This window comes from Leptonychotes weddellii, chromosome 13 (genome assembly GCF_054177405.1).
Source record: "Leptonychotes weddellii isolate Sample4059 chromosome 13, ASM5417740v2, whole genome shotgun sequence".
Classification (NCBI taxonomy): domain Eukaryota; kingdom Metazoa; phylum Chordata; class Mammalia; order Carnivora; family Phocidae; genus Leptonychotes; species Leptonychotes weddellii.
Genome location: NC_138381.1, coordinates 55162019 through 55303837, shown reverse-complemented (window position 1 = coordinate 55303837; position 141819 = coordinate 55162019). Strand labels below are relative to the sequence as shown.

At 46.1% G+C, this 141819-nt stretch overlaps 3 protein-coding genes, 4 long non-coding RNA genes and 2 pseudogenes across 11 annotated transcripts in view; 5 read left to right on the top strand and 4 right to left on the bottom strand.

Annotated features, from left to right (window-relative positions):
• LOC145716808 (uncharacterized) overlaps positions 1 to 7010 on the bottom strand; it is a 9897-nt gene extending 2887 nt beyond the window's left edge. Inside the window, exons 1-4 of the long non-coding RNA XR_014139713.1 lie at positions 6871 to 7010; positions 3943 to 4084; positions 1834 to 2564; positions 1 to 410 (exon numbers count right to left, since the gene is read on the bottom strand). The exon at positions 1 to 410 is cut by the window's left edge and continues 2887 nt beyond it. This is a non-coding gene — a long non-coding RNA (uncharacterized LOC145716808). The remainder of the gene's footprint in view (positions 411 to 1833; positions 2565 to 3942; positions 4085 to 6870) is intronic.
• On the top strand, positions 6991 to 8521 carry LOC145716809 (uncharacterized). The gene is made up of 3 exons (XR_014139714.1): positions 6991 to 7071; positions 7679 to 7847; positions 8079 to 8521. It is a non-coding gene; the product is annotated as an uncharacterized LOC145716809 (long non-coding RNA).
• Positions 8522 to 11936: 3415 nt separating this feature from the next.
• LOC102745120 (calcium uniporter regulatory subunit MCUb, mitochondrial pseudogene) lies at positions 11937 to 12971 on the top strand (annotated as a pseudogene).
• Positions 12972 to 32411: 19440 nt separating this feature from the next.
• On the top strand, positions 32412 to 51493 carry CIDEA (cell death inducing DFFA like effector a). The gene is made up of 5 exons (XM_081801600.1): positions 32412 to 32560; positions 41547 to 41691; positions 42502 to 42648; positions 48936 to 49117; positions 51033 to 51493. The coding sequence occupies exons 1-5, from the start codon at positions 32523 to 32525 to the stop codon at positions 51178 to 51180; spliced, it is 660 nt and encodes a 219-aa protein (XP_081657726.1). The 5' UTR covers positions 32412 to 32522; the 3' UTR covers positions 51181 to 51493.
• Positions 49397 to 53491, bottom strand: LOC145716807 (uncharacterized). Its single transcript, XR_014139712.1, has 2 exons — positions 53087 to 53491; positions 49397 to 50190 (listed from the first exon to the last, which is right to left on the bottom strand). It is a non-coding gene; the product is annotated as an uncharacterized LOC145716807 (long non-coding RNA).
• A 4450-nt stretch (positions 53492 to 57941) lies between these two features.
• LOC115938007 (uncharacterized) lies at positions 57942 to 76055 on the bottom strand. Of its 3 annotated transcripts, none has more exons than XR_004073204.2 (3): positions 75828 to 76055; positions 64985 to 65014; positions 57942 to 59001 (listed from the first exon to the last, which is right to left on the bottom strand). It is a non-coding gene; the product is annotated as an uncharacterized LOC115938007 (long non-coding RNA). The 3 variants fall into 3 exon arrangements; XR_014139852.1 differs by lacking the exon at positions 57942 to 59001 and adding an exon at positions 59344 to 61483; XR_014139851.1 differs by lacking the exon at positions 57942 to 59001 and adding an exon at positions 62258 to 63272.
• TUBB6 (tubulin beta 6 class V) lies at positions 74972 to 91251 on the top strand. Of its 2 annotated transcripts, XM_006749929.3 has the most exons (4): positions 74972 to 75129; positions 75513 to 75621; positions 77416 to 77526; positions 89739 to 91251. In XM_006749929.3, the coding sequence occupies exons 1-4, from the start codon at positions 75073 to 75075 to the stop codon at positions 90800 to 90802; spliced, it is 1341 nt and encodes a 446-aa protein (XP_006749992.1). In that variant the 5' UTR covers positions 74972 to 75072; the 3' UTR covers positions 90803 to 91251. The 2 variants fall into 2 exon arrangements, with proteins under 2 accessions (XP_006749992.1, XP_030877048.1); XM_031021188.2 differs by lacking the exons at positions 74972 to 75129; positions 77416 to 77526.
• Positions 91252 to 93715: 2464 nt separating this feature from the next.
• On the bottom strand, positions 93716 to 137962 carry AFG3L2 (AFG3 like matrix AAA peptidase subunit 2). Of its 2 annotated transcripts, none has more exons than XM_006749930.3 (17): positions 137684 to 137961; positions 133247 to 133346; positions 132576 to 132653; positions 129666 to 129772; positions 129375 to 129527; positions 126627 to 126701; positions 123228 to 123352; positions 121165 to 121438; positions 119835 to 119972; positions 116884 to 117037; positions 109171 to 109278; positions 108944 to 109069; positions 106693 to 106803; positions 103880 to 103995; positions 100384 to 100584; positions 98212 to 98406; positions 93716 to 94550 (listed from the first exon to the last, which is right to left on the bottom strand). In XM_006749930.3, the coding sequence occupies exons 1-17, from the start codon at positions 137798 to 137800 to the stop codon at positions 94308 to 94310; spliced, it is 2421 nt and encodes an 806-aa protein (XP_006749993.1). In that variant the 5' UTR covers positions 137801 to 137961; the 3' UTR covers positions 93716 to 94307. The 2 variants fall into 2 exon arrangements, with proteins under 2 accessions (XP_006749993.1, XP_030877046.1); XM_031021186.2 differs by lacking the exon at positions 93716 to 94550 and adding an exon at positions 95730 to 97135 and having other exon boundaries at positions 137684 to 137962.
• Positions 111115 to 116885, top strand: LOC145716899 (WW domain-binding protein 11 pseudogene; annotated as a pseudogene).
• Positions 137963 to 141819: the final 3857 nt, after the last annotated feature.

Genomic DNA, 141819 nt, shown 5'->3' with positions numbered 1-141819 from the left:
AGCAGAGCAAAGACCCACCACTGTGATCCACTTTACATTAGATAACAAGGTGTTGAGATTTGGAACGACGGGGAACCTTCGGATCACAATTTTATTGATTGCATGCAGATCCTGGACACACTTGTCCATTTGGTCTTTTAATGGGTAAGATTGGAGCATTACAGGGACTAGTGCATGGGATTCGGAGTCCTTAGTTAAGTCTTCTGTAGTCGGTGAGAGCTCTTCAGGAGATTCTGGTCTTGGTGAATATTGAGACAATTTAGGCAGAGTTTTGGAATGATCTATTTGGATTTCTATGGGTTCAGCACTCTTAATTTTGCCTTTGTTGGTTGAGGAAGAAGCCCATAGGCATTCAGGCACTTCTGAGAGATCGGGACTTTCACACTTTCCGGTCTCCATTTCATCAAGTCCTGCTTGGAGAGAGGAGAGCAGCTCAGGTCATTTTTCCTCCTAGTTAAATTGTATATGACTCCTCAGTTCAGAAGGCCAATCTTCTCCTAACAGGTTTATGGGGGCAGTGCCACACAAAAGGAAAGTATGGTTTCCTGGAAATGGCCCTAATATCATCTGGACTGGGTTAGATACAGGTACCCTTTGAATTTGGTGAGAAACCCTTACTACAGAAGTATTTTCTTTACTCTGAGGGATTGGCTATTTTATGAAAGTGGGATTTATTGTTGATAAAGCTTATGCAGACCCACCAATACTGTGTAGGATTCTCCATTGATTTTTTCTTCATTTCCCCTTGCTCATTTAGAGGTATCATGGGAAGCAGTTTCCTGGAGAATCCCTTGGAACTCCATCAATGCTTATTATTTTGATAATTAAATTTTTTAAGCCCTCCCCTGATGGAAAAATAGTGTGAATTAATAGGTAGAGGTCTATAAAACGATAGGTTTGGCAGCAGGCCTTCCTTTTTCCAATGCCCTTGTTGTTTATAATGAAGGCAGACATTTAGGGGCTGGTTCAGTTGGTAGAGCATACAACTCTTATTCTTGGGGTGGTGAGTTCCAGCCCCGTGTTGGGTGTAGAGATTACATAAAATCTTTTTTAAAAAATTATAAATTACTCATAAAATTTTCAAGGACTCCCTTTAGTGTTTGGAGAATCTTTGAAGCTTCAGCCTTTGACCATGGAGAAAGGTGGTTACATCTAGTATTCCAGGCTCTGCAGATGACCTCACTTTAAAAGGCATTGGTTTAACCTCTAGCTCATCTTCAGAGTGCAAAGGCAATGGAGTGAAGGGACCCACAGATTCAGAATATTTGGGGAGAGGAGGGTACAGGGAAGGAGCACTCAGACAAATTAGTGTATACTTCTTTTTAGATTCACCACCATTGTTGTATAAGCTTTTCATTTGCCTTTTGTACAGAATCTTTTAAAGAAACATTTTTTGATTCATTCAGTTTCTTAGAAGCTTCTGCATATCAATAAAAAATGCATTCCTTTGTTTTGGGGAAATTCGGAACTTTCTTTTCTCTAGAGCATTTCATAAATGGATAAGCTCATCTAGGTTATAAGTTCCCAATTTTACCACCATAATGCAAGAGGATCCTGGGTATGTATAGTTAGCCAGGGTCCCAGATGGAGGAGTCCCAGATTGTTTGGACTCAAAGGAACCCATTTTCTACCCCGATTCCCTGCCCAACCCTCCTCCCCGCCCCCCCCGTTTATTCCTTGAGGCCTCACTTGGTCCAGTCCAGCTTAAGTTGGACCTAGTCTGGCCCTGGACCTGGTGTGGTTTCTTCTGACTGATCCCAGACCCAGTCTGGAAAAAGAAATCCTCAAGTAAACTCAGAGAGCTCTTTGGAAACTGCAGAGCTCAGTTCTTACCCGCAGCCTCCAGATGCAGTGAGAAAAGCAGTGAGCCCACTGGGCTCAGCAGGTATCTGCCCCTGGTTGCTCCTTGCTCCTGGGGGCCATGGGGGTGGGGGGAGGTGGTTCACCTTCATATACACCAAAACTGTTGAAAGATCAACTGAGGCATGTTAACATTTTAGTTTGAGCAAAAATGGATTCCAACCAGGCAGTGCCAAACTGGAGGTAGTTAAGAGAGATCTACTGACAGGAGTTGGGGGGAAACTTTTATAGAGAAAAGGCAGAAGCAAAGTGAGGAAATAGAGCATAAGTCCTAGCTGGCTGCTTGGGATTGGTGGTCCTTAGGTTTCACTTTTGTAACCTTGAGGCATTTACAGGCTTAGATGGTTTGGTTTGGTTTAGAGCCCTGTCGGTCTGATGGCCTCCTTGTTTCATTAACCTAACACATGTTAGTATATGAAATCCAAGACATGGGACAAACTGAAGAAACTCTGAGAAATTAGATTGCTTCTGTGATCCATTTATTTAATGAGGAGAAATTGTACTTTCTGGGCTTTATTTTTTCCCTCTGTAGGAGATGGAATTACATAAAGGATGTTCGCTGACTAGCCAGGTATCTTTTCTGAAGTTTAAGAATTGGGAAAGTCAGGGGCCCCTGGGTGGCTCAGTTGGTTAAGCGTCTGGCTTTGATCTCAGGCTCCTGAGTTCAAGCCCCAGGTTGGGCTCCATGCTGGGCCTGGAGCCTACTTTAAAAACAAACAAACAAAAAAGATAGAAAGTCAGGCTAAGATGGAGAAAACTGCAACCTGCCCTTTTTCCCTCATGTTCCTAATTTACCATCACTGCCAACAAATATGGAGTGTTTGGGAGCCTCCGTGGCATCTGCTGTCTCTGGCTCCTCAAATTCAGAGGTTGCCTGTACAATAACCCTGGCCACTTTCATCGGACCATACCTGTGAGGAGTCCTCCGCACGCCCCAGGCTGACCCCCAAGGTGTCTCCTCTCTGGACACTGGTGGACCCTTCACTGCTAACTCCCCCACACCACCCGCCTCTCCTCTCACACGCAAGCTGCATGCAGGCCCCCTGCTCAATGCAAAGAGTAGAGCCCCCAGTGAACTTCCCCAGAGGATTAGTCCCTTTGGGAGTCAGTTACCCAGATGCCTACCACCACATCCCCTTGGGTTATTAATTGGTAAATTTGCTATCAAAAAGGAGTTTCCTTTTCTGATCTGAATGGGGTGATCAGATGAACCCCCAAAAGGTGCACAGTTCAAGGGCTCAGATGTGAGGACTGGGATCTCCTTTGGGACTAAGGAGTCTAATGTGCAGGGGAGGCCCCCCACTTTTGATACCTGCAGGAAGTTGGCACATGGCATACAGGGCCATAGAACTTCAGGGCCAAGGGTCTTAACTACTTGAAGCTTCTGCCACCCCTGGGAGTCTTGAGTGTCCTGCATGCCCTGTTGACCAGCATCCAGCCTCTTGCTGAACCCCAGGAGAGGCACACCATTCCTCCAGCAAGCACCCCCACACCCAGATCTTTCATATCATTAAAATGTTCTTTGTTCAAGTTAATTTGGAGCAACTGAAATATGTAAGCACTCAACGAAGGTTTTCTGAATGACTTTAGTTTTAATACATTTTAAAGATTAGTGACATAGGGGTGCCTGGGTGGCTCGGTTGGCTAAGGATCCAACTCTTGATTTTCACTCAGGTCATGATCGCAGGGTCATGGGATGGAGCCCTGCATCAGGCTCCACACTCAGCGGGGAATCTGCTTCTCTCCCTCTCCCTCTGCACGCTGTCTCACTCTCTCTCTCTCAAATAAATCTTAAAAACAAAAACGATTAGTGACATAAATAGAAACAAGCTACTGCAGCTAAAGGGAGCAGGCCATGCAGATCTGGTGGGGGGACGAGCAGGACCGGGCTCCAGGGAACTTCAGAGCCCAGAGGGGAGCCTTCACATTCTTACTAAAAATAGTTATGTAAGCAAATGAGACCCTTTGTAAACTTAATTTTCTAAGTTGTGTAGCTAACTTACTAAGTTTTCCATTAGAGAAGATTAGGGTCACTTTTTTAAATTGCTTTAATGAGTCCCCTCCCTAAAATGTGTCTCTCACCATGAACTGCCCCTGCTGTCAGCACGACAGGCTTCTGTCCTCCGTGTTGAGCAGACACTTAATGACTTGCACGTGAAATACCAAAGACGCAAGCTTTGGGGCTGCCAGAGTTGGGGTGTGTTTCCATTGCCTAACGAAGAACCTGGAGAAAGGCGAAGAGTTCAGTAGGCTTCAGATACGGATGTGAGATCATGGCTTCATACAAAAACGCCAGAGGTAAAAATAAATGGTATTATTACATTAGGGGCGTGCTCCAAGTACAGCTGTCCCACCATCCTTGCAGTGACCGTGTCCATACTAGATACACGTGAAGGCAGTGGTTAATAAGAGCACGCACAACACACCTGCCCTCTTGGTTCTCCAAGCTTCCTGGAAACCGCTGGGCTCTGAGAGCAGCTGTTGGTGTTCAGACCACGGTTTTATCACCTGGGCTCAGCACATGCGCTGTTGGAGAGACGTCTTGTACCCTGACAGTGATCATTTCAAAAAAATTTTCCCTAAGTATCAGTCTCCTAATCTGTAGGTTATTTACATGTATACACAGACAACCTTTAACCGTTTTTATACTGCCTCGAGGGAACCTACTTATGATATAAAGATAGTAGTAGAAGAGAGCCTTCCTCAAAACCCACATGTATTGGAAGGAAGAAAGAGAAACTTAAAAGCAATACCAAACTATTAAGGTAATTTAATATTATGGTAAGGTCATTCCAAACATAAATTAGTATCTTTTAGGCATACATCTGTGACTCTGAAAACACTGATGTGGGTTACTGAGCATAAATTTTTAATGCTTAAGATTCAAGGGGAAGCGTACAGAAGTGTGAGTAGCACACTGGACAAGGATCAGAACTGGTTCTGTATTCAACTCCTGGCTCTATACCAACTAGCCATGCAACCTTGGGCAAACCACGGAAAGAAACCGAGGCCCCACTTGATACCTAACATTTGTGCATTACAGTTCTCCAAGGCTTTTTCTAGATTCTGTTCCCTCAGCCTATGAACTAGTAAAGACCACACCTCGCCAAAGTTCCCAGCAGGAATGGAGAAGAGGTGTGTATTATCCAGCTGGAATAGCAAATACATTTTGTTTGTAAGTAACTCTGGGTTCTTTGTATATTTCCATAGGTTCACATTCTTGTGAGCACCGTATCTTAATTACCTTTTGTAATAGTCGTGTCTTTGAGCATACGGAGCCTACTCCAAGTCTGACCACCCTCGAGAAAACCCAGAACTGCTCTAATGCTCTGTGCTCCTGACTAGTTCCTGAATCACAATGACAGTCATCTTTGAGGAGGCTGGGTTTTCTTTCCTCTCTGGAAACAGCCCGATTTGCCATTTTATGACTTTGTTGAATGGGACTTTCTAATAAATGGTATGGCTTTTTTGAATGAACGTTTAAAATATATGCTCACGTCTCACCAAATTGTTGATGATCTTCTTAGGCTTAGATTTGCAAAATTTTATTTGCTCAGGATATACTCAAACAGTTCTGAGTAAAAATGCAGACACACAAGAAATTCCTTACTTTCTTCATGCATTTCGAGGTGTAACAATTATTAATCACATGATGCCTTTTAGTTCTTCAGTGTCTAATGGAAGATTTCTTCAAAGAAATAACTCCCCACAGGAAAAGCCTTTGAGAGAGCACCCTACGAGCGGCCTAAATGGGTGTCTCCACCTGTGTTTACTTCTGCGCTCTGCACTTGCTCAGAGTCCCGAGCTGGTTTTGGGAAGCTTTTGGCATGAACATTGTCACTGCCTCTTCCAGAGAAGCGGAGAGACCCCCTGGAGAACAGGGAGGTGCCTGAGACCCTGAAGCCAGAGGCCAGGCTGGGGCACAGAGCACAACCCACCGTGGAACCTGACGCCCGGGTGCCGCTGCCCCAACAAGCCTCCCAGAAGCCAAACGAGCTCAAACAAGCTGCCCACTTTTATGATCTTCAGAGTCAACCAAACTGCTCACCCTATCATTGACTTCCTTGCAAAATACTGTTCACCTACTCTTTGATGATCTAACCCAAAATAAAAGGGAGAACATTTGTCTTAGCACATCACTGAATGTCACTATCCAAACCAGGAGTCAGAAAACAGATTCTGGTCCCAAGTTCACACTAAAGTAGCTGTGTAACCTTGAAGTCCCTTGCCCTCTGTCGGTCTTTGGTGGAACGTGGAACCTGTCCAACCCCTCTCCCAGGGCTATTGAGAAGACGTCACAGGACAATATGTGGCGGTATCCAGAGCTGTGAAATGCTAGGTGATTTTTTTTTTTTTTTTTTTTTACTATTGAATATTCAAGAGTGAAAGGGATCATGGTATCCTTCACAGCCAAATGGAATGGTTCAGGTATTGGAGGAAGCTAGAAATATTTAGTCAGATTACACCATAGCTTACACAGGCTTTGCCTGACTTGTTAAGCCATTCACAATCAGTTCTATAATCATTCTGCACTCAAGACTTTAGGCAATCTCAGAAAATACCTCCCCTTGCTTTCCTCAGTAGTAACCACATTAAAATATGCAACACGCTTTAATCATCATGCTTTTTTCCATGGAGGCAAGCTATAAATAGATCAGACCTTTTTTTTTTTTTTTTTAGAGAGAGAGAGTGCCTGGGGGGAGGGCAGAAGGAGAGGGAGAGAGAATCCCAAGCAGGCTCCATGCTCAGCAGCGCTGGGGGGGTTGGCGGGGGGTGCTGGATCCCACAAGCCCGAGATCATGACCTGAGCCGAAATCAAGCGTCAGAGGCTTAACTACGGAGCCATCCAAGGCGCCCTTAGAACATACTTTTAAAAGCATAAGCAAAGAACCAAATCAGTGGCCTAAAAGTCCGGATGATTTCCAGAAGCAGCAGGCCCTCTGAACCAACCCTTTGCGTTCCCAGTGGATGGTGGGACGTGCGGGGGCTGTGCCCGTGGGCGCCACTCACCAGCTGGGCGATCCCGAGCTACCCGTGGAGCCTCTCTGGGCCTCCGAGTGAAACAGGTTAACCTGGGCTGCTCCCGGGGTCGGGCAGAGTATGTGAACCTGCGCGCACATGGCTGCATCCGACAGACGCACCACAAGAGCAGACAGACTTGCAGGAGCCAAAGGCTTCCCTCTCAGCGGCTTTGACCTTCCCTTACCGCTGGTAAAGACATGGGGGGGGGGCCACACTGTCACCTCCTAAAGGCCTCCTGTAAAGGACGTGGGAAGACAAAGATCTGGAAGTGTGCGGAGTTCTGTGGCTGAGCTTCACCCTAAACGCTGGCGGTCGCCTGCGCCTGGCCCTCCCCCGCCCGCGCCTAGCCCTCCCCCGCGGCTCCTGGCCCTCCCCCGCCTAGCCGACACCACGCAGCCCCAGCCCCGTGACACACACAGAACTCACAGCCAAACAGAGGGGGACGGCAGGGAAAGAAAGCTGAGGACCTAGTGTAGGAAAGGAGGTCCCAAGGGCTGCTTCAACTCCGGCGTGCGGGTTCTAGGCATCCAGGGCCCGGGGAGGTGGCCCGGGGGCAGGACCGCCACCACCACACCCGGCCAGGGAGGCCCCAGGAGCCTGCGGTTGGGAGGGGAGGGATCGCAAGGGTGGGGGTGGCAGGTGGGGCATGATTTGGGGCCTCGGGGGATGGGGGACGGCGTGATTCAGAATACACACATTCATATGCGAGGAGCAGCCGGCTTCGTTTAGGCTCCTGAAGGTCAGAGGTTCCTGTCTGACTCTTCATCCGCCTCTGGCTCTGCTGTATCCACGACAGGAATGAAGGCCATTCTCAGCAATTAGACTGTCGACCTTCCAGAAAATGTCGACAGGACTCCGCAGGGACGCGCTGTTATTATGAAGGGCCCCAGAGGAACCTGCAGAGAGACTTGGATCACATCGGTGTAGAATTCCATCTCCTTGAGAAGAAAAAGAAGAGGCTCCAGGTTGGGGCGCCTGGGTGGCTCAGTTGGTTAGGCGACTGCCTTCTGCTCAGGTCATGATCCTGGAGTCCCTGGATCGAGTCCCTGGATCGAGTCCCGTATGGGGCTTCCTGCTCGGCGGGGAGTCTGCTTCTCCCTCTGACCCTCCCCTCTCTCATGTGCTCTCTCTCATTCTCTCTCTCTCAAATAAATAAATAAAATCTTTAAAAAAAAAAAAAAAAGAAGAGGCTCCAGGTTACAAATGGTGGGGACACAGAAAGGAACTGGCTACTGTTCACACATCTGTGCTCACGTCCAGAATGTGAGCAAGAGTGTTACACTGGCTTCCAGCAAAACGTAAGGTCTGTGTCTGCTCACTTCCCCATCAACATCGTTCTACAGGAGAATGGTTCTCTTGTTGAAATCTGCCATTTCTTGGGTAAAAAATACATCTGCAGGGTGTGGCTGAGGCCCAGAAAGATGAGTTAATTCTTGAAACGACATTGAACTTGTATCAAATTCAGCTGCTTTGATTCAGCAAGCCACAACAGTTAAAAACAAGGGTACCATAACAATAAAAAATAAAAAACAAACAAACAAACAAAAACAAAACAAGGGTACCAGAAAGTTTGGGGATGGTATCTATGTTTCTGAAAAAGAAACAGTTCAAGAGATGGCTGATGAATAAGATTTCAATTGTCCAGGGCGCCTGGGTGGCTCAGTTGGTTAAGCGACTGCCTTCGGCTCAGGTCATGATCCTGGAGTCCTGGGATCAAGTCCCGCATCGGGCTCCTTGCTCGGCGAGGAGTCTGCTTCTCCCTCTGACCCTCCCCACCTCATGCTTTCTCTCTCTCTCAAATAAATAAATAAAATCTTTAAAAAAAAAAAAGATTTCAATTGTCCAGCTACAGAAGCAGCAAGATGACTGATGAGTCCTCAGACTTATTTGTGGTATTTCAAAGATGCAATAAAAGTTGTGTACTGATTGGGGAAAAAACCAAACATAGGCCTGGGTAACCTTGGAGCCCCCACCCTCCAGTGCCCGGCACCGAGAAGCCCCACTGGAGAGGGCTGACAGGAGGGGCTCGCCCCCGGCTCCGGCAGCACCCGTGAGCATGGGGCCCAGGCTTCGTGGAGTTTGAGGAGGTGGGGCGGGGGAGGTTAGGTCAGGAATCAGGAGCAGGGCATTCCAGGTGGAGTGGGAACACTGGCCGCGGGAATGCCATGCAAGGAGAGCTCCAAGTGCTGTGTGGCTGGGGAGGGGCATGGTGTCATCCGGGAGAGGGACAGGGAGGTGATGCTAAAGACACAGGGCCAACTCAGAGGGCCTTGGGCACTAAGCACAGCAGTTACCACTTCATGCTGAAAACACTCAGAGAGTACTTTTGTCACTCGGCCTCTCCAGCGGTTGGTAGGCGAGCTGTGATTCCATGAGGCAATTTCATTGTTCACCAGGCATGCAACAGGGTGTCTTCTGTTCGGTAGGATGATCTGATACATCCATGCATAACTTATCTGGGGACTTGGACAATATCTCCTGGAGGTTTCTTCCACCTAAAAAGGGAGTCTCCCAGGTGGGGGTGGGGGAGGCATAGGAATCACCTGGTCCAACCTCCTGCCCGGGTAAATGACCTGGTCTCTATCCTACAGATTCCCCCCCCACCCCCGTCACTAGCCTTACAGTAGATTGCAGGTATGCCTGACGGATTCACTGCCAGAAAAGCAACAGTAACAGTCATTTAGTTTCCCCATCAGCCTTGGGGGAGGAGGAAGACGTGCAGGGCCCGAATGGCTCAGGGCCACTCCGATATGCTGAAATGCTGTGCAATCTCATATCGCCTGCGTAGGTCTAGATGGCCTGACCCAGCACGGGCAGGCCTCTGTCCCCTCCCCATCCCCCAGATGGCCTCGCTTCTCACCCCCAGAGTCGGCCAAGCTCTGTGCACATCTGGCACCCGGACCAGATTCACCAAAACCATCTCAGTAAGGGTCCGGATGATGAAAAGCCCTTTCATCCTTGTTTTAGGTTTCAGCCTCCAACTGCCGCTTACCAGAAGTGTTTCCATGTTGTGACTTCTTTGGTTCTCCACATCTCAAATGGAACGTCAGCAAGGTGCCCCCAAGGCTTCTGCCCTGGACAGGGAGGCAGTTCCCCACCCTTCTCATGCTGCAGGACCCACGTGGCACAGAGGGCCAGGTCTGCAGCCTCCCTGGCTTGGAGAAGAGTGACTCTCACGAAGATATTAATGACTTAAGGGGCAACTGAGTGGCTCAGTTTGTTGAGCATCCGACTCTTGATTTCAGCTCAGTTCATCTCAGGGTCCTAAAATCGAGTCCACTTCCCCCTCTCCCCTCAGGCTCCAAGCTCAGCAGGAAGTCTGCTCAGGATTCTCTCCTTCTGCCCCTTCCCCCGCTCTCCCTCTCTCTAAATAAATAAATCTTTTTTTAAAAAAAGATATTAATGACTTAAGGTCACACACACAGCAGGTATGCAGTTTTCTTCTTCAGTTTTCAACAACAAAAATTAAGTCAAAATCCTTAATCACCGGGCCCGTGGGTGACTCAGTTGGCTAAGCATCTGCTTTCGGTTCAGGTCATGATCCCAGGGTCCTGGGATCCAGCCCTGAGTTGGGCTCCCTGCTCAGCAGGGAGTCTGCTTCTCCCTCTCCCTCTGTGTGCACACTCACTCTCTCTCTCTATCAAATAAATAAATAAAGTCTTCAAAAAAAAATCCTTAATCACATGTGTTGCTATGAAGGTATGCCTCCCTGGTCATGGTCCTGCAGAGGTAGCTTTTTAGACTTCTATGTAGGGCTTTTTATTTTTTCCCTGTAGCAGTCCATCTTCTCAGCATGGCCTTTAGATCTTTGGGGATTCTGATTCTCTCTTCATTTTATTGAAATCCTGCCAGCACTAAGGCACCCAGGTGAGGGAGGCAGGTGAGTTTCCCACGCCCTCATGTTACATGGTCTAACTTCCCCACCCCCCACCCCCCCTCCACCCCCACCCCCCCTACTGCCCGTAGCTCAGGGCCAGCCTCCCTGTGAATCACTCCCTTACTCCCCAGAGAAGGAAGGTTTGCCAGGAGAGAAAGAGATATTTGGACAGGGTGTGTCCTTCTTAAGAGCCAGCTGCAGTTAGCCCCCTGAGGCTGGGAAGAATGTCGCAACCAGCTTCCAACGCCCAAGGGGTGTCCCCGCGTTATGGTCTCACTGCAAACCAGGGCGCACCAAAGCTTTTGGACCCCGGACTACATCTATGCCCCGGGAGTCCCGCCTCCCACCTGCGATCCCCTCCTCTTCATGGAGCCAGGGCCGCGAGGGTCCTGGGAGGCACATCCTCGCCAGAACAAGCCACTGGGCAGTGACTTCTGCGGACCGAACCTTCTGGACCAAATTCCCCAGAGAGGAGCTCAGATTCTGGGGAAACTGGCCCGGCACCCCCCGCCCCGCCCCGGGGGTGATTCTCTGCGCCCCTGGGCCTGGGACTGGGGTCCCGGCGGAGGCCGCGCGGTGCTGGGCCGAGGCCGCCCCCTGCTGTCGGCGGTGGCGAACTGCGCGGCGCCCGAGGCCGCAGGCGCTCTCAGACGTTGGCGCCCTGCAAAAAATTAGGCTCGGAGTTTATGCGGAGCCTTAGGGTGTGATTTGAGATGCCTGTCCGTTGAAGGCAGGGAGAACCTCGCTGCTCTGCTTTTCCGTATCCATGACTGTGCGGACACGGGATTTAGGCAGCGTGACAGAGTAAATGCCATTATTCCATGCAATATGCCATAGTGCGTGGATAACCCCAAAATGTCAACATAGGTCATGGCCAAAGTAAAGATACGATGTAAAATTTGAGTCCAGTAAGAGAACAAGATGGAATTGAACGAGTTCATCCAGAGGTTACTCAAGTGTTTGGCAGAAGGTTGTTTTTTGTTTTTCATGGCTGCAATAATTACTTTGGAAAAGGCATTTAATGACTTTAAGTGAAATTTAAGATGGAATTGGAGCCCTGCTTCTGGACACTGACACGCAGAGTTTTGTGAGCTACAGAGTGTGGTGGGGCGGGGGCCAGCAGGAGGCGCAGGGAGGGCAGGGCGCACCGAGAATGCGGGGTGGGGGTGGGGGGGCCGCTGCGGGGCGCTGGCCAGGGCCGGCTGACCTGGTCCGGAGGCGCCCCTGGCCGCGGCGCCCGCGGCTGCTGCCGACCCCCGGACCCCAGGGCCGAGCGCCTGCGTGGCCGCGATCGCGGATGCACCAGGTTGTGTGTGTGAAGCTGTGTGGAAATCTACAACACTATCAGTCCGGTCTTCGGAGTTCAGCGGTGCCCCGTGATGAAGTAACAGTTAATGACAGAGTCGGCCTTCCCTTGCTAACACTTAACTTGGCCATCCAGAAAAGCGCGCTGTCGATTTGCGGTCAAACCGGTGTTAACAGCAGTCGGTTCCTTCCTCCAAAAGGAAGATAAAGGTGTCAAACTGCCGCCATCTTCACAGCAGATGGCAGTGAAATTGCAGCTTCAACCTTGGTGGAAATTTTGCTAACGAATGATTTTAAACTTGTCATTAAGAGGTATGATGCCCCAAGAAAGAAAAAAACTGAACATGGAGCATGGAAAAATGGGAAATCTTGGGTTCACAGACTGTTTACAGCTTTGCGTTTAGAAGAGTTTCAGAAAAAGAGCACCGTTTACTGGAGAAAACCGACCACCTGAAGGGACAGCCGCGGCCTCTCCAACAGATCAAAGCTGGAATCGTATCTCACTCAGGAGCCAAAACCAGCGGCCGTGGGTCCATTTCGGGGGCCCAGTGGCATGGCTCCCCCACTGGGTGTACTCCTGGGATGTGATGGAACCAGTGACAAACCTCAGCACATTTGCAAATTCCATGGTCTTTTTTGCATACTTCGTAGTCACTCGACAGAATCATAGGTATCAGCGGTTAAGGGTACGCAGTTTCTTCACTTCCTGCATGAGAAATCAAAGCAAGGGCATTCCATGTGGTGCAGTACAAATTAAGAGATCCTGCCAAGGCCATAGAATCCCTCAAACAGGTGGCCACTCGATCCGTTTGCGAATGCAAGGAAAGGAACTCAAGGAAAAGAGTTAATCTTACATTTTCAAACATCACTGAATTTTTCCAGTATGTGCTGATTCTGCAACTTAGAAACGAGCTTTTTTTTTTTTTTTAAGATTTTTATTTATTTATTTGAGAGAGAGAGAATGAGAGAGAGAGAATACCTGAGAGGGGATAGGGTCAGAGGACGAAGCAGACTCCCTGCCGAGCAGGAAGCCCGATGCGGGACTCGATCCAGGGACTCCAGGATCATGACCTGAGCCGAAGGCAGTCGCTTAACCAACTGAGCCACCCAGGCGCCCTAGAAACGAGCTTTTTGAGTCCCACAGTGCCTTTGAATTTGAGTGTTCCGATCTCTTTTGTTAATTTAAAAAAATGCTTGAAAAAAAAAGTGTTGTCAGTTAAGTATTTCAAGGACAGGGATCATGGCTTTTTTTTTTTTTTTTTTTGACATCTTCCCAGAATAGGAAGAATCTTAATTCAGCTCCATTCAACATGCTAATAATCATTTATTGAACATATCCCAATAACACTACTAACTTCCTGTGTAAGACCTTAGGCTTTTTGTACTCTCTGTGCCTAGGTTTCATCCTCTGTAAAATAGGTAATAATATCACCTACTTATAGGGTGAGGAGTAAATGATCCGTAGTGCACTCAGCACCATTCTTGGCCAGACAGAGGACTCACAGGAAATGTTTGTTATTATTTTTACATCTACCACAGTTAAGTTCTGAGCTAAGTGCTGGAGTTACTCATAATAAGACATGATTCCTGTCCTCAGGAAATTTACCATTTGAACTAAAGATGTATACGAACAGGCATATAAGATTATCAATGATCAGTGCTGTAAAAAACGTAAGAACAAGGTGCTGGGGGACAATGGACAGGAGAAATGTATTATGTCACAGGGGAAGGACACCAGAAGGCCTTACAGGAGGGGTAACATCTGAGCTAAATCTCGAAGGATGAGTTAGGATTTGGATGGACGAAGAGAAGCAGTCTGAGCAGAAGAAATCACATGAACAACGATGCTGAGTCATCATGACAGTGTGTAGTAAATTCAGCATCAGCCAGTGGCTAGTGTGACCAGAGGGTGGGAGATAGGAGTGAGGGCTGACGGGGAGGCCAGAGAAATGATCATAATCAATAGTGAGCCTCTGGTGAAGGCTTACTTAACCAATGCCAGGCCCCACGAACTGGAAGAAGATCACGGGGCCCTATGAGCCATGCTAAAGACTGTGATTTGTCTTACAGGCAATGAGGTACCATCAAAGCTATCTTAGCAGGTCCCTATTTGCAGAAGGATGGAGCACACAACAGGCTCTTGGTAAACACCTGTCAGATTAAATTAAACTGGATGGCGGTAGAGTATAAATGGTGGCAAGTCCTATACAGGTATGAAAGCTACAAAATAAACTCAGTAATTGCGTGGTTCAAATGTACTTGATACCTAGAAGGAATGAGTAGGTTCATTCAAGACACATGGCTTATTTTAGAATCAGTAAAAACTATGAAGCCAAGTAGGGAAGTGGTTTCTGTCAAAGGTCACTGCTCTACAAAGCTTGAACGTAACAAGTATGGATTTATCTTAGTATCTTATTCCTGAGGCAGCGGGGAGGAGATTAACCCCTGCTTTATGACAGAATGCAGTCATTCGGGGGCCATGGCTGGAGGGGATGTACAGTCCCCATTCTGGTGGTAAGGATATGGGGAAATGGTGTTTCCAGCCAAAGCCAAATCCCTAGGTTCCCAGCCTGTTAAGTGTACCTGAAGCTGGTTTTGGCTCTCCAGCGGACTTGTAAGGTCTTGTTCGGGGACACAAGAAGCCGTACCTGTGTTGAGCCTATGTGCAGGGCATGCAAAAATGACATAATTGCTACTCCAAATTCTGAAAAGCCCTAAGCGATTGGATACATTGGCCATAATCTTGTCTTGTCCAGAGCATTATAGAATATCCAAGCTTGCAAACCAACAGACATGAGTATAAACCTCAGGGCTTCCCCAGGGCTATTGCCAATTCACCTATTGACAACTATGGCTAGAGAAACTTTATGCAAAGCCTAGAATGTGAGAAGGAGGACTGGTGTGGGGCAAGAGAGAAGATAGCAGGTGGGTGAAAAAGCCAGTCATGTTGGAACGCACTCTCTAGGTCCCCCAGTGCCTGGGAGCGTGGTGTGTTTAATGCCACCTAGTGGCTGGCAATAGATACACACCTCATCCTTCCCTGCAGGCTTTCTGGGGCACCTGGGGTAGGGGTAGAGGGCCAAGCCAGGAGCCAAATGGGGCCAGGAGTTGTTGTGTAAGAAAGAGCTGCTACTACAGTCCAGAAGATCTTGTCCCTGGGCACATACAAAAGATGACCTTTGCTGTCTTTTGGCTTGGAATAACTTCCAACTGTGTTTCTACATTACCTCCAAAGACACATTTTAGGCTTTGAGAAAAGCATGAGCTTTTGCTCACCCAGGGTCACTGTTGGGATTCAGTGCTTGGTATGGGTCTCATACTCTGTTACTGCACTGGCCTCTGATGAATTTCTGATCAGCAGCAAGGTCAATGAAGAAAAGGAAGTAAAAGGTGACAATAAGATGGTCTGGGTGCCTGGGTGGCTTAGTGGGTTAAGCATCTGACTTCGGCTCAGGTCGTGATCCCATGGATCAAACCCTGCATCGGGCTCCTCATTTAGCGGCGAGCCTGCTTCTCCCTCTTTAAGATCTTAAAAAAAAAAAAAAAACACCGCTGAAGAGAATTCCAGGGTGATACCATTTTGTGCTCCTACCAGTCTTTTTTTTAAATTGAAGTATGATTTACATATGGTAGGGCTCACCCTTTGTAATGTACATCTCTGCAAAACTTGACAATGCATACAGCTGTGTAACTACCACCACAACCAAGAGTTTCAACCAGCCCATCACCCCCCACCGAAAATTCCCTGGTATACTCTTTGTAGTCACTCTCCCCTCAACCCCAGCTTCTGGGGTGGCTATATTTTTGCCTTTTCCAAAAAGTCATATAAATGGAATTACACAGTCCATAGTCTTTTTTTTTTTTAAGATTTTATTTATTTATTTGACAGAGACACAGCGAGAGAGAGAACACAAGCAGGGGGAGTGGGAGAGAGAGAAGCAGGCTTCCCACTGAGCAGGGAGCCCGATGTGGGGCTCGATCCCAGGACCCTGGGATCATGACCTGAGCCGAAGGCAGACGCTTAAAGACTGAGCCACCCAGGCGCCCCAGTCCATAGTCTTTTGAATCTGGCTTCTTTCACTTAGCAGAAGGCATTTCGGGCTCATGCATGTTGTTGCACACAGCAGGAATTCATTCCTTTTTACTGCCAAGTAGTAGTCCCTTGTGTGGATATACCAGTCTGTTTACCGAATCCCAGTTGAGGCACATTTAGGTGGTTATTTCCAGTTTGGGGCCATCATGAATAAAGCCGCTATAAACATTCTCATATAGGCTTCTATGTGAACATAAGTTTCTATTCCACTGGGTAAACACCTCAAAATGGGATTGCTGAGTTGTCTGGTTGAATGTTCAACTTAAAAGAAACTGCGGAACTATTGTCCAATTTTCATTCCCACCAGCAATGCACGAGAGTTCCAGTTGCTCTGTTCTTGGTATTGTCAGATTCATTGTGGTTTTCTGTTCTGTTTTCTTTAAGTAAACTCCACACCACACGTGGGGATTGAACTCACAACCCCAAGATCACACCCCCAGGCACCCCGTGTCAGATTTGTTTTTAATTTTTAAATTTCACACACATCCTGGGGTGCTTGGGTGGCTCAGTCAGTTGGGTGCCTGACTCTGATCATGATCTCAGGGTCATTGTGCTGAGCATGGAGCCTGCTTGGAAATCTCTTTCTCCTGCTCCCTCTGCCCCGCCTCACCCCACCCTAACCCCACTTGCGCGCACAAATGTGCGCGCGCTCTCTCTCTCCTTCAAAAATAAGTAAATGAATGAATGAATGAATGAATAAATAGATAAATTTCACAATCCTTATAGTGGTACCTCATCATGATTCTAATTTGCATTTCTCTAATGACTAATAGTGTTGCCCTTCTTTTAGTGTGCTTATTTGTACATGAATTATCTTTTTTAGTGAAGTATATCTCCAAATCTCTTGCCCATTTTCTATTGAGTTGTTTCTTTTCTTGTCATTGAGTTATTTATTCTAGATAGAAAACCTTTATCAGAAGGACACCTGGGTGGCTCAGTCAGTTAAGCATCTGCCTTTGGCCGGGGTCATGATCCCAGTCCTGGGATCGAGTCCCCCATTGAGCTCCTTGCTCAGCAGGGAACCTGCTTCTCCCTCTACCTGTTGCTCCCGCCTGCTTGTGCTCTCTCTCTGACAAATAAATAAATAAAATCTTCTAAAAAAATAAAAGAAAACCTTTATCAGATATGTGATTTGCAAATATTTTCTCCACATCCATGGCTTGACTTTTCATTTTCCTGACAATCCTTTTGAAGAGTAAACGTTCTTAATTTTGATAAAGTTCAATTTATCATTTTTTTTTCTGTTATGGTTCATGACTTTGACATTGTAGCTAAGAAATGTCTGCCTAACCCAAGCTCAGAATATTTTTCTCCTATTTTATATTCTAAAAGTGTTATAGTTTTAGGTTGTACATTTAGGTCTATGATCCAGGTTGAGTTAATTTTGTATATGGTACGAGGTATGGATCAAAGTTCATTTTTTCATATGGATATGCAACATTCCAGAATCATTTGTTGAAAGACTAGCCTTTTTTCACAGACTTTACACTTGGTTGAAAATCAGTTGACCATATATGTGTGGATCTATTTCTGAACTCTCTTCTGTTCCATTTTGGTCAGTGTGTCTCTCCTTTCACCAATACCACACTGTCTCCATGATTGTAGCTTTATAGTAAGTTTTACATCAGGCAGAGTTAGTCTTTCAATTTTATTCTTCTTTTTCAAAATTCTTTTGGCTCCTTTGACTTTCCATCTAAAGTTTAGAATCACCTTCTTGATTTCCAAAAGAAAGAATTCCTGCTAGCATTTTGATTGGGGTTGCTTTGGTTTGGAGAGAATTGGCATCTTATCAGTATTGAACAATATTGAATCCACAAACAAGATATCTGGTCCCCATTTATTTATATCTTCCTTGATTTCTTAGTCCATGTTTTGTGGTTTTCAGAATACAGATCTTGAATGTATTTTGTTAGATTTCTACTCAAGTATTTTGTTGTTGTTTTTGCTATTTTTTATTGTGGTAAAATACATGTGATGTAAAATTTCACCATTTTAACCATTTTTAAGTATATATAGTTCAGTGGCATTAATACATTCACATTGTTGTACATTCATCACCACTAACCATTTTCAGAACTTCTTCATCATCCCAAACTGAAACTCTGTATCCACTAAATGTTAACTTCTCACACTTAATCATGATGAGCACTGAGTGTTGTATAGAATTGTTGAATCACTCATTGTACACCTGAAACTAATATAATACTGTATGTTAACTATATTGGGTTTGAAATTTAAAAATAAAATAAAAAAATTAAAAGCCCCCAGGGGCACCGGGGTCGCTCAGTTGGTTAAGTGCTGGACTCTCGGTTTTGGCTCAGGTCATGATCTCATGGGTGGTGGGACGGAGCCCAGGGTTGGGCTCCGCACTCAGCAGGAAGTCTACTTGAGGTTCTCTCTCTCCATCTCATTCTGCCCCTCCCTCTGCTTATGTGCTCACTCTCTCTCTCACTCTGTCTCTCTCAAATAAATAAATCTTTAAAAAAAAATTAAAAAGCCCCCCAAAATGATAATTTCTCATTCCTTCCCTTTCCTTAGCCCTGGGTTACCTCTGTTCTACTTTCTGTCACTATGAATTTGACTATTTCATAGAGGTTCAATCACATAGTATTTGTCCGTCTGTGACTGGCTTATTTCATTTAGTGTAATGTTCTCAAGGCTCATCCATGTTGTAGAATGTGTCAGAATTCTTTCCTTTTGAAGGCAGAATAGTATTCCCTTGTATGGGTGTACCACATTTTGCTTATCCAATCGTCCCTTGACAGATACTTGGGTGGCTTCCACCTTTTGACTATTGTGAATAAGGCTGCTATAAACAAGAATGTACAAATATCTGTTTGAGTCCCTGCTTTGAATTCTTTTGTGTTTATACCCAGAAGTAAAGTTGCTGGATCATATGGTAATTCTGTTTTTAATTTTTTGAGGAACCACCATACTGTTTTCCCCAGCATCTGTACCATGTTATATTTCCATCCACAATGCACAAAGCTTCCAATTTCTCCACATACTCACCAACACTTGTTCTCCTTTTTTTTTTTTAAACTGCCACCCTACTGGGTATAAAGTACTATCTCATTGTGGTTTTGATTTGCATTTCCCTAATGTCTAATTATGTTGAACATCTTTGCATGTGCTTATTTGTCATTTGTATATCTTCTTTGGGGAGATATCTATTTATATTCTTTGACTATTTTTTTAATTGAGTTATTTTTATTGTTGAGTTGTTAAAATTCTTTATATATTCTGGACATTACACCCTTATCAGATTTACAAATATTTTCTCCTATTCTGTGTGTTGTCTTTTCACTTTCCTGTTAGTGTCCTTTGATGCATGAAAGTTTTAAATTTTCATGAACTCCAGTGTAGTTGTTTTGTTTTATTTCGTAGATACCCTTAACCAGTTTGGGGAAATTCTTTCCTATGTTTATTTTGCTAAGAGTTTTCATCATGAACGGTTATTGAATTTTGTCAAATGCTTTCTCTGCATCTACTGAGATAATTGTATGGTTTTTCTTTTCTTTTTTCTTTTAGATTTTATATATTTATTTGAGAGAAAGAGTGTGAGAGAGAGAGCATGAGAGGGGGGAAGGTCAGAGGGAGAAGCAGACTCCCCACTGAGCATGGAACCCAATTTGGGGCTCGATCCCAGGACCCTGGGATCATGACCTGAGCCAAAGGCAGACGCTTAACAGACTGAGCCCAGGCGCCCCTGGTTTTTCTTCTTTAGTCTGTTGATGTGAACAATCTTGATTGATGTTCAGATACTGAAACTGCCTTGACCATGTCACTGAGCACCATTCATGTGTTTACTAGCCATTTGTAGATCTTCTGTGAAGTGACTGTTCAAGTCTCTTGTCCAATTTTATTTGGATTGTTCATCTTTTTATTGTTAACTGGTAGGAGTTCTCTAAACACGCTGGCTAAAAGATATATTTTTCCAAATATTTCTCCGGTTTGTAGCTTGATTATTCAATTTCTGAAGATTATTGTTCGATAAGCAGAACATGTTAAAATTTAATGAAGTACAATTTATCAAATTTTTGTTTTGTAATTAGTGCTTTTTGTCATGTCCAAGAAATCTTTGTCTACCCTAAAGTCGCAAAGATTGTTTCCTATTGTTTTCTTCTAGAAGCTTTATGGTTCTGGCTCTTATACTGAGACCTGTGATCCATCTTGAATTAAGATTTGTAGATGGAGTGAAATATGGGCCAAAAATTATTTTTTCTATATAAATATCTAGCTCTTCTGGCCCTGTTAAAAAAAGACTTTCCTTTTGCCTATTGGATTGATTTGCCATTCAGTCAGTCTTAGTTTTCTTTTTAGGATTTCTCCATAATTTTATGTCTGTATATTTACACAGAAACAACTAAAGAGCATTTGGAGCTAAATTAAAAAAAATAACACTGATCAGCGGCGCCTGGGTGGCTCAGTCGTTAAGCATCTGCCTTCGGCTCAGGTCATGATCCCAGGGTCCTGGGATCGGGCCCCGCATCGGGCTCCTTGCTGGGCAGGAAGCCTGCTTCTCCCTCTCCCACTCCCCCCGCTTGTGTTCCCTCTCTCGCTGTGTCTCTCTCTATCAAATAAATAAATAAAATCTTTAAAAAAAAAATAACACTGATCAGGGCGCCTGGGTGGCTTAGTTGTTTAAATGTCCAACTCTTGGGCGCCTGGGTGGCTCAGTTGGTTAAGTGACTGCCTTCGGCTCAGGTCATGATCCCGGAGTGCCGGGATCAAGTCCCGCATCGGGCTCCCTGCTCAGTGAGGAGCCTGCTTCTCCCTCTGACCCTCCCCCTTCTCATGTACTCTCTTCTCTCTCTCTCATTCTCGCTCTCTCAAATAAATAAATAAATCTTAAAAAAAATAATAATAAATAAATATCCAACTCTTGATTTTGGCTCAGGTCATGATCTTGGGGTTGGGGATGGAGCCCTGTCTTGGGTTTGGCACTGGGCATGGAGTCTGCTTAAGATTCTCTCTCTCCCTCTGCCCCTCCCCCACTGCCATGCGCGCTCTCAATAAAAAAAAAATAACACTGATCGATTAATATTTTGAATTGGTAATACATGTATGTGTTCTCAGTTAAAAGGTACAAAATTCAAAAAGATTATAGAATAAAAATTAAATTTCCTCTCCATCTCTGTCTCTCTTATCCCCGGTGCCATCCACTAAGACAAATGCTATTAGTAGTTCTCTGAGCAACTTAAAAAGACAGGCTTCACGTAATTCAACACTGAGATTCTGACCGAGGCCTGTGAATATGTGTGAGCGTGTGTGTGTGTGTGTGTGTGTGTGCCCGCTTATGTGTGTGTCACAGGTACAAAGTATGATTTGGGTATTACAAATCGTTCCTAGCTCATTCTAAAAGATTCACCTGAGACATTATAAGCAATGTCTAAGAATTTTTTACAGGCCTTATTTTTTTTTTTAAGGATTTTATTTATTTATTTGACAGAGAGAGACACAGCGAGAGAGGGAACACAAGCAGGGGGAGTGGGAGAGGGAGAAGCAGGCTTCCCGCGGAGCAGGGAGCCCGATCCAGGGCTCGATCCCAGGACCCTGGGATCATGACCTGAGCCGAAGGCAGACGCTTAACGACTGAGCCACCCAGGCACCCCGGGCCTTATTTAATTATCTCCTTCCCACTTACTTAGGTAGATAAAGAGAAACATGATATGATTTTTCAATTCACAGAGAAGAAAAGGTGGCAAGGTTTTTTCCCTTCTCATCTTTTCTTTCTATTTTTGACAATATTTATTGACCAACTCATCAGATCCATACACTGAATGACTGTCAGAAATTGCAAATTTAAAAGAAAAAAAAATGGAGGGGCTCAGGAATACTAATTAGGATATATCTATTAAAAAGCAAAAATAAAATGCATGTTGTATATGAATTGTGAATGCAATCTGTAGACAGCTTTTATTAGGGGATTCCTAGGTTTTTTGCTCTCCCTTGAGCAATTACCATCTATGGGCATGATCCTTGGGATTCCCCCATCACAAATTGGCTTCATTATAAAGTGGAAAGGCAGGAACCACCTGTCTCTAAGCCAATCCTAGGTGTTATGTAATAATGAAGTAGAGAAGATGTAGAAGATTCTGCTTTAGCACAATTCCTTTTATTATTGTTGTTGTTGTTATTGTTATTGAAGCCTAGCTGCCATACAAGGTCATGTTAGTCAGATACAACATAGTGACCATTCTGTGAGCAGTACCCATCACAAGCGCAGTCACAATCCATCACCACACCACCTTATTACAGTCTTTTTTTTTTTTAAGATTTTATTTATTTGACAGAGAGAGAGACAGCAAGAGAGGGAACACAGCAGGGGGAGTGGGAGAGGGAGAAGCAGGCTTCCTGCTGAGCAGGGAACCCGATGCGGGGCTCGATCCCAGGACCCTGGGATCGTGACCTGACCCAAAGGCAGGCGCTTAACGACTGAGCCACCCACGCGCCTCCGTGATTGACTGACTTTATAACTGGAAGTTGGTGCATCTGAGTCCCCTTCACCTATTTCAGCACCCCCTCCCCCAGCCACCTGCCCTCGGCAAACACCAGTTCGTTCTCTGTATGTAAGAGTCTGTTTGGTATTTTGTTCATTTCTTTTGCACGAAAGCTTCCCCCTTTCTGAGTGCATGGCCATTGAATCCAAACACCTCATTTAATGAATGTGCTGACTAATTCATAAAGTGAAAGAGCCTGAAACACAGGCTTTATTGATTGCCCTGCTATAAATCCTCCCGAAGTGTCAAAACCACACCGTTTTCACACAAGGGCCTCGCTGTTCCCACCCAGGGGTTGCAGTCAGGACCAGAAGAGTCTGTCCTGAGAACATGAGCAACCCCATCAATGTGCTGAAGCCTTGAGTCCTGGCAGCCAGGGCTCACCCTGGCTGGCAGGGGGCACCCCGAGTCCTGGGGGGCTTGGACACGCACAAGCGGAGGTGGAAGCTGCCTCCTCTCCACACCCCGAGGTCTGTGCTCCATCCACCCGAAGACACTGAACCACACAGGGAAGAGGCAAGGGCAGGTTTCCTCAACCAGACAAGGTCAGAGAGGATCGTTCCTGCAGAGGGGAAGTGGAGGCTGGTGGCTGCGGAGGGCGAGGCCCCAGGCCAGGGACTAAGGCTCAGGCCCACCGCAGGTAAGGAACGGGGCCACTGAGGGGTGTGTGCGTGTGTTCTGAGCCACGTGATGTTGCAGCCTTGGGTGGGTCCCCCCTGGGGTACCTGGTCTGGGAGCTTAGGGGCCGATGGAGATGATAAAACACGCATGAACGATACCAGGGTTTGCCAGAATCAATTCCCTGAAGTGGAATGAACAGATCAAGGGTAATGATCATTTTTCATGTTCATGATACATGCTCTTGAACTACTTTCCAAAGAGGTGGAACAGTTTAGACACCAACCAGCAGGAAGAGTATAAATTCCTATTTTACTGCTCTCTTACTAGTGTTGGTTTTTAAAAAATCTTTACTAAAGGACAGGAGGCAGAAGGTGGCATTTATTTTAAATAAATAAAAATTAATTTATTTTTAAAATATATATTCCTTTGATCACTAGTGAGTTTGGACATTTCCTTAAGCATATTCCTCACAAGTCACTCTTTTTCAGTTTTTGAAAACCATTTTTACATGCTTTAAAAAGGTAAGTTTTTGAGGGGCACCTGAGTGGCTTAGTCGTTAGGCGTCTGCCTTCTGTTCAGGTCATGAACCCAGGGTCCTGGGATCGAGCCCCGCATCGGGCTCCCTGCTCAGCGGGAAGCCTGCTTCTCCCTCTCCCACTCCCCCTGCTTGTGTTCCCTTTCTCGCTGTGTCTCTCTGTCAAATAAATAAATAAAATATATATTTTTTTAATTAAAAAAATTAAAAGGTAAGTTTTTGAATAAGTTTTGAAGGAAAGCATAAGTGACAGCTATTAAATTATTATTGTAATGAAAACAGTTTAATAGAAGTGGGAAGAAGGGCCATCCAGGGAGGCCTGCCAGCCGGCTTAATGACCAGTGCAGGAAGGACAGGGAAAGGGCCTGTGGCGGTGCCAAGAAGCCTACATACATGTCAGAAATAAGAAATTGGTATCTATTTGCATTTTAAAAAGTGCATACCCTGGGGCGCCTGGCTGGCTCAGTTAGTGGGACCTGTGACTCTTGATCTCAGGGTCATGAGTTCAAGCCCCACACTGGGTATGGAACCTACTTAAAAAAATGGGGCGCCTGGGTGGCCCAGTCGGTCAAGTGTCCGACTCTTGATCTCAGTTCAGATCTTGATCTCAGGCTCGTGAGTTCAAGCCCTGTGTTGGGCTCTGCGCTGGGCGAGGAGCCCACTGAAAAAAAAAATGCGCATACCCTAAGAGCAACAATTCCATTTCTTGGTGTTATACCCCAGAGAAACACCCATGCACACAGGATGCATTTATGAGATGTTTAGTACAGCAACTGTTTCTACTCATGAACAACTGAAAACAGCCCAAAATTGAGCAAGAGGGGAGATGTTGAGAATAATAGGTTATAGCCGTGCTGTGAAATATGATGAAGCAGTTCAAAAGTCTGAGGTGGGCGATGTGTACTAAGACAGGAAGAACTACATATTGGTGAATGAAAAAGCAAGTTGCGGGCACCTGGGTGGCTCAGTTGGTTAGGCGACTGCCTTCGGCTCAGGTCATGATCCTGGAGTCCCGGCATCGAGTCCCGCATCGGGCTCCCTGCTCAGCAGGGGGTCTGCTTCTCCCTCTGACCCTCCCCCCTCTCATGTGTTCTCTCTTTCTCTCTCATTCTCATTCTCTCAAATAAATAAATAAATAAAGAAAAAAGAAAAAGCAAGTTGCAGAGCACTACATATAATACAACCCCAGTTATGTAAGCAAATACACACAGTAATACTCGTCTGTATATGATCACCTAGAAAAGGGCATGAAAGGATTCACACAGGACAGAGGAACTGGCAGGAATGGGGCCAGAACTGGTGACAGCGGTCTGAAATGTTGCCCTATCTGTAAGGTTTTCATAAAAATGTCTCATAATGACAAGGTATTTGTGTGAAGAGTCCAGTGCTATTTTTTATAGACATGTTGTTGTTGATGTTGGCACAACTCGTTGCGAAAAACAGAGTTCTGCTTTGCCCTTCTGCCCAGTTGGGAAAGGCGAGGACTGTTCACCCTGGAATTAGCCCCAAAACACAGGCTTCTTTGGGCACTTTCTTTGGAGAGAAAAATTCAAATTGAAGTCAGCAGAACAGAACATCACCTTTGTTCCTATATTTTGAGGGAAAAGAAACAACCATCCCTAGTAATGAGAACAGCAACACGAGTGTTGGTCAGGGACAGGGAGCCGATGACCCCGGATTGTTCCTAGCCTGGCAGTCTGCTCACCGAGGGCCAGCCTGGGGCCACAGGGGTAGGCCCTTCCTCCCAGCTGAGCAGGCCTCGCAGCCTGTGGCACATGGAACCCCACAAAGAGGGTTGATCATAGGAGACCTTCTGGAGAAAAGGTCTAGAGCTTTCCTCAGCTGTTCAAGGGATCTTGAACCCGAAAAGGTTGAGAGTCACTGCATTGGGGTCACACGGTGACTTAGGCAGGCAGTAACTCAACACCGAGGTTTCCATGCAGGCTACACAAGAAATCATGAAAACCTTAATGCCCATTCCAGAATCTAAAGTCACTTTGGCCTTTAATCTAGTTGGAGAAACAGCTGTCCAGACCGAGGGCTCCTCAGTCCACAGAGGTGTCCTGCCTGCCCCGCCTCTCACGGGGTTGCATGCTGACCCCACTCGGATTCAGATCCATGGCCTCAGCTGGGCTGGGTGACTTGTCCAGGGTCTCACTCCCAGTGTGTGGCGGAGCTGGAACACCCCCGCACACAGTGTGCCCGACACTCTGGCCTGGTTATGGTTCCTCTGGGTGAAGAACGGAAGCTACTGGAATACTGAAGAAAGTGTACTCTGGCTTTCTGGAGACCTCTGCCATACCTTGGCCTCGGCAGCCCCTGGGACTTTAAAGTGCGAATGGGCGGATGCCCCATCCATAGCCCTGCCCTCCTGCCTATAAACACATCTATCTGCCTCATCCTCCAGTTCCTCTTTCCAAATTGTGATCCCGGGTCTTGACCTTAGTGAAAGCATGAGAAAAAAGACAGTGTAGTCGACCACAAGCAATGCTCCCCAATTTTGTGAAAATTCACCGCGAATTTTTTTTTTTAAAGATTTTATTTATTTATTTGAGACAGAGAGAATGAGAGACAGAGAGCATGAGAGGGAGGAGGGTCAGAGGGAGAAGCACACTCCCCGCCGAGCAGGGAGCCCGATGCGGGACTCGATCCCGGGACTCCAGGATCATGACCTGAGCCGAAGGCAGTCGCTTAACCAACTGAGCCACCCAGGCGCCCTCACCGCGAATTTTTGTTACCTGGCTCATGGCCAAGGCATCGTTCTCTGTGTCTGTGATTTGGTTTCAGAGGCCCCAGAACCCAAAGCCGCTCTGGTGGAAATGCAGATCCCGGGCCAGACCTCCTAGGACAAGCCTGTTCCTGAGACATGTCTTTCCATGAGAACAGTATTCCGGAGATTTGCAAAATCTTCCCTCTCTTCAAATGTGTCCCCTCCCCATGTCACTCTGTCCCTCTGACTGCTCTGCCCTCCATCCAACTAAATGAGCCATTTTATGTAGAGAGAACCGGGCACTACATGCCTGTATGTCTTAGATACACTACTTTTGCCCCTTGGATGGCTCTTTACTTTTTTCTAGACAATTTCTCCATGCGGTCAACACTCAGCTCCTCTCTGAAATCTTCCCTGCCTTTCTAGAGGGGAAAGATGGATGCTTTTCCCCCTTCTTCCCATGGCACCCCTTGCTGTAAATATCTGGGTCCATGTCTGCACCCTCACTCAGGGTGAGCTCCTCTGACCCATCTCTCAAGCCCAGTCCCAATGAGAGAAACTGGAATGCACAATGGAATTCTATTTGGTTATAATAAAGATGAGCAAACTACTAATTTATGCAACGATGTGGATGAATTTCACAGACAAATGGTGGAGCAAATAAAGCCAAGTATAAAAGCGAAGATCCTGTAGGATTCAGTTTATCTGAAGTTCAAAAGCATGCAAAACTCATCTGTGGCGATAGTGATAGAAGCCAAAATAGTGTTACCACTGTGGGCGGGAGGGTGGGGGTACTGCCAAGAAGGGGCAAGAGAAAGCCTACTGGGGTGTTGCAAATATTCTTTATCTTGATCTGAGTGTCTTATACAAATTCTATGAGTCATACAATAAAGAACTGTGCACTTTATTGTATGCATATTAGAGTTTGCAATGCAATTGTTTTTAATTTTAGAGAAAGGCCACCAGTGCCTCCCATTAATGAAACCAGTTGGAAGCCAAAGGGCAAGGCACCTCTAGTGCAACCCCAAGGGTCAGCGTCCTGGAGCCTAGGGCTGGGCAAAGAAGAGCAGAGAATGGATTGAGGCTGGGGTGCGGGATAACTAGGGCAATGCCCAGTAAATGTTTGCTGAGTAGGAGAGCAATCATTATACCTTAGTATAAGTAAATATATGGGATTTTTTTTTCTAACGGTAAGCTTTCCTGGAAAGCAATATGGAAATAGGAGAATACTGGGCACTTTGACTATGGGAAGTGAAAGTAATTCTTTGCCTTACTGACAGTTCTGCAGAAGATGCCCTGGTTATGCGGTCAACAGAATTCGAGTTAGCCCCTTTCCAGAGCTCAATTTCCTTATCAGTGCCGTAATAAGACCTAACACTTTCTAGTGCTTGACAGCTGATGATGTATTTCAAAAACTTATCTCATTTAACCCTCATTGCAACCCCGTGAGAGTTGGTAAGGAATACAGATGGTCAGGGATTACTAGAAATAAAGAAAGTGAAGCTCATAAGAAAAGCAATGCAAGGAAAACTTGCGCACAGTCACAGAATCTGGAAGTTGCAAGTCCAGGGTTCCGACTCAGTGTTCATTGTTTTATCCACTTTGTTGTAAAACACATGAAATCGGGTTAGATGCTTGCTCAAGTGTCTCTGAGCTTTAAGCACCTGTGTTCTCCATAATGTCGTCCAGCTCCGTAGCAGGTACTGACACTTGGCTGGGAGCGGAAGTCCAGCTGGCCGTCACCTGCATCACGGTGGCCTTGGTCACCCGCACTGACAGAGCCCTCTGGCGGGCACTGCGCCTGGGCACCCTTCCCTCACGGGACTTGATTCTCCCCCCGGCCTGATGAGCGAAAGAGCCCTGCACCTTTTTACAGATGAAGACTGTGGCCTGAGAGACGTTAGGTGACCTGCCCACGGTCGCACTGGAACGCGGTCCGGCCAGGCTAGGAGCCCGTGCTCCACAGGGGGTGCTCGGCCAGGACTCGGAGAGGGAGAGGGAAGGCCCACCTGGGAGAAGGAGACCAGGCTGCATGGACCCCCAGAGGGAGCGGGGAGCCAGGGAGGTCAGCCTCGGAAGCCCGCCCTGAGGCACGACACCAAGGGGGCACCGCACACAGACTCTGCAGGGACTCTGTGGACAAACAGTGGCTGAAGTCCGCACAGAACACTGGATTTCTGATCTTGCGCGTTCTGGGAGCTGGAGTGATTGACATCACCAGCCTAGGCAGCGTGGCCAGATGGGCTGTTGGTGGAACATAGGTTGCACTGGAACATGGGAGTTGCTGAATAAAGGTGTATTAAATTATGTTGCCTGAGAAAGGAGCTTATCGTGGAAATGTGCTAGAAAGCACTTTCCTCACGGCAGGCACGTGCAGTCTCTCACCCACTTTCTTCTCCACGGTCTCCTGGGCTTGGCCGCCACACGCGGAGGAACAACACATGCCCCTGCCCTCCACTCCCTCTCCACACGCCCTCCTGGGACCACCCACCCACTCGTATGGCACAAGTCCCCACTTAGGGGCAGATAGGTAGCTGGCCAGCCTTGGCTTCCAGCCGGGTCCTCGCCCTGAGGGCCACCTGAGTGTGGGCCACGGGCCCAGGGGCCCACCCCACATCTCTGCCTGGCACAGCCCACCGGCCAGTGCGTTTCAGCATAATGTCCATCTCAGCTACAACCTCGCTGCCCCTCCTGTGTTTCTCTTCCCAGTAAGGGCTTCGCTGCCTCGCCAGCTATCCGATCAGAAATTTTTTTTTTTTTTTTTTAAAGATTTTGTTTATTTGACAGAGAGAGACACAGCGAGAGAGGGAACACAAGCAGGGGGAGTGGGAGAGGGAGAAGCAGGCTTCCTGCCAAGCAGGGAGCCCGATGCGGGGCTCGATCCCAGAACCCTGGGACCATGACCTGAGCCGAAGGCAGACGCTTAACGACTGAGCCACCCAGGCGCCCCTCCGATCAGAAATTTTATCAGAGTCTCTCCAGCTGCTTTCCTTTTTGTCCATCATCAGGTCTTGTGAAATGTTCCCTGCCCCCTCTCTACCCCTTCCCCTCCCCCACACTGTCAGTGCCCTTGACATCCGTCACGTGGGTCACCTACAGGCCCCCTGGCCCAGTCCAGCTTCTGAGCCACCCCAGAGTGGTCTTCTCAGATCTACGTCTGAGCAGGTCACCCCACCACCTCTGCTGGTTCCCCACTGAGAGCAACGGTGGCTATGTGTTCGGAGTGGTTCACTCCAGCATGGCTGCCCGGAGTGGTCACGGGGCATTCTCCTCTAGAAGCCCCCACACACCCACCCAGGATGCCAGACACGCCAAGCAATGCAGGATAGCGCCCCCGTGCACCACATGCTCTCTCACGCTTCAAGCCTCAGCTCCAGGGTCCCTTCCTGGACACCCTGCAGGCAGAAGTCAACATTTTGTTCTCTTTGTAATTTGCATTCACATATTACCATGAACATAGCACCTCATTCATTCATTCATCAGTCCTTAACAAGCCTACCCCAAGTGCCTTAACATCCAGATGCCTCTCTAGACCCTAAAAAGATGTAAATTAATTGCACCTATTCCCCTGATTGGTTATTGGTGTGTCAGAATCTCCTGTGATCTTAACCTTCACTGTTCCAGAACAGGTCTAATACATTTGTCTCTCAGGCACAAGAAAAGTGCCTTATACATAAAGTGGGGATGTTTGGGGAGCTTGACTATAGACTGAGTACTAGGTGTTATTAAGAGATCATTTTTATTTTGTTAGGAGTGCTAATGTCACTGTGGTATGTGTGAGAAGGTCCTTGTTTCTTCAGAGATGCAAGCTGAAGAATTTTATGTGAAGAGGTTCGATAAAGATACAGATAAATAACAAGCAAATATGTCAAAACGTTAGCAGTGCTTGAATCCAGGCCCTGGGCGTAAGGGTGCTCACGTAACGTTCTGGCTATATGTCCCTACATTTGAAATTTTTCACAATAAAAAGTTTTCTAAAAGGTGAATTGAGTTGACTTACCTGGATCCCGTTCTCGTCCATCAGACCGGGGATATGCTTTAGTCCATGTGGGCTGCTATAACAACATACCACAGAATGGACAGCTTATCAACAGCAGAAATTCACTGCTCACAGTTCTGGAGGCTGGAAGCCTGAGATAGGGTGAGAGCTGGTGAGAGATCTCTTCCTGGTTCATAGCCGGCACCTTCTTGCTGTGTCCTCCCACAGCAGAAGGAGCTAGGGATCTTTCTGGAACCTCTTTCAGAAGGCATTAATCCTACGCGTGAGGGCTTCACCCTCCTGGCTGAAGCACCTTCCCAGAGTCCCACCTTCTAATACCATCACATTGGGCATTACGACTTCAATATATGAATTTGGGGGTGGGACACAAACATTCAGGCCACAGCAGGGTCTCAGTGGGAGGAGCCTCAGTCCCAGTGGCATCAAGCAGAAAACACAGCTCTGTGCTCCACAGCAGACCCTGTGGAGTCCAGGACTCTGGAAGGAAATTGCTTTTGGCTTCAACACCCCTTCAAGCAAGTCAAATGAGGTTTGTTGACCCCAGTGACCTTAAAGGGGAAGAAGTGTGTGCTTGTTTCCGTGAGCTGAATTGAGGAATGCCGACAGAAGGAGCCGTTTTGGGTGACCAAATCAGGGTGCTAAAACAGAGTTGAGTCAGGAGAAGGGCGGCGCAGGTCAGACTCCAACTCTTCGGGAACACCTCTCATAATAGGGCCACCGGCACTTACTAATGATCTGTGGAGCCAGTCCCTCAACTAATGATCTGTGGAGCCAGTCCCTCAACTCTGTGCAGGATAGCGTGCACTAGCAACTCTACATCCTCGGAAGTGTCCCACTTTTTAAAGGGCTGGAATTAAGGGACTGTTACACACAACAAGAGACTTCTGCTTTGGTTTTGTAGGTAAGAGCTCTGTGGAATCCCTGACAGGTTCCCTGCCCCCTTCTGAGGTCTAAAACAAGCCAGAGTGCCTCTTCTGGGATGGTTATTTGTGGCGTCAGGACCTGAACAAAATCCCCCTCCGCCCTAGCTTGTTTTTCTCTTGCCTTCTTCACTCTGAGAAAGTCTCTCTCTTTTTTTTTTTTTAAGATTTTATTTATTTATTTGAGACACAGAGATACAGAGAGAGAGAGAGAAAGCATGAGCAGGGAGAGAGGCAGAGGGAGAGGGAGAAGCAGGCTCCTCCCCGAGCCAGGAGCCCGATGTGGGGCTCGATCCCAGGACCCTGGGATCATGATCTGAGCCAAAGGCAGGCGCTCAACGATCTGAGCCACTCAGGCGCCCCCACTCTGAGAAAGTCTCTTACCTATAGCTAAAAGATTGTTAATACAGTCCAGCAGTTCCTTTACCCCTCCGTTCTGAATACCCTTCCTACTGCCCCCAAATGCCCATGATACAGCCGTCAAGCAACCTAAAAGGAAGGGAGCCAAAGTTCCCCCAAGCACCTGAAGGGCTACGTGTCCTGGTGTCTACAGCAACCTCCTCACCTTGCCAACTGGCTTGCTGAGCTCGGAGCGGGACGTCGTGGGCTGCAGTTTGGGCGCCAACCCAGCGCGGCCCTGGGGGTAACTCATCCTGCACCTCATCTCCCCCACCCTGGCCTCCCCCGGCATGGCCTGGGTTTGAAAACAGCACATCTGCCTTTTCACAGTCAAAGCCACGCTGCCTCGGCTGGTGATGTCGCCAGTTACTCCCAACTCCCAGAACGCGCAAGGCAAACATAGACTAACAATGACCATCAGGGGACCCGCGGAGCAGCTGGGGTCGCGAGTGGTGGGGACCGTCCTCTGCAGCGGTCTGCGAGAGCCGCTTTCCCCGTAGGGCCCCGAGGTGGCACGGACCCGGGCGCGCTCCCAGAAGGCCAAGCAGCGGCGAGCGCATTGCCAAGGTCCTCGCCCTGCTCCGGGCGGGCCTGCCGGGGCCCGGGGCGGGGCTGGCGGCGGGGCTTTAAGAGGGCGCGGGCGGGCCGAAGCCGAGCCTGTGAGGGGGACCCTGGCGATGGACACCGCCCGCGACTACGCCGGAACCCTCCTCAGGCGAGTACGGCGCGAGCCCGGCTCAGGGCCACGCCAGCGCCCCACGTCCCCCCGCGCCCCGCATCCCCCTGGGCCCCTCGTCCCCTCTGCGCCCCGCGTCTCCTTGCACCTCATGCACCCCGCATCCCGGAGCGTCCCGCGTCCCCGCGCCACACATACCCCTGTGCCTGGGCACTCTGCGTCCCACCTGCGCCCGGTGTCCCCCCACGCCCTGAGCGTTCTGCATCCCCGTGGGTCTGGCACCTCCGTGAGCCCCTCGTCTCGCCTGCGCCCGTGGTCACCCGGCACCCCCTGTGCCCCGCGACCCGGAGCTGCCCGAGGTCGCGTCCCAGCCTACGCACCCAGCCTCACCTCTGTGCGCACGCCTTCCGGCAGCCGGGGTGAGCAGAGCCCGAGGCCGCCGCGGGGCTCCTTCCCCTCCTCCAGCTGGCCGCAGGTGCCAGGTGTGGCGCTCCCGAGGTGCGCGGGCATCCGCGGAACAGGTGACAGTGGTGAGTGCGGGAGTGGCTGAATTTCTTCCTGCTGCTGCATCCGCCGGTGCAGATCCTCGAGGGCCCCCGTCCTGGGAAACCCGGGCAACGCCTCCACGGTGCGCGGGGACAGGGCTTCTAGGGTACCTCGGGATCGCGACAGGAGCAGGGGCGCTGGTGGGGACACTGGGCGGCTTTGGGATGGTCCAGGCTTACCCCTAAAGACGAGGGAGGGCTCTGAGCTCCAAAGGGGAGGATGGGCTGAGCCGAGAGCACCCCTTGGACTCTGAATGCGCCCTGACCCTGCTTGATGAATCCACCCAGGCTTGTAAGGGGGTGTTTGGGGAGAAGGCTCCCCCTCCTCGCCGCATCCGAGAGCGCCCTCCCTGCCCAGGGAGGGACCAAGGGCCCGCGGACGCCTGCGGAGTCTTATCCCCTCTCCCAGGTCTTTGCCCCCCTCTGGGGCCTTGAAGGCACCGCAGCACTTACCCTCACCCCAACCCGGCTTCCGTTCATCTTCATATTGATGCAGGAAAGAACGTTAGGGTTGGAAACTTAAGGCCAAGAAAAGAATTCTAGAGAGGTCTTTGATGCAAAAAGGTTTATTAAAGCACAGGGACAGGACCCGTGGGCAGAAAGAGCTGAGGGTCATGAGGAGTGGCCCATTATATACTTCCAAGATGGGAGGGGGTTAGGGATAGTGTAAGCCTCCCAGGATCCTGAGGGGGGCTAGCTATTGTTAGGAAAGGTCATTTATTACTGTTTAGTAGAAACTCAATCATGAGACCCTTCAGATGCATATGGGTGGGTCATATGCTTGGGGCATGATTGATAACATGTATCTTGGGCAGTAGAGCTAAAGGAAGTTTCCAAAGGAATTTTTGTGTGTTAAAGTAGACTTACAGAATCCTGGGGGAGGTGGGGGGGTTGGGCTAGGATTGTCTTTTGCCCTTAGCGAAGTATTAACATTGAGGCAGTTGAGTCCTTAGAGGAATGTCACTCTGCCTGTTTCAAGGACTTGTCAATGGGCTGTAGGTAGTAAGGAAATTTAATAATTTCTTTTCTGCTTTTGTTTCCCACATCAGTATCTTGACATACCCAATCCTGTCCTTGTTAATAAAATCCAAATATTGCATGGAAGTAATTTTTAAGTATAGATTTATGGAAGGGATAGTGCTTCTTTGAAGATCTTCAAAGTACTTCAAAAAGGATAGAAAAGCCCTTGAGTTCTTTAAAATGCAGATTTTCAGAGGTGACTGATCCCATTTGTACCAAAGGGCAGAGGGACAGGGTAGGTTGAAAGGGAAGGATGGCAGGGACCGTCACTTTACAAAGCTAGTGTGATCTATAGGGGGCTGAATTTGCTGTGTGCAATACTCAAGGTTAGAAAAATAGCTTCCAAAATGTAAAGGTGGTCTGTCTGAACAGCACGGGCTTTCTCTTTAAAAACAAACAAACAAATCCCCCAAAACCAGAAGTCAAGTAGTAGGAACCAGGGAGGGTGAGAAACAGACTTGTTTCATGCATCTTCAATAACGCATGTAAGCATAAAGGTAAAGCCTTGGGTTTCTTTCCTTTTTTGTTCCTCACGTCCCCCGCCCCCCATACAGTCCCGCTCCAGGGGTAACAGCTGTTGACAGTTTGGAATGCAATTCTCAAATATGCAAACACACCCATTCTGCAAATTCTTGTGAGCCCTAGGGAGGTGGCAGGCTGAGATTTAAGGACTGGTAAGTAATTCCTAGCTGGGGTTGCCTGGAGCGGGAGATGCCTGCTGACCCTGCCTTTTCACCTACAACAGGCTACCCAGATCCAAAATGCATCGGTGTGAGGTTTCCATTGGGTCAAGTGTGTATGGAGGGGACTTGCTTGTGAAATGTTGGCAAATCAAAACATAAGGGAAGGTCTACTCGACACATTCTTCTGAGCTTGGCAAACTCTAAAAGTGAGTGACCATTTGTTAGGGACACACTATGCAGTTCTTTGAAAGAAAATCTACCTGCTTCCAAAATAAACTGGAAGAAAAACAATGCATACTGCTTGTTGAAAGGAAAACACTTCTCTTCCCTGTCCTTCTTTAGAACCATGTCCAGGCTGAAGACCCATGTGAGCCACAGACAAGGTGATGGCCACGTTTGTTAGTTACAGTCTTGCTACTGTCTCCTCCGTGTTCCTTAATTTAACCTAGATGGCCCTAACTCTGTCTTTCATTAGTAGATGACTGCCTTTTGCCAAAGAAATAACTTAATCCACATACACATCTTTTATTAAGGTCAGCAATTCTAAAGTCTTGAACCAGTCATTAGTTTGTTAATCGTCTGTGATCCCTCAAGACCATAGTCATGGCGCAAGCAGCCTGAGGTCTCTTAGCAGAGCTCTGGACGTCAAGGATGCCAACACCGGCGTGTGTTGTCATAGACAAAGCTGCTCAGCCTTTGTGTCTGTCGGTGAGTGAGAGCGTTCACACCGACCTTGAAGTTGTTACAGAGCTGATAGATACTATACTGGGCACAAAATTGCTGCTTTTGTTGCTATTTGGTACAGCTTTCCTTTCCTTGAACAAGGATCTCTAGGTTGTATATATAGCTGGCATTTCAGGACACATTTCACCACCTTCTTACTAGTGACATAAACAAGGAATTGCATTTGCTACAAGTAAATCTCCCCAGTTCCTGACCCTCACTCCTTCGTGGGTCTAAACTGTTATTTTATTTATTTATTTATTTATTTAATTTAATTTATTTATTTGACAGAGAGAGACACAGCGAGAGAGGGAACACAAGCAGGGGGAGTGGGAGAGGGAGAAGCAGGCTTCCCGCGGAGCAGGGAGCCCAATGCGGGACTCTATCCCAGGACCCTGGGATCATGACCTGAGCTGAAGGCAGACGCTTAACGACTGAGCCACCCAGGCGTCCCTAAACTGTTATTTTAATAACATCTCAAAATGTCCAAAGACTTCATGGTCATACACTGAGTCCTCTTACTGCATCAAGCATTTTGATAGGTTGGTCAAGGCCCAGACGGGAGCCGGCACAATCCCTGTGGGGCCGTGGTGCCCCATGTGTGTAAGCCCATAAGGAGGCTCAGGCACTGCTGGGGAGAGGGAAACATCGCTGAGGCCAATACTCCTCCAGCTGCGGCCACTGAGTTAGACCCCGACACTGTCCCTACCGCTCGCCCAGATCCAGCCAGGCCTGATGTCCGCTTTTCAATCCTGTCTGTCTCTCTGCACTGCTGTATTGGACATCACCACTTCCCTCCCTGATGTCCTCGTTGTCCCCAGGCTTTGGTGGTAGTGCTTGCTTGGTTGACTTGCCTACCCGTGTCTGCGCTGACTTACTCTCAGGTGGGTTCCTCCTTTCCACCTAACAAGAAAACGTGGGGCCATTCAGACACTGAAACGTTCATTTCATTCTGGATGTTCCCCGGGGAGTCGCTTACACGGCCTTACAGAGCCACCTCATCACTGCTGACCCCAAAATGTTTCTCTCTGGGGGAGACTCTGTTCCCAGGCCTGCCCTTTTCCTCCTTCTTCCACTTTTGGAAGAAACGTCAGTCCATCGGGTGGCATAAAAACATGCTTTTTTATGCTTGGGGGGCCTAGCTTCGTTTTCCTGGAGTAAAGCTCACATCTGCCCACAGTCTGTGGCTCCTTGATTTATTTGCCACACTGTTGTAAGTTGAACCTCCTCAGTTCCCTCCGGGAAAAATACAAAGATTTCTCTGTTTTCCTCACTTCTGGGAGATATGCCCCTTCCCAGTTTTTAAGAATGTTCTATGAGGTCTGACTTCTCTTTTTGTCTCGATTTCCCCGAAACAATCTGTTTCCTTGAATAACCTGTTTCCTGGTTTTCCTTTTCCTTTTAGTGAGCTGTTTCCTTCCTGCTTCGTAGGCTTGTCTGCACTTTCCCAGGAATTAGAGGGTGACCGACGTGTGATGTATCTAATCCAAGGCTTCTCAGAGCTCCTGTCTCGACTTTGATATATTAAAATATTGAGGGGAGAATAGCAACACATTTTAGGCATTGTGCTGATAGCCAGTGACATAGATTATCCTCTTGGGAGGACCAGCAGTGAGTTGGATCAATATGTTGCTTTGTTCATTTAGCTAGCTAGTTAATCCCGCTGCCCCTTTAGCTGGAGCAAAGTAAATACTCCTATAGCAATTGTTAAATAGGTTTAGTGTACATAAAATTTCACTTAACCCCTTTTTATGTTATCCATAAGAGAGTCTCAATTTTATATAATTTGATACATCAAATCACTCATCCTGTTCCTTAAAAGGAATATAAGGATTTAATTTAATGTAATTTATTTAAATTAATTAAATAAATTTAATTTAATTTAATTTTCCGAGGATTTTTTTGAGGTGCGCTCCATAAGCCTGTTCTCCGACAACGACCCAGTTCCCAGTTAGGAAAAGTAATGGGTAAGAAGAACATGGACTTTTTTTATTGAGGATGGCTATCTTGAGGGCAGCGTGGAGAGGGAGGACCAGAGACCACTGCCAGCCCTTCTCTTGTCCAAAGTTAAAGACAATCAGGACTCTGTATAATCCCCTATACTACGTAACTGGAGCACTGGTGCTTCCTAAGGCGTGAATGTTGGCATCCAGTGAGGAGGTACAAGACCAGAACTAACTAGGTCAAAGCTATTCGTGCCCACAAGGTGTGCCATTGGCCTCTGGCTCCTGGACCTAAGATTCCAGGACATGAACTTTGTTCTCCCATTTCTCTGATCTTGTTCTAGCCTGTCTTTTACTCAGTGAATAGATTGTGTGCCAACAGTAGGCTAGGGGTTGTGGGGAAGTCAGAAAATGTACAGACAGACCCTGGCCTCGGTGAGTACAGATTCTAGAAGGACTTCTGGTTCATAGCAATGATTTCCTGCTTTGTGAGGAGAAGAGAGGCTTTGCCAGAGAGGGTCCAGGGTTGCCCTGTCCCATAGGAGGGTTTTCACCCTTATAGGGCAGACACCGTGGTGCAAAAGTGGGAGCTGGACTCAAGCCACTGTTCTAGCACTTGCTAACTCTGACCTCATTCATTTCCTAACCTCTTGAGCCTCACTTTTGCTCATCTGACACACATGTCTTGTCAAGTTGTTAAGTAACACACTGATGTGCCCAGTGTCTGGCATTAAGTGGAATTAGTATCTTTCTCTCCTCCTCAGAGGGACTTCCCCCGGGAGTTGTAAGTTTCAGTGGTCATGAGTAGGTTGCCACCAAAGCCTGATCCTAAATGTAAAGCGTAATATGGAAAATCCTCGCTGCGCAGTCCACCAAATCGCTGGAGATGGAACTATGAGTGGGTTCTCTGCAGCGTCAGCTCAGCAGAATGTAGGCATCTTGTTCGTCGGGTTGTGTAACTGAGGAACCTGGTGTAATGTCTTATAATCAGGGCAAAAGTTTAGAGGCTGTCTGCTGGCCTCACCGCTGTGTCAGTTCAAGGCTTGGATTCACTTGTTGGGTCTCTGCTCAATTTAATGGGGCACCTGAATCAGAGGTCAGTAACCTGGCACAATCCCCTTGCAGTTGCCTCACTAGGAATAAATAATGCATGGATTTTGCCAGCCTAGAAGGGAAAGGAGCTGTCTTTTCCTTCTTAACTGAGTGACCTTGAGAAATCACTCTGAGCCTCAGTTTTCCCATCTGAGAAATGGGGTGATACTTTCCCTGTAAAGTTGTGATGATGATGAGTTAACATGTTAAGAGCAAGCACAAGCTGGCCATAGTGAGGGCTCGGATGTGAGCAGTTAGGACGCGCTGATGCGAAGTTGGCTGAATACTCTTCAGATCAAATCCATGCTAACAATGCAGGCCTGATTCCTAGAACGCCAATTTGTTGCCGGGGCAGAGGGACAAGGTGCGGACACTCGCTATTATGGAAACCTTGCTGAAACTGGCTGATCGTGCTATGAGCATGAACTTAACCTGACAATTTTTGAGAGCTGGTTCATTACTATACTATCGGTTTTTCATATAGAAAATTACTTGTTAGGAGGCGCCTGGGTGGCTCAGTCGTTAAGCGTCTACCTTCAGCTCAGATCATGTCCTGGGATCGAGCCCTGTATGGGGCTCCCTGCTCAGTGGGAAGCCTGCTTCTCCCTCTTCCACTCCCCCTGCTTGTGTTCCCTCTCTCGCTGTGTCTCTCTCTGTCAAATAAGTAAATAAAATCTTAAAAAAAAAAAAAAAGAAAATTACTTGGTAAACCATTGAATTTTCACGATGTCCATTTGTAGAGCTTCAAGTTAGACCACATATTACTTAAAACACATATGCCTAATGCTAGTCTAGGCATGGGAGATACAACAGAGAAGCTTTTGTCCATAAGGAAATTCCAATCTGTTTGGGAAAATAAAACATAGATAAATATATGACAATATATGTGTAGGTGTGTATGTATGTGTGTATGTATATGTATAAAATAAAGTACCAAATCCTAGGCGATAGGCATTCACAAAAAGTACAGAAGTCTCTAGAATTTTAGCCTTCATAGGGTTAATCTAGACAAGCTTTTACGAGTGTAAGAAAGCAGTGATGTCGTCACTTTGTATCTTCTACAAGGTTGCCCTAAAAATAAAGCCCTTTGTTTCATTCTCCTGAATGTCATTGTACAGACTATTTGTTCACATTGTCCACAACTACTTGAGCACCTGAAATCGGTAGGCACTGTTCAGGTGTGGGGGAGCGATGCTAGAGGTGCTCTTACCTCAGGAGCTGCGGAGATTAAATGAGGTCACATGTCACTTATCACAGCACCGACATGAAACGAGCTACCTGACACGTCGCTAACTTATGTTTATATTCTTTTTTTTTTCTTTTACGATTTTATTTATTTATCCGACACAGAGAGACACAGTGAGAGAGGGAACACAAGCAGGGGGAGTGGGAGAGGGAGAAGCAGGCTTCCTGCAGAGCAGGGAGCCCGATGCGCGGCTCGATCCCAGGACCCTGGGACCACGACCTGAGCCGAAGGCAGACGCTTAACGACTGAGCCACCCAGGCGCCCTGTTTATATTCTTTTAAATAATTTCTTTATGGATACATTCCTAAATATAAAACAGCCCCTCGTCCTGGGTGAAAACTACACATTGCTAGACTGGTCTCCAAGGAGACTGAAGCCCCGCCTAGAGCCACGGCAAGGCGCATCTGCTTCTCCTTACGGAGTAGGTTTTAAATAACTTCTTGCATGTTTGTCTAAAAGCATGCGGTAGTATGTCAGAGGCGGCTTTGCATTTCTTTAGTTGCTATCGAAAGCCTCGTATGTTCCCGAATATGCAGACTTGTCTTATTCTTTAGTGTGAGGCATCCAGATAACCTTTCTGAGGCCAAGAACCAGTGCTTGGGTCATAATCCCAGCTCTGGCTCCTACCAGCTGTGGGGCAGCTCTCTGGCCTGATTGCCCTCCTCTGTAAATTGAGAAAATCAAGACTATATCACAGTTTTCTGAGGACTGAGTCAATATTTACAAAGCATATGTTGGGGCCCTGGCTGGCTCAGTCGGTGGAGCCTGCAACTCTTGATCTCGGGGTTGTCGGTTCGAGTCCCACGTTGGGTGTAGAGATTACTTAAAAATAAAATCTTTAAAAACAAAAGTGTTTGTTAAGTAACTACTAAAGCTGTAAGTTTCTCATTTATCCCCATTATATATATGTGTGTGTATTTGGACTATAGATACACATTTGTACATATGTGTGTGTGTGTGTGTAGTATTTGCAGGTAACTAAAATTTGATAATCAAGGGTTGGAGATTATTTTCCTCAGAAAATTGTCTTCATTTGGTTTTGTTAGTTATTTTCCTTCTCCGTGGTAGTTTTTCTAATAGTGAAATTTTGAATTAATTCTTTCTTAAATGTGGAACTTACTCCAAAGTGTCATGTAACGTATGACCCAAAGTTCTTTTCCTTCTTGTTATTCCAACCACAATTATTATAGTGTTCTGTTGTTCATCATTTATTCTAAGTTAATTTCTAAAAATTAGTTTATTGCTCTAGTGACCAATATCTGGCTTTTCGATTCCTGGCTTAGTCTTACTGTACAATATGTAACTTTTGTGCATGTGTACCTAATTCTTTAACTCTGCTTGGCCACTTCATAGCCTCTGGGAATCTTCTTTTCTTTTCTCTTTTTTTTGTTAAGATTTTTTTCATCTGTAAAAGCCATGTTTGCAGCATAGAATTCTTATTTCTTGTTTGAGTTCGATACCCTTACCATTTCTTTCTCACGTAGTTACTACAAGGACTTTGAATGTTTCAGTAAAATAGGTGTAATAATATAATGGTTGTGTTTTTAATTATACATATATATATATTACATATATATATAACTTGTTTGTTTTTTGATATCAGGATATATGTGTATATATATAAAATTTTCAATAATCCCCAACTATTGATTTTCTTTCTTTCAGATGCAAATATTAAAATTGTTTTAATTTTGTGTACTTCAAACCTCTCTTTAAAGACTCTTTTTTGAAGATAACGTCCAAGATATTTTTACTTTTCCCCTCCATTTCCAGGCCCCTGACGTTTATGGGATCACAGACCAAGAGAGTCCTACTAACTCCCCTCATGCACTCGGCTCGCCCGTTCCGGGTCTCCAGCCATGACAGAAGCAGCCGGCGAGGGGTGATGGCCAGCAGTCTGAAGGAGCTCCTCAGCAAGGTGCCAGGAGCCACAGCGCCTCCCCACCACTCGCAGGAGGGCCCCTGACCACACACGGGGCTCTGGTCTTAGGTCCTAACCCAGTGCAGAGACAGAAATGTCACTGTCATGGCCTCAGAGACTCTAAGGGGAGAAGAAAAAAATGAAACGGAACATTATTGCTTCTCTGTACCATAAAAGATTTAGCTGCAGAAACAAAGGCTTTAAAAACAGTCATCAACTGATAATGTAGCCTTTCTTCTTTGACAAGGGAGAATACAGGGAAGCAGCAGGCTTTGGAAATCTGTTTTCGGTTATAAAGCCCAGGGAAGAATAGTCCTTAATCTAAAACAGTGTCCTAGATCACCAAATAAGGAAGAATCACAGACTCTCTGGAGCCTGTGGAGTTGGGTCAGGGAGACATAACCCAGACGAAGACACCCATGGAAATAAGTGAGCATCCCATGTGTAGACGCTGTAGCAGGAGAGATGTTCAGATATGTGACGTGAGACTAAGGCTCTTTATCGTGTTGCTGCATTATTCATTTTATTTGTCAAAATAAGTAATTTTAGAAACTGTAGCTATTACCCAGTGTCTTCATTTGTCTCATGTCATTGAAATCTCTGAAGAAGATAGATCCATTAAAAATCTGCACTTCTCTTTTTCCAGGCAAAGACTAAATCATAGACACCAGTGAAGGTAGATCTTTACCACTAAAATTTTAGCAAGATCAGACAGTATTTCTGAAACTATAACTTAATCAGTGGCTTTGAGTGGTCAAAATGGAATCTCCTGCTTTCTTCCATGTCTCCGACGCGTTGCCAATCTAGACGCTGGAAGCCTTAGTTATCACCAGCGGACTAGTCAGTTTGGTGCTGGAAGAAGACGGAACCGTGGTGGATACGGAAGAGTTCTTTCAGACCTTAGAAGACAACACACATTTCATGATCTTGGAGAAAGGGCAGAAGTGGACACCGGTAAGCAAAAACACTTTTTTTTTTTAAACAGGAGTTTATTATTTATTTATTTATTTATTTATTCATTTGACAGAGAGAGAGACAGCGGGAGAGGGAACACAAGCAGGGGGAGTGGGAGAGGGAGAAGCAGGCTTAGCCGACTTTTTACGCACAAAAGTGCATTCTCTAGTTTGGTGTTGTCTTGCCCTCTTTCTAAATATATACCTTGTGTTCCCCTAATAACTGGATCTGCTACCCTCAACAGGTTGCTTTAAAGTATTCCTAGGAAACTTAGCATCTTAATGAGCCTGGGCTATATGATTTAAAGTAAATAATTATTTTTTTATTTAAATTCAATTAATTAACATGTAGTATATTATTGGTTTCAGAGGTAGAGGTCAGTGATTCATTAGTCTTATATAACACCCAGTGCTGATTACATCAGGTGCCCCCCCTTAATGTCCATCACCCAGTTACCCCATCCCCCCCACCCCCCTCCCCTCCAGCAACCCTCAGTTTGTTTCCTATGATTAAGAGTCTCTTATGATTTGTCTCCCTCACTGATTTCGTCTTGTTTTATTTTTCCCTCCCTTCCCCTATGATCCTCTGTTTTGTTTCTTAAATTCCACATATGAGTGAGATCATATGATAATTGTCTTTCTCTGACTGACTTATTTTGCTTAGCATAATACCCTCTAGTTCCATCCAGGTGGTTGCAAATGGCAAGATTTCATCTTTTTGATGGCTGAGTAGTATTCCATTGTATATATGGACCACATCTTCTTTATCCATTTGTCTGTTGAAGGGCATCTGGGCTCTTTCTACAGTTTGGCTATTGCGGTCATTGCTGCTATAAACATTGGGGTGCATGTGGCCCTTCTTTTCACTACATCTGTATCTTTGGGGTAAATGCCCAGCAGTGCAATTGCTGGGTCGTAGGGTGGCTCTATTTTCAACTTTTTGAGGAACCTCCATATTTTTTTCCAGAGTGGCTGCACCAGGTTTAAAGCAAATAATTCTGAGGAACAGGTTTAGGCCAGTAAGGAGCTACAGGTCCTGTTCAAGTGCGCAGATGTGACCTGGTGACCATTCCCAGTCTCTGTCCTGAGGAGGCCAGCAAGCTAACATAGCCAGTGAAGTTAAGTAGGGGTGTGTGTGTGTGTGTGTGTGTGAATGTACAGTGATTTAGAAAGGTAAAGAAGTTGAATAAAGGTTTCTATATCCAGGAAAACTACGGATTATATATATCTTGGATCCCACTATAAAACACTTAAAAGTGTAAAGCAAAATATTAAAACATATCTTATATGCTTACTGACCTTCAAGAAGGGAAAATCCTCAGAGGCCAAAACTCTTATGGGAGCCAGAATCGAGAGAAGCAGCTTACCTGTGAGCATCTCACCTGTGGCCATCCACTCACCTCAGTGACTAAGGGCTGCAGTTTTGACAGGGGCTGACAGGACAGGAGACAAAGTCTTGGGCTGACACAAGGTAAGGGGCCAGATTAGAGATGCCCACATAAAGCAGAGAATCTTAAAGTTCTCTCCTAAGAATCTATAGACTCAAGCTGCCCGCATAAGGTTTTAAGGACTCTTGATTCCAAAAAACATTCAAGCTGAGAGTTTAGTTTCCTGAGCCCTGGGGAGGGAAGCATCGATGGAAGGAGTTTATCCATTGAGTTCTCTTTGCTCAACTGGTCCCTCTGTCCAGCCCCAGTGAGGTGGGGTTGATTGTGTCCCCATGTAACCAGTAGGAGCAAATAGGCTCAGAATGAGCATTGATCCAGGCATCAGAGAGTTTCCATTAAGTTCCAACAAATGTGAGTTCACAGTCAGATCATAGAATGTAAGGACTTAAGGCACTGTATGTGAGAGTAAGCAGAAATAATGAAGTCAGACCTCCAAAGACCTCAGATGTTGGAATCATCAGATAGAGAGTATAAAATAAGTGTATTTAAAATGCCCAAAGAGGGGCACCTGGGTGGCTCAGTCATTGGGCGTCTGCCTTCGGCTTGGGTCATGATCCCGGGGTCCTGGGATCGAGCTCCATATCAGGCTCCCTGCTCGGCAGAAAGACTGCTTCTTCCTCTCCCACTCCCCCTGCTTGTGTTCCCTCTCCCGCGTTCTCTCTCTCTGTCAAATAAATAAAATAAAATCTTTAAAAATAAATAAATAAATAAATTGCCCAAAGAGGGGCACCTGAGTGGCTCAGTTGGTTAAGCGACTGCCTTCGGCTCAGGTCATGATCTCAGAGTCCTGGGATCGAGCCCCGCATCGGGCTCCCTGCTTGGCGGGAAGCCTGCTTCTCCCTCTCCCACTCCCCCTGCTTGTGTTCCCTCTCTCACGGTGTCTCTCTCAGTCAAATAAATAAATAAAATCTTAAAAAAATAATAAAATAAAATAAAATGCCCAAAGAAATATAAAAGGTAATCAAAAGTAAGACGGGACAAGAGGTAATCAGAAAGGACTCGGTAGTCTTGAAAGAATCAAATAGAATTTCTGGAAATTAAAGTAAATGGAGACAGGCAGCACTGAAGATACGTCTCAAGAAGGTTCCATGATGTAGCACAAGAAGGTAGAAGTGGAAAGCCCGATGGAAGTTGGAGACATGACTGAGAAGGTCTCATGTATATTTGACATCCGTAGGGTGTTTTTTTTTTTTTAACAAGACAATGCATAAATCATTTTTAAATGATAAATTAAATTTCATTAAGAATTTTGTTCATCAAAAGATACTATAAAGTATGTAAACCAGTAAGCCACAAGTGGGCAGAAGGTGTTTTCAACATAATCCAACAAAGGATTAGTATTTGATAAATTTAGGAATATCACAGAAATCAGTTATGGATACAATGGACAATCTGATAGAAAAATGGGCAAAAAACAGGGACAGGTATCTGCAGAATGGACAGTAAAATATAGGAAAAAATCTTCAACCTCACTGGTGATTAGGAAAACACAGGACCACAATAAGATACTCTTTTACATCATTAGATTTAGTATTATTAGGCTTTCCATTTTTTTAAAGATATGGAGCAATGAACTCTCTACACTCCCACCAGCAGCTGTTTAAAACGGTGTGCCTTTACCCCGTAGCATTGAAGCACCACCTACAACCTGGCCAGTCTTCTCCTAGACATATGCCCGGCACGCAGATACCCAGCCATGAGCTTCTATATCCATACACATAAAGAAACACTCCAGTGTCTCTTGCTTGAATGGAACCCTCTTCAGCTGTGGAAATGCACCAAGTACGGCTATAGGTATCTCTGTGGATAAATCTCATCAACTCTATTGAGTGAAAATACCAGAATAATCCAGTAAGCAAGTGATCCTCAAATTTTGACCTCAGGACGCCTTTACACTCTTAAAAATGAGTGATGACCCCAAATAGCTTTTGTTTATGTGGATTTCAATAGAATCTATAGATATCCATCAAGCAGAGGTTCTCGACTGGGACCAGTCTTACCCCTTGAGAGGCATTTGGCAGTATCCGAAGACATTTCTAGTGGCCACAACTGGGGTGGAAGGGCAACTGCTGGATTGGAAGAGCATAGGGTGGAAATTAGACAAACCTTTTAAAAGGCAATCTTGAGCTGGACTACTTTTTGTTTGAGAAAGATGTTGTGGGCAGAATAACGGCCTCCCAAAGATGCCCACATCCTAACCCCTGGAGTCCATGAAGGTGTTCCTGTACTTGGCCAATGGACCTAGCGGGTGTGGTTAAGTTAAGGATCTTGAGCTGGGGAGATGGGCCTGGATAACCTGGGGACCTGTGCTATCACAGGGTCCTTACAGAGGGACAGGAGGGCCAGAGTGAGGGCCAGAAGCAGGGAAAGAGGAGGGGAGATGTGAGGAGCCAAAGAACGAGAGCACCTCCAGAAGCTGGGGAAGGCGAGGGGGCCCCGTCTCCCCCGGCAGCCTCCAGAAGGAACATCTCTGCCGGCTCTCTGTGGCCTGCCAACCTCCAGATTGTTATGGTCTGAGTCTCTGTTGTTTCAAGCCACTGAGTTTGCGGTAATTTGTTACAAGAGCAACAGGAAACTAGCTCAGAAGGGAAGGGCAGTTTGTGTTTGTTTTTATAACAGACACTGAGTTCGTGGGCCCTCAGCGCGGGTGGGCGCCGGGAGACTGAGCCAGAGCGAGGGCGCTGAGAGGCCGTGGGCACAAATAATCCTGTGGGCTGGTGTGTTCAAGGGGGCGGGAGGCCTCGCAGCCCCCTAACAGCCTGCTTGACCAGCGACTTGGGGTCGGTGTCTTCTCTTGACTTAGACCTTTCAACCATCTTCCCTCCAGTGGAATTGGGCACCTCCGAGCTGATGATAAGGGGTAGGATAGATCCTACCCCCTTGTGGGTGTGTGTTTTTTGTTTGTTTTTTAATCAGTGAGGCCAGTTGTATTTAACTCCAACGAGAACGGCCCGCCAAGAAGTAGCCACCAGGGGTCGCCCGTCTTCAGTCTGAGTGCTGGGAGGCCTGGGAGGGTGCCATAGGACCAGGCCGTGTGGCGAGCATTTCTCCTTCCTTGGCCGGCAGGTCAGAGAAATCCATGTCACCACGGAACTTGTGAGGGCTTGATTTTGATTTAAGACCCAATCTTAAGGATGACTTTTAGGGGGAATAAGATACAAACTTCCAGTCAGAAAGGAACATGAGGCAGTGAGAAAGAACAGTGGCCGGATTTTAGGTAAAACCCTCCTTTTCATTCTGTAATCTTCTTTTTATTTTTTTATTTTTTAAAGATTTTATTTATTTATTTGACAGAGAGAGAGACAGCGAGAGAGGGAACACAAGCAGGGGGAGTGGGAGAGGGAGAAGCAGGCTTCCCGCTGAGCAGGGAGCCCGACGCGGGGCTCGATCCCAGGACCCTGGGATCACAACCTGAGCCAAAGACAGACGCTTAATGACTGAGCCACCCAGATGCCCCTCATACAATAATCTTAATTTTTAAAAAAGAATGTTTCCTAGGAGTGCCTAGGTGGCTCAGTCAGTTAAGTGTCCCACTCTTGATCCCAGGTCTTGATCTCAGGGTCATGAGTTCAAGCACCTGTTGGGCTCCACTCGACTTAAGAAGTAATAATAATAGGGCTGCCTGGGTGGCTCTGTCGTTAAGCGTCTGCCTTCGGCTCAGGTCATGATCCCAGGGTCCTGGGATGGAGCCCCGCATCGGGCTCCCTGCTCAGCAGGAAGCCTGCTTCTCCCTCTCCCACTCCCCCTGCTTGTGTTCCCTTTCTCGCTGTGTCTCTCTCTGTCAAATAAATTAATAAAATCTTTAAAAAAAAAGTAATAATAATAATGTTTCCTAAATGCTGGACGGTTAATACCCCCTAAAGAGGCAGTAGGACCTCTTGTGCATTAAACAACAGGCTACCACCAGAATCTCTTGTTGCATATGTCCTGTGTGGGAGGAGAGAAGTATGGCTCCAGCAAGAAGGGTCTGGGTACTTTTAGGGGAATTTATGTTTTACCTTCACATAGTCATTGCTGTCATTGGTGAATTTAACAGTTCTAGCCTCAACTACTCCCAACCCCAAGGGTTCCTGAGACATAGTACCTTTGAATCCTGAATACTGCAAGATCCATGTGTGGAGCCAGCCCTTGGGAGAGTCAACCCCGGAACAGCTTGGTTCCCTTCTTGCTTTTTGCAAAACGTTCTGTGGGGAAGACGTTCTCGTGCTCTTTGTAAACCTAATGACTGACAGAGGTCTCTGGCTTTCTCCCCTGACCTGAAGGATCTACTGATATTTCAGGAGGACCTACATGGCATTGGTAACCAAACAGCTTTCCGTGTCCCCAGGAAGTCCGCGTTCATCCAGAGCGGTGACTAGAAAACAGAGGCAGCACCCTGGCCCTTGCTTTAGCCACTTGATTCTGAAGCTTCCTGCCTGGCAGCCTCTTGTAAAATGGAAATAGCTGCCCACTCCTCTTTAAGCAGACCGAGCTATAATCATGAGATCGTCCACGTCAGTCAAGTCACCACGGGTGGCCCTAAGTGCCTGGGCTGGATGTGCTCGGTACCTCATGCCAATATAGCACAGCCATCCTACAGTCTGGGCCCCGGAGCCAAACTGCACTCATCCCAAGTCACGAAACTGGAAGTAGCTTGGGGAAGGCTAGTTCCTTGTGGTTTGGACACGGTAGCAATAGGAGCATATTGATCTGCTGAAAACAGGCCTCAAGTAAACAGCAGCTCAGTCACTAACAGGTTTTAAGCGAGCACAGTCAAAACTAACAAAAACCTAGAATTACGGGATTTGCATGTCACAGCTGGAGAGGCTCCTAAAGTCTCTCCCTCCCTTCCTGGTTCTAGGGTGGCAACTACATCTCAGCTCTCCAGCAGCCAAAGAAGGCGGGAATAGCAAGAGTCACCTTCGACTTGTACAAGCTGAACCCCAAGGACGTCATTGGTTGCCTCAACGTGAAGGCCACCATGTATGAGATGTACTCGGTGTCCTACGACATCCGGTGTACGGGAGTCAAGGCCCTGCTGAGGTAACCCTTCGGGGGTCGGCTGGGGGTCTGGGAGCTGCGTGGGCGCTGCCCGGGTGGCCCGTCCCCAGCTTGCTGCCCTGCCCTGTCCTGACCGGCGGCTGCCGACCTTCACTAGTTCCTGTTGTCCTGTGGGCGTTTATGCCACAGACTTAATCAGAAAACCGAAAGTCTTGAGCCAAAATATTTTTTTTCCTCCAGAGACCATTAAATACTACATGGAAACAGAAACTAAATAATAAATAGAGAGCAGAACCAAATTTCTTTTAAAAATGAGGGCTGTGCATTTGAAAGCCTTTATTCTAAGCAATGAATGACAGCTATGAGGGAGCCATGGCAATTCTGCCCTGCTTTGCCCAGAGTGGCCACCCAGACCTGGGTGACGACTGTCCTGCGTCTTCTGTATTACTGCCGGCCTGAAGCTCCAGCCAGGGGGCACTGGAATGTTCCTTTTCCACACACTGCCAGGGCACCAACACCCCACAGGCTGGGGCCAGGCTGACTGCACGGCCCCCACCCCCAGGCCTGAGCCCTGCATGAGAGGGCCCCCTGCAGTCCCTCCCAGCCTTGCCTCTGAGCAGCCGGCTGTGGGACTTTTAACACGCTGCTTAACCTCTCTGAGCCTCAGCTCCATCATCTTTAAAATGACAAGGATGCTTCCAAGTTCTTTATGATTGCCTGGGCTCTAAACACACCTACTTCTGTCCTCTAGTAAAGACGGACTGATCCTCTAGTACCTAATTCCCGTGGAGGGATGGATGGAGGGGCCCCTGCTTCTCAGAGGGCCCTGGCTCCTTCTCGCCACTGGCCCCGTAGGGACCACTCTGGTCATCCCTGAGGCCAAGTGCAGGGCAGGAAATGCTCTGGAAATGAGATTGGTCTCCTCTGAGGGGGCCGCGGGCCCGGGCACAGAGTTGGCTCCCGCAGTGCTTCTGGGTGGCTTCTGTTTCCCACTCAGACCCATTAATGGCCAACTCGTAGACAGCTGTCACTGTCCCCGTGTTGAAATCTTGACTCCTAGGAGAGCTTCCTCCTTTGGCTGAGATGGGAGAAAATAACTTGATTGCTTGATTTTCCTAAAGTGAGACAGGAGAGTTATACCAACTTAGAAAAATATAATGAAGAAAGTAAACCTCATCCAAAATCCTGCCTCAGCAAAATCTTTCTTGAGAGGCAAATTTGGCCTTCTTGTCCCTAATTCTTACCATCTGAGATCTGATGGCCCCACAAGCAGCCACAGAAGTCATCCAGGTCCCCACATCGAAAGCATCACGCCAGGGTCCTGTCATGGGACCCCGGGGGCAGGGGGCTCTCCAGAGCGGCGTGGCTGACCCCCAGGCCTTGTGAAGTGACAAAACTTTCAAAACTGGAATGAAATCCTTTTGCTTTGGACTCGGTAGAGAGTAAGAATTTGAGTTAAAGCCCCCTTTTTAGTCTGAAATAACGGGAATGCCAGGCTTCGCCCCAGGGCTTAGATGCCAGAACAGGGCCCAGTTGGGATGTCCCAGCCACCCTAAGCCACCTGGGTCACAGGACCACTCTCCTTCAGCCTGGCCTCTCCTTTCACACCCGACTAGGCTGATTTTAATAACAGGCCCCACAACACCTGAGGTGGCCAGAGTAAGCAAGCTGCCAAAGGACAGGACACACTGTGTGCCTTCTCCGTGCTTCCTGACGACTGTACAACAGGCCACGTCTGGAAGTGGCCGGAGGAAAGGTGGTCCCAGGCCTCCTGTGTCAGCATCTGCACATCAGCCAGTCCTGGCGGGCTTGGGGGGGACAGGTTCCCTACGGCATCAAATGTGAGCAGTGCCTCCTCTGCACGCAGATTTGGGGGTGGTGAGGAATTGCTGCGTGTCTGCCCCTGGCTGGCCCAGAACGCCCAGCCTGACGTGCACCTTTGTCCCCTTTGTTGCAGGAGCCTGCTGCGCTTCCTGTCCCACGCCGCCCAGGTGACGGGACAGTTGCTCATCTACACTGGCTCGTACATGCTCCAACTGCTGGGTGACACAGAAGAGCAGGCTCCTCGCAGGTCACCCTCCAGACGGGGGGTCATGTGCGGATAAGGAGGCAAGCTGCAGGGACCCCGGCGGCTCTTGACCCAAACATTCCCTCTTGAATGATGATTTTAAAGATGCTTATGTTCTAAACCACATGCATTTGTACACTGCGGGTCACCTGGGCTCGGAGGTGGCACCCAGGGGAAGGAGAAGGAGTTGACGGCCATGAGATGGGGCTGCACAGTGGGATGCCCCGGAGGGAGGAGAAGTGTAGGGGCCTCTGATGGGGGAGGGGAGGTGGCTCCGGAGCAACACAAACATGCATTAGGCCCTTCAGCTCCTCACCTCCTGCAATAAACCAATCACCAGAGCTACTTTTCATGTGGGTAGATCTTCCTCGTGTCTCTTTTGTGTTCCAAACAAATAAAACTTCTATATATAAGCAAAACTCAGCCAGAAGTGCTCTGCTAACAGATATGATCACTTTTGAGTCTTTGTTAAACTAATGGACCCAGGACCCTGGGATCATGACCTGAGCCGAAGGCAGACACTTAACTGACTGAGCCGCCCAGGCGTCCCTGTGTTTTTGTTTTTTTTTTTTTTTTTTTTTTTTAAAGATTTTATTTATTTATTTGAGAGAGTGAGAATGAGAGAGAGAGAGAGAGCATATGAGAGGGAGGAGGGTCAGAGGGAGAAGCAGACTCCCTGCTGAGCAGGGAGCCCGATGTGGGACTCGATCCCGGGACTCCAGGATCATGACCTGAGCCGAAGGCAGTCGCTTAACCAACTGAGCCACTCAGGCGCCCTTTTTTTTTTTTTTTAATGTAGGTCCTGAATGAGTCCAAAGGGACCCAAAAGCTTAAGAACCTGAAGTTCTGGAGGTCTTCAACCAATGCTTATAGCTTAAACACACACACGCACACACACACACAAACCCAGACTTGATGATGCATGGCACTAGTGGACCATGTCTTCGGTTCCTAATGTCACCAGGGTTATCAGGTGGGACCCCTGGTTGCGAGTGGCAGGACACTGACCCAGGCCACTGTGAGCCGAGAGGGGCAGCTCTAGCTGCAGGCACTGCTGGGTACAGGCCCTCCAGTGAGGTAGCCAGGAATCTTGGTCCTGCTTCCCTCTGAGTTGGCGTCCTCTTAGGCGGCCCTCCCCACATGAAAATGAGATGCCAGGAAGTCCTGGGGCTGCGTGGGTCCCCGGGGCCCAGGGGCGAGGGTGTGACATGCAGGGCCACACACCAGGTCCCGCAGGCACAGAAGGATAAGCCCCAACCACACAGATGGGCTGGGGGCAACGTGGCTCCCCAGAGGAAATAGGGGCGCTGCTACTAGAACAAGGGGGAACACGATTTGTCTCCTAAGATGGTAGGAGACAAATGTCCTCCAATTCAGATTTGTGATTTCCTCTTAGGAAACGTTACCCTGGAGGCCTTTCTCCTTTCCTGGCCGGCAGTTCAGTGAAAAGAAAGCCCAGCAAAGAATGCCCCGCACCGTCTCTGCGGCCCCTGCCCACGGCCCAGCCTTTCCCGGGGGCCTCGGCCTTGCTGCCCTTCACACACAGTCCAGAGAGCCTCTGGGCGCTCGGCTCCGTCCTGGGCTCTCTCCATTCCTGAGCTGCCTGCTTGGAGAGGCTTTTCCTGGCAGGAGAGGCAAGAGTAAAGGAACCACACAGCATTCCTCAAGACACAGCCCCTGCTTTTAGCATCGTGACAAAACAGGCATTTTTAGCACCCCCTGCCCCCTTCTGCTCCTGTCTCCTTCCAGAGTCGGACACTGCAATGGTAGAGGCGGTTTCGCAGAGAAGGCTCAGATGCAGTGCCGGGCTGCCCCCCACAAGCCTCCCTGGTAGAAGGTTTCCTATATAAGGAGCTCTGCTCAGAAGCCTGCCCTCCGCGGGCTGGGGCTGGGGCTGGGCCGGGTGCTCCAGGAGGAAGGAGAGGACCCCAGAAACCGCTCACATCTCACTCGCTGAGCCGCCTTTCCAGCACCTTCGGAGGAGTGGAGCGCTGCCCCTGCGTCTCCCTGACTGAGGGCTTGCGTCACTTCCCGAGGATTCTGCAGTCCTGGAAAGAGACGGCCTGGCTTCCAAAAAAGGAATTTTCACTGATGGGCCTGATCCTGTTGACTCAGCTGGTGCCCTCCCTCTGTGTGTCCTTTTCCTCCCCGTGTCCACAGGGCACCCTGGCCTGTTCTGGGGGGAGGGGAATTAAGCAAAAGGACAATGTGGAAGTGCCGCCTCATCGTCAAAAAGGGGATCCATTCAGAAGGACTACTTGGAGTCTGGGGGCTCTCTTCCCCTTATCCTGTGTGGTGCTTTACTGGGATGGCCTGGGAAGGAGGAGCCCGACAGAGTTCTCAGAGAGGGCTAAACCCGGGCCTCGGGGCTCTAACGCTCAAGGCCTGTGGAAAGGGGAGGCAAAGGCTGATTTTGCAAACATCAAAGGCTACCGAGGGCCCTTCATGAGGCTATTGATGGGAGAGAACTAGCAGAATAAAAACCTGCTCCATGTCTGGGCAGGGTCCCAACAGGTGCGGCTCCCTCTTGTCTCCGGTTTGACTTAGGCTACATGCATTCCAAATGTGACACTTTCTTGTTCTAATCTTAGTATCTCCACAACCCACATTTAGTCCACTGGCTGGGAGAAAGGTGTGGTCCCCGTGGTTAGCAGGAATGGCCAGGCTGCTCGGCGGAGCTCCACGCAGTGTGGACCCTGCAGAGAAAGGCTACAGGGTTTGGGATGTCACCGATAACCAAGTCACTAGCTGAAGCTGCTCCAGTGGCATGTGTCCCCTGCAAGGAGGGGACCGGGTCCGCAAGGGTTCAGGGTCTCTCCTTGTGCCCTTGATTTACTGACTTTTAGAGGCACTATTGAGAAAATGGGAAATCATCCCTATGCGCTCAGAGTTCGTGACCTCCTATTTCGGTGTGCACCCCAGTGTTTATTAGTGTGCCCCCTTTCTCGGTCACACACACACAGCTCCACGTCCCCACACATCCTGGCCTCTCGACTGGGTAACCAGGCCTGGCATGGACTGAGAACGTTAGCATGGCCAAAGACAGACTCTGGTTAGAATCGCTCGGCTGTGAGCAGACTTACCTGTCACAAGACTCTGTATCTATACAATTAGGATTAAAACGAGGTGGTCCGAGAATTCCCTTCCCAGACAGGTGTTCTTGGCACAGGCTTAAAAAATGTTAACAGAGCGCCTTTTGTCAGCCTGGCACTTTCCAATTCACCACATTTCTACCCTTCTGCCCAGCCCCGGGGAAAGTGTCTGTGGCCTGCTCGCCCCGGGACCCCGTCAGTGACCCCAAGTCAGTGACAAATCAGGCAAGGGCCTTAAAACCAGAATCCAGGTCCTCCAAGAAAAGTTCTTTCTCCTCGAACAGCCTGGCAGCGGTATGCTTTTCCTCCTACACAGCAAAGGTGAGCCTGGCCACCCTTCAGAGCTGCCTCCTCACAGAGAAGCCAGAGCCTGGCCCTGTGTCTGGCCAACCTGGGGACAGGGGGTTGCTTTCTCTCGGCGCCCAGACCTGGGAGAATGTGGCCTTTCTCCAGGAAGCCACCTGGTGTGCTCATGGCCCAGGGACAAGCCACAGACAGTGACCTGCCCCCACATCTGAGGAGTGCTGTTCCCATTCAGGGGGTCCTGCCTCGGGTTCCCAACTTCTCTCTAATAAATAAAATGTATGTAAATAAAGCTGTGGGGAGCATCCCTCTCTTTCTCTTGTAGGACTCCCGTTCCTTGCTACAATTATCTTAGTTTCTACAAGGGAGTTGGAACCACCCTCACGTGAACAGTTGCAAACACAGGGCTTGTTCTGGAGGTCCTTATGTTTGTCATACCCGGAGAAAAGCCCAGCTCCGAGGGGGCTCCTTCCCTGGCCTCAGAGAGAGGCCAAGGTCAAAACGTGTCACAGACAGGTGCTCTGGGGGCTAATATGTCAAGGCACCAGCCAGGCTCATGTCCCACCCAGGCCTCCCCCAAGATGCCCACTGGCCTTGGAGCTCAGCCTGTGAAGGTCATACCGCATCTCCGCCGCGCCACCTGCACGGAGTCTTCACGCCTCCACTGCTTGGAACCAGGTCCCCCCCGGGCCTGGCCAGGACCTGAGGGCCCCCCCACCGTACAACAGTTGTGGTGTTGGGGCTCCTGCTCTGTGCCAGGCGTGGACAACTACAAGGTGTGCTGGCTTCCAGGTTCCACCAGGAGGGGGAGTGCAGATCCACACACGTGTCAGCTCCCCAGGCTTCTGACTCCAGGATCTAGGATCCAGGATCCAGGATCTGACCCTTCCAAAAGGACTCCACCTTTTCTAAGTGAGCTTAGCCTCTACTTCTATTACCCCCTTAGCAAGCGCAAAGGCCAGGCTACAAACTCGGCACCCTCCCTGGAAGGCTCGGGGAGGGTGGGTGCACAGAGTGCCCATGCACAGAAATCACTGCTCTGGTCACGGATGCTGTGCACCACATTCTCCTGTCCACCTGGACATGATTCACGGGAACTCAATGAGGGGACAATTGAGATGGGATGGCACTCAAGCCTGCCAACACTTGTCTCACTGGTGTATGGTCAGACCTCAAACATACAAACAACAAAATCTAAAAGGATGTGACTTCCACTCGTTCCTGTACCCAATGCACCAGGGTGAATTACCACTCCAAATGGCATTTTGCTTTAGAAATGATCCCTCTCTCCTCAAGGGCTGAATGGAGCCCAGATGAGGGCACTTGGCTCAGGAGGATGGCCCCCTGAGGCCAAGCTGTTGTCTCAACCTGAGTCACAGATGTCCCGGTGTGGTGGGTGTATGCAGAGATCCTCCCACCGCACCCTGGACGGCGGTGCTCCGTCCTCATCCTTGGTATGAACACTTTTAGGGGTTACATCCCTCACAAAGGCAGCTCATTCTATTTGTGGACAGTTTTGTTCGTTTTTTTTCTTTCTTTTTTTTTTTAAGTCAAATGTCTGTGTCCCTAAAACTTCCACTCACAGGTTCTACTTCTGTCCTCTTGAGTTATAGAAAATCCATCCTACCTACTTCCCCAGGCAGTGCCTTTAATCTCCCCGGGATGCGGCGCAGTCCCTCCCAGCCTTCACCCAGGCGGCTCGGGGTCTCCCACGGCCCGGCCCCGCCCCCCAGCCGGAAGGGAGCGCTCCAGGGAGCGCTCCAGGGAGCGCAGGCTCCTTTCTTCAACTGGGACTTGCCCTGCAGTCTCTGCCAGGGTGGCTGGTACAAGCTAATTGACAGTACAAGCTTTCGGAAGGGTCAGACCGGAAGCAGACGGTGTTGCTGATTTGGGGGTCCGGCTCAGAGTGCGAGGCCCGGGAGGGGTCTGGGGCCAGGGCCAGCGCGGCGCGAGCGAAGAGGGGGCGTCGTGGGGGGCGGGGGAGGGCAGCCTGGGGCAGGCGGCGGGGCCTCTTGGGGGGTCTGAGCTGCCAGTGCAGGAAGGATATCTCTAGGATCCCTCCCAGGGCGACTTCTAAACCTTTGGGAGGGCGAGAAGATCCCCGGCCAGGCTCCTAGGTCCTGGGGCCCGGAGTGCCTCTGGCTGTGCTGGGAACCCAGTGTGTGCTAATGTAGGCGTGTGAGTGCATGCTGTGTGTGTGTGTGTACGTGCGGTGTGCACATGTACACGTGTGCATGGTGTGTGCGTGCGCATGCTGTCTGCACGGATGTGTGCCCCTGCTGTGTGCCTGCGTGCACCTGCGTTGTTAAGGGAGCGACCTGAAACTGCTCAAGAGTTCATGTGAGAGGTGGGGGGGCAGGGAGAGCCCTAAGAAGGTCTGTTATTTTCATTACAACATTATTTGAATATGTACAAACATAAAATCAGGTATGAACCCTTTATTCTGATCGCTTCTATACAACTATTTTTTCAAATTTACACAACATATAAACAAAACTGGAAACAGCCACTAAATTCGAGTTAACAGCATCAATTTCATGTAGATGACGCTTGCTGAAGTTAAACTGTGGCAGCGAGACTCTGACTTGCCCTTTGAGAACTCTGGGTTTGCTCAGATCACTGCCAAGCTTCCCCTCACAGGACGCCGTCCTCCCATCTGCCAGCACCTACCACAGCATCTTCACATAGAAAGTGCTCAGTAAGTATTTGTTAGTTAATAGGATAAATAAATCAAGGAAGGAAGTCCCCCTCTACTCTTTTCTTGGGAGAATTATTTGCCACACCCCAATAAGAAGCACAAAAAATACACAGAAGACTGAAATACACATATGATGCATAACATGATCATCTAAATAAAATACAGTATAAAACTTCTCAGACTGAGAATTCGATGCCCACTCAGAAGCTCAGCTTTAGTGGAAACTACAGTGTGTGGTCCTACACCGGAAGACCATCCTTCTCCCCTCCACCTGGCTGCCCACCTCCCATTCTGCCTGACTCAGGGCACAGCCTCCCTGAGCATCATTTTGAATCTGTATTATTAGAATAAAATATCCACTGACTCTGAATCAGATCTCAGGCTGATTGCAAGGGTGAAACTTCAGGAAGAATGTGAGAATGTTTTTTTAAAGTAACGGGAGCTATTCAGTCACAAATGACTCAGGTTTGTAAATTCCCCATCTTGCTGGAGAGTGAATTTAAGAAGAAAGACAGGGACACCTGAGTGGCTCAGTCGGGTAAGGTTCCTTAGGCTCAGGTCATGATCCCAGGGTCCATGGATTGAGTCCCATATCAGGCAGGGAGCCTGCTTCTCCCTCTCCCTCTGCCTCTCTTTCTCTCATAATAAATAAAATCTTTTAAAAATAAAATAAAATAAAATGTCTAATGCACCTGACAAGCTGGGAACTGAAATAAGAAGACTGGTCAAGCCTTAATAGGCAGTCTCTATGGCTTGAGCTAGAAAAGCAGTGTGAAAACTGCATCACACTTTGTATATTCACTGTAATGCACAACTGGACTGGAAGCCTTTAAAATTTTGGAAACGAAAACTATTAAAAAACATCTAAAAGAGAGATTTGGAAATTATAAATTATAGTCTAGGAGAAGTGCCAATACTTCTTTTGATTGCATCAGAAAGAACATTTTCAGTTATTAAAAATGACAGATTAATTCCATAAATTGTAAAAGTGACCAAATATTTAAAATAAACTGAGCTTGAAGAAGAAGGCACACTTGAAATGGAGGCACAGGAAACACCATTTGTCGATATACACAATGAACATCAACTCCAGGAGAAAACTATTTTTTCCCATTGATTATGTCTGATCAATTACATTATAATGCACTTGTGGTTTGATGACAAAAGTGAAAAAACAGAACAATGTTTTTGTTTTTTTTTTTAAGATTTTATTTATTTATTTGACAGAGAGAGACCAGCGAGAGAGAGAACACAAGTGGGGGGGTAGGGGAGAGGGAGAAGCAGGCTCCCCGCAGAGCAGGGAGCCCAATGTGGGGCTAGATCCCAGGACCCTGGGATCATGACCTGAGCCGAAGGCAGACGCCCAACAACTGAGCCACCCAGGTGCCCCAGAACAATGTTTTACACTATTTCAGGTTATTGAATTATGTTCCATGGCTTGAAAATGAATAAAAATCAACAAGATGAAGCCATTTAATAAATAATGGCATTCTAATAATGTGTTTTCACGGCTTGGTTAACGACAGAAATATTGTATAAAATCTTAGGCAGTGTTAGAGAAGTCCAGAAGTCCTTTGAATGGAATTACTGTTGGTTTTGTAGAACTCGTGAATACCAAGAGCAATACCATTGATGTGAAGAGGAGTTTCCATACAAGTCACCCAATGTCTATCGATGTCACTCCATGTGTCAGACCATGGCTCAGACAATGGCATCTTTTAGCTAGCAGCCACCAAGTTATACAGGGAGATCACATGAACATTTCCTAAAAATCAAAAAGTGATTGAAAATTACTAAAATGACAACAAATTATGCTACAAATTATATCACATGATTGGGAGTTTTATAATATATAGGGTTTTTTGGGTTTTTTTTTTAAGATTGTATTTATTTATTTGACAGAGAGCGAGACAGCGAGAGAGGGAACACAAGTAGGGGGAGAGGGAGAGGGAGAAGCAGGCTTCCCACCGAGCAGGGAGACCGATGTGGGGCTCGATCCCAGGACCCTGGGATCATGACCTGAGCCGAAGGCAGACGCCTAACGACTGAGCCACCCAGGCACTCCTATAATATATAGTTTTGTTTAACTAAGAATAAAAAGAAAGCATTTTGTATTTTTTATTTTATTTTATTTTATTTTATTTTTGAGAGAGAGTGTGTGCATGCTCATGAGGGAGGGAGGGGCAGAGGGAGAAGATTTCAAGCAGACTCTGTGCTAAGCTTGGAGCCAGACTTGGGGCTCAATCTCATGACCCTGAGATCATGACCTGAGCCGAAATCAAGAGTCGGACGCTTAACCTACTGAGCCCCCGAGGTGCCCCTCATTTTGTATTTTGATTGATTGATTCAAGTTTTATGGTCCTAGTTCTTGCCATTTTTTAATATCACCCTATGTTTGCCAGACACAGATGTTTTCTTGAAGACTCCTACAATATTTAGGTGCTAGTTCCAAGTTCTGCTATTTTGCGAGCTGTGGTGGCCTTGGGGGAGTTAACTGATATTGCTAAGATTTAATTTCTTCATCTGTAAAATGGGTATAATGTTATTTTTCCTTCCCAAGAGCAATGTTATAAGAGTTGAATAAGATAATCGCTGCTGAAACAGGCCGAAAATATTAATATAAACACAAACAGTAAGGTTCTATTAAATAATGGCAGGAATACACATAGTTCCTGAGAGCTGGAAAAAAATAACAAAAATTTCTAAGGCAGGTCACAAATGAGAAAAATAGTTTATAAAAACAGACACTCAGATGAACTCAATTTATCAGACATGAGCAACAATTTCCTCGCTGATCCTCTCAAAGCAGGCTTGTCTCTTAAGCTCCTGGGGAGACGAGTTATTTTCCTCCCTGCTGGTACATAGAGTGTTGCTGGGTGCTGGAGCCCCATGATGGCGGGTTTGGTATATTCACACCAAGCCTGCAGTGTGTATGCCTGGCCTGCCCTGGGCACCCGCAGGGTGGTCAAGATGAGAACATGGCCAGGTAGCCCCTGCCCCTTCGGCAGGGCCCCAGGTACTGACCCTGCCCCACAGCCTGCAGCTACACGCGGATGACCTGCAGCCCCAAGCAGAGCTGCCAGCCAAGTGGCAGGGGGTGGGGGGTGGGGGGGTGGGGGGGCAAGAAAAGAAAAGAAATGCCCATTGTTCAAGCCGCTGTATTTTGGGGTGGTTGGTTGCGCAGGATCTTTCAGCAACAGCAAAGGCAACCCCCAGATGCCGGAGTCCAGTGCTCGGCTCGGTTGTCTTGACTACGCGTTTCTGTGGCGGGGGTCCCTTCTCTCGGCACTGCATCCCTTCCTGCTCTTCAGGTGAGACAAACAGACCCTTCTTTGAGGAACAGCTGGTATTCGACTCTCCAATGTGTGGATGGAGCTGCTAAACACAAAGCCACGCATGTGGTCCAAGAGGCATCCGTGGTCCCTGCCACCTAAAAAGCCCAAGAGACCAACACAGAGACCAAACCTCATAGAAACGAGAGGGAGAGCACAGGGGCAGCGGGATCGGGGCCGTCTCTGCTCCCATGGCCGCCCATGACTGTGTCCCCCAGTTCATTCTCTGAGTTGCCATTGCAGGCAGGGTTCAAAGCAGGAGGAACAGCCACTGTGGACAGCTCCAGCAGGGAAGGGTCCGGCACAGGGAATTAGGTGCTCATGTCCTTGGGAGGCTGGAGTCAGGGCTGCCTGAGCTCTGGTGTCGTTGCTCCTTGGCATGACCCCGGGGCCCGAGTGGGTGTGCTGGGGTCCTGCGAGGAGGCAGGAAGAGCAAGAGGGAGAGTTCTGCTTCGTGCCCTTGCCCCAGCCCCTCACTGGCCATCGGCCATTTGCAACCAGAGTCCTTGCCGCAGGGAGGGCAGAAATTCAGTTCAATTGTCCAACCTCTCCTTCTAGAAGGAGGGCAGTTTTAGGGGCCCACAGAAAAATTCTGACCCCTGTTGGGTCAGTCATGTTCCAAATAACTTCTTTAAATTTTTTAATGTTTTTATGATTACGAGATAGTTCCATAGTTTGAAGATAATTGTATTTGATTTTCATAACAATGCAGTTAAGATCCTCATTATCATGGTTACCCTGTAGATGAGGAAGCCTAGAATCTAGGTGCCTTTCTCAAAGTCCCACCAGTGCCAGCCCAGGGCTCCGGATGCCCTGATCCACCTCTTCCTGACCCCAGGAGCCTGATGGAGCACGCGGACCTGGAATGGGGTTTGGCAGGTAGCAGACATCATAAATGCTTGGGAAGGAAACATCCTTTACATTGAGGAGAAAGAAAGACGTAACAGAAATTCAATATACTGACCCATTTATTTTCCCATTTCTTCCTGAAAAAGGCAAATGAAGCCTTTACTATAAATCTGACATGAATACACCATTTTCTTTCTTTTATCAGGAGACAGGTGTATTGTCAAGGTTTGTTGAAGAAATGCTTCCACATGAATTTGAGAAATAAGACAGAGGATCATAGGGGAAGGGAGGGAAAAATGAAACAAGAGACAACCAGAGAGGGAGACAAACCGTAAGAGACTTTTAATCCCAGGAAACAAACTGAGGGTTGCTGGAGGAGAGAGGGTGGAAGGGGTAGGGTGGCTGGATGATGGACATTGGGGAGGGTATGTGCTATGGTGAGTGCTGTGAATTGTGTAAGACTGATGAATCACAGACCTGTACCCCTGAAACAAATAATACGTTATATGTTAATTAAAAATATTTTTTTAAAAGGGGACACCTGGGTGGCTCAGTTGTTGGGCATCTGCCTTCGGCTCAGGTCATGCTCCCAGGGTCCTGGGATCGAGCCCCACATCGGGCTCCCTGCTCCGATAAATAGGTAAAATCTTTAGGATAAATAGGTAAAATCTTTAAAAAAAAAGAAATGCTTCCACATGAAGCTGGGTTCAATATCTTATGTCTGATATGCATCTGTTTAAAATTTTCTGTATTGCAAAGAGGCCTTTTATTTTAAAGATTTTATTTATTTATTTGACAGAGAGAGACACAGCGAGAGAGGGAACACAAGCAGGGGGAGTGGGAGAGGGAGAAGCAGACCTCCCGCAGAGCAGGGGGCCGGAGGGGCTGGAGGGGCCGGAGGGACCGAGGGAGCCGGAGGGAACCCGAGGGGCCGGAGGGAGCCGGAGAGAGCCTGAGGGAGCCGGAGATGGGGCTCGATCCCAGGACGCTGGGATCACGAACCCCTAGTGAAGGCAGACACTTAATGACTGAGCCACCCAGGCGCCCCGCAAAGGGGGCTTTTATTGATTGATTTGTAATGCTTCCTCCGTCCCAGGGAGCTATGAGTGAGGCAAACCCTTCCTCTAACCACAGATCTGACCACGGAAAAGCCCTGCCTGCCTCCATGTTGCCCCAGGCTTAGCTTTCAGTCAGGGTGGGCTGCAGGGACACCCCAGGGTCTTATTACAACTGAAGCCCGAGGCTTTCATGGAGCGCACCCCCTCCGCAGAGCATCTTTGCTACGCTCTCTCCTCTGATGGCCCTGAGGTCAGCAGGTGGCCCAAACTGCTGCCCCACACACTGTACTCCCCGCCCGGCCCTGCCACCTGGGCCCTGGCAATGGCAGGACTGAACCGGCCTTAGCTTGTTCTAGAAATGGAAAAGGAACCAAGGGCCCCCACAGCACCCCCAGCTACGGCATGAAAAAGCCTTTCTTTTTCCTCTTGGTACCCTTGCACCACATTTCCAGCATCCCTAGAACAAGAGTCAGGGGCAGGGCTGGGCGTCCTCAGCTGTCTGGGCGTCACCCACTTGCTGTGGCGTTCCTCGGGCCTGTTGCTGCCTGCCAGGCCCGGTCCAGAAGGCAGATGGCCACATAAAAATAGTCGGGGAGCCCTTGAGGTGCCACTTCTCCAACTGCTGTGTTGAGTGGAAGCCAGATGAGAGAGGGGACGAGGCATGGCGTCTGTTTGGAGTAGAGGCTGGTTGCTCAGTGTGTCTGTCCGGTGGGTGAGTGCGGGCTCTCGTCCAGCAAGGATGAACGGGAAGGGCAGGGCCAGGGAGAAAATCTCAGCCTTGTGACGCCCAGCTCTCCCTGGAATAAACACCAGACAAAATAGGTCTTCCTGATTCATCAGTTTCCAATCAATTCTACTGCGGCTGAAACAGTTCGGTTGCATTATGTCAGTGTGGATACAGCCCCCGAGCTCCCGGCCCCGGTTTCTTGTTTAAGAAGCTAGGATCTGGGGCGCCTGGGTGGCTCAGTCGTTAAGCGTCTGCCTTCGGCTCAGGTCATGATCCCAGGGTCCTGGGATCGAGCCCCGCATTGGGCTCCTTGCTCGGCAGGAAGCCTGCTTCTCCCTCTCCCCCTCCCCCTGCTTGTGTTCCCTCTCTCGCTGTGTCTCTCTGTCAAATAAATAAAATAAAATAAATATTAAAAAAAAGAAGCAGCTAGGATCTAGACAATGGGGAGTTACTCATCAGCGGTATGAAGTTTCAGTTGAGCAAGATGAGTAAGTTCTAGACGTCTGCTATCCAGCCTTGTATCTATAGCCAATAATGATACAGTGTATGCCTTGCTAAGAGGGTCGATCTCATCTCAAGTGCTCTTACGGTAATACAATAAAATGTAAAAGGAGAAAAGAAAAAGCAGCAGCTAGAGTCTAAGAAGGAGCCAGAGGCCGGGACAAGTTCCTTGGTCTCTCTCAGACTTGGTTTCCTCATCTGTAAAAGAGGGAATAAGACCTGCCTTGGAAAGGACGGCCTTAAATGAGATGTGTTGCATAAAGTGCAGTGCTCCCTGTTTTGGAGCACTGTGGACACAGCACCAGATGGCTTTATCTCTCCTGATCAAGTGAGTGAGCCGTATAGCATATATTGGGCAGTGAGTCACAGATACACTTTAGGAGGGATAAGCAAAAGAACTGGGAGATGAGCCATCAGGGTGGGTGGAGAGGGGTGCTTTCTGAATCACCGGGCCAGCTGAGAAGCGAGGGAGGGGCTGCCACAAAATTCCTGAGGACAGCTGAGACAGCTGGGCGCGGTGGGCTCCAGTTTGAACTGAGCTGAACTCTCCAAATAACTGTCTCTTACTACAGAGAACGAACGATCAAAACGTCACATTGTTTTGGTCTGGCACTTTCAGGTCCGTAGGCACCTTCACGCACGTTACGTCAGGTGCTCCCAGCAAACCTGTCAGGTGGAAATACCCACCGCACTCCAGAGCTGTGGAACAGTGGCCGCAAGGCTTGTCCCCCGCCTTCCCAGATGCCCCACCACCTGCGGGAGCACCCAGGGCCACGGCCATGGCTAGATGAAAACTCAGTCCCTAACTAGCCTGTTGGGGGAGAACTAGGCACAGAATTCGGGCAAGTAACTGGTTGATCATAATCAGTTGTAAACCATCTGATTCTGCTTTAAAAATGCCATCTGAATTTATATTTAATTCTGAGAAAACCCTGGTGGACACCTCTTTGTTCAGGGAGGCATTACTAAATTTTTCCTCATCTCCCATCATAATATTCTGGGTCATCCCTTCGAAGTCCTCTGCATCGCAAATTTTCTTCCACTCTACTTTCGTCATTTACAAGCCTCCACTGGGTGCTTGTGCATAGTAAGCAGTGCACTGGGTGCTGCGGACAACATACAGGACGTCTAGTCTCTAACCTTGGGAGCTTACAGTCTAGTCCAGGAGGTAAGACTTCTAAATGTGGGACAATGGACAACGTGATCATGGAGACAGTGAGCACATGATACTGGGGTTGGAGCAGACACACAGGGCAGACTGGAAGTTCAATGCTGACTTACCTGTGTGGTGATGTCATGTCCAGCTGGAACCTGGGACCAGAAAAAGAGCGCATCAGATTATTCCAAGCCTGGGGTGGGGATGATGCACATTTACTTAATTTAATCCAAGCCCCAGGGGTAAATAGCAAAAACCCAAACAGTCCCATTTGTGCTTCTAGTTGTGAAAGTGTAGCAGAACTTTAAACTATCTTTCCCGGCACCATTTCATTACAGAACAGCTCAGTGAGTGGTAGGAAGGGCTGGAGGAAAGATGAACAGGTCCAAACATCCCGGTCGCGTCCCGGGGCAGGGAGGGGCCAGCTGACACATGTCAGCAGGAGGTGAGGGACGTGGCCTGAGGGGCTCTGACAGAGGCACAGGCGGAAGTCCCAAGGGTGGCTGGAGCACATTGCCAGAGCTCCAAGCAAAGATACAGGTAGAGGTGACGCTGAGGGGGGCAAGAAAGAAGAAGGAGGGGCTGCACGGGGAGAGGCTCCAGCTCCTCAGGAAGCTCAGGCTGGGGGACCCAGAGCAGTGTCCACGTCACAGGGAGGTAAAGTTCCATGGCAGGAACCAAGGGTCAAGGTTCAGGGCAGCGATAAATTAAATTAAATCTTTTTTCTAGGAATCAATGGACACAAGTTCAGGCCTATAAGATTTTTATCACACAAAAAATGTATCTTGGCACGCATACAAATGCTCATGGGATTCATCACGAATGAGATGCTAGCAACTTTGGTCAACCTCAGGAAGAGAAGGCGGAGGTCGCAGGATGTCCCCAGGAAACTCTGTTTCCTGGGATTTGGTGCACAGGTCCACTCCTTGCCCGGAAGGTCAGAAGCATCATGCAGTCACCCTCACTGTTGGGGGCCTCCCAGCCTTGTTGGGAGACCCCGAATCTTATTAAAACGGGCCCTTTGGGTCCTGGGCGTCTAGTTGATTATTCTCATGCTTTCCTGGGGAGGGGGGTGTCTGCTCTGCTTGTGCAAATAAGTCCCATTGAAATTCTCCTTCCATGATGTTTCCCATATAACTGCCCTCTCTCACACACTTATGGGCAGAATCATTCATTCACTTCCATCACTTTCTTTCTTAATATTAATATGAAAAAAATGTTTCCAAGTCATTTAATAGTAAGAATGGTGGCAATCGCTATTTATTCCCAGCATATCACATCATTATAATTGTTATTTTTTTTTATCTGCTGCAGAGGTTACTAAAACTTGATGACAATTATAATTAGTCGTAGCCCAGTGTCTGGGATGCAATAAACACTCAATATTTGTTGAAGAAAAGAGTGAATAAATCAATGAATCCTCAATACTCAAAATAGTATCCTATGACAGAACCAGACAGAACAGACTGATGGGCCTCTGACCTTGGAGCTTTGATCCCCCAGGCTCTGACAGGGAGCTGGTCCAGCAAGGCAGAGGGAGAGTCCTGGGACAGACAGGCCTGGGTGGTACCCCCAGGGGCAGATCCATCAGTGGGAATACATCGCCCATTTTCTCTATATTTCTCCTTTTCCTTTTAAGCATGGAGGTCTGTCTCTTCTTTTTTGTCCTCTTCCGGCCCTCTGCTTTCTCTTCCCTGACTAACAGATAGAATTGAACACTTACTGTTATATCAACTAGGTAAGTATTTGATGATAGGAATCTATCAAAATCCTAGAGGAGAGGGATGCCTGGGTGGCTCAGTCGGTTGAGCCTCTGCCTTTGGCTCAGTGTCATGGGATTGAGTCCCGCATCAGGCTCCTTGCTCAGTGGGGAGCCTGCTTCTCCCTCTGCCTGCTGTTCCCTCTGCCTGTGCTTCCTCTCTCTCTCTCTCTCTAATAAATACATAAAATCTTTTTTAAAAAAATCCTAGAGGAGAACACAGGCAGCAACCTCTGTGACCTCAGCCACAGCAACTTCTTCCTAGACACATCTCCAAAGGCAAGGGAAGCAAGGGTAAAAATGGACTATTGGGACTTCATCAAGATAAAAGCTTTCACACAGCAAAGGAAACAGTCTACAAAACCAAAAGACAACCGACAGAATGGGAGAAGATATTTGCAAATGACATATCAGATAAAGGGCTAGTATCCAAGATCTATAAAGAACTTACAAACTCAACACCCAAACAACAAATAATCCAGTCAAGAAATGGACAGAAGACATAAACAGACATTTCTCCAAAGAAGACATACAAATGGCCAACAGACACATGAAAAAGTGCTCCATATCACTTGGCATCAGGGAAATCCAAATCAAAACCACAATGAGATACCACCTCACACCAATCAGAATGGCTAAAATTAACAAGTCAGGAAATGACAGATGTTGGCAAGGATGCGGAGAAAGGGGAACCCTCCTACACTGTTAGTGGGAATGCAAGCTGGTGCAGGCACTCTGGAAAACAGTATGGAGGTTCCTCAAAAAGTTGAAAATACAACTACCCTACGACCCAGCAATTGCACTACTGGGTATTTACCCCAAAGATACAAATGTAGTGATCTGAAGGGGCACGTGCACCCGATGTTTATAGCAGCAATGTCCACAATAGCCAAACTATGGAAAGAGCCCATATGTCCATCGACAGATGAATGGATAAAGAAGATGTGGTATAGGGCGCCTGGGTGGCTCAGTTGGTTAAGCGACTGCCTTCGGCTCAGGTCATGATCCTGGAATCCCAGGATCGAGTCCCGCATCGGGCTCCCTGCTCGGGGAGTCTGCTTCTCCCTCTCCCACTCCCCGTTTGTGTTCCCTCTCTCGCTGTGTCTTTCTCTGTCAAATAAATAAATAAAATCTTTTAAAAAAAAAGAAGATGTGGTATATATATACAATGGAATATTACTCAGTGATCAAAAAAAATGAAATCTTGCCATTTGCAACCACCTGGATGAAACTAGAGGGTATTATGCTAAGCAAAGTAAGCCAGTCAGAGAAAGACAATTATCATATGATCTCACTCATATGTGGAATTTAGGAAACAAAACAGAAGATCATAGGGGAAGGGAGGGAAAAATAAAACAAGATGAAATCACTGAAGGAGACAAATCATAAGAGACTCTTAATCACAGCAAACAAACTGAGGGTTGCTGGAGGGGAGGTGGGGGGATGGGGTAACTGGGTGATGGGCATTAAGGATGGCAGGTGATGTAATCAGCACTGGGTGTTTGGTTTTTTGGTTTTATTTTTTAAAAAGATTTTATTTATTTATTTGACAGAGAGAGAGCCACAGCGAGAGAGGGAACACAAGCAGGGGGAGTGGGAGAGGGAGAAGCAGGCTTCCCGCTGAGCAGGAAGCCCGATGCGGGGCTTGATCCCAGGACCCTGGGACCATGACCTGAGCCAAAGGCAGACGCTTAACCGACTGAGCCACACCCAGGTGCCCCAGCACTGGGTGTTATATGCAACTGATGAATCACTGACCTTTACCTCTGAAACATACACTATATGTTAATTAATTGGATTTAAATTTTAAAAATAAAGAAGAGGTAATTAAGTATCTATTTCTCTATTTCTCTCTCTCACACACACACAACCTTCCAAATCACACAATCACTTAAATCAATTTCTATTTCATTTAACATAAACTTAATTTTTTATAGCCCTATGACTGCAACAAAACGAAGTTATCTTCTGCAGTTCTAGAAATGAGAGATTTATGCGTTTATATGGTACATACTTGAAGACAAACGTGCTGAGTGCCTGCTTTCAGGCAATCTCATCATCAAACGAAAAGACCCTTTTACATACCCAATACACAATCTGCCCAACAGTCCGGTAAGGCTGGAGTATAACCCCCATTTCCCCATGTGGCAGAGCTGAAACTCAACCTACTCTGTCCAGTCTCAAAGCTCCACGAGGCACTAATCCCAGCCACCTCATTTTATTAGCAAGAGAGTTTTGTGCTCTAACATTCCCAAGGAGAGGACACTGCAGAAGTCACATAGAAAGGGACAGAGAACACTTTGCACATGAAACTGTCAGGGATCGAGTAGGACAGGTTCGAGTAAAGTGGCCCTGTGGGCTATATAGAGTTGTATTGGTGTGGCTCCCAACACATTAGGGCAGACTCCACATTAGGGCAGACTCCACATTAGGGTAGAGCTGGTGGGAATGTCCTTCCCTTTCTCAGTGACAGGCTGGGTCTCCCAGGGCCCACCTCCACCTAAAATCAGGGCAGGGCCCCATACCTTCATTCACACACACCGGACCTCAAAGCCCCTGCCAGCTGAGCCTCTAAGGTATTTCCTCTTTAAAGGAAAAGCACAGCCTTTGTCTCCCTCTCTCTCTCTCTCAAAGAATTCCAGGTATCTAGAGACCAGGAGAGGAGGTTTGGGGGTTGGTGAGAATCTCCCTCTTCACAAAGAGGTTCTCATCCTCAGGTTGCAATGAGTTCTTTCCTGCACTGCTCCTCTCTGCCTCTCTTCTGGAAAGAGGACTGACAACAGGGATTGGAATCCTTTTAATCATAGCGTTTGATCCAGTAATTCCACGTTTAGGAACCAATCTTCAATTCTAAATTCAAAAATATTTCATGCACAAAGATGTTTGTTGAAGCATTATTGACAGTAGTGGAATAGTGGAAATAGTAGTGGAAAATTGGAAATTAAGCCAAATAACCCAACAGAAGGGAATAATTAGAATACTCTATAAAATGTTGTGCGGTCATTAAGGATGGTTTTTATGAAGCACCATGCAAACGCGAAGAAGCTACACTTACAAAGTTCAGTGTTTCAAAGCCCACAGGCAACATGAACCTAATTAAGTTTAAGAAAACTAGTTGTAGGGGGCGCCTGGTGGCTCTGTCGTTAAGTGTCTGCCTTTGGCTCAGGTCATGGTCCCAGGGTCCTGAGATCGAGCCCCACATTGGGCTCCCTGCTCCGTGGGAGCCTCCTTCTCCCTCTCCCACTCCCCCTGCTTGTGTTCCCTCTCTCACTGTGTCTCTCTCTATCAAATAAATGAAATCTTTAAAAAAAAAAAAGAAAGAAAGAAAGAAAGAAAACTAGTTGTAGAGTAAGACTATCAGGAAGGGTTGCTGGAAGGGAAGAGGGCGGGGCATGGGCTAGGTGGGTGATGGGAATTAAGGAGGGCACTTGCTGTGATGAGCACCGGCTGTTGTATGGAGGTGATGAATCACTAAATTCTACCGCTGAAACTGATATTACACTATATGTTAACTAAAAAAAAAAGACTGCCAGGAAATGCGTCCAAACGTTAATTAATTAATTAACTAATTAATTAATGGTGTTTTGGGGGTTGAATTTTTGGTTTTTGTTTACTTTTCAGTCTTTTCCAACTTTTGTGAAGCTTGTCTATTACTACCCCACCCTTTTTAAAATTATGGTTTTAAAAAAGTGCACACCATAAAATGTGCCATCTTAACTATTTTTAAGCATACAATTCAGTAGCATTCAGTATATTCACAGTGTTGTGCAACAGATCTCCAGAATTTTCATCTGGCATAACTCATCTACTAGTTTTTTGTTTTGTTTTTTTTTTAAAGATTTTATTTATTTATTTTTGAGAGAGAGAATGAGAGACAGAGAGCATGAGAGGGAGGAAGGTCAGAGGGAGAAGCAGACTCCCTGCCGAGCAGGGAGCCCGATGCGGGACTCGATCCCGGGACTCCAGGATCATGACCTGAGCCGAAGGCAGTCGCTTAACCAACTGAGCCACCCAGGCGCCCCCTCATCTACTAGTTTTTAATGGGAAAATAATACAAAGATTATTTTTAAAAATATAAGCTGCCCAAGGCTAGCCCTGAACAGTGTCCTGCTTCAGCTGGTTTTATTTATTCATTTATTTTAAAGATTTTATTTATTTATTTGAGAGAGAGAATGCAGTAGAGAGCATGAGAGGGGGGAGGGTCAGAGCTCCGAAAAGCAGACTCCCTGCTGAGCAGGGAGCCCGATGCGGGACTCGATCCTGGGACTCCAGGATCATGACCTGAGCCGAAGGCAGTCGCTTAACCAACTGAGCCACCCAGGTGCCCCAGCTGGTTTTAAAAATCCCGGGATGAAGGCACCTTTCCTTCCTTCCCCTGGCCTCCAGCCTAGGTCACCTGGCAGGGACATTCCAGAGCCCCTTCTCCCCAGGCAGCTCCCCATCAGGACCTCTGCCCCTCCCAGCACTTCTCTCCCCTCCTCCATAACACCTGGGTGTGCTGGGGCCTCAACCCCTTACCCTGCACACCCTGCAGTGTGTGGGCTCAAGATAAGGGGCCAGGGTGAGGGAGAATGAGGGGGGAAGATCCCCTGAGTATGGCCTAGGGGTGCTGGGGGAGTCCTGGATGTTTGGGCTCAAGGTCTTTGTATCTAGTCACTCAACCCCCTCATGTTGCTGGGGAAGAAGCTGAGGCTTGGAGGTCACATCGGGGATCAGATCCCAGGATTCTGTCACCTCACACAGAGCTCTTCCTTCTAGAACAGACTGAAGACTGTTATATTATGCACAGTATCAGAGAAAATGGTCAGTGTTGGAACTGATTCCATGACTGGGAAAATACAAACACACTTAGGTTGGGCTGGGTAAAGCCATCTGACTACAGCAAGACATGCTGCCATTTTTGCCAAATTGCCACACAACATGGCAACAATTCCATCACCAGCAGGTAGACGTCAGGTCGTGTTTGTTGTAAAGTTGATTTGATAAACTCAATGCCCCCCACGAACGTCCCAACCTGCTTCCAGGCCCCCCTCATGGTGGACAGTGACACTGATGTGCAAAAAGTGGTGTCCCAGGGATGGCTGTGTGGGGGCTGGGGGGTCTGGGGTGTTCCCAGGAGCCCAGGAGGCCCTTCCCAGTGTGGGATGGAGTTGGAGAGGGAGAGATGGGGGCAAGCTGAGACTTGGGGCTGGAGGCTGCAGGCCAGCAGCCCCCTCCCCCACTCCTGATGCAAATCCCCAAGGCGTCTGAGAATCCTACACTGGAACCTGGCTTTCCAGACAGGAAAAGGCAGGAGGACAGAATGCACCCTTTAAAACTTTTGTAGGCTTGATTTGTAACTTGCACATCCTTAGACCCAGGTGTCCTTTTGCTCCAGCCCCATCGTTGTGAGGACCTTAGCCGTGGGCTGGAATCCTGTCGCCCACTTGCCAGCAAGGTGATGCCCGCTCTGAGCGTCCGTTTTCTCATCTGCAGTAGCATCTGTAACTGTTGTGATGAGTCCATAAGTTGTTGTGATGATTCCATAAGTTGTGTGGAAAAGCGTGCGGCAATGAGCCCAAGTCACCTTAGTTACGCGCCCTCATGATGTGGATGGTAGGCTGGGGTGCCGGTCAGCAGGGAGTGTCCATTAGAAACTCTAATAAATCAACTTTCCGCCGTCGAATCCCAGGGATGGGTGTTCCTGAAGCCACTGACACCTGCCTTCTTAGTCCATCAAATATCTCGGATTCAAATTCCCACCCAAGGAGTAACATCGAAAACGTGGTTATTTCCACAAACCACCAAAGCTTCTGAAGTAGACACCTTTCTTTAAGCTACTTAGTGGCTTGATTCCGCAGGGGCTGTGTGACCAGAGCTGAGCAAAGTCTCTCCCAGGAACCCGAGGCCCTCCACTCCCCCAGCTCCCTACACTAGACTCAGTACCAGGAGACGGAAAAAGGAAGCGTTTACTTGGAGTCAGTAATTAAATTGAGCAATGGCCACAAACAGCCTAAATAAGGGTGCTGGCTACTCAGAAGAGGACAGCCAGGTCACCTCAGGTTGAAAGTCTGATGACAGAGCGTGGGCAGGGCTGTGGCCCCTCACCTGCTTCCTGGCATCACAGAAGGTGCGGGAGGGGACCAGGGCCAGGGACCCAAAGGTTAAAGAAATTAATCCTTAAAATTGGAAACATTTGGAAAACTCCAAAAGAAAAAATATTTCAAATTCTCTACCACTTTCCAACCACACAGTCGTGAGGACTTTCCCAAAGTTTTCATATACCTAAAGAGAAACTACTGGTGCAGATTACAGAGCATTGTCCCTTCCTCTTTGTGTGGCATTTCCATTTGACCTGGGAGGGGTGCAGTCCGGGCTTTCCAGAGTCTCCCCACCTAAAGTGCTCACACAGGGAAACTCATGCAAAAGTCTCTGGTGGATGTACATTCCAACCGAAGGTGCCACAGAATCAGAGCCCCTAGGATAATCCTTTCATTTTACACATGAATAAACTGAAGCCCAGAGAATTGGAGTGAACACAAAGCTAACTGGAAACAGAACCAGAATTGAAATCCAAGTCACCCTGACTCACCACCCAGTGGTCATTCCTTTCTACCACACAAGACCACCGGGAAGAGGGACTATTGCTCCCTGAGGGCCTAATTCATGCCCAGAAGTAACCCTGATTACTCCTGGCATACATTAAGTATCTGCCGCAGGAGTACATGAGTGAGTGAGCCCTGCCAGCTAGAAGCTTCCGTAGGAGTGAACTGGAAAGAGTTCACTCTTTCCAGGTGTGTGGGTGTCCGTGGTGAGCATGCCTATGGAGAGGGCTGGCCGCAGAGGGGCCCAGGCTGGCTGGGGCAAACAGAGCGGGTGGCCGCCGAATGAGGGCAACTGAGCAGGGAGGGGTAAGGGGCCCGAGCCCAGAGGGCCCGGATGCCAGCCCCTAAAGTGAGGACTGTGTTACCTGCTGGAGGGTGTGAAGGGAACAGGTGCCCAGGAGGGGCCGCCCAGCAAACACTGGGAAACGGGACGTTTGGAGTTCAGAGAGAGGTCCGGGCTGCACCATGTTATAAAAGAAATATGGAGCCATGCTTTGCATCCGCACAGTTGTCTTCACGTCCCCAGAGAGGGCTGCGTTCCTTCTGCGGCATCGGCCTGCCTTTCCGCGGCCCCTTGAGCATGGAGACGTGTCCGATGAAACTTTCCTTCTGGCGTCCTCACTCCTCCAGCACTGCACTTACGTAAAGAACAGGCACACAGGCACACCTCCCTCCGAACAGCAAAAGGGAGTCCCCGGCACCCAGGAGTAGGGAAGGTGAGGGAGCCGGCAGAGGTAGAAGCCAGCCCTCTGCGCCCTCCTGGGGCCGAAGAGCTTTTTCATCGCTGACTCCCAGTGGAGAGGCTGCGTAGACAACTGTGCAGGGGGTGTGCGTGCGTGCGTGTGTACAGGTGTGTGTGTGTGTGTGTGTGCGTGTTCACTGTCCGATGCCGCCAGGTATTCACTCTAACTAAACCCCACTACAAACGTTTCGGAATCGCGGGAATGGAAGGGTACCTGTATTTCGAGACGGATAGGCAGGAAAGCAAGGACATAAGAACCAATACCCTAAGTTCAGTGGGGAGGACGAGAGTCAGAGTCACGCTGGAACACTCCACTTTCGTGTCCCAAAGCCTGTCTCCTCGCTGGGTTTGACCCCGCGGCGCTGGCGGGGTGCCGGGGGGCGGGGTGGTGGACAGTGCGCACCCACAGCTGCAGAGCACCCCGGCCTGGCCCAGCCAGGCCCGCGCGGCCCCAGAACCCACCCCGGGCGGATCCGGGTGGGACCCCGCCTGCCCAGGACGACTCAGCGGGAACGGTCTCCCTCCGGGGAGGGTCAGCGACGGGGGGTTGGGGGGGTAGGGAGGGCAGCAAAATGAGGGCGGGGGCCGAAGCCGCGTCCTTCCCGCCCGCCTCCCCACTTTTAAAGTCTCCAACGTCTCCCCCTATCTCCGCCCCCAAACCCGCTTCAGTAGGCGCATTTCCCGGCCTGACTTCCCCAGCAGGGCGTCCTCAGTTCCCCTTTCTGTTCTCCCTCCTGGGACAGCACCGCGTGGAAGCGGCCCGGGAAAGATGGCCCAGAGGGAGGCGAGCCGAGGTGGGGCGCCGGCAGCGGGGTGCCCGGGGAGGGAGGCCTGGGGGGCGAGGAGGGAGGCCCAAGGCCCGCCTGGACGCGAGGAGGCGCGGCCCGGGAGTGCGAGGCCCGGGGGTGGGGGCTCTGCGGGCGCTGGGGGAAGCGGGGGCGGCGCGCGATCCGCGGGGGCGGAGGGGGCGCGGCCGGGGAGGGCGAGGCCCGCGGCCATTGGTCGGGGCAGCCCGGATGGGGGGTGGAGAACAGGCGGAGGGTCGAGTCCCGGGGAGCGCGCCGGGGGCCCGCAGTCGCAGCGGCGGTCCGAAGAGCCAGTGCCCCGAGCGCAGAGCCGGCGCCCGCCATGAGGGAGATCGTGCACATCCAGGCGGGCCAGTGCGGGAACCAGATCGGCACCAAGGTGGGCCGGGCACTGGGCTCCCTGCGGGTGGGCAGCTGGCAGGCCTGGGGTGTCGGGGCTCGACCCCTCAGTGCGGGCGCCCCGGTGCGCACCCTCTCTGTGCCTCGGTCCTCGGAGCCCAGCCCTGCCCTGCGCGGCACTCGGGAAGTGCTTCGAGGAGTGGCGCGGCCGAGGAGGGGGCGTCACAGCCAGGGACCCCCTGCCCCTCACCCCTATCCCTACCCAAGCTGGGAGCGGCCGCCGGCGGCTCAGGCGCGCCTGGAATTCGGCAGCCGGGCCCCGCGCACCCCGCCCCGCCGGGCCAGCCCTGGCGTGAGCCGCGGGGGAGGGCGCCCTAGGCTTCGGGTTCTGACCGTCTGTTCCCCCGCCTCGCCCTGCCCAAGTTTTGGGAAGTGATCAGCGATGAACACGGTATCGACCCAGCCGGAGGCTACGTGGGTGACTCGGCGCTGCAACTGGAGAGAATCAACGTCTACTACAATGAGTCATCCTGTGAGTAGCGCGGCGCCGCCGGGACTCCGCCCTTCCCCGTCGGACCCCGCCGTCCCCCTCCCAAACCCTCGGCCATCCCCGCCCGGACCCTGGCCATCTCCTCCTCAGATCCTGGCCACCCCCCTCTGGGGCCCTAGCCATCCCGTCCCGGACCCTCGGCCCCCCCGCCTGGACCCCGGCCATCCCTCTCCCGGACCCGGCCTTACCCCTCCGGGACCCCGGCCTTCCCGGGTCTTCTCCGACCGATCCAAGGTTGGCGCTCAGGATGCCGCCCTTGCGCTAGGGTAGTTTGCCCTCGGAAATTTTCCAGGGATATAGCAGGATGCCCGACTCCCTCGCTTCCCCTGGGGCGGGAAATCCGCCGTCAGTTTCTTTCAAACAGCCGAATTTGGCCCATCACGGGGTCTGAACTCTTGAACTAGACAACCCGTTAGTTAGTGTTGTGAAATCCCTTACTGGGTCATGTCCGACTTTTTGTTTTGTTTTGTTTTTCAGTTTAAAATGGATCTCTTAATGGAGATTCTTGGCTAAAAATTTGAAAAGCACTCAGTTAAATGACTTTTCTGACCTTTTACCGACCTCCAAAAACTCTCTATGCTCCCTGGAAGCTGAAACTACAGACAATTCTGGATAATTGGTGGAGTTCAGTACAAATTCCAAGCTGTGGTTTATCCAAGTTTGGGAATAACATCACCTCTGCCCTGGATACCTACATATATATAGTGGCTATATGTATACATTATTTGTTACAGTTTTTATTATAAAAGTGATAGGTGCCCTTCACAAAACAACAAAAAACTAAGACTTTGAAAGAACACCCAGAAAATGACAGATGCTACCCTTCCACATGCATGACATATGTCCCCAGAAAGAATTAATCTGGTTTTTGGAGTCACTTGCTGTTTGTCCACACAAGAGTTGTGAAGAGCAGGATACATAAATCACTGGGATTTATTCATTCAGCAGCTAGAAGAAAAGGTCTGGACAAGCAGGGCATAGAATATGAAATTTCTAGATAGCACTAAAGAAAATTCCAGTTATACATTGCATCTGCTGTTAACCTTCAGGTCCAGCTTGTTAATTTCCTTTCTTCAGTCTGGCTATGTGTGTGTAGCTGGACAGGAGTTGTAGGGTGCAATCCTGTTAACCCCATCCTCACTGGGGAACAAGTTCCTGCCCACTAGGCATGAAAATGTGCTTGCTAACAAAAAAGCTACACAGCAACACTGGTTCATACATGAGAGTGGATCCTGGCCACCCCCCTCTGGGGCCCTAGGAAACAGCCTGGAGCCCGGAAACAGCCCATGGGATCGTACCTATAACGAGGTGCCCAGGCTAAAGCTTGGATTCATGTATGTGTGTGCATGAGGGAGGTGCCAAAAAGTGGAAAGAATGTAGAGCAACACAGCAATTAGCTGCAACAGATACAGTTTATTTCCATGGAGCTAAAAAAGTAAAACTTCCCAACAGGAAAGAGGTGTCAGGGTGAAGTGGAAAATACAGAAGGCAGGACGTCAGGAGACCTGATTTCTCATCCTGCTTATTCCTGGCACTTCCTCTGCCCATTCATGCTTGGGCTGGTTTCCTCATCGGAACAACTTCAGCTGGAACTGTGTTCCCCCAGGCCCCGCCCAGTGCTGAGGTTCTGGGGTCCTAAGAAAGCCGGGCCTGTCTCTGAAGAAACCCTGCTTCCTACCTGTCCAGGCAGCTGTGCTGGGGGGACTCGCTAGGGGACAGTCCATGACTCTGGAGACCAGAAAGTGACCCTTGGGGGTGGGCTTTGTTCTCTTCCAGCTCAGAAATACGTGCCCAGGGCTGCCCTGGTGGACTTGGAGCCAGGCACCATGGACAGTGTACGGTCCGGGCCTTTCGGGCATCTCTTCCGGCCGGACAACTTCATCTTCGGTGGGTTCCATCTCCTGCTTCCTTCTGCCTCTTTCTGTTTTTTTTTTCACACATCAAACTACTTTATGTGCAAGATTAAAAGATAAAAGCTTAGGATGGAAATTAGCAGTCTCCAGTGTCGTGACAGGGTGCTGCCCCTTTTAGTTCTTGACTTTTCTTTAGGAAAGTAATCTCTGTCTCTCTAAATGAAATGCTTGTATTGATAGTTCTTGGTTTAACAAATTTTTTAGACATTAACTTCTTTCTTGCCCTTATAAATTATCATTAATATGATGATAATCATTTGTTTTGGTTCCTATGTTGCTCATCTTTTTTTTTTTTTTTTAAAGATTTTATTTATTTGACAGAGAGAGACACAGCCAGAGAGGGAACACAAGCAGGGGGAGTGGGAGAGGGAGGAGCAGGCTTCCCGCTGAGTGCGGAGCCCGATATGGGGCTCGATCCCAGGACCCTGGGATCATGACCTGAGCCGAAGGCAGACGCCCAACGACTGAGCCACCCAGGCACCCCTGTTGCTCATCTTTTAATTGCAGTGTGTTTATACCTATATTTCTCTTTCATTACCTATAGACAGTTATTTTGCTTTTTTCCCAAAGGCTGGCACTGTGTGAATTTTGTTTTGTTAGAACTGGGCAAATCCTTCCCTCCCTTCTTCCACCTAAGACATGATAAAGCACCTGTCCATCCACACACTCCCAAAGAAAATTGTGTATTGTTAAATGGAGGCTACCAGCCTCCATCACCCTGTAGCCGTGGTTTTTAGAATCAAGGTTACTTGACAAAATACTCAGAGGAGGAATATTCAAAATATGCAAGAAGAGACAGACTCCTGAAAGATTTTATTGGTACATGACCTGATGACTCTCTAGTAGAGTCAGGTAGTGACCTGTTATAAGGGGAACTCAGCAAGATGAACGTTCACAAAGTTTATGAATCCTTTGAGTATCATCCCCTTCCCCATCACCCTGACAACTTACACAACCAACGGGACAGGCAAAGTTTCTGATAATAACTTGTTCAAGGGTTGGGCCATAACTGGCCCCAAGCGAAGCCTCTTCTGGACTCTGCTGCCCAATGTGGTAGCCACTAGCCACATGTGGCTATTTAAAGTTCATAGAAATTACATAAAATCAATTCACTTCCTCAGTTGTACTAGCTACATTTCAGGGGCTCAATAATTAAATGTGGCGAGTGGCACCATGTTGGACATACGGAACAGTTCCTTCATCACAGCAAGTTCTATTGGATAGTAGTGCTCAAAGCCTTAATAGAGACACTCCACTAAATAAGGGAGTGAAAAGAGAAAACGGAAAGGCACTACACAAACACATGGCCATTCATAACCACTTCTACCTTAGGAGCCAAGGTAGAGCCTACAGGATGTGTGGCGGATTTGAAGGTGTTCCATTCGACGATCGTATTTTAATGTTAGATACCACACATTCACTTATGTTCTTTCTCAAAAATTACTGATGTAATTGAGTAAGAAATATGCCTAGAGAGAAAAATATTACTTATCAACAAAAGTACCTCAATCAACAATAAGCACAATTTCCATGCCCGTAAAAGGTAAAGTGTCTTACAAGGAAATGAGAGACTCTTAAGGCTGATTCATGGCTTAAAGTTACTGTGGTATAGAAATTAAATCTATCAGAGATCTACTTTCCAACCCCTTCCTCAAAAGGCACCATGTGGAGATGATTTCATTGAGAGTAACAGATAATCCTCTGCTATTTAAACCCTATGTATCTAGAATATCTCCTACATAGTAAGTGCTTGATAAATATTAGCAACATCCTAGGAATGCAAGGATGGTTCAACTTTGAGAAGTCAGCTAATAGGGGCGCCTGGTGGCTCAGTCGGTTGGGCGTCTGCCTTCGGCTCAGGTCATGATCCCGGGGTCCTGGGATCGAGTCCCACGTTGGGCTCTTTGCTCAGCAGGGAACCTGCTTCTCCCTCTGCCTGCCGCTCCCCCTGCTTGTACTCTCTCTATCTTTCTGACAAATAAATAAAATCTCAAAAAAAAAGAGAGAGAGAAGTCAGCAAATAGATTAAGAAAGACAACATCTTAATAGGTGCCCCAAAATATTTGATAAAATTCAGTATGTGTTCCTGACTTGTAGAGGACAAAAACCCTTATGTGCAAGCTGGAAGTAGAAAAGATACTTCCTCTGTTTAAGAATTACCTACCAAATCCATAGCAACGTCACACTCACTGGTGAAACATTAGAAGTATTCCAAGCAAAGTCACTTATGAGAAAGAGATGTCCATTGTCTCTACTATTCCATGTTTTGAAGGTTCTAGCCAGTGCACGAAGACCAGAGAAAGAAAAGAGATACAGATCATTTAAAGGAAAAGACAAAATTGTTATTTGAAGGTGGAATGATTCTCTTGGATTTTCCAGATAGCCTGTCCAATGACCAGTGATTGGCACTTACAAGACCTCAATAAGGCAGTCACACACAAGATAAAGACTCAGACGTTATTGCTATGGGGTGACCAACTGTCCTGATTTGCCTGGGACTGGGGAGTTTCTCAGGACACTACCCGCTCAGTCCTGAAAGTGGTAAAGTCCCAGGCAAACTGGGACAAATTGATCTCCTTAAAGGTAATAATCAATTATAAAATATAATGGGAAAATATCCTATTCACAATAGCAATGAAAGTTATAAATACCTAGGGACATAATTTACTAGTAATTGGGAATGAGGAGGAGACATTAAAACAAGACATTTTTCTCCCAACAGACAGGGTGGTACTTTAAAAACCAATAGCTGGCATTGGTGAGGTTGCTTGGGAGACTAAGTTGTAAGCATTGTCAGAGAACAGCTTACTGGATTCAGCAAATCTGGAATTTTGATTCAGCAGTTTCAGTTGAAGGAATTTGTCCTGAAGAAATGTTCGCACATGCATTATGGACATTGCGTACTGGTCTCTAGAAGAGCTGAATCCCTTTGCCCGCTCCCCCCCTCCGCCCCCTTGCCCTTACTACCAGCTGGTGTCAGTCTCTGTCAGTTCAGCGGACTGCTCCCTCAGTTCCTGTGATGGAGACTTGACTGGGCGAATATTCATATTCTGTATGCCCAGAAGGAAAAAAGGACAACTCCCCTGTGGCACTGATCTTGACACAGATCAATGCCACCTTTCTCTTTCTCTTAGTGGGTATAGATTCTTCTTTTTTTTTTTTTTAAAGATTTTATTTTTATTTGACAGAGAGAGATACAGTGAGAGAGGAAACACAAGCAGGGGGAGTGGGAGAGGGAGAAGCAGGCTCCCTGCAGAGCAGGGTATAGATCTATACCCCTAAGCGGGTATAGATCCTTAGCAGCTGTAGACTCTTCTTGCATGCACCATCTCACTGGGTTACTGAGTTTGGGTCGCCAAAAAGAGCACTGAGGGGCGCCTGGGTGGCTCAGTCGTTAAGCATCTGCCTTCATCTCAGGTCATGGTCCCGGGGTCCTGGGATCGAGCCCCGCATCGGGCTCCCTGCTCTGCGGGAGGTCTGCTTCTCTCTCTCCCACTCCCCCTGCTTGTGTTCCCTCTCTCGCTGTGTCTCTCTCTGTCAAATAAATAAAATCTTAAAAAAAAAAAAGAGAGAACACTGGGGAGAAGGGAGACTTGGCCGCTAATTTCAGCTCTGCTACCTCTGGTGTTATCAGTTCCCTTCCTGGGGCTCCTTCAGCTTGAAGGTCTGAGGAATGAAGGGCCCTCAAGCATCCAGGCCTCTGTAAGAATCTGAAGGAAGCAATGGCCTGTCTCCCCAACATGCACAGAAATATACTTCCACATAGAATTCTGCCCAGTTTCTTCCCTTGGAGGTTTTTGTTTTTGTTTTGTTTTGTTTTTAAGATTTTAATTATTTGCTTGAGAGAGAGCGAGAAGGAAGGAGCACAAGCAGGGGAAGCAGCAGAGGCAGAGGGAGAAGCTGGCTCCCCGCCGAGCAGGGATTCAATGCAGGACTCGATCCCAGGATCCTGGGATCATGACCTGAGCCGAAGGCAGACGCTTAACCATCTGAGCCACCCAGGCGCCCTTCCTTTGAAGGTTTAACTGACTTTTGGTAAGAATCTGAGAGGTAGCTAAGGTTTCTTGAACCTGAATTACAGTTGGCTGAATCTACCTCAGTCTCAGTAAACTTTACCAAAAAAATTAATAGATTTCATCATTAAGAAAAGTATACAGTTGACCCTTGAACAACACATGGGTTTAGGGGTGCTGACGCCCTGCACAGTCCAAAATTTACGTATAATTTTTGACTCCCCGAAGACTTAACTACTAATAGCCTACTGTTGATTGGAAGTCTTACCAACAACATAAACAGTCGATTAACACCTATTTTGTATGTTCTATGTATTCTGTGTTCTTACAATCAAGTCAGCTAGAGAAAAGAAAATGTTACCAAGAAAATCATAAGGAGGGGCGCCTGGGTGGCTCAGTCGTTAAGCGTCTGCCTTCGGCTCAGGTCATGATCCCAGGGTCCTGGGATAGAGCCCCGCCAATGGGCTCCCTGCTCCACGGGAAGCCTGCTCCTCCCTCTCCCACTCCCCCTGCTCGTGTTCCCTCTCTCGCTGTGTCTCTCTCTGTCAAGTAAATAAATAAAATCTTAAAAAAAAAAAAAGAAAATCATAAGGAAGAGAAAATACATTTACAGTACTGTACTTATTTATCAAAATTCTGTGCATAAGTGGACCCACGCAGTTTAAGCCCATGTAGTTCAGGGGTCAACTGTCCTTGATTTTTGATGGGCAATGCGTGGTAGGAAATTCAGAAGTGCAGAAGACATGTACAGTGGGAAGCTGGCCCCTCCCTCCTCTGTCCACTTTGTTCCCTCTCAGAAGGGGGCTCCCGCTACTAACCTTGTAGGAGCCCTTCCTCGGGCATATGCATGTTAGAAGTGAATACATGAGTTTGTGAGGTTTGGTTTGGTTTTTTTTTTTTTTTAAAGATTTTATTTATTTATTTGACAGATAGATAGAGAGCACAAGTAGGCAGAGAGGCAGGCGGAGGGAGAGGGAGAAGCAGACTCCCTGCCGAGCAGGGAGCCCGATGTGGGGCTCGATCCCAGGACTCCAGGATCATGACCTAAGCCGAAGGCAGCCGCTTAACCGACTGAGCCACCCAGGCGCCCCTGGTTTGGTTTTGTTCTAAGATTTTATTTATTTGTTTGAGAAAGAGTGAGCACGAGCAGGGTGGGTGGGGTGAGGCAGAGGGAGAGAGAGAAGCAGACACCCCGCTGAGCAGGGAGCCCCATGCAGGGCTTGATCCCAGGACCCCAAGATCAGCACCTGAGCCGAAGGCAGATGCTTAACCGACTGAGCCACCCAGGCGCCCTGTGAGTTTGAATATATAAACATCTGGTAAAGCTTTATTTATGTAAAATACATGGCTTTCCTGTTTCTAGGAAGAATATAAGACAACGTATAGTAAAGACAGCCATAAAACGTGGCCATTTAAAACACAGGGTGAACTATAAGAGTTAATTCAATTGCAGCTGAGAATTAATTTAAGCTCTGGGTTTCTAGCAACCATTCAAAAAAGGAAGCCCAGGACACGATAGTCATCATCATAAGAAGCAATATACCACTCTTTTTTTTTTTTGAAGATTTTTATTTATTTTTGACAGAGAGAGTATACAAGCAGGGGAAGAAGCAGGCAGAGGGAGAGGGACAAGCAGGTTCCCCGCTGAGCAGGGAGCCCGATGTGGGGCTCGATCCCAGGACCCTGGGATCATGACCCAAGCCGAAGGCAGACGCTTAACCGACTGAGCCACCCAGGCGCCCCAGGAGTATACCACTCTAAGAAGGGAGATCCCCCTTCATTCTACATTATTTGTATTTATTTATCTTGATCTTTACTTTGCTTTTTTCAACAAAAGCTAATATAGAACTGTATCATTAAAAATTAAGAACTAGAGTAAAAGAATTATTCTATATGATCATCATCACATAATCATCATTGGCATTGAGGTATATTTCTATCTTTTCTTTCTGTTTGCTGATTTTCATTATTTGTAAACACTATCAGATCTTCTTTCCCACTGAATATTATGTTTAAGCCAGATTCCATGTTAATATATAGTTTCTAAGATCTGTAAGTTTTAATACTTGCATAATCTGTAATTATTTATTTCATAGTGGCCAATAATCAGGGAGTCATTTCTTACCAGATTTTGCTCTAAGAAAAAATACAATATATGGGGGCACCTGGCTGGCTCATTCGGTGGAGCATGCGGTTTTTGATCTTAGGGTATAGAGCTTACTTAATTAAAAAAAAAAAGAATATAGTAATATAGAATCTAGATGTTCCCATCTTGGTTCACATAAATTGGTCTCTGTTTCTAACTCTGATCACAGAATAGATCCTCAAAAGTAAAATTACCGGGTCAGAGCCTGTGAACATATTTAGGTCCATATTATACATTTTGCTTTAGTCTTTGAGTGGGATTAATGCCACCAGCAGTGTTTGAGACCACAGCAGTTTTTGCTCTCCTTTTGCCTGAAATTAAACTTTTAAAGAAATATATCAACTGAGGGACTCTGAGCAATATAACTGACAATGCTTTAAGAAATACTTCCGAGGAAATGGGAAAAGAACTCTGAACTTGGCAAGTCTGTATAAACTGTAGAAATTGTCAGTATAAGAAAAAGAGGGACTTACACTCCCATAAACAGGACTCACACATAGAGAAACCTGACCCAACATTAAAATACAACTCCGTGAACCCTGTTCCGATGGGGACGGGCGGTTAGCTGAAACACACACACACATACATACACGCCCCTTATTGCTTCCGGAGAGAAAATAGAAAAACATTATCTAATTGTACATTGTTTAAGATGTTCAGACTCAGTCTTGTTACCTTGGGCTTCACGGAACTTTGTTATGTTTTATTTCTTACAATGGGTGGTAGGTGTGTAGATATGAAGTCTATTTCACAGCCTTTTACATGCGGTGAAGTCTGTGCTGAGAAGTGTCGGTGTGGATGAGGCGGTGGCTCTTGTTGGTGCACTTGGTGGAGAAGGGTTTCTGGTAGGACCCTGGAGGCCCTGCGCCTTCCCCCCTCTCACTTGTGTCTCACCCAGCCCAGATGTCTGCTCAGGGTCAGGCCTCCCCTCAGCCACCACTCCTGTGCAGCTTTTTAAAGAGTCTTTACTGGGGGCGCCTGGGTGGCTGAGTCTTTAAGCGTCTGCCTTCGGCTCAGGTCATGATCTCAGGGTCCTGGGATTGAGCCCCGCATCGGGCTCCCTGCTCCACGCAGGAAGCCTGCTTCTCCCTTTCCCACTCCCCCTGCTTGTGTTCCTGTTCTCGCTGTGTCTCTCTCTGTCAAATAAATAAATAAAATCTTAAAAAAAAAAAAGCCTTTATGAAACAAAAAATACACATAAAAAAAGAGGCTTTATGGAATTGGATCAAACTATTGAAGTTGTGCTAAGCTGGTTTCTCATGGCAGCCGCTTCAGTGACAGTGGAAGTTTCCTTTGGTTTAATATATTTGAACTGAAAACTGAGAGAGCCTAAGAAAGGTCTGGACTCATCTTTCTAGCTATCAGTAAGTGGGACAAAAAAGATTAAGAACACATTCATACAGACCTATGGTGACCATTTACTTATCTAATCCATGGCCCTTGTAAACCTTCAAGAATGTTAGAAACTACATCTGGCTTTTAAACTGCCTCTAGGATTGCTTCTTGTATCTTTGCTTCTTTGTTAGAACATGCATCCCGATTTTTGATTCAGAATATTTTAAAATTTTAGCAGATTGTACTGATGTAAAATAGCTTTAATAGTAATATTTAAAGCCAACACTGGGGCGCCTGGCTGGTGCAGTCGGTAGAGCATGCAACTCTTGATCTCAGAGTTGTGAGTTCAAGCTCCACATTGGGCGTGGAGCCTATTTACAAAAAAAAAAAAAAATTTAATTCAAAGCTGACACTACTCTTAATTAAGAACTGTGAATTGTTTAAATGAATCTGCTTTTGTTAAAATAGCATGCTTGTTATGGGGAATGGAGAGGTGTCCAGAGTGTATAAACACAGTATATTGTTTTTAAGTCATTCTCTATTTAATGAAAGAGGCAGAATTGCCTAGGAGGTGGTTCAGCCCCCTGTAGCTTCAGAGCTCCCTGTTTCAGAGTTGGTCAATTACATACACCAGTATCATTCCACCTCTAGGTATGGTTTATAGTGGTTTTTAAAAAAACACTGACTTGAAGTAATGTATCATTTTAAAAGTGAAAGTTATCTACGTTTAAGTTTTGTACGTGAATATACTTTAAAAAACCTTTTTCTTAACAAATTGCTGGTTGTAGAGCATTCATGCCCAGAGACAGTGGGAGAGAGTTTTGTGAGAGAAAATGGAGCACCAGAAAGCCTCTTTCTGCACATGTAACTTTCCCTTCCCGACTTGGGGCTAGAGGGGGTCAGGGAGCACTTAATCCCTCACCCGATGTGAGCAAGAGCAAGTAAACCAGAGGGTGGACTCTGAGAAAACCCTGGGGACCTGTTGCAACCCGCCTGCCAAAGCTTCGAGATTGCAGCCTTGTGTTCTACGGTCCTGAGCCGCTGATTAATGTCACAACATCTCATTACAGAACATGTTCAACTCATGACCCCCAAATATTTAAGTGGGAACATCTGTTGCTAGGAGACTGTGGCAAAATATTTTCAGAAGTCACTCGCTTCTTCCTTTTGTCAAGAGCAGAGAAAACTTCGTGGCTAATCATGCTGTAAATACTGAGGAAGCCAAGTGAGCGGTGTGAGCTGGGGAAGGGTCAAGTTCAGCGAGCTTGACTTGCTACGGCTGCATGCCTGCCTGAAGTTACCTTCTTGTCAGTTGCTGGCTTCTACTCTGTTTTATAACATTTTTGTTTTAAAGATCTTATTTATTTATTTGACAGAGAGAGACACAGCGAGAGAGGGAACACAAGCAGGGGGAGTGGGCGAGGGAGAAACAGGCTTCCCGCCGAGCAGGGAGCCCGATGCAGGGCTCCATCCCAGGACCCTGGGAACACGACCTGAGCCGAAGGCAGATGCTTAACGACTGAGCCACCCAGGCGCCCCTCTACTCTGTTTTAATGAAATCATCTCTTAGCCTCTTTTTGACAGTTGCACTCGCATTCTTTCCTTTGTGAAGGTATGCTAGTCTACACTGAGCCCTGCCCTTGTGCCTCCCCCTGCCTCTGGTGCATCTGGCCGGGCCACTTCCTGCTGGGTTGGGTGGGGAGGGATGGACAGGAATTAGTGGAGGGCATAGGAAGAACAATGGCCATTTTTGAGTCAGCTGGGCCAGAAAAAAGAGAATCTCTGTTTGTAAGAGAGAACACAGTCACCTCCCAGATAAGGAAATGGCCACCACAGAGGGCTAAGTGGCCGGTGCCCTCGGGGGGTGCTTGGGGGGGGCTGCAAGCTTGGAGGAGCTTGCTCTTGCCCAGTCTGGGCCCCTCGTGGAGCCGCAGTGCTGCCATGCCCATCGTCTTGGGGCCTTTGAGCAGATGGGACAAAGACAGCAGGAGTGAGGGCTGAGCTCCCTTGCAAGGTGGGGCTGAGACAGCTGAGCAGGGGCCAGCTGTGTCTCATTCCGATGGGCAGTTCTGCCCTCCTGGACGTGTCACTATTGAATATTTCAATGTGTTTACTGTTTTCATCATAAAGTTAAAACTGCACATGTTTTCTTCAAACACACAAGTATGTAGTATAAAAATGGAACCTCCTCGGGCGCCTGGGTGGCTCAGTCGTTAAGCGTCTGCCTTCGCTCCGCAGGAAGCCTGCTTCTCCCTCTCCCACTCCCCCTGCTTGTGTTCCCTCTCTCGCTGTGTCTCTCTCTGTCAGATAAATAAAATCTTTAAAAAAAAAATGGAAGCTCCTCATCCCTTGTACAGATGACCCTGAGATTTTATTCACTGGAGTAACTAGTGCCAGAGCTGATGGCTGCTCGTGTGTTCGTTTGCATTGAAACTATCACTGATTTAACCAGTCCCCTGTTAAGAGATGTTTAGGTTGTTTTCCTTTTCTCTTTACTATTATTACAAACTGCTCAGCACATGTTGTCTACGTCATTTTCCACACGTGCACATATACATGTCTAAGCAAATTTATAGAAGTAAAATTGCTGAGCCTAAGAGGACTAATTTTGATAGATTGCTGAATTGTTCTCCATAGAGGCTGGTCCTTGTTATGCAACCTCCCCCGCAGCCCCAATTCTGGCCAACAGGGTTTGCCAGCTTTTTGATCTCTGTCAGTTTCACAGGGGAGAAACTGAATCTCCTTGTTCTAGTGTACATTTCTCTTATAAGGAATGCATCAAATATTTAAGTTATTTGAATTTCCTTCCCTGTGAACTGTTTATATCCTTTGCCCATTTTCCTAAAAGTTACTGTTTTCCTTACTCAATTGTAGGACTTCTTTAGGTATTTAAGGAGGGTAGACCTTTCTTTGTATGTGATACAAGTCACTAGTAGCCAATACATTTTAAACTTACTGAAGAGCCTCAGGATTTTGGTTGTTTTTCTTGTTTTACAGATTTCCACTTAACACCCACAGTGTTTGGCACTGATAAATGCTGTGGACGACTCAAGGATATTTGAGATGAGACACATTCCTCCAAAAGTAGGCCCTTGTGTGAAGCCACACCCACAGTACAGAATCCTGGGGTGGGGGTGGGCCAGCAGCAGAGCTCAGTAAGAGGGCCCCAGCCCGAAGCGCACGAGGGCCTCGCATCCCCTTGTCTTACCTGGTGTAGCACTGGGCCACTGTTGGGAGGCAACTGGAGCTGTGTCACTGGTCTCCAGCTCAGCTTCCCACTGATGTGCCCCGTGTGGGGCATGGAACTGCCTGCCCAGAGCAGAAAAGCTGGTCGCTGGATGGTGGTTGTGGATTGTTGCCACCAGTTAAGTGTAGACAAAAATCAAGTGAACATCTTTGGAATAAGTGGAGAGAGGTCCACACAGTAGGATTCCAGCACTGTCTTAGCTCTGAGCGGAAGAGCAAACAACCCTGGCATCTCTGCTTCCTCTTGTTTTTTTTGTCCACTTGACACATTCAGGTCACTTGCCCAGCTCCTATGGTGCGTCCTGGTCCTTTTCATCCGATACGTAGGGAAAGTTTGATAGGGGTGCTAATGAATTTATTCTTTAATTATACAATCTTTTTAGAACCAGATTTGATATATACCAATTTACTAAATAAACACAATGCCTTTTAATAATCTTCCTCGCTTCTTAAATAACTTATAATTTTGGCTATATATTACATTGCCTTCTACCAGTTAAAATCATGAGCAACAGCAGTGCCTTGTTTTATAGTTTATTACTAAATAGATACATTATCTCTCGCCATCAGAGGGGCACAACCAGGCATGGAGGTGGGGGAAGGGGACCATGTTCATCATGAGCTTGCAGAGGTCAGCACTGAGCATTGACTTTACTGCTTTTCATAATTTACCCTACAGTGTGCTCTAGAATTTAGTTCTAAGTGGTTTTTCTAATAATCCTTGGAATGTGTATTACCGTATTGATTTGGATTGAAAAAGTCATGTTTTTCTGACAGAAAATAAGTCCAGGGGCGGCTGGGTGGCTCAGTCGGTGAAGAGTCTGCCTGGCACTAGGGTCACGATGCTGGGGTTCAGGGATCAAGCCCCTCCTCGGGCTCCCTGCTCAGAGGGGAGTCTGCTTCTCCCTCGGCTCCTCCCCCTGCTTGTGCTCTCTCTCTGTCAAATAAATAAAATCTTTTTTTTTTTTAAAGAAAGTCCAGTTTGGAGGATTGCTCTGATAATTACGGCTGTCTTTGCCAATTAGAGTATATATCTTACATTTTCTATAACCTGAATAAGCTAAGCTTCAACCTAAAAATCCTTTGCAGTAAAAACATACTTAAAACATTTAATTAAAAAATCATATTGGCAGAGTTGTACTGGAATTAATATTTACATTTTCCCAACTCTTTCCAAGTCTATTGGATTAAGACAAGTGCCTCTCAGTAAAAGAGGCAACATTTGGTAAGTCCTGGTGGCAAAGCCTTTTGATTTCTCCCAGAAACAGAAGAATGAGCCAACTCAGGTTGTTTCCAGTGCTGCTTTCCATAGAATTGAGTCTGGCGCTGAAAGATGTGTTTTTTTATCACCGTCTTAAAAGTATGAATAAGAGGGAGCTCCCTCTTCCCCCTACCCCCATGCCGACCTACTGAAATTGTGTGCCACTCTCTTGTGCTTTGTCCCAGGACAAACGGGCGCAGGCAACAACTGGGCAAAGGGGCACTACACGGAAGGGGCCGAGCTGGTGGATTCCGTGCTCGACGTGGTGAGGAAGGAGTGTGAGCACTGCGACTGCCTGCAGGGCTTCCAGCTCACGCACTCGCTGGGCGGGGGCACGGGCTCAGGCATGGGCACGCTGCTCATCAGCAAGATCCGCGAGGAGTACCCCGACAGGATCATGAACACCTTCAGCGTCATGCCGTCGCCCAAGGTGTCGGACACGGTGGTGGAGCCCTACAACGCCACGCTGTCGGTGCACCAGCTGGTGGAGAACACCGACGAGACGTACTGCATCGACAACGAGGCCCTGTACGACATCTGCTTCCGCACGCTCAAGCTGACCACGCCCACCTACGGCGACCTCAACCACCTGGTGTCGGCCACCATGAGCGGCGTCACCACCTCTCTGCGCTTCCCGGGCCAGCTCAACGCCGACCTGCGCAAGCTGGCCGTGAACATGGTGCCCTTCCCGCGCCTGCACTTCTTCATGCCCGGCTTTGCGCCGCTCACGGCCCGTGGCAGCCAGCAGTACCGCGCGCTCACCGTGCCCGAGCTCACGCAGCAGATGTTCGACGCCAAGAACATGATGGCGGCGTGCGACCCGCGCCACGGCCGCTATCTGACCGTGGCCACCGTCTTCCGGGGCCCCATGTCCATGAAGGAGGTGGACGAGCAGATGCTGGCCATCCAGAACAAGAACAGCAGCTACTTCGTCGAGTGGATCCCCAACAACGTCAAGGTGGCCGTGTGCGACATCCCGCCGCGCGGCCTCAAGATGGCCTCCACCTTCATCGGCAACAGCACGGCCATCCAGGAGCTGTTCAAGCGCATCTCGGAGCAGTTTTCCGCCATGTTCCGGCGTAAGGCCTTCCTGCACTGGTTCACGGGCGAGGGCATGGATGAGATGGAGTTCACCGAGGCCGAGAGCAACATGAACGACCTGGTGTCGGAATACCAGCAGTATCAAGAAGCCACGGCCAATGATGGCGAGGAAGCTTTTGAAGACGATGAAGAGGAGATCAATGAATAGAGGCGCATCCCAGTCTCAGATACCACAAATCAGATGTTGTTTCTTTAACTCCGGAGCATTGTGACCCTGCTGGCCACCACATGGTGCTCTGCTCTAAATATGTGGGTATAGGCCCCTCACCAATGCAACAAAATTGCACTATCAGTCATCTGGAAGGAAGAAAGTACATCGGAATAGCAGAGAATCGGCAGTCCTACCCAATCAAAAGATCAGACGACAGATCTTCTACTGGAGGACTTGAAACAATAAAGGGGCCATCAAGGAAGAGCTACATGAATTGACCTCACCTTCTGTCAAGTGTTCACCCATGCTGAGAATTAGCAAGGAAGTTAGAAACAGTGTTTTTCATCCTTTGTGATGAAACCTGAAGCTGTGCAGTGTTGCCTTATATTGAAAATGCAATATGGAACTTTAAAACAACCAATTCATAATAAAACACTAAAACCATTCCTTTGCCTCTTCCAGCCTGTTTCCTGATGGATTTGTTTGCGTTGTTATAATGGTTACTTGGGTACCTTGTCTCTTTCTGGGGTGAACTGCCCCTGCCACTCAGTGAATGAACTCAGAGGAAAAGGCTTTCCTTGAACTGCAGACCCTAAGGGTGGCAGCCAGAATTCTCCTGAGCATCAGAGTAGCACACATGTAAATAAAAGCCTGTCGTCCCCTTTTGCAACCAGCACTTAGACCTCCCACAAAATCTTTCATCTTCCAGTGTCACGTCCTGGGCTAGTTAGTCCCAACCTTCCCTGACAGCTGGGCTAAGATTTGCCAGAGGAGCTACAGAAAATGACCTCCAGGCTTCCAGCCAGAGCCAGGGGGACATGCAAGCTCTTGGTGGGTGAGGAGGGACCTGGCAGGGTCGGCTCTGAGAGCTGTGTGCTTCCTTCAGGAGTACTCAGGCTCAGTGCCAAGGTTGAGGGCTATTTTCTATATAGCAAATCATCACTTTACAGTTTCTATAACTTGACACAACTTCTGTAAGAGGTCTTGTAAAGTCAAACTCCATAGGACATGACCAGGCTAGTGCTACTAGTAATTAGCAGACATTGCCATTCACCAGTGTTTCTGGTTTATTTCTCCTTTCTGCCCCTTTGAAGTTAACTGTGAACATGACTTTGCTTCAGCCCAAAGAATGTGAGTAGCATGTCACTTCCAGGTGGAAAGGTCTAAATGCTAGTGCTCAACCCTCACCTCTGCCTCTGCTGGATTCCTCCATCAGTCTGGGTCCCGGTAACTGCTGAGCACAGCCCCCTCTGACCTTTGTTGGACAAGGAGCGAGAAAGAAATGACTGTCATTTGGAGCCATTCTGGGGTTACCCCACCTGACAGAAGGCCTGAGCTCTGTGATGCCATGGCTTACACCCAGTAACTATCCCGTGCCGAGCCCCAACCTTGGGTAGATGGAAAGGGAATCACTAAACACAGCAGCATGACTTGAACTGCAGTGAAAACGGACCCCATTTCTGCAGAAATCTGCACTACACTTTGTGAGACTACAGTAAAAATAAGTATCTTACCATCCACATCTGACCTGGAAATATGCTAGGTTTGACTGACCTTGGAAGAAAGGATGAGTGCTGTGAACCCCTGGTTTGAGTCAGGCTCCATGTGGGAGCCAGCATGAGCATTGGTCACAACAATGCTGTGGGCCTCCTTGTGCAGGTCAGGAAACCCGAGGATGGCTGTCGTAGCTATTCCAGGCCACGCTGGCTGCCTTCTCAAGACTCCACAAGCTTGAATTAGAAGTGCAGATGTGAGTTACCATCTGACCAACCATCTCATGCACGGCTTTGTCCCTTTTCTGACCAAACCTGACTCATGTTTGGCACCACCCACTTCATTCCACTCAGGAGGCCTCACAGCAGAGGGCTACCAAACCTCCACACTTGCCGGCGCCCCTCCTCACAGTGGTTAAGGAAGTACAGTCTTATTGTCTACGGATCGTGTGGGGAACAGCACAGACAGCCTGATGGCCAAGTGAATCATACAGCCTTCAAACAATTCTTCACTGAATCACCTCCCACAAACATCCTTTGAGGAAGGGAGGCAGTAAATCTGTTACATCTGCAGGTCACTGGGCAGAGCAGCTGAGACTGCAGGATGACCTGAGGAAGGCTCCCATGCTCCTGGAATACTGAGTTACTGGCATCCACGCAGATGGTTCTGTGGTCTGGTGAGCTGGAGCTCGGCATCTCTGGGCCACCTGGAGGAGTGGTCCAGGGTCAGAGCAGCCTGCCCATACCACCTCCCTCCCCATCGGTCCAGTGCTGTTCCAGGGGTGCCATCTGAATCTATGTCTGAAGTCTGAGAAGTGGTTGTTCCCACAATATACTTAACTGCATCAAGAACACACAAGGCAAGCTGAAATAACTGAGATCCAATGTGATGGTTTGGGACAGCCTGCCGGACCTATGATCACAATGACTTCTAGACCCAGATGCCAGGACCAACGTCTGGTCACGACCAGCCTAGTGAGGATGTAAACTGATGCCATCATCAGATTCTTGCACTGACTTTGTATCAATGTACTTTATATCCAGAGTTCATCATTCCAGAATGTATGACTCCAGAAGTTCGCAAGCCTCTTGTGGGAGCTGGTAAGAACCAGCAGGAGTGAGGTTTTAAAGGATTCCTCTCTCCAAAGTTAGAACACTTAATTCCTTTCCATTATGTTTTCTAAAAGAAAATACCCCAAGGGGCACCTGAGTGGCTCAGTCGTTAAGCGTCTGCCTTCGGCTCAGGTCATGATCCCAGGGTCCTGAGATCGAGCCCCACATCAGGCTCCCTGCTCAGCCAGGAGCCTGCTTCTCCCTCTCCCACTCCCCATGCTTGTGTTCCCTCTCTTGCTGTGTCTCTGTCAAATAAATAAAATCTCTAAAAACATAAAATACCCCAAGCATAAAACAGTGACCCTTTGTTGAGTTCAGAAGGAAAAAAGTACCGTACACTTTATTTTTGATGTAAAGAAGCCGTATTTACATAATACATTCATATCTGTAGATCTGTTACAGCGCTCTGTAGAAAACCATTCCATTAAAACAGCAACATGTGATCTGGATTCAATCTTTGAAGTATTAAGCCAAATTAAAATATTCTTATCAGGACTCCAATGTAATTTCACAGCTCATCCACAGAGGGAAACTCTGAAGGGAAGCAGGAATGAAGAGTGGGTGATGGGACGAGAACAACACACCTCTTCCACACCAGCAAGTCTCCACGGATGGTCGGTTGGTCCCCGCCACACATCAGCTGGCACCACAGATGGTGGAGGGAGTGGTGCTGGGTGCCCTCTCCATGCTCCCGGCCGCTGTCTGAGAGCCTGGCGGGCTCGGGGAAACATTCTCCTTCAGAAAGTCACCCTGCCACCCAGGCTGTGACTCCAGAGGCTTAGGACTAAGGACTCCTCTTCCCACCATCTCAACCAGGTCAGCAGATGGTTATGATCAACCCCGCAGTGTCCTTATTCCTCTGAGAAAGCCAGAGTCGACCTTGACAAAGGCACAAGCTAAAATGGTCTCCCTTCTCGGATCTGGTTGGTGATTTTCTCATCCCGGAGCTCCTCTTTCTCCTTCTCCCGTTCTTTGTTCCAGTCCTTAAGGCCCTCTGGAAGCGAAGTGTCCTCATCCAAGCTGCCAGTGCCTTCTACAAATTCTTCATAGGTAGACTTTTCCACAAATGGCCTGGGGCCCAAAAGTTCAACCATATCATTCTTATCTAACACTTCTTTTTCTAATAATAGAAGAGCAACCTGAAATATGAACAATTTCCATTAAACACAGTTTCTTAGCAAAGTCTTTGCAAAGCTAATGATTTTTTTATTTATAGCTAACCCCACTCCAAAATAGGATTTAAGACCACTGAAAAGATATAGACAAGATCCCAGGATTTTAGAGTAAAATAAACAAAATATTGGAAAAAACAAATGTCTACCAGTAAGGGAGGGGCTAAATACATTTGGATACATTCACACAATGAACAATTATGCACCTGTAATGAAGAATCTGTTATATATACATCTTGGAGAAACATATTCAGTGAGAAAAGCAAGATGCACACCCTTTATGGTATGCTACATTTGCCTTTAAAAGGAGAGGAATATAAATCTTTTTATGTGCTTACATGTACATAAAGAAGTTCGGGAAGGATACATTACAAACTTAGAAAAGTGGCTGGGAGGGCAAGCTGGGGGAAAGGGGAGAAAGAGGTAAGCAAGAAATTTTAAAAAAGTTAGTTGAAAAAATAAAGACAAGGGCAGAGATACAAAAGGAAGCCAGGAAGGTTTATACGAAAACATGTATCTTGCAGTTCTAGTCATTTCTATGCTTGAACCACAAATTTGACAGTACACATCTTAACAGGACACTGGGAAAGTTGACCAACTATGTGTATGGAGGTGAGTGACGGTGTCAGGGTGGAGCAGGACAATGGCTATTAGAGCATCTGACCATTACAAAGACAGCAAAGCAGGTTAAAATATCAACTGATCTCATAAAATCGATTTAGTTTCTAAGGTAACTCCCTACTTAGAAATTTGACTTATCTGCACTTTTACACTAGATACCCTGTTTTTAAAGATACCAAAAAATAAATCAATTTTATTCTGTTTTATCAGTTTATGGAATACTGCAAATATGCACAAAAGCAGAAAATGGATAACGAATCCCCATGTAGCCACTACTGACAGTCCTCAACTTAGAGCCATTTTTGTCTCATCTACTCCCTAGATTACCCTGAAGAAAATCCCAGCTGTCATATTTTATCCATATATATTTTTGTCTCTATTTCTAAGAGATAAAAACTCTTAAAAACATAACCAGGTTGTCTTCTTAGACCACCATTAACTCTCAATTTGTCTATTTACACATTGTGCGTAACCACTTACATTGCAATAATACGTTTTATTTAACCCAATATATCAAATGCAGTATCATTTTTCACAAAGATTTATTTATTTTAGAGAGTGAGAAGGCAGGGGAGGCAGAGAGAGAGAGAGAGGAGAGAGAGAATCTCAAGCAGACTGAGCCTGAGTGCAGAGCTCAACGTGGGGCCCGATCTCATGACCCTGCGATCATGACCTGAGCTGAAATTAAGAGTCGGACACTCAACTGACTGAACCACCCAGGTGCCCCCAAACATAGTATCGTTCTAACATGTAATGATATAAACAATTACTGAGATATTTTACCTTCCTTTTTTCATAGCAAGCCTTTAAAACCCAGCGTGCTCAGAGCACACTTCACTTGGGACTAACCACATTCAACAGCACAGGCTTGGTCGGAGGTTAATGGGAAGGGCTCTGCAGACAGGACACGGGGTCCAAATCCTGGTCTTGCTGCTTACCAACTGTATGACCTTAAGCAAAGTTACTTAACCTCTCCCTGTACTAGTTTCTTCTTTTGTAAAATGGGATGATAGTGTTTCCACCTCCCAAGGCTGCAGGGAGCTTTAGAGAAGTTCATGCATCTTAAGTGGTACCCAGTACACCGGGTGGATGATAGGTGGATGCTAGCTGGTTACTCTTATTCTCCTAAAGCTTAGCCCTGATGTATTATCCTGTCCAGCAAAGGAGTCAACTGAGGCCCAGAATTTGGAGGACACTAGTCCTAGCAGGAAAGTCTCCAGCAACCTCTCCTCTTGATGGCTCCCCATCTCCTGGCTGGCTCAACATTACTCTTTACAGATTTAATTTTCTCAAATGGGCCAAACAGTACTTCAGGACTCCGCCGTGTTTCCAGATCCTCACTCCGCTGAATCAATTTCCCTTTCCCACACACGTCTTTGTTACCACTGTCAGTATATGCACTGTACGTTCAGAAGGCTAGATAACTGGGTCCAACTCCCTGGACCTGTTTGGCATCTATGGTGTGCACGTGGAAGCTTCCTCTTGAATCCATGAATGCACACTGTCCTCTGCAGCTAGGGGTCTCGAGTGAGCTCCTCCACGGTCCTCCATGGCTCAGGTCCTTCTTTTCTACATCTGGCTATGGGGGGACCACCAACAGATCCTATCTCCAGGCTGGACTTGCTGTCCACATTTCATTCGCAAATGCCCACTGCTCGTGTTCTCCTGGGTTCAAGACTGATCCCCACCCTCTGTGTTTGCCACCAGGAGTCATCATCTCAAGGGCTTTCTTCTCGTTCACTCCGTGCATTTAACCAATAAATCTCAGTTTGTTTCAGATCTGCCTTTGCCCTACTTCCAGTGCTAGCCCCAGCACTGTGTCCGACTGAGCGACCGGCACCAGCCCCTGAGCCAGTCTTTGCACTCCCTGGGCTGCCATACTCCCGCAAATGATGAACTTCTTCATTTCAACACTCTTTAAGGACTCCTTGCTATAAAACAAAGGGCTGGATCAGATCATTTTGAAGGTCACTCTTATTTCTAAAACTGTGTTTCTAAACTTCCTAGCTAGCTTTTGAGAACCTGGGTACTGCAGCTCCCTCCCCCCAACTATCTGCTCAACCCTGCCCTGCTCCCCACACACCTCCTGCTCACCAGGCCTCCACACCGCCCTCTGCTCCCCCCCCAACTTGTTCACTGTAACGTGACTACCCTTCTACATAAAATCTAAGTTCTATCTTCTATACGAAGCCTTCGCTGACCACTCTGATCTTCCTTTCTCAGAGCTCCTGTGTGTGGGGCGCCAGCTCTCTCCGCCTGCACTGGGCACTTTCGTGAAAAGACATCACAGATACTTCTGGATTGCCTTACTGACGGAACAGCACATCTTGGAATATTCTTTTATCCGTGTCAATCCCTCCTAAAAGGCTTTCTCATTTGTGCTCTAGGAGTACGGAATGTTCAAAGAACAAAAAATTCTATTTTTGGTTGCATGGATTCTGAATAATTGAGTTTAATGGATGCAAGAAATCCATCGAATTCAGAAGGAAACCCTCCCTTTGGTAGGTGCTATCATATGAAGTAGGACAGAAAACACAGAGCATGTTTATTCGCAAAGCTCATAATTAAGCCAAAGGTAATTTTCATGTGCCAATTTCATGTGGGCTAGCTCTTATTTGCACTTTCATCACTACCTGTTTATGCCAGAGGTGAAAGACAACGGTAAATCCCTGTCAGTCCGCTGTGCTCCTTACTGAGGAGTACGGGTAAAACACACGGAAGGGGGGAGGGAGGCCTCAGTTGCATATTTTGTGGTTATCTGCAGATTCCATGAATCCTGCACTCACACCGCTAACAGCCCCAAGAGCCAGGACTGTGTCCTACTGTTGCTCACTACTGCACTCCCACCCCTCAGAGACAGAGCAGACACAGAATCAGAATGAGTTAGCCCGCTACAGGAAATGCTCAAGTCTATAAACTAACCCAGTCAATCCATCACTTTAACCTTTCTTTTTTTTTTTTTTTTGGCAAAACCATGTAGAGAATTATTCATACGACTAGCACCTACCTTCTCCACATCAGCTTTCTTCTCTGTGAGGAGAGCCACTGTCCTTTTATAAGCATCATTAATAAGTATTCGTACTTCATCATCTATCAGTCTTGCGGTGGCTTCGCTGTAAGGCTTCTCTAAAACCATATCACCCTGACGTGGGAGATCAAAGGAGATTTGTCCAACCTTTTCATTCATGCCAAACTGAACAATCTGGAAAAGAACACATGATTATTAGTGGGCATCGGTTTTGCGGACAGGCTGACTTAAAAAATGGCAGTAAGTCTTTATAATGGCATTAACTCCACACATTTCATTGTACTACCACTCTTTAACCTGGCAAAATCTACATGGCAGCCTTGTGTTGGCTGAATGGACAAGGGTGTTCTATGTAGACAGTGCAGCAATACTCAATTAGGGACACAAGACAAGAAGCCCATGGACAACATCTATGAGACCCGCAAGATACTTCTCCCTGCGCGAGGGGAAGCAGAGAAGCAAGAAGGATCTGACAGACCCAAGAGGATAAAACCCACGCCCTCCAGGCTCTTCCTGGAAAGGGCAGTGTGCCAACCTAGAAGGGAGTTTGCATTTTCCTGTTCCCTCAAGCCACGGGGTCTGCCCCTCAAGTCTTTCTTAAAGACTTTTTTTTTTTTTTTAAGGGGCACCTGGGTGGCTCAGTCTGTTGAGCGTCTGCCTTCGGCTCAGGTCATGATCTCAGGGTCCTGGGATCAAGCCCCACATCAGGCTCCCTGCTCAGCGGCCAGTCTGCTTCTCCCTCACCCTCTGCCCCCCCCCACCACTCGTGTTCTCTCGCTCGCTCCCTCAAATAAATAAAATATTAAAAATAAAATAAATAAAAATAAACAAATAAATAAAAAAGACTGGAAAAGGTGACAGACCAGAAGAAGAGCTGACATACGGGTTATAGGAGTTTCCAGAGAAAGTCATTTATATGAAGTTCCGAGACAGCAAAACTCTATTGTTTGGGGATGTATGCACCAGAGATAAACAAGGAAAATGTGGGTATGACAGTAACAAGTCAGGAGAGTGGCTGGTCCGTCAGGAAGGGAGGGGACCAAGAAGGGATGCTCTTAGGGACAGCCCAGAGTACAAGCAGTGTTGCACTGTGGGATCACAGAGGCTTCTAACAGAACTTTACACTCTGCATACCCACTTTATAGACTCTTTTTTTTTTTTTAAAGATTTTATTTATTTATTTGAGAGAGAGAATGAGATAGAGAGAGCATGAGAGGGGGGAGGGTCAGAGGGAGAAGTAGACTTCCTGCTGAGCAGGGAGCCTGATGCGGGACTCGATCCCGGGACTCCAGGATCATGACCTGAGCCGAAGGCAGTCGCCCAACCAAATGAGCCACCCAGGCGCCCCACTTTATAGACTCTTAGTAATATAGGTATCCCCTGCCTTTCATCTTGTGTCACTTTGCTTTTATGAAAGACCTACAGCAGTACATGCTTTCGCTAACCGAAAAGAAACTGAAAGAGGACTTTTTTTTATGAAAAGAGGTGAGAAGAGCACTCCGCATGTGTTCTGCAGCAAGCTGGTAGAGGCAGCCCACCCCCCGGGCAGTGAGCGGCACTGCAGCCTCCATTACAAGATGTGTCCCAAGGTAAAGCAGTCTACCAGATGTCAATTTTGGGGTCTGGGAACTTTCAGAAATTTTCCTATATCAATTAACAGTAAGTGCTTCTTTGCTTTGAGCCATTTCAGCTTCCAAACTGTTTCACAGGAATGCTCGACTTTCAGAGAGCAGGAGAAATCTGTAAACTTTATTTTTTTTATTTCTTAAAAGATTTTATTTATTTGACAGACACACACAGCGAGAAAGGGAACACAAACAGGGGGAGCGGGAGAGGGAGAAGCAGGCTTTCCGCTGAGCAGAGAGCTCGATGCGGGGCTCAATCCCAGGACCCTGAGATCGTGACCTGAGCCAAAGGCAGATGCTTAACCGACTGAGCCACTCAGGTGCCCCGAAATCTGTAAACTTTAAATTTATACTACCAAAAAAAAAAAAAAGTTCCTTTTAGGAATTACTTCTTGCCTGAAAAGTCTAAGCCGGTCAAACACAACACAACAATAGCCAGTCTGCTGCTTCAGGGCCAACCACAAACGCCCATTTCTGGTGCAAATGTGAGAGAGCAAGGAAGAAACCCTCCATTTCATACACTCACTTGAGCATAGGCACTCTGAGTTACTTTCCTCAAGTCGTCTTGAGCGCCGGTTGTAATCCTCCCGAAGAAGATTTCTTCCGACACCCGGCCACCCAGGGTCATGCACATCCTATCCAAGAGCTGCTCTTTGGTGTACAGGTATTGTTCTTTGGGTAAATACTGAGCATAACCTAGTCCTTTGCCCCGCGGGATGATGGAGACCTGGCAAGCAGAAAACATACAACATGTTGAGTATCTCGCCACCAAATGTTGACCACGAGGTTTACCTATACATAGATAAGCTCGCTGCCGAAACATAAGCATAGCAGCTGGGCAACCCGTCAGCCTTGGCAAGATGAGATCTAGCAGTTGACTGTTCAGAGGGAGTATTTTCTCTTAGAATAACTTCACCTTAGAGTTCTAGAAAGTATTTCTTGTCTTTTTGTGATACACACTTGAAATTATTTAATCTTGACGAAAGGACAGGTGGTGAGTGAGGACTCCTTCTGGCAGCTCAAACATGGCCTAGTTGCCATTCAACTTCACAGAGTCCCAGCCACATCCTCCTCTACAGGACGAAGGGGAAGGCAGACCTAGATGCTCAGCAGCCTTCATTTTCTTTCCTAGTGCTTTTTGCAATGGAGTAAATTCCTTAAATTTTTAAAAAAATCAACTTTATTGAGGGATAGTTTATATTCAGTAAATACACCATGTTAAGTGTACAAGTCCAGTGAGTTTTGACAAACACAACCTCCTACCACAACAGAGACAGAAAATCTTTTCTTCGTCCTGCAAAGTTCTTTTGTATCCCTTTCTGGTCAGTCTTACCTACCCGTCCCCCCAACCCCCTTCACTCCAGCCCCAGCTGGAGATATGTGACCAATCCATAGGGACTTAGTCACAATTTCTGGAACTGCATGTAAATGGAATCATACAGTACGTACTTTATTTTGTCTGGTTTCTTTCACTGTTTCTGAGATCCGCCCACACTGCTATGTGTATTAATAGTTCATTCATTTTTACTGCTGGGTAGCATTCCATTGTATAAACATACCAAACATCCACTTCATTCTTGAGGGACATCAGGATTGTCTCCAGTTTACTGCTATTATGAATCAAGCAGTAAAAGTCTTTGTGTGGACATATTTCTATTTCTCTTGGGTGATTATATAAGAGTGAGATTGTTTGGTTGTACGGAAGCATTTGTTTACCTTTATAAGAAACTACCAAACTGTTCTTCAAAATGGTTATACCATTTCACATTCCCATCATCAACGGATGGAAGCTCCAGCTAGACTGACATTCACCAACACTCAGGACTGACTTTTTAATTTCAACCATTCCAGTGGGTATGTGGTGGTATTTCATTGTAGTTTAATTTGCACTTTCTGATGACTAATGAAATTGAGTATCTTCATGTGCTTAATGTCCATTTGTATACCTTCAGATCTCTTGCCCATGATTTCACTGGGTTGCTTATTTTTGAGTTTTAGGAGTTTTTTTTAACGTATTCTAGATTCAAGTCCTTTGTCATATATATACTGCAAGATTTTTCAAAATACGTGGCTTGCTTTTCATTTTCTTAACAGTGTCTTTCAAAGACAAAACATTTTCAATTTTGATGAGATCCCATTTATCAACTTTTTCTTCTGTGGTTCATCCTTTTTGCGTACTAAGACATTTTTGCCTATCTAAGGTTACAAAGATTTTGACCTATGTTTTCCTCTAAAGGTTTATTGTATTTTAGCTTTTACAGTCTATTTCAAATTAATTTTTTACATATGATCTGAGAGTTAAGGTTGGCTTTTTTCCCCCATGACACTGAGTTGCCAGAATCATTTGCTGGTAAGACAATCCTCCCCACCTTGAATTACTTTGGCACCTCTGCTGAAAATCAATTAATCAGTTATGTGTGAGGATCTATTTCTGGGCTCCATTCCATCCCACTGATCTGTTTAGTCCCTTCTGCAATACTAGTCTTCATTACTTAGCTATATACAAGGTATTAATATTGGCAGTGTAACCCCTTCAAACTTCACTGTTTTGGCTATTCTAGTGACCTGATTTCCATATAAATTTTAGATCTGCTTATCAATTTCTACAGAACAAGTCGGCTATGTTTACCACAGAGACTGCACTGAAACTGTACATGAATCTGGGGAGAACGATGATCATAACATTGCAGGGACACGGTATATCTCTTTTTTTTTTTTTTTTTTAAAGATTTTATTTATTTGTTTGAGAGAGAGACAGAGTTAGAGCACGAGAGCAGGGTGAGGGGCAGAGGGAGAAGCAGACTCGCCACTGAGCAGGGAGCCCGATGCAGGACTCGATCCCAGAACCTTGGGATCATGACCTGAGCCGAAAGCAGACACTTAACCGACTGAGCCACCCAGGGGTCCCTGTATCTCTATTTTTATTTAGGTCTTGTTTCGTTCAGTGTACAGATCCTACAAGTACTTCAATAAATGTACCCCTACATGTTTCGTGTTTTTGGATGCTGTTGTAAATGAAATTGAATTTTTAAAATTTTATTTTCTAATTGTTCATTGCTAATTTACAGAAATACAATTGATTTTTGTATATGGATCCTGAATTCTGTAACCTTGCTAATTTCACCTACTGGTTCTAGTGGCTTCTCTGTAGATTATCTAGGGTGGTTTTTATTTATTTATTTTCTAAACTCTACCCCAACGCGGGGCCTGAGCTCATGACCCCAAGATCAACAAGAGTGGTACCCTCTACCGACTGAGCCAGCCAGGCACCCCTATCTAGGATGTTTTCTGCACACTTTATGTTACCTTTTCTGTGGTTCCCTTGCTTCAGGGGCTCCCCCTCCATTTCCAGTGGTCCCCTGACATTGCAAATCAGATTGCGGCTTCCTGTTGTTCGTGCTGCACCAGTATGGGGACTGCACTCAGTTGAAAAAGCAAAAATTTACCCATCTCACTTGATGCACCCATCTTTCAGGAGATTTCCCTTTGGTCTCTTTCTTTTTTGCCAGGCTCTCTGGGGTCTTCCTGTGCAGGCATAGTTTAGTGGTCAGCCAGGGAGCCGAGGAGTTTCTACTTGGACTTGGGTATCAATTCCTCTGTAGCTTTCTTGCTTCCAGGATTTTCCTGTTAAATTTCCAATATTCTTCAAATCCCGAATTCTTTCCTCTGCCACCTCAATGTGATAGACCAGCCTTTTCCATCACTGTGGCCACAGAAAAAACCCCAGGCAAGGAAGCCACGAGCTCCCAATTCTAACCCATTGCAGCTACTCCTTTTCAAAAGGAAATTCTCCAGCTTTGGTCTGCTTTGGACACTGTTCGGTCCCTTTAAATAGCAGTTTTCTTTCTAAACTTTGTAACTTCTTTGCAGGAGGGTTTGCATAACCTCTTCATCCCACCATCATTACCACACTTCTTGACCAAATTTTATATACCTGTCCTTTGTGGGAATGCAATTTTGTCCTTAAGTAATTGCTCACAGGATCAGTTGGCTTGCCTACTGTTCAACACAAACTGCTTTACCTTTAAAAGTGGGTCTGCATGTTCCAGATACCACCCGGCAACTGCATGACCTGCTTCATGGTAAGCCACAGTCTTTTTCTCCTCGGGATGCAGAACCTGGGTTTTTTTCTCTAAGCCTGACAAAATAATAACAAGTTAAAAGTCAAAATCACTGCCTCAGTGGCACCGACATAAAAAGACAATTATACAATCTATATACGCCTTATCTAGAAGGTGACTTAGAGACTAAGCTGCCTATAATTTGGAAATTCCCAACCACGGTCAGACTAAAAGTAAAGGACCAACTCCAAAATATACCCAGCTACTTGCAAAATGCATTCATTACCCCCAGGTCCACTAACTCTCTAACTCTCCCACTCTTTTGAGCCATATTATCTTGTTTTGGGAAAGAGAAATACAAAATAAAATTCAGCACTTAGGTCAGTTTAAAACATAAAATTCAGAAAAGACAAAGAGGTGTGGAATGATCTCCTTTTTAATCCAGGCACCTGGAATTCTCAAGCACTGGGTAAACAAACATGCATGAAACTGCCTGCTGTCTGTTCCTGATGGAAAGCACACGAGAGAGGAGAACCGAGCTGTCTGAAGATTGAAAATACCTCGCCAGCGAGTTGGCGAGGCCAATGCTACAGCACCTGGCACACTAATCAACTGGCCCGGGGGTTCCAAGAGCTACAGCAGGGTAGGCCTGAGAAAATAAACCCAAGAGACGCCCCTGTGTTGGGCCCATGTGTTGACTACAAGCTGGGGGACTCCTAGTCCAAGTACGAGTCTTCTCTGGCCTGGATCAAGGTGGATACTAAGCCTCCTCTGCCCCTTTGTACCACAGAAACGAACGACATAGTTTGTACTAATACAAATCGTCATACTGTGACAAACTGTGTTCAAGGTAACCCATCTGAGAGAATTTCTCAAATGGTAACATATTAATGAGTCTGAAAGATTAAAAAAAAAAAAAAGAGTGCTATGTTCCCAATGACATAACCCAAGACAATAATAGAGCTGGAAGGGTGGAGATTTACAGCGGGTGAGTTACTAAGAAGAGTTGAGCAGTTCTTGCTTATATGAGAAAACAAGAATCCTGACCCCCTTCCCCCCCGCTTGATCCCTGGAAGTTTTCATTTCCCAGTATGCTTACTACAGACCAACTGCTCATGGCTGGTTTATAGTAGCTGAGCTGTGAACAGGTAAGCGTCTGTGTACCTCAGAGCGAGGACCCCTCCTGGATGTGCCACCCTGATGTCTTTCACACTGAGCACTGACTGTTGCCCCACCTAAAAGGCACAGACAGATATGCAGCTTTCACCTGCCTCTACAGTGAATTGCTTTAATCCCACTTACAACTCTATCATCTTAGATTTTTTCCTTTCAGTAACAAATTTCTAGAGTAAGTAGTCTGTTCATTCGTTCACGGGTTATTGATGTCGCACCTAATCCAGGTTAAACACATTGCTATACTAGCCTCTAGCATCACTTGCTTTATAAACGTGTCTTTGCCCTTATCCTCCATCTCTGGTAACCTCCTGGGTTCCCTTTAGTGGCATCTATTCCTTGTCTTACTCGCTGATGCACCTTGCGGGCCTGTGGCGACTCCGCTGGCTCACTCTTCTCCCCTCTGCTACCACTGCAGGCGGTGTTTACCCTGTAGGCCCGGCCCCCGGAGCCCTCTCACCCACCTCCACACCATAGGAACCACAGCCTGTGGCACGGTGGTGCTGCAGAGTTCCACGTGGATAGCTCGCCCCGTCTCAAATTCTGCCCAGCCAGCTGCTTCTTGAAGCACCCTGTTCTTTCCAAGGCCTGTAAGGCTGTCCATTTTGTTTTATTTTTGTTTTTGCCTATTACCATGGGGACTACTTAAGCTAAAATCCACTATCTCACATTAATGACTACAAAGTTCTCTGCCTTCTGATGCTTCCGTCTTCTTCAGTGTCAGATTCCTTTTATTAAAATATCACTGATTATCATGCTACTCGATGACTCAAGAAAAATCCCACGTTAGTTCAATACTGGCCACAGGACAACAGTTTAAAAAGCCCTTGAGCTTAACATTCAAGGCTTTCTAAAATCTAGACTTAAGCAATTATTTCCAGCTTTGCCTTACTTCCCAAAGGAACTTGAATCTGACTGGTTTACTTTCCCTCCCTGAAACACAGGGTGTTAACACTGCTACCAAGCACCTTCTGTTCCTGCCACTCTGACACCAACCTCTTCTTTCAATTGAGCCCGATTTAAATCCCGCCTCTTCTGTAGAGCCCTGCCTGACCACAGCGCCCTTCCCTTCTTTGAATGCCCAAGTTCTGGAATTTCTAGTTATCTTTTTATGGGTGTTAAATTATAAGCTCCCTGGAAAACATGTTACATATTTCCCCATCCTTGCTTGTGGGGTGAGCATTTCCTGGCTAACCAGGTGTTATAGCTGTTTATCCATCACCTCTACCTAGCAGAGAGCACATTTAATTCATGCAATACAATTTTTGGAAACAGGAAGGTTGTAAGCATTTTCAAAACACTGGACTGGTATAATTCAGGGCAAGACACCTTGCTGCTTGCTGCCCATGTGAGTAAGGCATGGTGTGGGATGCTGTCTGTCTCAGACTCACCCAAATCAACAGCATCCATCTCCACAAGACTGTGGCTGAGGGGGGTGGGGGGCACCCTCACAGCACTGAGGGAACACAGCAGGTGCATGGCAACCCCAGGCTGGGTAGATAGACTTTTCTTTGCTTCTACATCTTGCCAAAACAGAGAAACCCATGGCCTCAAACTCATTTTATCAGCCTTTTGACTTGAGTTACATTCAGTTTGCTTACCACCAATCACTCGCTCAATAGCTTGTTCGAAGTGTTTCTGATTTATGGAATCTGAAAGGTGTCTCGCAGCAATGAGGGCCGCTTCATTACAGACATTAGCAACATCAGCTCCTACAAAATCAATGTATAGAACAGCTTACCCACCAAATATACTCGAACTGATTAGTCACACATTATGGATGACCATATCCACAGTCAGTTTCTCAACCAGCAGAAGACTGAATAGGGGTTTAGTATAATATAATTCAGTTTGATTCATGTTAACACTAAGCTGTTCTAGCATTCAGTAGCAACCTGGTACAATCCTGGCCCTTTGAACTAAGATGCAAATATTATTAGTAGTAAGGAGATAATTATGGGCAGCTACCTTTATAGGCAATATGGTTCATGTAACAGTGAACTAAGACAGTCTTTAAAAATGCCCATTAATTAACTTAGTTCTGTGAGCTCTGCTGGGAGAGTGACTAATGCGGATATTAGGTAACATGCTGAAATATAATGAAAAACATAAGCATTAAAATAACTCAGTGCATTCGGTTAAATAACAAAAGTTAAATATGTGAAGCTTGCCAAATGCTTTCTAGATCCATAAGTCTTTTTTTTTTTTTTTTTTAAGATTTATTTATTTATTTATCTGAGAGAGAGAGAGCACAACCGGGAGTCGGGGGGGTAGGCTGAAGAGGGAAAAGCAGACTCTCCACTGAGCAGGGAGCCAGACGTGGGGCTGGATCCCAGAACCCTAGGATCATGACCTGAGCCGAAGGCAGATGCTTAACCGACTGAGCCACCCAGGCACCCCCATAAGTCTCTTTAAAATCACTTTTCAGATAAAGTATATGGTAACTCAATAAACACTGAAATGTTATAAATTCCAAAGTTTAAAGATAAAAAACAAGTAAAGTTAGGACCCTGGGACATTTAAGATGCCTATCTTCTTCTAACCATACACTTATGTATAGAATTCCTTTTTAAGAAAGGCTCACATTTTACATTTAAAAACTCTTGGAATAAGCATATGCAGAGATGCTCAACATCATTAGTCATTAGAGAAATGAAAATCAAAACCATGAGATACCACCAGGGCGGCTACAATCACAAAGACAGGCGATGACAAGCATTGGCAAGAATGTGGAAAACTGGAACCCGCATACACTGCTGGTGAGAACGTAAAATGGCACAGCCACTTTGGAAAATCACTTTTTCAAAAAGTGATTCAGCAGCACTACTCCTAGGTATATAACCAGAGAAATGAAACGTATGTCCACACGAAAATCTATACACAGACGTTCATAGCAGCATTATCTCTAATAGCCAAAAGATGAAAACAACCCAAATGATGGATAAAGATGTGGTCTATCCACACAATGGAACATTATCCAGCCAGAAAAAGGAATAAAGTGCTGACACATTCTGCAACATGGGTGAACTCTGAAACCACTATGTTAAGTGAAAGAAGCCAGGCAGAAAAGATCACGTTACATAATTCTTTTTATATGAAATGTCCAGCATAGGAAAACCTATAGAAACAGAAAGTAGGTGAGGGGTTGCCCAGGGCTAGGGGTGGAGGGAGTGGCTGCTAATGGATTCTTCTGGGGTGATGAAAATGATCTAAAAGTAGACTACAGTAGTTACGGTGTAACCCTGTAAATATACTGAAAACCACTGAATCGTACACTTGTACAATTCACAGATGAATTTTATGGTATTTGAATTTTGTCTCAATAGAGTTGTTTAAAAAAAACCTCAAGAGGCACCTGGGTGGCTCAGTTGGTTGAGTGTCCAACTCTTGATTTCAGCTCAGGTCGTGATCTCAGGGCAATGAGATCCAACCCCATGGCAGGTTCTGTGTTCTTTGGGGAGCCTGCCTGAGATTCTCTCTTCCCTCTGCCTGCCCCCTGCCCGCTCAACCAAGGGCTTATGTGCACTCTCTCTCAAACAAATAAATGAACCTTAACAAAACGAAACAACTAAAACCCACATACAAATAACCAAGAGGCAGGAGGAAAAGGGTAGGGTATATACGAAGGTTCAACATGAATTAGTAATTGTTCCTGAAGCTAGGTGATGCATGCAGAGGGGTTCATTATACTATTTTCTTAACTTCTGCAGATGTGTGAAATTTCCTACAATACAAAGGTAAAAATATACACTGAAGAGGCCTCAAGGTGAGAGGTAAAAGTAAACTGGTACCTGGCAAATGTCACTGACCTAAAGGACTTCTAACAGAGAGAGCAGGCTCTGTTCCACTCACCTGAAAACCCTGGAGTCAAGGATGCAAGTTTTCTTGCCAGTTTCTCCTTTTCCAGGGCACTGTCCAGTTTTAGTGGTCTGAGATGAACTTTGAAAATAGAGGCTCTTCCTTTTATGTCAGGTGGTCCTTGAGAAATTATTTTTAAGAGGGGAAAAAAAAAAATCACAGTGAAACAGTTACATCTCTCCTCAAAAGAACTGGACTGAACCCAATGAAGATCATCTCACCAATAAAGATTTGCCTATCAAAGCGCCCTGGCCGCATCAGTGCTGGATCTAGAATATCTGGTCGATTGGTGCCTGCCAAAATGACGACGTTTGTTGTTGTGTTAAAACCTAAAGAGACAATAACAAAAATGCAAGACTTAAAGCTTTAATAAAGCATTTTTTTTTGACAGAGAGAGAGAGACAGCGAGAGAGGGAACACAAGCAGGGGGAGTGGGAGAGGGAGAAGCAGGCTTCCTGCTGAGCAGGGAGCCCAGATGCGGGGCTCGATCCCAGGACCCTGGGATCATGACCTGAACCGAAGGCAGGCACTTAATGACTGAGCCACTCAGGCGTCCCCCGTAAAGCATCATTTATCTTTTTTTTTTTTTTTAAAGATTTTATTTATTTTTCAACAGAGAGAGAGACAGCGAGAGACGGAACACAAGCAGGGCAGTGGGAGGAGGGAGAAGCAGGCTTCCCGCTGATCAGGGAGCCCGATGCGGGACTTGATCCCAGGACCCTGAGATCATGACCTGAGCCGAAGGCAGATGCTCAACGACTGAGCCACCCAGGAGCCCAAGCATCATTTTTCTAAACACAAATACCAGAGATTTTAATTTATGTAACTATAAGTTGAGAATATGTTGCCCATTTTTTAAATGTCTAAAAAAAATTTTTTAAAGACTTATTTGAGAGAGAGAGCACCATGAAAGAGTGAGAGTGCATGAGTGGGGGGAGGGACGGAAGGAGAGGGAGAAGCGGACTCCCCACTGAGCAGGGAGCCCAGGGTGGGGCTTGATCTCAGGACCCCGGGACCACGACCCGAGCCGAAGGCAGACGCTTAACCGACTGAGCCACCCAGGTGCCTTCATTTTTAAAATGTTCTAAAACCAGTGAGATTAGAGGAGCCTGGGTGGCTCAGTCGGTTGAGCGTCAGACTCTTGATTTCAGCTCAGGTCATGATCTCAGGGTCCTGGGATGGAGTCCCAGGTTGGGCTCTGCGCTCAGTGCAAAGTCTGCTTGAGATTCTCTCCCTCTGTCCCTCCTCCAGCTCAAGCTTGCTGGCTCTCTCTCACAAATAAATAAAATCTTTAAAAAAATAAAAATAAAATCAATGAGATTAAATTTGCAAACAATGTGTCTAACCTCCCTGGGTCACAGGACAACGCACTGAATATTTGATGATAAGTATCAAACTCCACCTCCAACCTCTTAGCCAGGCTCAGCTTGCTTGGTGCTACTCGCCACTTCTCAAATGTCAGTGCCTTGGCTATAGAGCATTGCCCCTCAGGACCCTGGCCCCAGAAGAGCTCTGGTACTGGGACCCCACAAAGATGGCTCTACATGGACTGACCAGCACAGAGTGAGGGAAGAGCTCTACCTTCTTAATCTGGATATAGGCAGACCTCGTTTTACTGCTCTCTGCTTTACTGCACTTCATACATACTGTGTTTTTTACAAATTGAAGGTTTGTGGCAACCCTATGTTGAGCAAACCTATCAGTGCCATTTTTCCAACAGCATTTGCTCACTTTGTGTCTCTCTCACATTTTGGTGCAATACTTCAACATTTTCATTATTATTACAATACTTTATTTCATTATAATTACAATACCTCAACATTTTCATTATCATTATTATTTAAAAGATTTATTTGAGAGAGAGCGAGAGAGAGAGCACGAGCCAGGGGGAGAGGCAGACTCCCTGCTAAGCAGGGAGCCCTATGTGGGGTTCAAACCCAGGACCTGAAATCATGACCTGAGCTGAAGACACATGCTTAACTGCCTGAGCCACCCAGGCACCCCCTTAGTTGTTATTTTTTTAAAGATTTTATTTATTTATTTGAGAGAGAGAATGTGAGAGAGAGCATGCATAGGCGGTGGGGGCGGGGAGGGGGAGAAGCAGACTTGGGGCTCGAACCCAGGAGCTGAAGGCAGACATTTAACCAACTGAGCCACCCAAGCAACCCCATTTTCATTATTGTATTTGTTGTGGTGACCTGTGATCAGTAATCTTTAATGTTATTATAGTGTTCGTTTTAGGGCACCACAAACTGCACCCATATAAGTGAACTTAATTGATAAATACTATGTGTGTTCTGACTGCTCCAGCGACCGAGCGTTCCCTGTCTCTCTCCCTCTCCTTGGGCATCCCTATTCCCTGAGACATGATATTGACATTAGGCCAATTAACAGCCCTACAGGGCCCTCTAAGTGTTCAAGTGAAAGGAAGAGTCGCATGTCTCTCACTTTAAATCAAAAGCTAGAAATGATTAAGCTCAGTAAAGAAGGCACATTGGAAACTGAGATAAGACTGTAGACTGAAAGCTAGGCCTCTTGTGCTAAGCAATTAGCCAAGGAGTGAATGCAAAGGGAGAAAGTTCCTGAAGAAAATTAAAATGCTACTCCAGTGGATACATAATGGTAAGAAAGCAAAACAGCCTTACTACTGATACAGAGAAAGTTTGAGTGGTCTGGATAGAAGATCAAACCAGCAACAACGTTCCCTTGAGCCAAAGCCTAATCCAGAGCCAGGCCCTAAGTCTCTTCAATTCTGTGAAGGCTGAGAGAGGTGAGGAAGCTGCAGAAGCAAAGTTGGAAGCTGCCACAGGGTGGTCCCTGAGGTTTAAGTAAAGAAGCTGACATAAAAGTGCAAGATGAGAAGCAAGTGCTGATGTAGAAGCTGCAGCAAGTGATCCAGAAAGTCTAGCTGAGATAGTTCAGAGTGGCTATACTAAACACCTTCTGATGTAGATAAAACCGCCTTGTATTGGAAGAAGATGTCATCTAAGACTTTCATAGCTAGAGAGGAGAAGTCAATGCCTCCCTACAAAGCTTCAAAGGACAGGCTGACTCTCTCGTTTGTTGCTAATGCAGCTGGTGACTTTAAATTGAAGCCAGTGCTCATTTACCATTCTGAAAATTCTAAAGAATTATGCTAAATCTCTCTGCCTGTTCTCTAGAAATGGAAAAACAAAGCCTGATGACAGCATATCTTTTTACAACATAGTTTACTGAATATTTTAAGCCCAGGGTTGAGATAGCTGCTCAGAAAAATATTCCCTTCCCAATATTACTGCTCACAGACAATGCCCTGGCCACCCAAGAGCTCTGATGAAGACGCTGAGATTAACGTTGTTTCGTGCCTGCAAACATAACAGCCATTCTGTAGTGCATGCATCAAGGAGTAATTTGGACTTTTAAGTCTTATTTTTTAAGAAATACATTTCGCAGGGCTGTAGCTGCCATAGATAGTAGGAAGGACTCCCCATGAAGAACATTTGTGATGCATGGGAAGAGGTGAAAATACCAACATTGCCAGGTGTTTGGAAGAAGTTGATTCCAACCCTCATGGATGACTCTGAGGGGATCAGGACTTCAGTGGAGGTGGTAACTGCAGATGTGGTAGAACAGCAAGAGAACCAATATTAGAAGTGGAGCCTGAAGAGGTGACTAAATGGCTGTGATCTCATGATCAAACCCTCATGGATGAGGAGCTGCTTATGGATGAGCAAAGAAAGTGGTTTCTTGAGATGGAATCTATTCCTGGGAAAGTTGCTGTGAAGACTGTTGAAATTACAGTAAAGTAGGGCACTGGCTGGCTCAGTTGGTGGAGCATGTGGCTCCTGATACTGGGGTTATGAGTTCGAGCCCCACGATGGAAGCAGAGATTACTGAAAAATAAGATCTTTAAAAAAAAGGGGGGGGAGGGGGCGCCTGGATGGCTCAGTCGGTTAAGCATCTGCCTTCAGCTCAGGTCATGATCCCAGGGTCCTGGGATCAAGTCCGTGTGGGGCTCACCGCTCCACAGGGAGTCTGCTTCTCCCTCTGCCTGTCCTCCTGCCCCACTTGTACTTTTTCTCTCAAATTTTTAAAAATTGCCACAGCCACCTGGCCTTCAGGAGCCACCACCCTAATCAGTCAGCAGCTGTCAACACTGAGGCAAGACCCTCCACCAGCAAAAAGATTACAAATCACTGCAAGTTCAGATGATCGTCAGCATTTTTCAGCTATAAAGCATTGTTTAATTAAAGTATGTACATTTTTTAAAGACACATACTGCACTTACTAGACTACAGTATAGTGTGAACATAACTTTTATATGCCTGGAAAACCAAAACATTCATTTAACTCGCTTTATTATGATATTCACTTTACAGCGGTGGTCTGGAATGGAAGGCTCAATATCTCCAAGGAGTGCCTGTACAATGCCCAGCTCAGTCACATAAAGCAGTTCAATACTCAGCACTGTACTACCCTCTCTGAGCACACAACAGCATCCATGTATCTTAACAGCAAGTAGCATTCTTATATGCTATAAACTGGCTTTCCTAATAAAAGAAAAAGCTGACTAATGTGGAAAGATTGCTACTCTCTTAGTAGGAGTATTCAAAATCTGCCAAATTCACACTTGGTTGTGTATGGGTTTTCCTGATGCTTCAGAATGATAAATGGTTTTAAGAATGAGACTTGGGGCGCCTGGGTGGCTCAGTTGGTTAAGCGTCTGACTCTTGATTTCGGCTCAGGTCATTCAGGGTTGTGAGATCAAGCCCTGTGTCAGGCTCCCTGCTCAGCAGGGAGTCTGCTTGAGACTGTCTCTCTCTCTCCATCTCCCTGTCCTTCCCCCAACTTTGTGCTCATGTGCTAAAATAAATATATTTAAAAAAAAAAAAAAAAAGAGGGGCGCTGGGCTGGTTCAGTCGGTTAAGCATCTGACTCTCGGTTTCCACTCAGGTCATGATCTCAGGGTCATGAGATTGCGCTCCATGTTGGGCCCTGTGCTCAGCTCAGAGTCTGCTTGAGATTTTCTCTGCCCCTCCCCCTGCTCTCTCTCTCTCTCAAATAGATAAAATCTTAAAAAAAAAAAGAATGAGACTATAATTCTTTTGTAGATCATTTCCCCAATTTTTCCCTTATTCAATACCAGGTAAAAACACCATCTTAACACCAATATTAAGTTATGGCAGGCTGCTAAGTAAGAATATTTTGCTATTCTCTGTACTGGTACAGAAGAGCTTTGAAAAAGGGCTGTTTTAGAGAACGCTTTTTAAAAATTTATACTCTCAGCATAAGGATTCTCACTTTAGAATATGGAAAACAATTAGAAAGTGTAGTTTAAAATATGAAAAGACCTTCAAGATGGCAGTGGCTGGGTGGCTGAATGGCAGAGAGAGGTGAAGGCCCCTACAAGGTAGAAGAGGCCGAGAATCGTCCCCTCCCCACTTCTCGCAGTCCCAGGGGCCCAGTAGAAGTGTTGTTTTTTTGTTTTAATGAACAAGTAAACCATACAAGTTGTCAACATGGGATGGAGATCTACATCATCCACCAAGAGTGGAAAATTTATGAACCTCACAGACCAAGCCCAAAGAGAGAGTTAAAGAACAAAAAACTGGATGGTACGAGCTGCAGTTTTGAAGATGAAGGATCCCAAAGACATTATTCGGGACATGGAGAAACTGGCTAAAATGGGGTTTAGCCCAGCGCAGCAACCACAGGTAAATGCGAAAGTGCTAAAAGACAAGCGTAAAAAGCTGCGTGAGACCTGTGAACTTACTATTCTACGACTCTACGAAAATAAGAATCCGGATATTTACCAAGAATTGAGAAAGCTGGAAGCAGAGTATGAGTAGAAGAGGGCTCAACTTAGCCAATATTCTGACGCTGTCCAGAATGCTCAGCCTGTGGAAGCGGAGAGTATTCCCCACCAGGGACGCCACAGGCTCCTTCCAACATCTAGATCCGGGACATTCCACTTCCTGGTGCCCAGTCACCCTTCATCCTTAAAAAGACCTCAGCCTATGGGCCTCCAACACAGGCAGTTTCTATACTTCCTCTTCTTGGACATGGTGTGCCACGTTTGCCCCCTGGCAGAAAACCTCCTCGTCCCCCCCAGTCTACCACCTCCTCAAGTCTTGCAAATGTATGCCGTAAAGGGGGCTCTGCCCTAGAGCTTCCCCCCTGTAGGCAGGATGAAGAGATGTTATATAGCCCGGAATGCTCAACGGGCTCCTGATGATGATGTTTCCAGCACAAGTGAAGATGACTGCATCAAGATAAGCATGATGACCATACTGATGACAGTGACACTGACAGATCAGATGCAGAGAGTGAAGGGGGTGAATTCGTGCACCATGATGATCACAAGAGAGACAATAAGGAAGAATAAAAGTCAGGTCTGAGTGTAAGATTTACAGATATGGCTGGAAAATCAAGGAAGAAAAAGAACATGAAGGAGCTGACTCCCCCCTCTTCAAGCCATGATGCTTTGAATGGCAGGTCAGGAAATCCCTGAGGAGGGACAAGAAGTAGAATTTTCAGAGGATGATGACAAAGAGGATTCTGATGATTCTGAAGCAGAAAAGCAATCACAAAAATGGCAGAAAGAGGAATCTCTTTCTGATGGCACATCTACTGCTTCTTCACAGCAGCAAGCATCTCCCCCCGCCCCCCGAGTCTGTTCCTCTTTCTCAGATCCAAGCACCTCCCACACCAGGACCACCTCCAGGAGCTCCTACATTCCTGAGACCACCTGGAATGCCAGGACTGCGAGGACCTTCACCCTGACTTCTGCCTGAAGGCCCACCACCAGACCAACCCCCTGGCCCTACCCCAGGTCCACCTCCAGGTCGGCCTCCTGGCCCTCCTCCTCCTCGGGGACCCTCACCAAGGCTACCTCCCCCTGCACCTCCGGGTATTCCTCCACCTCGTCCTGGCAGAAGTGCCCACCTTTGGTGCCTCCATCTGGACCTGCCCTACTTTTTCCCACCAGCTCCCTTGCTGACCCCAGGGGGTGTTAAGTTCTCCACCTGACGATTCAGCGACCCAAGGCGGATGATACAAGCGCAGCCCCCACTGAGAAGAAAGCCATGACAACCATCAGTGCCAAGCCATAGGTCACTAATCCCAAGGCAGATTACTCGATTCATGCCCACTGCGTTGAGGGTACATCGGGAGGATAAAGGGGCCACTGCTGCTCCCCAAAGAAAGAGGATGATTCTGCTGTGCCTCTAGCCAAAGCAGCTCCCAAATCTGGTCCATCTGTTCCTGTCTCAGTGCAGACTAAGGATGATGTTTCTGAAGCTTTCACGAAGGGATGGAAGAGATCCTGCAACAGTTTTTAATGCCACAGCAGGTTTCTGTTCGCATCAGTGGTTCGTGGGGAAAGAGGATCTTACTAAATTTAGTGAAGAAGCGGCTTTCACTGTCAAGGTATTTTTAAATTTCAGTTCAAGGAATACCCTAAAGTTTAAGCCTTGTTCAGAATTTATTGCATCTAAGAGAGGATTACTTCATTCAGAATAGACTGGTTATTGAAGCAGTGCTGCTAACATCCATTCTCTTTCATACCACCATTTTCACCCCCTTTGTTCCCCCTTCTCCAATTATTTGGAAACCTGTGATCAGGGGTGGGGGGATCTTTGTTATTTATTTGTTTTGATTCTCTTCTTGTGTACAGTGGGCACTGGAGTAGAGATTTCTGAAAAAAAAAAAGTTTATTTTACCCCATCTTGCCTTTTGTGTTTGAGTTATTTTAGTATTTTCTTCCAAGTATTTTTGCAATCCATTAGTGAAGTGGATCACAATGTCATTTACTAATACAAAGTAAGATATGTGGGAAAAAAATGTACAATCCTTTGATTAAAATTATTTCCCACCGACCTAAACTTTGAGTATTTCATGGACTAAATGTTCTACACCAAGAAAAAAAATAAAATACAAAAGACTTGAATATTCACCATCCATTTCCACAAGCAGCTGATTGAGTGTATTCTCCTGCTCACTCTGTCCCCCGAAGTTGCCTCTTCCTCTTTTCCTTCCCACGGCATCTATTTCGTCAATGAAGAGAATGCAGGGGGCGTTCTTGCGAGCAAGGGCAAATAAGTCTCGGACCTGGATAAAAATATATACATTAGAGTCACTTGACAAGTGAATATTATTTTCCTCCTACTAAAATAAGCATCATGCGGGGCGACTGGGTGGCTCAGTCGTTAAGCGTCTGCCTTTGGCTCAGGTCATGATCCCAGGGTCCTGGGATCGAGCCCCGCATCGGGCTCCCTGCTCCACGGGAAGCCTGCTTCTCCCTCCCCCACTCCCTCTGCTTGTGTTCCCTCTGTCGCTGTGTCTCTCTCTGTCAAATAAATAAATAAAATCTTTAAAAAAATAAATAAATAAAATAAAATAAGCATCATGCTTCCATCCAATAGGAAATCTTTTTGTTACATACTGTACTGTACCGCACATATTTAAAATGTTATAAGCAAGGAGGTGGCAAATGAAGTTGATGGGTAACTGATTTAAGGTGAGCAAACATTATTTCTATAATATCATAAGACTAACAATATCCGCTATTTTTTTATAGCAACTTATTAATGCTACACATTTTTGCCCTATAAAAAGGTAACACTGTAGAACTGTAAACTTTATATTCAGTTTAGAAGTTCAAACTACTCTGGGGTTTGCATTTCATGCCCAAGGCAGCTGTTAACAAGCAGACACTTACTAAAAGATGTAGGCAGTACATACACACACAGCAAAAGCAGTGACTTACCCACGCCCCCACAGTGATCACCCCAGAGCATATGGTAGACAGTGCCCTGCCGTTAGCCCTGCTGCTACAGGAGGCCCCCATACCTATATTCTGTCCTAATAAACATGTCCCCTCAGGCCACTAGTTCAGGTGGGTTGAAGGATTGGCCGTCCCCATACCTCGCCACCAGCAAAGAGTTCAGAGTCTCACACTAAGAGATCCAGAAACAATCTCCTATGACTCACATCTCTCTTCACCTCACTCACCAAAGTCCAAGTCTCCCTGTCACCTTTCCTGCCTGGACTTCCAGGTTTTCATTGCTATACTTCTCTGAACACATCCTCTAGGGTAACTCATGTCCGTTTAGGGTCTTCCCCTCTGAACTCCAGATCTGTGATCAACGGACCCCCACCCTCTCACACTCTTCCCTAAATACCTCCTTCACCCTCTTGCCTGAACTCAAATTTGTCTGTCCCTGCAAAGCTCTCAACTAGAAGGGGTTTTTGTCTTTCCCTCAGGGCCCATGGGAGTTGAAGTCTATCTCACATGCCATGACTACTGCCAAAATAATTCTGCTGAAAACCCCTGCTCGTGGAGGCTCTCATCGTGGGGCAGACACATCACCCTCCTTGTTGCAGTACTCCTTGGGCCTGATTTCCCACTCTTCCACCCCACCCCCACTGGACACTATTTTCTTAGTGGTTCCTGGTCGGTCGGTCCCCTGAAGCACCTATTTCAATCACCTTCTGTTCCGCTCTGCCAAGGTTTCCCTACATAACCAGCTTCCCAGTCTACTCTGACCCCCTCCTATCGATCTGGCCTGCTCATGGGCTCAAGCCTCTCTGACAGCTGGCTCCTCTTAGGTCTCCACCCCATTAGAGTCACTGCTTCCCACGACCCACAGCCCCTCTCCTGTCTTCAGTCACCCCCACTGCTCCCGCCCATATTAGATTCCACAGTCCAACGTCATTAACTCCTTCAGACTCCCCCAGCTGCCTGACAAGACTTGTATGAAACCACCTACTCTACCTAAGATGCCATCAGTGGTATGATGCATCATTAATACATTTGCCACTGACAAAAAAAAAAATGCTGCCAGTTGATGGCACAACACCTAGTCATTGATTATATGCTATACCCTGATGTTTGGAAAAGCAACTATGATAGCACTTTACCTCTCTGAGGTGTTAAAAAAAAAAAAAAAAAGTCAACATTTAATGAAATACACAAGAGTAAAAATTTAAGTGCTGCTTTAAAAACTAATCCATACTCTCACTTCCTGATTTCAAAACTTACTACAAAGCAACAGTAATCAAGACTGCAGTACTGGTATAAAGACAGACATATAGGTGCGCCTGGGTGGCTCAGTTGGTTAAGCGTCTGCCTTCGGCTCGGGTCATGATCCCAGGGTCCTGGGATCGAGCCCCGCATCAGGCTCCCTGCTCCGCGGGAAGCCTGCTTCTCCCTCTCCCACTCCCCCTGCTTGTGTTCCCTCTCTCGCGGTGTCACTCTGTGTCAAATAAATAAATAAAATCTTAAAAAAAAAAAAAAAGGCAGACATACAGGTCAACAGGATAGAATTGAGAGTCCAGAAATAAACCCGTGTATCTATCTATGGTCAAAGGTGCCAAGACCATTCAATGGGAAAATCGTCTTTCTAACAAATGGTGCTGGGAGAACTGGATACACACATGTGAAAGAGTAAAGATGGACCCTTACCTTATGCCATATTAACTCCAAATGGATCACAGACCTAAATGTAAGAGCTAAAACTATAAAACCCTTAGACAAAAACATGGGAGTAAGTATTTATGACTTTGGATTTGGTGAAAGATTCTTAGATAGCATACCAAAGTCCAAGCAACGGCAAAAAAAATGGATACACTGGTCTTCATCAAGATTAAATCCTTTGTGCTTCACTATCAAGAAAGAGAAAAAGCAAACCACAGAATGGGAGAAATTATTTGCAAATAATATATCTGATTAGGATTTAGTATCCAGAATATACAAAGAACTCTCACAACTCAATGACAAAAGGACAACCCGATTAACAGACTACACTAGTCTGGGCCAGGGCCATCTTTAGCAACTCCATATTTGGGGGGAAGCTCAGGGGGAAAGGATGGAAGCTGTGCCATCCTAACAGAACAAAAGACTTACTCTAGCTGGACCCACACCAACAAACATCTCCAAAAACTCAGATCCACTAACGGTGATGAAAGGGACGTTGGCTTCTCCAGCTGTGGCCTTAGCCAGCAGTGTCTTCCCAGTGCCTGGAGGACCAGTGAGAATGGCACCCTTCAGATATAAAACAGGAAAAGTATCTTTAACTAGAATTTCAGAAAAGTAAATTGCATATCCATAAACAATTCTGAGATAGAAACCTGTCTAAAACTCTACTGACATATACTAAATGTTCCTTAAAAATCTGAAATATGGCAAAACATTTTTGTATTAGTAAGAAAAGGATTATTAGAGACTGGTTTTAAAAATTTAGTAAGAATGTGAAATCTTAAATACTTCACTTATTTAATAAGATTTTTAGTGTTGCTTTTCAGACCTTTAGACTTAAGCTGAATATCTACTAATAAACCAAACGAGGTTTACTTAAATAAGTCAAGGAGACACAGAACAACACACTCCCAAATTACACTTTGCTTACTTTCTTCCCTTTAAAATTTCACAAATGAAGTAAAAATCTAATGACCAATTGTGAACATAGTTAAAAAGAGAAAATGTGCTTGCTCAAACAGTATAATTATTTAAGCTGTGGAAATGCTTAAGCATGATGTGCAAACAGCAAATTATAAAATTATCAAATACGACTTTTTATCCATACAGTCAGGACATGGAAATCAAGGAAATGATGATTTCCTTTACAAAGGATTCCTTTAAAGTAAACTTTATTAATGGATTTTTTAAATAATTAAGCATTCTTGATTCATTTACTTATGACTGAGCCTGGCCCTCAGAATACAAAGATGAGTAAGGCCAGCCCATCGCCAGCAGTGGGCATGGGGATGTCTCCTTGGCAGGGGGGAGGCCAGAATTAGTGTTGTCTATCTCTTCTCCACCAAATCCTGTGCCATGAGTCTGAGTCCCAGGTACAGGCAGAGTCTGCTCAAATTTGCTCAGGGAGGGATAACTGGGTGACAGCAGGGGGCAATATGCTCTGGTGCACACTTGCTGAGAAATGGGTTATCTAGATCCGACTGAAGGGAGAAGAAAGGCAAATCAGGGAAGGCTTCCAAGGGGAGAGAACACAATCTTTCCAGGAATATACACACTATATGCAAGCAGAAACATTCCTACAGAATAAATGACCTGAAAAAACCCTGGAGTAAAAAGCAGACTGGTAAGAGAGAAGGAGAAAAATACTTTATCCTAAGTAATCAAACTTCATTAAAATTATAACTTTAGAGATCAAGAAGTAATTCAAAAGATTTTTGGGTTAATCAGTTGAAAATAATCTTCTGAAAATTCACTTTACCTTTGGGATTTTTGCTCCTAGATCTTGATATTGCTTTGGGTTTTTCAAGAAATTCACAAATTCCATTATCTCTAGTTTGGCCTCCTCACAGCCAGCCACATCTTTGAACTTCACATCTATCTCATCCTTCAAGACTTTGGCAGTGGTTTCTCCAACACTGAAGAGTCCACCCATCCCCCGACCTGTCCGACCAATCCCGGCAGGCCCTCTCCGGATGGTGTAGAGTAAGAAAGCGATGATGAGCACCGTGGGCAACATGCTCAGGAGAAACGAGCTAAAGGAAACCACAGACAATACTGACATGTTTTTAAGTCTGTTAACCTCTGGCTTTGTAAACGTTTTGCAAGATATACTTTTTCGTAACTACTTAGGATATAACTGTATAGATATTCTATTTTTAGAAAACCGGAATATTCTAATATTTTGTCTGAGGCACAAAGAGAATCTCAGTGCCTCGATATCACTGACATAGAATTGCAGAAGATGAGACCAAAGAAAAAACTGTTCTTTATGCGCGGTCTACTGAGATTTTCTCTCTATCCCCATAATTACCACTTATGCACAATACAGACCCAACTGTAATTTACTATCACTATATCTGCAGTTCAAAGAAATTTCTTTTGAATTATTCACTTAAAATTTTTAACATTTTTAACATGATCTGGTGTTAGCCTGGGCAGAAATTCCAGTTCTCTTACTGGAATGCACTGACTTATTCTAAAGAGATGTCTTCCAAATATCAAATCCTTGCTAAGTTAACAGCAGATCAGCTTCCAAAGTCCCATGTACAATGGGGACAGCTATCTCTTGGTGAGCACTGCACAGGCCGCTCTGTGCAGCTTGTGCAGACTTAAGAGACTGACTCCCAGGGGAGCAATCATTTACCCTTCAAACTCGTGCCTGCTCTGGAGGACACTGCTCAGATAGGACGTAAAGCCGGGGGATACCTTTTGCCTGTCTTAGTAAATTTCAATACAATCATGAGTATGGATATACTCGCATTGGTTAATATAATGCAATTTAGCTGAACTTACCCTAAGAAATTTGAATCAAAACCTTGTGGACAGGTTAGCTCAAAAAACAAAACAAAAAACAAAACCAGGATCAACTTTCTAAGTTTTCATCTTTTACAATATTTTAAATGCCCCTACAGCAGGCAGTAAGAACTGTGAGAACTTTACCTTTAGTTTATTTCTGGAGAGAAAAAAATAGACACCGACAGTAAAAGTTCAAGGAATGGTGCAACAAAATTTTCCGTAATGTTTCAGCAGCAAAGTTAACCGATTATACGACAGCCCCGGGGGCCGAGGGACATAGCGTTATGTGAAACCACCTCGATAGCTCTCTGGATCTAAATACGGAGGGAGACTGTAGGTCTACACAAACTGAGATGCAAAAAAGTCTCTAAAACAGAGTAACACTACCAGCTCGATGAGCACACTAGCAATCTGCTTTTCTGCTCTTTTACATAGTCAGAAAATTTAAGATTTCTTTCTACTTTTGCTCTTGAGCTGGTAACTCTACAGTGAGGTACACTTCGATTCGAATGGAGTGACTGTGAGGAAATCTACCCCAGTGTAGTATGCAGGTGAGTACCCAAAGACAATATAATCCCCACAGAACTGAAAGACAAGAGACTCTTGAAATCAATGGGCCCTTCTTGAAAGACTCAGACTTGTAAGTGGTCTTATTAAAGACAAATAATCCCTAAGAGAAGAAGCAAGTTCTGACAAGAAAGGAAGAGTTACTTAAAATTCTTGGGAAACTCTGAAACATAAATGTAAATGATGGTTAAAAGACCAAAATGTCACTCTTTCACACAACGGGGCTCTTGATGCTAAAATCCTACTAAAGGATGGTCATACCCCAATTTAGCACTTAATCAAAGATAAATATAAATATGTAGAAAAATCAGTCATGAGCAAAACCCAGTAAATTACCAATGATTTACAAGAAGTCTGGCTACACCGAGAAAGGCCTGTTTGAGAATGTGGTCTGTAACCTGCCACCTGGTAACAGAACACACAGTGAGCCGTGCAGCACACAGTCAACAGTCTTCTTACCCATCACTTTCAGCAATGTAGACAACAGGAACCCGATTCTCCCCTTCTATGCCCAATTCCTGCTGTAAGGTTTCCAGATTCCGCTCAAAGGTGTCCACACTGCCAATATTAAACCAGACGTATTGCTATAAAAACACAAAAACAAAATATCCTAAGAATGAAAACAAAGTTTAATTTACTGGGAGGTTCAACTTTTAAAGAATTTCTCAGAAATACTGAAAATTCAGAAATTGAAAAAAAAAAACCAACAATAATAAAAAACTGGTTTTAATGATGCAGCAATTAAGTTTCACTCAATGAGAACACTTGGCAATCCTTGCAAATAAGCATTTCTTAAGCAATATTCCTTAGTGGTTCTACAACTATAAACTCAAACAAATGAAAAATCTATTTAAAAAGACAATCCTTTTCGTAAATATGTGTCCTTTTCCTCTTCTTCATTTCCCACATATTTCTCAGCTGCCTATTTCCAAACTAAAAACTAATGTGACACAGTAACAACAGCTAAAGTTTACTGAGCACTTACTGTCAGGCATCGTTCTTAGTCCTTTATAGACATGAACTCTTTCAATCTTCAGAACCACCCTAAGAAGTACGTACTGTCACCAGAAGTCACATTCAAAATCTGAACATTAGGAAGGCATCCCACCACCCAATGACAACAGAAGCATTCCTCGCTGTGCCAGACATTACTCTTCTATTCACCTGATTTGGTGAGTTACCGAGGCCCTAGGGAGGAACAGCTGAAGGGTTTGAGGCAACGGCTACTTACCCACCAGCTCTAGTACGTAAGTATTCCCGTTGCTCTAGCTGTTTACTGGGCGAAGATCAGTCCTCTTACCGTCCCCATCACCCCACAGATGAGAAAACTACAGGGGACTTCACTTGCCCATGATTACAAATCTGGTAAGAGGCTGGATCCGAACCTAAGCAGTCCTGAGCCAGCGACCCTAACTGGCACGTCACACTGCCTCTTTTCTACCACCACACACATACTTACCACAACAACTCACACTTACAGAGTTTCTAATATACACTCTAAGCACTCAGCGAGTAGTTGCATTTTATAGCACAAAAAGACCCTGTTCCTCCTTAAACCTGCAATCGCTTTTAAAAGATTTTTTTTTTTAATCAAAACAATAAATCTAGGATATAAAACTTCAGACAATTCACAGAAGAGAGTAACATGTCATCCCATATTCCTCCCACCAACCAGTGCTACTGAATGGAGGATATCACTCCGGTATTTCTCTCCAAGTATCTCAAAACAAAAGATGGAGAGTAAGTTTTATAATACATGTATTTCTTCTTAAGTTTTATATTATATAACAACAGTCCTTGCTGAGTTGTTCACTGTCAAAGCTACAAAATTCCTGTGGTTACAAGCCCCCAAACAAGTCAATAATAGGTTAACCCCATGTGACTGAGCATTCCCTTACTTAGCACCTACTATCAGCTGGACACTGTGCTAGCTGTAGGACTCACGTTAGAGATTCGGGGCAGATAAAGGCCCAGCAGCAGATCTGGGGACCAGATCTAGTTAAGAGCCTCTGAGGGTGGGTCCTAGCTCTCCAAGTGATTCTTAGACATACTGAAGTTCGAAAACCCCCAATGAGGTTCATGATCTCATTTAGCACTAAACCCTAAAGAGTTGTTACTGCTGTTCTGATCTTAGCTATAAAGACATCCAGGCTGAGGGGACTTAGGCCATAGAGGTAGTAAAGAGCAGAACTGATCTGAAGCGGGGTCTGCCAGACTCCAACGCCGGTGCTTATACAAGCCAACAACTAACATTGCTACTCTATAAGCAGGACCCTGAAACTCTTCTGTTTCTGAGAGCTCAAATAAAGCTTTTTATCAAACATGCCCTCTGTAGAAAACTAAGGAAATATAAAGAAAATAAGCACCTATAACCTCAACACCCAGGGACACACACTATTAGCAATTTTGATGCCATTCCTTCAAGATTTCATAATATCCCCTTTACAATCTTGAAACACACGCACAATTTTGAAGTTGATATAAAACCTTAACTGCAATATAAAGGAGAAACAAAAAGAAAGCAATTTATAATAAAATAGTATGAATTTCGATACATAAACGTGTGTGCACGCCAATACTAGATGCAAAAACTGCCCTCTAGGGAAGAGGACTGCCCCGCTGAGCCACTACTCTAGCGACGAGGTTAAAGCAAGGGAAATGAGGAGCCCCTAACATTAACCAGGTGCCTACGGTGGACATTTATCGATTTCCAGTTTTCCGCTCTAGAAACAATGTTTGGAGGACATCCTGGTATAGACACCTTTACATGCACCCTTAACTATTTCCCTAGCATACAGTCCTAGAAGCAACATTACTGTGTGCGTACTTTCAAAACTGCTGATATACACTGCCAAATTGTCCTCTTGAAAGGGAGTGCCAATTTAATTTCCAGCACTAAAACTCTGAGGAATAGTTCTGGGAAAAAAAAAAAAAAGTAGCGTGGTTATTAATGAACATTTCATCATAAGGTAGAGAGTGGGGGGGGGGGCAGAAATTAAGGCAGGTAAAAGAACTTACTCCTACAAGTGACTGAAATACCAGAGCCACACAGCTTTACAGATACTCCTCTATTTACTGATGTGCTTCAGACAGAGGTGGTCACCATCAGTTCTAGTTTTCCTTAAATGTTGCCCCATCCAGGTAGGATGACTAGGAAACCGTTAAGCAAAATCATCTGGAAGGAGGGATGCAACCTGGTAAAAAGGTCTGGCCCTGGGGGAGGGTGGTAAGACAGTAGGACACCAAGGGATTAGGGACAGTCCTTGGGGGCAGGCCTGGGAAAGGCTGGGGATCCCCTGGGAACCTCATTTGCCCCTCTGCTGCCCTCTCCCACAATCCCCTCAATCCGGTCTAGGGTATCCGGAATAGGGTTCAAACTGGTTGGACTGGATACACAAATTATTTTTGAAATGGGAAAAGAAATGTAAATTAAAATAATCCAATATCACATAACAGCTGGGAGAGAGATGATCAGAATGCTTCTTAAACCAACTTGAAAAAAGCTACTGCAAAACATAGCAATGCAGATTTAACAGTCTTTCCCTAACCAACCGTTTTCTCAGTCTTGAAAAATCATAGACGATACCGGAACACTGAAAACTGGGATTTCACGGTTTTCTAAATGTACAGCCAAATGATTACCAAAAACCAAACCAAAACTGACCTAGTCTTCGTAACACAACTACATACACAGCGTTCACATTCTCACCCATGTTAGTGAAATTTGCAAGTGCTGTGCTGCCTAATTCTGGTATCCCCAGTGCACAGACCTACTGCAATGTGAGGAATGCTTGCTTTTCAACTCTAAATCTGAAGTTACTTTATAGCTAATCCACATCAATTAATAAAATCATTTACCCCATCAACAGGAGTTTTTCCTGGTGTAAAAGTCACTCGAACAAAACGCTTGTTGACGACTTCCAGTCTGTCTACCTGGAATTTTAAAAAGTTAAATATTTAGACATAAATTTACAGAAAAGACTTGAGATATTCTCTCAAGCACATTAAAACTGCACATGGTATTTTAGACACACAAAGAAGAATGACAACATAGGGAGGACCCATGCTCCCCTCTCTGGGGTGAAAAATAAAAATGTCACAAACACTTTGAAGCCCCCAGTCATGTCCTCTTCCTAGAGGTGGACATTCTCGGCATTAGGTACTGACTGTCCCAAAGCATGTCCTGGTGCTTGTGCCACGCACAGACGTAACCCTAAACATACACTCACTGTTGCCTGTTATTAGGACTTTATTTTTTTTGTAGTTTTTAATTTTATTATGTTATGTTAGTCACCATACAATACATCATTGGTTTTTGATGTGGTGATCCACGATCCATTGTTTTCGTATAACACCCAGTGCTCCATGCAGTACGTGCCCTCCTTAATACCCATCACCGGGCTAACCAATCCCCCCTCCCCCCTCCCCTCTAAAACCCTGTTTGTTTCTCAGGTCCATAGTCTCTCATGGTTCATCTGTTTTTAGGACTTTAAAAATGGTCCTGCTTGGTATATATTCTTCTATAACTTTTTTTCCCCTTCCTATCCTATTTGTGAGGTTCATCCTTGCTGACATGTCAGTTCTGCATAGTATTCCACTTTATGAGCACACCCCAAGTTATTTATCCATTCTCCTGTTAACACTTAGGCTGTTTCAAAACACTGGCTACCACTAACAATACTGTTATGAACAGTCCTGCCGCATATATCCTCTTGGGCACATCTTCAAAAATTTCTCTGGACATGTACCTGTAGATACAGTAAGGCTTGGGTTGCAAGATATACGTACTTTACTAGACACTGTGAAACTACTCTCCAAAGTGGCTCTCCAATTCACACTGCACAACAAAATATTCCTATTGGTCTACATCCTCACTTGCTATTAGAAGACTTTAATTTTTGCCATTTTATGGGTATAAAATGATATAAACTTATTTTTTTAATGTCCTAATTATACAGGGTTTTTAAGAACACTAAAAACCTCATTCCAAAGTTCTGAGTTGACTTGGAGCATGAGCCCTTTGGAAGAGGCTTGTTTCCTGCTGTCATTCAGTCTGCTTTGGCAGAAGTCTGAAAGGTACAAGTCAAAACTGGAAAGTGAGGGAGCCCTGGGTAATTCCAGGAGGAGCCTGATTTCAAAGAACCAGTGGGTCCAAAAGGAGATGCTTCTCTGGAGAATCTTCCTCAAAGCCCTATCACCATACTCAAAGGATGGCTACGGCCCCCTCCACACACGGACACAAGTTACTTCTTAGAAAGAAGGCTCTCCCAACAACTGGGATACATACATAAGTATCTTGGCTTCCACAAGAAACATTTGCCTCAAAAATCCGAGTAAATAATCGATTCCATTTTTTCCATCCTCACCTTACTGTACAACCTTTAAAAATAACTTTTGAGGGGCACCTGGGTGGCTTAGTCAGTTAAACCTCTGACTCTTGATTTCAGCTCAGGGCATGATCTCAGGGTCCTGGGATCCAGCCCTGGGTTGGGCTCTATGCTCAGTGCTGAGTCTGCTTGTCCCTCTCCCTCTGCCCCTCCCCCTGCACACTCTCTCTAATAAATAAATAAAACCTTTAAAAAAAATAAAAATAAAAAATAAAAATAACTTGATTCTTTATGCTACCAGTAAGTATTACTATCTCACCTTTATTTTATCCATTTCAATGATGAAAAGCCCCGTACTGAGCGGTTAAATAATTTCCCCACAGTGACAGAGCAGCTTGGTTCTCTCACTATCACCTCACTTCATCAATTCTAAGGTGGACATTTTTCATATTTTAACTTCTGAGAAATTAGGATATGTTTGACAGTTGGTATTACTTTATAGTTTCATTGGCAGCTTACTAAATTTTTCTGAGGAATACATAAAATAACGTGTCTTACAGTCCACAGCATCTAAAAGATACTGGAGTAGAGGCTCACTGGGTAAAGACCTGCTGGTAGTGACAAAGGCTCCTAGGCAGCCCTGCCTGGGCCCCCACTGAGAGCCCATCTGCTCTCACTTTCAACATTTATCACTTATTTACCAATTCCAAGCCCCTGGGAGATTAAGAGCCCTGGAGGCATAAAGGAGCCGGAGAGGGTGGCACACTCCAGCAAGGGGGAAGAGGTGACCGAGAAGCATAGGAAAATGATAAAATGATGAAACTAGATGGAGGATGGCGGGAGCAAGTCAAAAGCTAGGTTCTAGTAGAAGTGAAAGAAAAGGATTTTGTGGTAAATGTGGGGACAGCTGGGCCAAAACAAACAGGGTTCTTGGTTGCAAGTACTTTCTCCAACATTAAAAAAATTCAAGATGAGGGGCGCCTGGGTGGCTCAGTTGTTAAGTGTCTGCCTTCAGCTCAGGTCATGGTCCCAGGGTCCTGGGATCAAGCCCCACATCGGGGTCCCTGCTCCGTGGGAAGCCTGCTTCTCCCTCTCCCACTCCCCCTGCTTGTGTTCCCTCTCTCGCTGTGTCTCTCTCTGTCAAATAAATAAAATCTTTAAAAAAAAAAAAAATCAACAGAAGAAGCTCGGTAACTAGTTGACTGTTACTTTATTGGTGCAATCTACCGAATTTCACCTTTGGAACCACTATAAACCACCCATCCCATAAAATACTTACTACTCCTTTGGAAAGATAGTTATTGACAAAGTCCTTCCATGTGATTTCTCTCCCGGAGCTCCTGAACAGGAAGTAAAACATGACTCCACCCCAAAATAGAGCAGTCCAGAGAAAGTACATCCTGAATTCCTTGTCATCCCATGGAAAGTCACCCTGGGCAAAGAAGGAGACAGTCTCTGTCAAGAACGGAATGTCACAGTATGATCTAGGCTATATTGGACACAAATCCCTCCCAACCTCTCCTGGGGCCACCCCAGACCCTCCAAATTAATACACAGCCTGGAATCACACCTTCTGGAATCTGGACCACCAGTGAGAATCATCTTTCTTGCCACCTCGTTTTCCACCGCCACCAACTCCTCCTCCGGAAGGGCGTGGGGTAGCAGCTGGCTTTGAGTCTGTTCATCAACAGAGAGCACACAGAGCAGCACCGCAGAATTTCAACTCTCTCAACAAAGTTCTCATTACTATGGTTTAATAAATGACTTACTACAGAAATTCTCACAATAACTTGTTAATCTTTTTTCATTAAGATATATCCAGAGCCAACTATTAATAGCTGTGACCTCTTTGTTGTATTATATGCTTAGAAATAAATGTAGGCCTTTTATTTCTGGGAATCAGGAATAGGAAACCCTTCAGCGCCCCTTGTCTCAGCTACTCATCAACCAGCAATTCTGGGAATCAGCCTGTGTGTTACAGTGTCGTGACAATACTCAGTATTCAAAGTTTAGATGACTTTGAAGGAAATACTGTTTCACTCTGTTATAACTCACATACACGTCTTTGATGTTACTATAAAATAAGGAGGCAGAGTTTCATCAGGCACACACTAAATGTTAGCTTCGTTATTTGATAGTTACTTCGGGTCTTTGTTAGGCAATCCAATCCTGTACAACAAGATTTAAACCAAGTATAACAGTCACTGAGCACAGAACAGCTATCCTCCTGGGAGACAGAAGCATCAATTTTGTTGTTACTGTGGCTTTAGAACAAGTTTTGACCTTGACTGAGGAATCAGAAGCATATCTAGGATTGGAATCCAGTTTTTCTTCAAATTACCTTGACACCTTGAGATTTTACTTAATCTCTTTGTGCTCTTGACAAGCAGGAACAATAACATGTGAATAAAGCCATCTTCCCTATTTTACAGGGTCGTATCAAAAATGAGAGGGAAATTCCAGTCTTTGAAAAAAATCAAAACATTATACAAATCCAAAAAAAAGTCTTCTTGTGAAAGAGCTTATGGCAACTCATCAGTCTGCTATGAGAAAGGAGACTAACAGAGAGTTAGCATTTGAGGGAGCTTGCCAGCACTTTACACACACTATCCCGTGATACCTGCACAATACGCCAACAACCTGGCAAGTATGCTAGTATACTCATTTTACAGATAAAATGGTGTAGCTTAAGAAACTTCGTAAATAACTGGTTGCAGTGTTAAGTGACATTGAGACAGTGACAGAGTTGTGTTTGAGGTGAAGGTAAACGAATTCCTGAATGCCCACTTGAAGGTAAAAAGGAGGTGCTCCCCTTTCCCACTCCCATGAAGTGAATACTGTAACAGTTTCTTCTGTAAGCGAGGCATGATTTTGATAATGGACTACCAAAAAACCAAAACAAAACAAAAAACCCCAACAACCAAAAAATCTTACCCACGTAAAATTAGTTTGTAAGAATCTGAAAATTCGTCACTGTTACAGGTTGATATGTGTCCTCCCCCAAATTCATATGTTGAGAGTCCTTGCCCACTGTGATCTTATTTGGAAATAGGGTCTTTAGAGAAAAATAATCAAGTTTAAAATGAGGTCATATGGGTAGATCCTAGTCCAATATAATTGGCATTCTTATAAAAAGAGTAAATTTGGACACAGAAATGCACAGAGAGGAGGAGGCAAGGGAGAAGACAGTCACCTGGAAGCCAAGGAGAAAGGTCTGAAACAGAGCCTTCCCTGGTGACCCTCAGAAGAAACCAACCCTGCCAACACACTGATCTTGGACCTCCGGCCCCCAGAATTGTGAGATGCATGTTTGTGCTGCTTAGGACGCCCAGGTGTGGAGCTTTGTTACAGCAGCCCTGGGAAACCAATATGCCATTAACACCCTCCACCCCCCCCACTTTTCTCCCCTCTGACAGAATCACAAATACTACTCTAACATCTTCAACTACGGTGAAGCAACCCCTCTACCGTGCAGGACGAGAGACTGCAGCTACCTAGCACGGAGTTCCTGACGTGTTCACCCCACCATGATGCACACAAGGAGCTTCTGCACCCCTGTTTTAAGTGAGGCAGGGTCTGAGAGAGGCGAGCCCTACCTGAAATGAGGCGCAGGGCTGGGAAAGAGAGTACAGCGCATTTCTAAAGTTGTTTGACAAGACTCCCTACTACTGGGACAGGACAAAGTAACACATATGCAAAAAGTATGCAACAGGCTGTATTTTAAAAATGGACCTATTACCCTTAATCTGCCCCTAAACCAAGATAAAAAGACGAGCCACCGTGCCCCTGGGAAACCCTGTACAAACTGCCCATGTCTCTAGGCAGGCCACACTAGCGCTTCTCCCTTCTCTTAGCCCCTAGCCTTGCTTTCACTCCCTGCATTCTCTGAGCATGTATTTGTCTCTCCGACTAGATCCAAGTTCATTTAAAAAACAAGGGCTGTATTATAGTTTTCCTTACATTTCCCTAAAAACAAAGATGCCAACTAAAATGTGCCGGGCATTGTGCTAAATGTTATCACATGTGTGAAAGGGGGGCAGGAGACTCAGGGCCTACACAGTCCTCCCAGCCACCAAGCTCTAAGAAACCCTATCTGAAACCCTAAGCTAAGACAGGCTCTGAGGAACAATTTGAAAAACACTGCACTATATCAAAATATGTGCCAGATAAAAATGCATGTATTAGGTTTCTAAGATTTTTCTTAACGATTTAGATGTGTAAAATACATTGACCAAATTTGGAGTTAAATATGACTGGTCATCTCTAAGGTGAACTTAATTCAATTTGAAAAATGACAAGAAAATAAAACAGAAAAATTAGGTGAAATGAAACACAGGGTCTGTAGAACTTTGCATGTACTTGTAACCTTCCACTTCAGAACTGCCTTAAGAGAACACTTCCTTTGTTCAGCGAAAACGATCGGCAACATCATATACTAGAGGAAAGTAGTAAGTTCAAACATAATCTTTTTAAAAGGTACCTTTTTTTTCTCTGGTAACTTCTTTAGGTTCACTAGCTTTTTTCCCATTTTTTCCATTAGGAAAGTATTTTTCAAATCCTGTTAGAAAAAGAAAAAAAATACACACCCTCAAACTAAAATTCATTAGGTTTTATGTCTGTATGTTCATTTTTGAAGCTGATACCTCATTAAAACGCTTATGCTCAAAGTATAGCATTTCTTGTGTAGAAGTAATTCAATACTTAAATAACCAGAGGTGTTAAAGAAAAAAGCCTCATTTACATGCCAGTTTCATTACCTACAAAAGTGTTATAATTGAAGGGGATACATTTTCATCACTGCAATCAGATAGAAGTAGGTAGGGGGTGGTTTACAGGAGACAGAAGTTGAGTCAACCTGAAACAACAGCTATGCATCTATTAGTAAACACCTGCTCCTGGTACATTTTTTATTTTTAAGATTTCATTTATTTGAGAGAGTGAGAGAGCACTAGCAGGAGGAGGGGCAGAGAGAGAGGGAGAAGCAGACTCCCCATTGATCAGGGAGCCCGATGCGGGGCTTGATTCCAGGACCCCAGGACCATGACCTGAGCCCAAGACAGCTGCTCAACCGACTGAGCCACCCAGGCACGCTGCTCCTGGTACATCTTTAACAAGAATATATAACATTATGATCACACTGAGTGTGCTTACCTTTTGGAGGTCGAGCACAGAATCTTTGATAAGCAGCAATTACATCTGTCAGAAGAGAATTTCTGCTGGTTGTTGCCTGAGTTGTAGCATATCGATAAAGCTGCAACATGACATATAAATAAAAGCATAAAAATTATATCAAGATAAAAGATTTAAGAGGACTTCTTCTCCTAATATCTCAAAGTGAATGACATGTTTCTCCCCTCAACAGGTGGTTACACACTAGCATAGGGGATTCCCCCCTTTAAAAGGGAGGCCTCCAGTTGCCCAGGACGGTGCCGCTCTATTCCAGCAACCGAACCAGGAGACATAAATTATGATCCAGAAGACAAGAATACTTCAAAATCCTGCCTAGGTTAGAACTGTGGCCCAATTACTATTCTCCACCAACACATTCACTTTGGCATTGTTTATCAATTTGTAGCATTCAAAAGACAAACTGACACAGAAAATCTGCTCCTTCATGCTGTCTTGGTTTGCAGGGTCTATAAAACTACAAGACTATTCACCTGAAATTACAACAGCACTGCTTGCAAACCTTGCAAACATAATACTAAATTCATCTTAGTTCCAGGATAAGGAAGTTATGGTCCGACATCACTGATAATCCTTAAAAAAAAAATCCTTACACTAGTAACATTTGCTAAAGGTATTTGATGTATTGTCATTCTGGTGAGAGTGCAGGTTATTCAAGTCCCATTACAGACACATCTCTGCTTTAAGTAACGTATGTTGCTATAAAGTTATTTTTTAAATACAGTCTAGGTAAATTGAAGTATAACATAAACAAACTGAACAAGCTCCCTATTAAATTTTTAGGTTCACAATTAAAAGCAAGGTGCATTGAGGGGATACATCCGAATTTGGCAGTGAAAAACTTCAAGTTATCCTATTCCTTGGCAAAGTGAAAAATCATCACCATTTCTGGGGAGAACAAACTTTTAAATACAGATGAGAATGTTTAAAGAGAAGTTCATCTGTATTAGTATCCACCAGCATTGCCCCATTTATGGTCTGATGAGGAAAAGAGAACATCACAAAACCACATCTGTCAGGATGACTATAATCAAAAGACAATAAAAAGTGCTGGTGAGAATGTGGAGACTGTGGACAAAGCAGAGCCCTGGGGCACTGTTGGCGGGAATGGGAAGCAGTGCAGCCACTTTGAAAAAGTTAAATGCAGAGTTACCATGTGATCCAGTCAGTCCACTCCTACTCAAGGAAATGGAAAACATGTCCACACAAAGCGTTGTACATGAATGTTCATAACAGCATTATTCACAAGAGCCAAAAAGTGGAAACAACCCAAATGTCCATCCAGTGATGATGAAGAGATAAACGTGGTATACTCAAACAATGGAATATTATTCAGCCATAAAAATGAATGAAGCGCTGATACATGCTACCACATAGATAAACCTTAAAAACATTATGCTAAATTAAAGAAACCAGCACAAAAGGCCACGTTATAGGATTCCACCATTATGAAATGTCCGAAACAGGCAAATCCAGAGACTGTAGATTAGCAGTTGCCTAGGGCTAGAGGACTGGTTGTAGAGAAATGGGGAGTGACTCTAATTTGATTATAAGGCTTCTTTCTGGGGTGATGAAATGTTCTGGACTTAGATAGTAGTACGGTTGTATAACCATGTGAATATACTAAAAAGCACTGAATTGTACAATAAAAATGATTAATTTTATGGGATATGAATAAAAAAGTCAATAAAGAATAAAGCATGAGCTGATTTAACTTCAAATTAATATACAATTCTACACAGCAAAATAGGACAGAAACACTGACACTGATCTTGGTTGACAGCAATGCTGGTCTGACAGAATTTGGAGCTTCTGTTGTGTTAGGCCCTCCCTGACCCCTGGGAACACTTGGCCTATGAAACCACCACTGATAATAAATAAGAATGTATCGTAAGTGAATAAAGCTTTTCCAATACCAAATCCATAAAGGGTACAGATTAAAATGACCTGTTAGTCAAGGTGGATAAGATAACAAGTCACACTGATCCACTGAGCCATCTATCCAGGCCACACACTGGTAAGTGGTGGGGGTCTGGAAGTCAGAACCAATCTCTACCTCTAAGAAACTCAGAAGTGCAAGGGAGAGAGTCCTGAGAACAAACCTATTACAGGATGGTATAATACACAGAGCAATACAAAACCTCTAAGTATATGCAACAGAGGTAGCACAGAGAAAATGATCACATGTTCAAGGGACCTACGGATGTTTTAAGAAAAGCAACATCTAGGCCTGGGATTTGAAGGACCTGTAATCACTAGGCAGACGGTGTCAGAACTTTTAATTTTGTTAAAGCTAGAAATCTGAATTTTTTGAACGACGCATCTCATATTAGGAACTTCAGGTACACATCTGTAACGGGAGAAAACAACTAGTTCCCAGGGATGCCACCATGAGGATCAAATGTAATAATGTATGTAAAAGCACTGTTAAAATCGTATGGTGATACCTAGATTTAAATTACCACTCCCAATTATTCTGAAAGCCACTGGAGAGTAAGGGTTCTTTACATCACCATATAAAGTAAGTCTTTATGTCACCGTAAAGTATAGAATCGGGCCCAAGGTATGTACTCCATAAACATTTATTGACCGATAAACCTTCTATTTTCAAATTGTGTTGACCTGGAATACCTCTAGCAATAATCCTGTAACTGCTTTTAACTCTGAGGTTATTTTCTCTAAGGGCACCATCAATGAAACTTTTCTCTGCTTATCTAGTCCAAACCCACTCAAAGGATAAGATAAAAAGTATCAACTCACAAAATTTAAGTTTAGAGTACCTCATATTAGAGGATTAGCTTTTATGTTTGACAGTATGAGAACTTTTTAGCTGCTTTTTCATCAGTCCTTATTCCTCTGAGCATAAAACCTGAGAATGACATCTCATACCAAAATCTTTTCCCCAGAAAAACTGTGAGAATCATACTTGTGTGTCTGACCTTAACAGCAGCACAAACCTAAAGGCAAATCTTCTTTCAGGTAGCACAGCAATGCCCTAACAGCCCCAAGAGAGATCTTCTAAGCAACACCAGGGAATGTGTCACAGACCCTCCAATCAATCAGCTATTGCTATCGGCACAGGAGACTTCCTTATACCTCAGCATCCAAGACTCACAGGACAATAGTGCCACTCAACAGAGAAACGGGGTTCAGATAAGATTTCTGACATCGTAACTGCAAACTCACAAGGCAGATCCCTATCTGTTTCTTGTCTGAGTCCAATATCCACTAGGGACAAAAGGAGAGGGCAAGGTAAGATGGCAACACGGATGCAATGCAAATGTTAGGCCTAGTGCAGGGCAGTAGAGTAAGAAAAAGATGAAGATACTCCAAGATTGGCAAGACTCTCAAACAAAATCATGAATGCAGGTGCCATTAATATCCCATTTTAAGTGGAGAGGCTGAGATAATTTCCCCAAGGGCATCTGGCTAGTAAGTGACAGATTCCTGTGTTCCATGTTCTTTTGCCCCTATGCCCCTAAGTAAACCAATGCAAGGCTGGTCTCTAAAAAACCGGCAGACAGCAAGAGACCGTGTGGCTGAAAAAGCTGGTATCGACTACCCACCCGTTACATGAACCTTTACTTGACAGATTACTGCCGTTGTTCCGTGAGAACACATTACCATCACTTCAGAAAAACGTACTATCGTAGCCCACACGTTGGAGCCCTGTATCTGCTCGTTACCACCAACAGAGAAATAGCCGCCTACTGAAGACAGGCCTTCTTATGCAACAAAAAACACATTCTCTACTCTGAGGAGGTGATGTTGTTAATAATCATAGTTAGTATGTATTATCTACTATGTGCCAGACCCAGAATGGCAGCAATAGCCCCATTCAACAGATGGAGAAATGGAGGCTCAGAGAGGTTGAGTAGCTTACCTCCAAAACCTGTGCTTTCATTAAATCATGCTCACGTTGCCAACCCTTAAAACACATGCACGACAACTGCTATTTTCCAGTACTATGAAAGCAGGTGAAAGAAAGGCAACCTGTACTGGTGATATGACAGACAAGTTCCTTAACGTTTCTAGGTCTCAGCTGCTCTATCTGTGTATGTGCTGCCGAAGTGAGCACTCAGCTGCTCTATCTGTAAAATGGGTTCGTCCTTAATGAAGTCAGAAGACCCTCCCAGATGATCTTTTTGAAGCTTCCTGACGCACAAGTATCTGAAGCTTCCTGACGCACAGCGTGCTTACGGGATAAATGATCTGAAACGCTGGGGCGACCCAGCATTTAACACGCAGCGCACGCGGCCTCACGAACCCGCCCCGGACGCCCGGACAGGCGCCAGGGCGCCCGGGGGCCGGTGACCTTGACACCCTGCTCTCCCGGGCCAAAAGCAGGCCCGAGGGTCGGGCCGGGCCGGGGGCGGAGGACGCTGGGCCCCCGGGACTCACCGTCCGAAGGCAGGAGTGGTTGGTGGGGTCCATGCGGCCGCCAGGCACGAGCAGTGGGGGCAGGCCGCGGGGCCAGCAGCCTCCCCGGCCCCAAAGCCGCAGGCAGCGGTGCGCCATGGCCGCCGGCGCCGCCTGCTCGGGCCGGGGACGCTGCGCAGGCGCGGCTCTGCGGCCGGCGGGCGGGCAGGCGGCGACGGACGGCCTCGGGCCGCGGGAGACGGCTCGGAACAGAGTCAACGAACCGCGCTGCTGGTCTCCGACTCACAGGCGAGCGCACGCTCTCGACGCGCGCGTCTTCTCCCGGCCCCACCCCCCCCGGCGTGCTGACGTCAGCCGTACAGCGGGCCCTTGGGTCGAGGGCCCCTCCTACGGCTCCGAAGCGTCCTCGCTCCACTGGAAGCGGGGTCGAAGGAGGAGGAGCGTGGAGGGCGAGGAACGGCGGTGGGCGGGGCAGAAGGGAAAACGCAGTGGGGTGCAGGGTTGGAGGCGGGGCTTAAGGGAGGCGTGCGGAGGGCGGGCGTGAAGATGGGCCTAGAGGGAGGAGCGTGAGGGTGGCGGGCGGGGCAGGAGAGGAGCGCCGGGGCGGAGCTAGAGGCGAGGCTGAAGGGAAGGAGGGCGAGCCGAGGTCGGGCTGGAGGGCGGGGCCAGCCGGGACCTGGGGGGAGAGAGCCGCAAAGGCTGCTGGGGCCCAAGATAAATGGACCTTTCCCTGTTTGGGTTGGGCCCGAGGCCATTTTCTACATTTTAGGCGTTCACTCTCGGTGTGTCACTCGTGAAATATTTTATTGAGCGACTAATCAGTGGCGGCATCGTCCAAGGCTCTGGAGATGCTAAAACACCCCAACCTTAGGAGAGCAATGGAAATAATCACGAATCAGTGAGCTAAATGCAATAATAAAAGTGCTGAGACTGTGACATCTAGCTTGGGCCCATCGGGAACCATTTCAAAGAGAAATGATTCTCAGATGAACTCAATGGAACTGCACGCTGTTTCGCACACCGTGACTGTAGAGTAGAGAGAGGACTTTGGAGCCAAGTTTTACATCTCACTCTGTTTTCTAATAGCTTTGCCAGTAGTATGTATGATATAAAAGGTAGCTGATGTTATGGATGGGGAGGAAAAGGAAAGGCAGGAGATGAGCCTGAGGAGGGGTACAAAGGTAGCATCAGAAATTTATTGACATATGCACATATACAGATACGAAAAAACTGGAAGAACAGACACTAAAATGGTAATGAAATTTCTTACCTGTCACAGGAGCAAAATCCAAAATATTGACAACTCACTCTACTGGCAGGCATTCTCAGAAATAACTGGTGGGCACAAGAATGACAGTGTATAGAAGGGAATTTGGCAATGTCTGCCTAAATGTCAAATGCATGTGTTCTTTAACCCGGATATTCCATTTATGGAAATGAACCCTAAAGACGAGCCTGCACACATATAAAATGCTGTGAGCACAAGGGTAATAATTACAGCATTGTTTGTAGTCACAATTATTGGAAATAACTCAAATATTCATCTATAGGGGACTGTTTAAAACAATGGTAAATTCATACCATTATTAAAATTTTTTTATTGAAGTATTATTAACACAGTATCCAGTGAGTTTCAGGTGTACATGATGGTCAATATTTTTATACATTATGAAATGATCCCCATTAATCTCATTACCATCTATCACCATACAAAGTTATTACAATATTACTGACTATATGATCTATGCAGTACATTATATTTCCATGACTTATTTTATAACTGGAAGTTTGTACCTCTTAATCCCCTTCACCTATTTCACCCACCCCTCAACCCTTCCCTTTCTGGTAACCAACAGTTTGCTTCCTGTACATGAGTCCGTGTCTGTTTTGTTTTGTTTGTTTTCTTCTTTTGATTCCACATATAAGTGAAATCTTCCCTGTCTGCCTTATTTTACTTGGCATAATACCCTCTAAGTCCATCCATCTTGTTGCAAATGGTGAAATTTCATTCTTTCTTATAGCCGAATAATATTCATATACATATATATACCACATCTTTATCCATTCATCTATCAATGGACACTTAATTTGCTTCTATATCTTAGCTATCATAAATAATGCTGCAATGAATATAGGGGTGCATATATCTCTTCTGATTGGTGTTTTGCTTTCTTTTGATAATACCTAGAAGTAGAATTGCTGGATCATATGGCATTTCCATTTTTTAAAAATTTTTTAAATTTTTATTTTTTTTAAAGATTTTATTTATTCATTTGTCAGAGAGAGAGAGCGCACCCAAGCAGGGGTAGTGGCAGGCAGAGGGAGAAGCAGGTTCCCCGCTAAGCAGGGAGCCCAATGCGGGGCTCAATCCCAGGACCCTGGGATTATGACCTGAGCCAAAGGCAGACACTTAGCCGACTGAGCCATGCAGGCGTCCCTCCATTTTTAATTTTTGAGGAACTCCACACCATTTTCCACAGTGGCTGCACCAGTTTACATTCCCACCAACAGTGTACAAGAGTTCCTTTTTCTGCCCATCCTCACCAACACATATTATTTTTTGTTTTTTTGATAATAGCCAATCTGACAGGTGTGAGATGACATCTCATTGTGGTTTTGATTTTCATTTCCCTGACGATTAGCGATATTGAACATCTTTTCATGTGCCTGTTGGCCATCTGTATGTCTTCTTTGAAGAAATGTCTATTTATGTCTTCTGCTCATTTTTAAATCAGGTTATTTGGGCTTTTTAAATATTAAGTTGGGTAAGTTCCTTCTATCTTTTGGATATTAACCCCTCATCAGATACATGACTTGCAAATATCTTCTTCCATTGAGTAGGTTACCTTTTCATTTTGTTGATGGTTTCCTTCACTGTGCATTTTAGTTTAATGTAATCCCATTTATTTATTTTAGCTTTTGTTGCCCTTTTGCCTAAAGGGACAGGTCCAAAAAGTTATTGCTGAGGCTTATGTCAAAGAGCTTACTGCCTCTGGTTTCTTCTAGGAGTTTTATGGTTTTAGGTCTTACATTCAAGTCTTTAATCCATTTTGAATTTATTTTTGTATATAGTGTAAAATAGTAATCCAATTTCATTCTTTTGCATGTAGCTGTCCAGTTTTCCCACCACCATTTACTGAAGAGACTGTCTTTTCCCTACTGTATATTCTTGTCTTCTTGAGTTGTTTTTTGGGGGGGCTCTTTGTTCTATTCCATTGATCTATGTCTGTTTTTGTGCCAGTACCAAGCTGTTTTGATTACTATAGTTTTGTAGTATACTTTGAAATCAGGGATTGTGATACCTACAGCTTTGTTCTGCTTTCTCAAGATTGTTTTGGCTATTTGGGGTCTTTGCAGTTCTATACAAATTTTAGGATTAGTTATTCTTTGTTCAAAATGCTATTGGTATTTTGATGGGGATTACATTGAATCTGTAGATTACTTTGGGTAGTATGGACATTTTTTCTTTTTTTTATATGTTAACTTCAGTATAGTTAACATGCAGTGTTATATTTGTTTCAGGTGTAGAATATAGTGATTAAACACATCCATACATCACCCAGTGCTCATCACAGCAAGTGCACTCCTTAATCCCCATCACCTATTTCATCCATCCCCTGACATAGTATGGACATTTTAACAATATTAATTCTTCTAATCCATGAGCATGAAATATCTTTCCATTTGTGTCATCTTCAGTTTCTTTTGTCAATGTATTATAGTTTTCAGAGTACAGGTGTTTTGTTTCACTTCCTTGGTTAAATTTATTGCTAGGTACTTTACTCTTTTTGGTGCAATTTAAAATGAGATTGTTTTCTTAATTTCTCTTTCTGATAGCTCATTATTAGTATATATAAATGCAATCAATTTCTGTATGTTATTTTTGTATCCTGAGACTTTACTGAACTCATTTATTAGTTCTAATAGTTTTTTTGTGAAGTCTTTAAAGTTTTCTATGTATATATCATGTAATCTCTAAATAGTAGTTTTACTTCTTCCCTTCCAATTTTGTTGCCTTCTATTTCATTTTTTCCCCTAATTGTTGTGGCTAAGACTTCCAATACTATGTTGAATAAAAGCAGTGAGAGCAGCATTCCTGTCTTGTTCTTCATCTTAGAGAAAAAGCTTTTTTAGCTTTTCCCCATTGAGTATGATGT

What these genes read in the sequence shown, in the direction of transcription:
- CIDEA (XM_081801600.1), top strand. Translation starts at nt 32,523, where the DNA reads ATGGACACCGCCCGCGACTACGCCGGAACCCTCCTCAG. An exon ending in TGAAGGAGCTCCTCAGCAAG is followed by an intron (nt 41,692 to 42,501) that starts GTGCCAGGAGCC and finishes TTGCCAATCTAG; the next exon opens with ACGCTGGAAGCCTTAGTTAT. An exon ending in GGAGTCAAGGCCCTGCTGAG is followed by an intron (nt 49,118 to 51,032) that starts GTAACCCTTCGG and finishes CCTTTGTTGCAG; the next exon opens with GAGCCTGCTGCGCTTCCTGT.
- TUBB6 (XM_006749929.3), top strand. Translation starts at nt 75,073, where the DNA reads ATGAGGGAGATCGTGCACATCCAGGCGGGCCAGTGCGGGAACCAGATC. An exon ending in GGAACCAGATCGGCACCAAG is followed by an intron (nt 75,130 to 75,512) that starts GTGGGCCGGGCA and finishes GCCCTGCCCAAG; the next exon opens with TTTTGGGAAGTGATCAGCGA. An exon ending in CTACTACAATGAGTCATCCT is followed by an intron (nt 75,622 to 77,415) that starts GTGAGTAGCGCG and finishes GTTCTCTTCCAG; the next exon opens with CTCAGAAATACGTGCCCAGG.
- AFG3L2 (XM_006749930.3), bottom strand. Translation starts at nt 137,800, where the DNA reads ATGGCGCACCGCTGCCTGCGGCTTTGGGGCCGGGGAGGCTGCTGGCCC. An exon ending in ATGCAGACCCACTTTTAAAG is followed by an intron (nt 100,585 to 103,879) that starts GTAAAGCAGTTT and finishes TCTGCTTGCCAG; the next exon opens with GTCTCCATCATCCCGCGGGG. An exon ending in CTCAGAGTGCCTATGCTCAA is followed by an intron (nt 98,407 to 100,383) that starts GTGAGTGTATGA and finishes GTTCTTTTCCAG; the next exon opens with ATTGTTCAGTTTGGCATGAA.